General features: G+C 39.7%; 4 protein-coding genes across 10 annotated transcripts; 2 read left to right on the forward strand and 2 right to left on the reverse strand.

Moving 5' to 3' along the window:
- Window positions 1-33977: 33977 nt before the first annotated feature.
- On the reverse strand, window positions 33978-38438 carry LOC121400700. Its single transcript, XM_041584488.1, has 3 exons — window positions 38056-38438; window positions 37447-37546; window positions 33978-36748 (listed from the first exon to the last, which is right to left on the reverse strand). The coding sequence occupies exon 3, from the start codon at window positions 36397-36399 to the stop codon at window positions 34909-34911; it is 1491 nt and encodes a 496-aa protein (XP_041440422.1). The 5' UTR covers window positions 36400-36748; window positions 37447-37546; window positions 38056-38438; the 3' UTR covers window positions 33978-34908.
- Window positions 38439-48389: 9951 nt separating this feature from the next.
- On the reverse strand, window positions 48390-75312 carry nhlrc3.S (NHL repeat containing 3 S homeolog). 2 transcript variants are annotated; one of them, XM_041584489.1, is made up of 7 exons: window positions 75162-75312; window positions 72878-73030; window positions 68957-69107; window positions 67655-67849; window positions 65981-66072; window positions 64606-64718; window positions 48390-50730 (listed from the first exon to the last, which is right to left on the reverse strand). In XM_041584489.1, the coding sequence occupies exons 1-7, from the start codon at window positions 75183-75185 to the stop codon at window positions 50499-50501; spliced, it is 960 nt and encodes a 319-aa protein (XP_041440423.1). In that variant the 5' UTR covers window positions 75186-75312; the 3' UTR covers window positions 48390-50498. The 2 variants fall into 2 exon arrangements, with proteins under 2 accessions (XP_041440423.1, XP_018105704.1); XM_018250215.2 differs by having other exon boundaries at window positions 75090-75312.
- Window positions 75272-110333, forward strand: proser1.S (proline and serine rich 1 S homeolog). Of its 6 annotated transcripts, none has more exons than XM_018250209.2 (17): window positions 75272-75411; window positions 78378-78558; window positions 79809-80149; window positions 82186-82251; window positions 83219-83287; window positions 85577-85671; window positions 88071-88121; window positions 89899-89992; window positions 91228-91338; window positions 93019-93102; window positions 93315-93393; window positions 100039-100176; window positions 104545-104643; window positions 104730-104774; window positions 105601-107257; window positions 108142-108271; window positions 109827-110333. In XM_018250209.2, exons 3-17 carry the CDS (start codon window positions 80087-80089, stop codon window positions 109947-109949), a joined length of 2904 nt encoding a protein of 967 aa, XP_018105698.1. In that variant the 5' UTR covers window positions 75272-75411; window positions 78378-78558; window positions 79809-80086; the 3' UTR covers window positions 109950-110333. The 6 variants fall into 6 exon arrangements, with proteins under 6 accessions (XP_018105698.1, XP_018105700.1, XP_018105701.1 ...); XM_018250211.2 differs by having other exon boundaries at window positions 108196-108271; XM_018250212.2 differs by lacking the exon at window positions 100039-100176.
- A 12253-nt stretch (window positions 110334-122586) lies between these two features.
- On the forward strand, window positions 122587-130674 carry LOC108709936 (stomatin). The gene is made up of 7 exons (XM_018250216.2): window positions 122587-122883; window positions 124477-124580; window positions 124671-124743; window positions 126081-126163; window positions 126405-126608; window positions 128094-128228; window positions 129652-130674. Exons 1-7 carry the CDS (start codon window positions 122820-122822, stop codon window positions 129841-129843), a joined length of 855 nt encoding a protein of 284 aa, XP_018105705.1. The 5' UTR covers window positions 122587-122819; the 3' UTR covers window positions 129844-130674.
- The last annotated feature ends 6496 nt before the right edge of the window (window positions 130675-137170 follow it).

The following is a 137170-nucleotide window of genomic DNA, read 5'->3' on the forward strand; positions in this document are numbered from 1 at the left end:
ATTCTATTCAATCGAATTTGACCAATTCGATGGTCGAAGTACCAAAAAAAAATATTTTGAAATTCAAATTTTTTTTTTATTCGAATTCTTCACTCGAGCTTAGTAAATCTGCCCCTTAATGTTACTATTTCAAAATGCGAAAGGCAAGAAATCACTGGCACAACTTGGGTTACTTCTAGCAGGGAAAACCCTTGCTCATTTATTGCGGATGCAACGTTTCGGGGCGTAACCCCTTTGTCATGCTTGACAAAGGGGTTACGCCCTGAAACGTTGCATCCGCAATAAATGAGCAAGGGTTTTCCCAGCTAGAAGTAACCCAAGTTTTCCCAGCCAGTGATTTCTTGCCTTTCAAGTTGAATTTGAGGTTGCCAATGCCTCCTTCACTGAGCATCTGGGACTCGTACAAATCGGGAAGGCCAGGGTGTGCGACGGTAATTTCTTCACTATTTCAAAATGCAACATATGTAATTGTTTAGTATAGTTTTATCAAGTTATTATAGATAGATGTGGGCAAACAAGCAATGCAGACAAGGCCTGACCCACAGCAGAACTCTACGCTGTAGCACTGTGTTCAGTTCAAGAGACCACATCTTGAGACTACAGTCTGTTCAAGGCTTGTGCTTGCCCAGCAACGTTTATTCAAGCCCCTTCTTTCCACCAAACAGTAATCCTGGCATGCTTTATGGCTGAGAGTCTAGCTATCTTTATAACAGCACATCCTGTCACAGAGGTCACCTATTTAAAAACCTACATTCATGCAGGATTAGTCACCTGCTGCTTTCAGAATCTATTGTCAGACTTAACTGAAGGCCACTCAGGCAGATCACAGTCCATGTAGGAAAACATACTACCCCATTACAATGATACAGAGCCTGCCTATTTTATATCAATATTTTTTACATAAGATCATTGCAAAAACCAAAATATTGACTGAATTATGATGTACTGTACAACATGAGTAGAATAATGACACAACCTTTCTGTGTTTAACCATTATCATCAATTCACAAAGCGGGTTTTCTTACACTGGGAAGTCAAAGCATCATTTCTGTCTGTATATTAAAAGCATTGAGCACTTAAATCTTTTCCAATGATTCATTCGTCATATAAAATAAGAAGCTGGGGAGTATATTAAGACATCATTTCCAAGCCAAGGTTATTTTGCTGTCATTAAATACATTGTTATTTATAATGTCATGTTTATTCTACCAACAAGCTTATCCAGCAGTGATAGACAACTCAAGTATCAGTCTCCTTGGGGCAAATTCACTAAGATTCGTAGTTGCGCCAGCGTCCGCTTCGCCGCACTTCACCAGGCGTATTTTCGCCAGTGCTACGCAAATTCACTAAAATCCAAAGTTGCGCTCAGGGGAAGCGTAAGGTTGCGAAGTTGCGTTAGCGTTAATTCGCCAAGCAAAGCAAAGTTACGCTAGCGATGGTTAATTTGCATACGGCGCCAAATTGAAGTTACAATGGAGGAATATGTAGCAGCACTACACAAGCCTGGGAAACCTTCAAAACAGCAAATAACATTTTTATTTTGCCCTACACATGTGCCCACTGTATAGTTAAGGTGCCATGAGTTAGGAAATGTAGGGGGGAAGGAGGTGAGCCCCAAAAAATTTTTTGATCTTTTTCAGCCTATCGCCCATAAAAAAAAGAAAAAACGCCAGTGTTTTTAGGGACAGCATTTTTTTGAAGCAATCCCTATCTACTCTATTGTACTTCGCCTGGTCTGAGGTGGCGAAGGAAGTCTGGCGTGAAAGCTAGCGTTCAGAAAAATTTGCGGGTCAGTGAATTTGCGTAGTTACGTCCGTTGCGCAAATTCGCCAGGCTTAAGGGTGCGAAGTAACACTAGCGAATTTATGCCAGCATCCGTTAGTGAATCGGCGAATTAAGAAAATGCGCTACGCTAGCGAATTAACGCTAGCGTTAGGCGCTTCGTCCTTTAGTGAATTTGCCCCCTTGTATCTACTGTGACCTTTCCAAGACAAAGGAGGCGTGGATCAATATATAGTAGAAAAACCAACATTTCCATTTATACAGTACGACCTTGCTCTGGGCTCACAGAAATAGCTGTATTAACATATGATGCATTAAGTTATATAAGCCCTGTGTCAATTGTGTGCAGGTGCAAAGGTATAAAAATAGGCCTCTCATGGATCATTGGATGACAGGTCAGAGGAATAAAGGAGGGCAAAGAAGAGTTTTATTGAGGCTCAGTCTCTTTTACAAAACTGTTGAGTAGAATGAAGCAGTTGCACAATTTATTTTACATCTGTGACCAGTGTTTGACCACTGCCTACTACACTGCTCCATGCTGGGGGGATTTACTCTCTCTCTCTCTCTCGGGCAAATTCACTAAAGCGTGAAGTGGCTAACGCTAGTGCCAATTCGCCAGCGTGACGTCATTTCGTTACTTCGCCGATTTACTAACGGGCGATGGCGTAAATTCGCTAGCGAAGTGGACCTACTCTAGCGCTACTTTGCACCCTTATGCCAGGCGAAGTTGCGCTATGGCGAAGGGACGTAACTACGCTAATTCACTAACTTCGGATTTTACTGAACGTTACCCCAGACTTGCCTTCCCCACCTCAGACCAGGCAAAGTGCAATAGAGTAGATAGGGATTGCTTCAAAAAAAGTTGACATTTTTTCTAAGTCCCAAAAACGCTGGTGTCTTTTCCTTTTTTAAGGGTGATAGGCTGACAAAGATCTTAAATTTTTTGGGGGGTACCCACCTTCCACCCTACATTTCCTAACATATGGCACCTAAACTATACAGTGGGCTCATATATATAGGGCAAAATAACAACTCTATTTTATTTTATGAAGCTTTCCCAGGCTTGTGTAGTGTAATTTATTTGCTGCTACATATACGTCCATTCAACTTTACCTTGGCGCCGTATGCAAATTAGGCATCGCTAGTGTAACTTCGCTTTACTTGACGAATTAACTCTAGAGCAAATTCGCTACCGTTCGCCTCCCTGAGCACAACTTCGGATTTTAGTGAATTAGCGGCGCCCTGGCGAAACTTCGCCTGGTGAAGTGCGGCAGAGGCGTCGCTATTGCATTTTCGCTGCTTAGTGAATTTGCCCCTCTCTCTCTCTCTCTTTCTCTCTCTCTTTCTCTCTCTCTCTCTCTCTCTCTCTCTCTCTCTCTCTCTCTATATATACCATAGTAATGGCAGCCACACATAAAAAAAATTGACTTAAATGCAACATCGGCAATTTTGAGATGTCGGATTTTCGGATTCAGACTATTTCCATCCTCCGGGTATAATAAATTTCCGAAAAGTTAGTGATTTTTTTTTTTTCACTAAAAAAAAAAATAAAATTCTGGTTTTTGGAATTCGGACTTTAGTAAATAACCCCCTTAAAGTGAACAAACTACGGTTAATCACATTCTGTTATTGCCACGTCCTGCTCATTTTTTGCATCTATCACTCAGATAATGGGGGTCATTTATAAAGTTCATGCAATGCATATTTTTCGCATTGCCCATGTTTTTTCTTTCTAATATATTGCACTGCTCTGCCCATCTTTCCGTTTTTGTGAATTCACATTGTGAATACATTTTTGCATCTTCTTTGGTCTAAATATTTAAACATATTTGATATGAGCCAAAGAAGAGGTTACTGCTCAATTTGGGACTACTTAACATTTAAACATGTACGGTTAACCTACTTAATTTATAATAATTCCAGGATTATTTCTATATATTCTATATCTTTCTGCATTGTGAAAACATTTTTACAATTCTGTTTGCACACTCTTATACAGCTTTATAAATGTAACCATGCGCAGGACAAATATATTCACTGGGGCTCATTTATAAACTTTGCGCAGGGCAGATTGGTTTGCACAGTGAATATATTTGCCCTGCACATGGTTATATTGATAAAGCTGAATAAGAGATTTTTCGGCACCGCGCAGCACCATCTGCGCATGCGCCTTCATGTATGTGCATCACAGTAGGGGGGTGGGAGGGCCGGAGGGGGGTCCTGGACAGCAGTCCCAGTGGGCCCTGGGCCACCCAATTCAACCCTGTCTGGAGTTTGCTTGGTTAGGAGGTTATGGCAGCTCCAAGGTTCCCCTGTATCAATAAGGGCAACTGCAAGAAATTCAGAAAAGGAGGAAAGCAGCAGCAGTACAGTATGGGATATATTATCTGTAAACCGTTATCCAGAAAGCTCCGAATTACGGAAAGGCTGTCTCCTATAGATTCCATTAAAATCAAATAATCCAGATTTTTAAAAATAATAAAACAGTCCCTTGTACTGGATCCAAACTAAGATATAATTAGTCCTTATTGGAAGCAAAATCAGCCTATTTTGGTTTATTTAATGTTTACATGACTTTCTATTAGACTTAAGGTATGAAGATCCAAATAATGGAAAGATCCTATATCCAGAAAACCCTAGGTCCCAAACATTGTGGATAACAGGTCCCAATACCTGTATAATAATGACTATATATCTTTATAATATAGTGATCAAAGTACCCCCTCTTGTAAAATATCAGGATATTCTAAGTTAACGAGGAGTTTCATGACCATATAAAAGCACGAGGCCGAAGGCCATCAGAACTCACCGTTTATAAGGATATAATTTACAAGATATTCATGGCTTTTGTGACTATATGTACAGAACCCTCCATAATGTTTGGGACAAAGACACATTTTCTCTGAATTACCCCTCTGCCCCCCCAGTGTAACAATTTAAATCAAACAATTAATTTTAAATGTTACACTGAGGAGCAGAGGGGTAAACTGAAGAAAATGTGTCTTTGTCCCAAACATTATGGAGGGAAATGTATATATATATATATATATATATATATATATATATATATTTTTTTTTTTTTTTTATTTATTCCAAAATTATTCTATATGCACAAAATAAGTTTGAGGGTGTTTCATTACCAATATACCTCATGTAGTGTTAAGAAAAGGATGTACAGTATATTGAAACATAACCGTTTTTATCTCCACTTTCACTTCATGGAAATAGACTTTTTTGCTCTTATTGCAAAAGAAAAATCACCAGACTGAAGAAATAATTCAGCCTTTTGAAGAGAAATCGTAGTCTTCCCAAGATGGCAGGGAATAATCACAGGCTCTACAACAATAGAATCAATAGTATCCAGTGTGGAGCTTAATGACAGTGTCACTGAGCAGGCAGACAATGGCGTCTCAGCGCTTACAAAGATATTTGATTTTCAAGGCAATAAAATATTCAGATTATAAAAATCACAGTTTGCATTTTCTAGAAAATGACTGGAGTAGGAGGAACATTATATTTAGTGAGAAGCAGAACTGTACTTTTATGAAGCTCTAAAAAAATAAGCCCCATCATCCTTAAATCAGGTTTCTAAATGTCTGAAAACCCATTTACTTTTATCTCTTATTATACTGATAATGAGCAAGACTATGGCCCAAGTATATGCCATGGCCAATACAATTGTGAAAAAAACTTGAATACCTCAAATTTTGTTGAGTTTATAGGTTTAAAAACCTCAAATTTGTGAGTTGACAAACTTGAAAATCTCGATTAAAAATAAAGGCCTAGTACAATTCACATTGATTTCTACATGACCTCGCCAGCTTTTTGATACTGATTTAACATATTTAAGTTTTCAAGTTTTTTTTCTTGATAAATACAAGACATTCAAGTTTTTTTATTGATAAATACAAGTCATTCAAGTTTTTGAAAATATAATTCAAAAATGATTTCCTTTTTCTCTGTAATAATAAAACAGTAGGTTGTACTTGATCCCAACTAAGATATAATTAATCCTTATTGGAAGCAAAACCAGTTGTAAGGAATATACGTTATCCTGGTGGTTTAGTGGGCGGCGGGGTCCCCTGCCATGTCTCCGGCGGAGACGACTGCCGCATGCGTCCTGCTGTCCCTGCATCCAGTCCCTCTATGGCGAGCGCGCCGGCGCTCTTCCTGGGTTATGCGTAAGCGTGATGACGTCACGCACAATGGTGCGAGATTCAAAAGTATTTAAAGGGGCTTTGTTAATTTTCACATTGCCCGTTGTTAGGTTCAACTTAGCTTGTTCCGGGTGCTATTGCCTTGTGCTTCCTGCTATTCTTATTGAATCCTGATTGATCCTTTGTTGTTTGACCCTTGCTTTGCCTGACTATTCTGATCCTCTCCAATCCTGATCCTTTGCCTGTTCACTGACTATTCTACATTCTCCTATCCTGATTCCAGCCTGTCTGACTATTCTCTGCTTGTGCTGGCCTGGCCTGGCTGTTTCCAAGTGATGTTCTTCCTTCCAGTATCCTGGTGAGACGATCATGCCCCTTTGCTCCTCCAGAACCGTTAGCTTTGCTCCTCTCTGGCGGCATCCAATTAGCCGAGGGCTCTTCCCGAGGAAAGTGAAAGGCTACGGTTATAGGCAGAAGTGAGAGCCGAGACCAAGGAGCTTAGCTTGGGTTCTGGATATAGGGTGCCGAACGTGACAACAGTCTATTGGGTTTATTTAATGTTTACATGATTTTCTAGTAGACTTAAGGAATATCCAAGTAACAGAAAGATCCGTTATCTGGAAAACGTCAGGTCCCGAGCATTCTGGATAACAGGTCCCATATCTGTATTAGAAAAGTTACAATCCCATTTTATCAGTTTGTTAAATGAACTATGGCTCAAAGAATGAGGAAAAACAAAGGCTCATAGACTCATAGGCTACGATTCTAAGGGCTTTAGAAAACAGCCGCAATCATATTCCTTTATCCCACTAAACTAAAGAGCTGAAAGTTAGACCCTTCTCCTACTCCATAACCCTTCTCCAAACATAAAATAGGGGGAGGAGTGAAGAACATAAGGGGACCTTTGTGTTAAGTAAAAGTATTTTCTTAAGGATAAAATCAGCTGAACCACACCTTAAAAGATCATTTACTGAAATGTGGTCAATATTCTGGGATCAAATTGACACTTGCTCCAAATCACATACTTTGGACTTGCTACAATATTAAGGCCACACTGCGCGTTTTGGGGAGATTTCGCCTGGCAACTAATCACCTCGTTTTTGCAGCGACCAATCTCCCCAAACGCCTTCCCTCACTCTGTGCCAGCTAAAATGAAAAAACGCCGGCGCTAATCACACGCGGCAATTCGTTTTCCGCTTCAGGCGACTTCGGAAAATTAATCACAGTGTGTGATTAGCGCCGGCGTTTTTCATTTTAGCTGGCGCCAGGCGACCAGGCGACCAAATCTCCCCAAAATGCCCAGTGTGGCCTGACCCCAAAGGTTCAATGAAAATTTTATTACATGTGTACTATTTTAGAATTTTGTAATATTCGCTAAGTGTTGCTTTAAGGTTAGGTAGTTTAGTAGTTTGGCTGTATCATTGGTGTAACTCATGTGTATTAATCTCTTGAACAATCAAGATGGCTCCACCTACTGTTTTATAACTGAATGAGCTTCACTGTTCAGCCTTCATCTTTTGTCAAAGTTTCTGCTTGTTTAACTTGGAAAAACAATAAAAATCATTTAGAATAAAAGTATTTTCCCCAAACACCCCCAAGAGTTGGTCACTAAGAGGGAGTATTACACACTGATCAGGTCCTGGTTTCCAGCGCACCTAGAACTGGTCATGAACAGTGTTGGACTGGCCCACCGGGATACCAGGAAAACTCACGGTGGGACCAGGTGTCAGTGGGCCTCTTGCTTTTAACCATTTAGCTTATTTCATTATCCATATTCCTTTATGGGGAGAAATGCTTAATAATGGAAAAATATAGTAAGTAGATATAAAAGAGTAGAAGAATAAAGAGGTTGAGAAAGGAAAGGAGGAATAATAGTTTGGAAAGTGGACCCAGTGTCTAAGGTTTTCTGGTGGGCCCCTGGCATCCCAGTCCGACACTGGTCATGAAACAACACAGGGAAACACACCGAAGTGACAGCCAGACAGGGCTCCTGCCAACCCCACTGCACTACTCTGTGTTCTCATCCCAGAAATGTGGCAGCCTATGGAGAAGCACTGGATGTGCAGGCAGGGCATTTTTTAAAAAAATCATAAAGATGGGTTTAGTTCTCCTTTAAGGCTTAAGGCTCAGGTATCGTTTCGGTTTTGCTATTTTTTCAGCTGGTGGCAACAGGGTCCAAACCCATCTGTGCAACAAGTCAGCATTGGAGGCAAAAACTGTAATCTACCTGCCATTACAAGAACAAAGTTCATTTTGGTTAGAAAACCCTCATGTGCTTTTGCAACGTATGCCATTGGATTTACAGAAAGGCAGAATCAGCAAGGAGTTAGAAATAGCACATTTCACTGTGTATGTATCAAGGAAATTATAAAAAGGTTAGGGGCACATTTACTAAGCTCGAGTGAAGGATTCGAACTATTCGATAGTCGAAGTACTGTCTCTTTAAAAAAAAAACTTCAAACACCTACTTCGGCACTTTAAACCTACCGAGCTACAATGTTAGCCGATGGGGACCATCCCCATAAGCTTTCCAAGCTTTTTTTGATCGAAGGAAAATCCTTCGATCGATGGATTAAAATCCTTTGAATCGTTCGATTAGAAGGATTTAATCATTCGATTGAACGATTTTTCCTTCGATCGAAGTATTTGCGGTAAATCCTTCGACTTCGATATTCGAAGGATTTTACTTTGATGGTCGAATATCGAGGGTTAATTAACCCTCGATATTCGATCCTTAGTAAATGTGCCCCTTAGTGTTGCTTTAAGGGGTAGATTTATTAAAATGTGAGATTAGAGCTCGCCATAGAAATCTTACCCACTTTATGGAATTTTGATAACAAAGATTGATTTTAATTTCTTGAAATGTTTAATTTAATTGAACTCCCTTGATCTTTAAGTTCTGGTAACTTTGGAAGTTCCAGAAACGTTGAATAAATACAGTGCAATTATCACTGTAAAGAAGTCTGTACTGTAAGCTTTTCAGATGATTTTCCCGGCACAGTTATCATCCTGTTTAATGATTAGAGGTTCTGCTGCCTTTATGTTGTTTAAGAATTGCTGGCTGCAGATCAAGCTACAGTCTTGGATCCCTTTCAAAAGGAACAAAAGTGCAGCTAATCAGCTCTAAGTCTATGGCCCTAAAATAAATACTGTGCTGCAGCAACAAAGGAATACAGGCCCTTCCAGTGATTGTAGGAGTAAAATCTTAATGTGATTTACCAGTGATAAGAAGAAGTACAAAATGCTGTTCCAGGGCATATGGAGAATTCTCCAATCAGTGCCTTAATGCTGCTTTATTTTCTCTATTTATAGTTATGGGTCACCTCTTTCTTCACTCGATGTTATGGAATTGTCTTAATATATGCCGTAATATATACTATGGTAGAGTCCTGCAGTGGGTCAGTTACCCGCGGGTAACCCACAAAAACCTGCGGTACCCTGCGGGTTGCGGGTAGAAGTTCCGGGTGCGGGTATAGACGCGGGTTGGCGGTTCTGCAGGTTTGGTGCTAGGGCCCCCCATAAAAATGATTAAAAAACATTGGCGCCAGGGCCCCCCCATAAAAGTTTTTAAAAATTATTGGTGTCCAGGGCCCCCCATAAGTAAATAAAAAATGTTGGCGCCAGGGCCCCCCATAAAAGTTATTTAAAAAAAACATTGGCGCCAGGGCCCCCCTTAAAAAACATTGGTGGCAGGGGCCTATAGAGTTTTAAAATAATACATTGGTGGGTAGGGGTTTAAAAAAAATGTAAAAAACTGAACTAGTGGCTTCAGGACTTCAATTTCGGCTCCTTTCTTGACTTTGGATCTTTTCGCCACTTCAGGACTTCAACTTCGGCTCGTTATGTGGCTTCCGAGACTTCGGCTGTTTCGGGACTTCGGCTCTTAAAATAAAACTAAAATCTAGTCATGTGCCTCTGAGTTCAATGCTGCAAATAACCACACAAACTCTTCAAATGTGATTTGCCTGATTAATTTCTCCTTATAATAACACATATAAGTCAGTAAGATGAAATGAAAATCCTGCAGATCTACTCCAGGTGCCACTGACCTTGATTCCCAAATAAGCATCTAGGCCTCCTTTAGCAACATGAGAAATAAATGACTGCGTTTCCTTTGTATGGATAACAGTACGTATCCTTGCGTCACCATACAGGTGTCCTGTAGCTTGCTAGGCCAATAAGCTGTCGGTTCTATTCCTGCCATCTGTGCGCTCACAGTATGATATTCCTACCTGATGCTTAATGGCAGCTGCTAAAGGAGGTGAATTAATCTTGGACCAAGGGAAGATATGAAATCAGTAATATCCAATTCACTGGAAAGGTTTGTCTGTGAACCACTCAAGTGATGACTGTCATAGCTCAGCCAATGATCCCTCTCTTAGATATACTGAAAACGAGTTCATGCTTATAAACACTGACACAGGAGAGAACGAAGGGTAACATCAAATTCAGATAAGCTAGTCTGTCACACACAATCAATACATTTTATTGGCATTAAGTTTAATGCAATACAAACCATCCAGAGAAAGCACAGCAGGGTCTACATTGTATTTATTGTTTTCTTAGTATGTCGTGTTCAGAACATTCTTTTCTGTAAAAAAGAAGAATGTGCTACCTCTAGTTGCCACAGCACGAACATTCAGCACCATGCCATTACTGTATTTAAAGGGATCCTGTCATCGGAAAACATGTTTTTTTCAAAACGCATCAGTTAATAGTGCTACTCCAGCAGAATTCTGCACTGAAATCCATTTCTCAAAATAGCAAACAGATTTTTTTATATTCAATTTTGAAATCTGACATGGGGCTAGACATTTTGACAATTTCCCAGCTGCCCCTGGTCATGTGACTTGTGCCTGCACTTTAGGAGAGAAATGCTTTCTGGCAGGCTGCTGTTTTTCCTTCTCAATGTAACTGAATGTGTCTCAGTGGGACATGGTTTTTTACTATTGAGTGCTGTTCTTAGATCTTCCAGGGAGCTGTTATCTTGTGTTAGGGAGCTGTTATCTGGTTACCTTCCCATTGTTCTTTTGTTTGGCTGCTGGGGGGGGAAGGGAGGGGGTGATATCACTCCAACTTGCAGTTCAGCAGTAAAGAGTGATTGAAGTTTATCAGAGCAAAAGTCACATGACTTGGGGCAGCTGGGAAATTGACAATATGTCTAGCCCCATGTCAGATTTCAAAACTGAATATAAAAAAATCTGTTTCCTCTTTTGAGAAATGGATTTCAGTGCAGAATTCTGCTGGAGCAGCACTATTAACCGATTCATTTTGAAAAAAATGTTTTTTCCCATGACATTATCACTTTAAGGCTACTATGGATGCTAATGTTTGTTAATTTGGGGAACTCAAAAAAAAATATTTTTGGCTCAGGATGAACTTTGTCCAAAGAAGATTTTCCATCCTTCATTCAAATCTAAAAATACAAACGTTTTCATTAGAAGCCAATAAAATAAAATAAACAGCTGAATCCTATGGCATGCCTACAATACTTGGTCTAGTGCTAAGAACAGTTAGGGGCAGATTTATTAAGGTTCAAATGGTAAATTCAAATTCAGATTTACTACATTTTTTTTTTTGGTCAAAACTCATAAATTCTAATTTTAAATCACCAACTCAAATTTGAATTTGAATATGAGACTTATCACACCTTGACCCTGGAAACAGTTCTAATTTAAATATTCGCCAAATAAAACCTGCCGAGTTCTTGCATAAGTCAATGGCCCAGGTCCGTTGAACCAGTTGAAGATGTTAATTTTTTTTTGTTAGTTTTTTTTCAGAGGAAAACTCAATTTGAATACAGTTTGAATTTTCGGGTAGTTCGTATTCGATCGAACATTAGACGTTCGAGTTTTTTCATAAATAGCCTCCCATTCGAGCTGTGAGTACGTTCAAATTTATTAGAGCTAAAAAAAATTCACATAACTTTGAAATTTGACCTTTGATAAATCTGTCCATGGGGTGACTGCCCTGTGCTGTGCACATAATGGGACCTCACAGAGTTCAGGGAAAATGGAGAACACTTGTACCATATAAACATGAGTCTGATTTATGGTCTTGGGAATGAATTTTATCAAAGTCAACTTTAGGGGATGACAACTTCCGACAGTCACAGGTCTGTTACAGTACACTCACTTGTATATAATGGAAATCAAATTCATAATATCTGTCTCCAACTAAACACAATGTGAAACTAATAACTTTGCACCACTTTGACCATTAGGTCAGAAGTCAGGGTAGATATGGCAGACAATAAGGGGGTTATTTATCAAAGTCCGAATTTATCTCAATATTTTCTGCTACAAACTCCGATCAAATCCACTCAGGTTTTTTGCGCTGGTTTATTATTACATTTTCCCGAAAATTTGCTTTGCGGGAAAAAAATCATATGTTAGCTATTTTTTCAGATTTTTTTATCCGATTTTCAGGATTTTTTTGGGATTTTTCACCCAAGAAATCAGATTTTTGCCATAAAACTCCAAAAACTTCGGGGTATTGCACGAAACCCAGCGTAGAGTCCTGCGCAAGTCCATTTTTTGCAGCCTGTACCCAACCCATACGCGCAACCTGCAATCCCCGGACCCATAACCTGCATTCTTACCCGCTTTTACCCGCTACCCGACCCGCAAGTACCTTATCTGCAACCCGGACCCGCAACCCACTGACCATCAACAATCAGGAAGTGCTGTTATTGTAAACCAGAAGTGACATTATCGGAAGTAGGTTTGATCAGAAAAAAAAGGAGTAAAGCAGGAAGTGCTGTCATTGTAAACCAGAAGTGACATCATCGGACGTGATCAGAAAAATGGAGTAAAAATCACTATTGAGAAGATCCGCAGCCCGACCGGTGACCCATAAAACCGCAGAACCGTCGACCCGCGTCTATCCCCGATACCCGCGGTTCTACTTTGCGGTTAACCCGCGGGTACCCGACCCTCTGCAGGACTCTCACCCAGCGCACATCAAAAAATCATTGGGACTTTTCCCATTGACTTATATACAACCTCGACAGCTCTGAGATGCTGGCTTTTCTGATTCATACTTTTCCATGCAAGGGGTTAAATAAATTCCAAAAAATTAGTGATTTTTAAAAGTCCGTTTTTATAAAAAAATAAAATCACAAATTTTTAGTGATTTTTACATTCGGGGTTTACTAAATAACGTAAAAGCAAAACTTTAAAAATCTTGGTATTGCAAATATACTAACATGGCCTCTTATTCTGAGGATTCTTTATGCTCATGGTGCTTTCTCCAAAAGCAGAAAAAATGGTTGAACCCAGCCATTTATTAAGGTGGTTGTTTTTCCAGAATAGCACAAAACAATCGATTGGACGGCACTTTGGTTAAAGGTTTTATTGCAGGAGGATTCAGATGTGTCATGCCTAACACGTTTTGGGAATCACTCCCCTAGTCATAGGCTAGTCAAACCTATGACTAAGGGAGTGATTCCTGAAACGCATTAGGCATGATACATCTGCATCCTCCTGCAATAAATCTTTTAACCAAAGTGCCGTCCAATCGATTGTTTTGTGCCATATTGTTACAGTGGGGACACTGTAGACTGAGCACCTGGCCTCTAAGAGCTGCTTGGGAGCTTGGAGTGGTCTCTTTAGGTTGTTTGCAGCTGTTTTTCCAGAATACCAACCTGTAAGCTCATTGCTGTTTCTGACAGCAGACTGCAGAGTCTGATAAGATAAAAAGAACATAACATTAAGTTATATAATAAAATGCAAGAACATGGGGGGGGGTGAGGTCTGCAACATCATTATGGCTTATTAAAGTACATGCACAGAACAGCTTCAAGAATAACTGGTGTCAATTGTACCATAATTGAAGTGTTTTTGTATAGGAAGTGATAAGGGGCCAAAAAAATGTGTTTGTCTTACTACAAGTATGGGATTTGTTATTCAGAAACCTGCTCTCCAGAAACTCCAAATTACAGAAAGAATGTCTCCCATAGAAATGTCTCCCATGATTTCCTTTTTCTCTGTAATAATAAAACAGTAGCTTGTACTTGATCCCAACTAAGATATAATTAATCCTTATTGGAGGCAAAACCAGCCTATTGGGTTTATTTTTATTGGGTCATGTGATTTTCTAGTAGACTAAAGGTATGAAGATCCAAATTATGAAATGATCAATTATCAGGAAAACCCCAGGATTCTGGATAACAGGTCCCATACTTGTACTTTGCTAGAAACATTTAGGAGTGTTAAAATATACCTCTCTTTGCAAACAAAAAATGCTTTCAGTCAATGTTTATATGTTATTTTATAGATATTTACTAAAAAGATAAACATATAATAATTCTATAATGGACAAGGAAGAGTCTTAGAATAAAAAAAAAAAATCAACCTTTATCATTGTTAATGGAGTGAAATACTGGTTGTGAAACATTTATTGAAGTACCAAAGAAGCTGTATACATTATGTTGTCATACCTCCCAACATTTTGTAAATAGAAAGAGGGAAAAAAAGTTTTGCCGCGCAGAGATATGGGTGTTAGATATTCATTGACAGTTAGATCCAATATATCTTATAGGGGGGCTCCTTTCCTAGCAGATGTATTAGAGCTCACTTAAATAACTGATTCCAGTACAAACAAAATCTAATAAAATAACTGCCTTTTGCACAAATTCTGCATGTAGAGAGACATGATGTCTGGTGATTTTAATAGAGTGAGCTCTAATAGATCTTCTAGGCAAAAGGAGCCCCCCTATAAGATATATCGGATCTAACTGTCAATGATTATCTGACACCCAACTGCTGCATGAAGACAGAATGAAGAGACACAGATGCTGAGAGAGGGGTGCCTCCTGAGGATTATTATGGTCCTAGCTTTGCCAAGCCCATAGAGGCTTATGACATGGCGATCGGCCTAATTTTAAAAGCCGGGCACGGACAGCCTTTCAAAAAAAAACAGGTGGCAACCCTAGGGAGCTTCCATGGTTTCTGTGAAGTGTAAACCAGTTTCTCACCATTCTGACCACCAGGTAGTCAAGGAAGTTGTCAGGCAAAAGAAAATAGCCTGGTTTGGTGTTTTTCTGGTTAGGAAAGGATTGAGAGAGGTTTTTCATTTTTTTCCTAAGCAGAAGAACATCAGAGCAGCCTCTTTCTTTCTCCTGACAACTTCCTTGACTACTTGATCGTCAGAAACTGACCAGCAGGTGGCGATGTTGTCACAAAAATAATTCATACTAACAGCACATGTATCCTTTAATATCTTGGAATTAAAGAAAAATAAATAATGAATGTAAAAGTGCTTAGAATAGTACCCTCATCAATTTTACATAAACTTATTTAAGGGTTTACTTATCCTTTAAATAAAAGTTTCACACTGTGTAAAAAAAATCCCTTTTATCAAACTACCATCCAAGTTTAAATTTTAGAATTTGTGCCATTTCAAGATCTCTTCCAAATACATATTCAAAACATTTGTAATCACAATTTTGCTGTAAGTATTATAATCCTTAAGTGCAACTATATCCCCCATGCTTTCCTCTGCTTACATTATGTCTAAAACAGATCTTATCTTTTCAAATAAAAGCACATCAGATAAATGCGGTCGGTATTATTTGAGATTTATTTTCTCGCTCTGAAGCCCCAAAGTCTCTGGACGAATTCTCACTTAATGGCAAATTCATTTCTGTTAATTGAATTCCAATCATTTTTGGCCAGGTAACAAGATAAGAAATTCTTTCGTTATGAGCTGAAACAAAAAGTCTATTAACCTGATGAAATCAGTCGTATCTAATACTGCCTGGCATGAAGGCATGTCTGGAAATGTGAACTTTCATCCAGACAGTTTCAGAAGAATTGTAACGTTTAAGGAGATGTATGGAGCAGCTGAGGTGGGGTTACGGCTAGCTTATTCCCCCTTAAGGTAAGGCCACACTGGGCGTTTTGGGGAGATTTGGTCGCCTGGCGATTAATCGCCTCATCATTGCGGCGACTAATCTCCCCAAACGCCTTCCCCGACTCAGCGCCGGCAAAAATGAAAAAACTCCAGCGCCAATCGAATGCAAACTTCGGGCGACTTCGGAAAACGAATCAGCGCGTGTGATTAGCGCCGGCATTTTTTCATTTTAGCCGGCGCAGAGTGAGGGAAGGCGTTTGGGGAGATTGGTCGCCGAAAAGACGAGGCTAATAGTCGTCAGGCAATCCTCATCTCCCCAAAACGCCCAGTGTGGCCTGACCCTTACAGCACAATATTATCTATGTATGTCCATACAAATCTGTAAATTATACAGAATATCCAGTTATATAGGCGAAAAGGTTATATAGAGTTGTAGCTTTGTAGTAGTCACATGTGGAGGAAGTCTCCAGGTTTCTGTTAAAGTGTTTTTCACCTTTCAATTAACTTTTTCTGGAATAATTTGCAGTTGTTTTTCATATTTTATTTGTGTTTTTTAGCTTTTTATTCAGCAGCTCTCCAGGTTGCAACTTCGGCAATGTGGTTGCTAGGGTAATTTGGACCCTAGCAACTATGAATTAGACGATGCATTGAGTCGAATAAGAGACTGGAATTAAAGGGGTTGTTCACCTTTGAGTTAACTTTTAGTAAGATGTAGAGAGTGATATTCTGAGACAATTTGAAATTGGTTTTCATTTTTTATTATTTGTGTTTTTTGCGTTATTCAGCAGCTCCCCTAATTTTATTGCATTCTAATTATAATAAATATTTATAGTAATAACGTTAATGCCTCTTTTCTCAGCGAGGAACAATAATGTTACAGTACAACACACATACACATAGGGGGCAGATTCATCAAGGCTCGAATTTCGAAGTTAAAAATACTTCGAAATTCGACCATCGAATTGAAATACTTCGACTTCGAATATCGAAGTCGAATTTTTTCTCATCTAATTTGGGTATCCTGTGGTCGAAGTAAAATCGTTCGATGGAACGATTAAATCCTTCAAATCGAACGATTTCAGCAATCGATCGAACGGTTTTACTTCGACGTCCAAAAACGTAGAAAAATGCTCTAGAAGGTCCCCATAGGCTAACATAGCACTTCGGCAGGTTTAATTTGGCGAAGTATTGAAGTCGAAGTTTTTTTAAAGAGTCAGTACTTCAATTATCGAATGGCCGAATATTCTAAAGATTTTACTTTGAGTCGAAGTCGTAGTATCCTAATTGATGGTCCAAGTATCCAAAAAAAAAACTTCTTTTAACTTCGAAAATTCCCTCGAATTCACTTTGACCCTTAATAAATCTGCCCCATAAAGTTACTGTATGATATTCTTTTAAATGTGTGGGAGAAAGTCTTCCTTAAAGGGGAACTATCGCACAAACAAAAATTTTATATTAGCTTCATCATATTGAAATAAGAAACCATTTCTTCTGAAATAATCAAGTTTATCTTCACTATTCCTCTCTCAGCATCTATTTCTCCAGTTTTTGTCTATATTGTTGGTCTTTTCTTTAATTTACCAAATGCTCTAATACATCTGCTAGGAAAGGAATCCCCCCTATAAGATATATTGGATGTAACTGTCAATGAAAATCTGACACCCAACTGCTGCATGAAGAGAGAATGAAGAGAAACAGATGCTGAGAGAGGGATGCCTCCTGAGGATTATTATGGTCCCAAGCCCATAGAGGCTTATATAAGACATGACCATTTTTATATACAATTATTAGAGGAAAGGCAAATAACAACCTACAAAAAAATACTACACAAAATAAAAAAAAATGAAGGACAATTGAAAAGTTGCTCAGAATTAGCCATTCTATAATAAACTAAAAGGTAACGTAAAGGTGAGCCACCCCTTTAAGAAATATTAACTAGACTGCCAAGGGGCCTAAACTTCAGTGGACAATTTAGTCTACAAAAAACACTGACCCATAAATAATTCCTGGCAGCACCATGAATACAAAAGTGAGTCATGAAGAAAATGACAAAAAGAAGGAGGAAGAAGTAGTCTATGTTACTTATACCCTGCTCTTTGTATCATGTTACTTTTGTTTTACTGAGATTAGCCACATTCAGCTTTGCTATTGTACGGAGCTCATACATAGGATGGCAATTTAGCCATACCTCCCAACTGTCCCTTTTTTCACGGGACAGTCCCGATTTTGACAGCTCAACCCAGAAGACTCAGCAGGTGCACTTAGATACGTTTGTAACAATTTAAAATAAGCAAAGAAACAATTGTAACAATTTAAGATAAGCAGGTCTCTTGGGGAAACTATGACTTGCAGCTAAAAGGACAATTCACCTTCATAAGCAAAACTGTAATAACACATTGAAAACACAGAAATGTGCTCAAACTTTCATAACCTGCCAAAGGCATCGGGAAGGGCGGAAAAAAAGTTGGGCGATCTTGCTTATCGCTGGGACGCTCATTGCTCTGTGAAGAGGTTTTTTTCCTTAGGTTCTTCTTTATCAGAGTTAGAACTAGTCCTGTTCAAGCAGACAGAATGAAAAAAGGTGGCCACAGCGTGTCCCCTGATTTGCCCACTTGCGTGGTGATATCTTTCCAATCGTGGCTCCTAGGGCCCAACGACTGTATCAGAACGGAGGCCAAACGGGCGGTCAGATTGCGGGACCACATAAACGAAAAGATTCAGCTGAGATCCGATGGGATTTTCTAACCTGCCCGATCGGCATCTGGCCGATTTTCGGGCAGATATTAATCAGGAAAGCCCGTCGGGGGGCTCTACACAGGGGCCGATAAACTGCCGACTTAAGTCTGTCAGCAGCTTTTATCGCTTAACTAAGACCCTGGAGCTACTGTAGGAGTACCACTCCACCATCTTTCTTTCTTGAGTCTGTAACACAGTCATGATAGCAGCAGTGTACAACTGTTAATATCACGAACACTAAACATTATAAGCTTGCAGGCAGAGGAGGGAAAACTATAAAAAATGAAGATAAGGCGAACGTTTCCAAGAATAGGACATTCTGTAACAAACTATAGTCAATTAAAGGTGAACTAAACTTTGGCAAAGAATGACAACTAACTGGTGATTTTCATTGTAGAAGTATTCTGCCCAGAACAAGTAGGCTGCCAGTGTAAGCAGTCACTGGCTTGTCACACTATAATGCTTCTGTTTTTAGGCAGTTGTATAAAGAGTCATATCTGTCTTTTAACTGGCCACATATTGGCTCTTTATGTGCAGTTTGCCACAGATCCACTCATCTGCTGTTGGGCCGATTAAGCAAATCTACCATGTGGGAAACATTTGATGCAGAATCAAAGCTATTTAGTTTCAAATTATATTACATTGCTTTAGGTGTCTTAAGGATTTAAATACACCTAAAGCATAATGATCTGAATATGAATACCTAGTGTATCACAAGAATTACAGGTATGGGACCTATTATCCAGAATGCTTGGGACCTGGGGTTTTCCAGATAAGGGATCTTCCTGTAATTTGTATCTCCATACCTTGTATATTAAAAAAATATTTAAACATTAAATAGAGCTAAAATGATAATTTTGCCTGAAAGGAACAGTTCAGTGTAAAAATAAAAACTGGGTAAATAGATAGGCTGTTTAAAATAAAAAATGTTTCTAATATAGTTAGTTAGCCAAAAATGTAATGTATAAAGGCTGGAGTGACTGGATGTCTATCATAATAGCAAGAACACTACTTCCTGCTTTCCAGCTCTCTAATGGCCATACACATAGAGATCCTCTCGTTTGGCGATTTTGCCAAATGAGTGGATCTCTCTGCGATATGCCCAACATGAGGGGGGGGGGCGATAGGCTGATCCGATCATGGGCCCCACGATTGGTTCATTATGTACGGCAAATGGGCGGCCGGTTCGCGGGGCTGCATAAGCGAACAGATGTGGTCCGCGATCCGACTGGATTTTTAACCCTGCCCGATCAACATCTGCCCGACTTTCAGCAAGATATAGATTGGGGAAGCCCATCAGAGGGCCCCACACACGGGATAATAAGATGCCGAATCGGTCTGTTGGCATCTTTTATCGGCCCGTGTAAGGCCAGCTTTAGTCAGAGACTTTAAGGGGGGCCACATGGGACATATCTGTTCAAAGAGTTTGCAATTGATCCTTAGCATTCAGCTCAGAACCATATGCCCTCCTTAAGTCACTGATTGGTTACTGCCTGGTAACCAATCAGTGAAAACCAAGAGAGCTGCAAAGCAGGAAGTAGTGTTCTGGCTATTATGTTAGACTTCCAGTCACTCCAGCCTTTATACATTACATTTTTGCCTAACTAACTATATTTGAAACATTTTTTATTTGGCACAGCCTCGCCTTAAAGGAATTGTTCAGTATAATAATATACTATAAATATATAATTATTTTTATATATATAATTTATATTTATTTACCCAGTTATTATTTATATATATATAAATAATAACTATATAAATTATATATATATATATATATATATATAAATAATAACTGGGTAAATAGATATAAATTATATATATAAAAATAATAATATATTTATAGTATATATATTATACTGAACAATTCCTTTAAGGCAATATGGATGAATGTTACTGTATCTAAGTACAATGTACTGCTTTAATATTATAGAGAAAAGGGAAATCATTTGAAAAAACTGTGAACTATTTGATTAAAACGTAGTCTATGGGAAATTAACTTTTCGGAATTCGGAGCTTTCTGGATAATGGATTTCTGGATAACGAATCTCATACCTGCTAAGAAAATGGTAAAATAGAAGCCCAATATTATAATAATAATCTGTTGAACATTGCAGGTAACTGTGTGACAACTGTTAATAAAATGTAAGTAAACCTCATCATATGGTGGGAATGTGTCCCCCAGCTTTGACACAATAGTAACGGAGTTCTCGTGAGTGCTACTTCTCCAGAGGTGATAACTAGTGAGAGAATAGGAGAGCCGGGGTTTGATTTAAAGCAGGAATGTGGTAGCCTGCTCTTGGGAATGCCTCTCATCATACGCTGCTTTGGAAATACTTCACGCATGTCACACGTTGAATAATCCAGTGGAAGGGCTCCAACTGGAGCTGCGAAAATTCTATTTGTGCCATCAAAATGGAAATGTGAATTAGCCTTTTGTCACTTCCATCCTTTGTTTGTGGCTATGTTCTTCACTGAGAAGAGCTCAATCTAATTTTACAGTTCATATGTATCGATGGAAACGTGGGAATATGTTCTGTAATGAGATTTCATGAATTCTCTTTCTGGAGCGACTATGAAAATGGTAGATTTGTTTTTTTTGTAATGTTTTCCAGTAGGAAAATAACGACTCTGCAGCCTGTCTCTGAAGGCAGACTGATTGCCAAAATGATGTGTGGTAACATGTGGGTCCAGGAATATTCTTTGTTAAAGGAGAAGGAAAGGTCTTTTAACTTGAGTATGCCAAAAGTTATTGACCCCCAAGTGATCGCTGGAAGAATCCCAGGTCAGTGCAGTTTTCTTCTGATAAGAGCACCGGCCCTGGGTTACAGGTAAATACATGTGATCACTTGGGGGTGCCTAACTTTTGGCACCCCCAAGTTAAAAGGCCTTTCCTTCTCCTTTAAAGAAATATGGGCATCTCTTCTTCAGCTGTAACGACCACTTTATCTGGAACCTTGTTCATTGAAAGTACCTGCGGACGCACAGGTAAACCACGTGGGTTTTAGTGTTCACCTTCGCCCTTTTGGGGCCCCGGGCTTTCTGCTGCGGAAGCTGACAAGGAGGTGCGTAACAAGTCCGTAGCGAGGCAAGGATTTAGAGAAGACGTAGTCGAAGTCAGGCGAAAAGTTCAAGACAGGCGGCAGGAATCGTAGCCAAGGGTCGGGCAGAAGTCAAAAACCAGGAATTCAATGTCACAATAAACGCTTCGGCAGGAACAGTAGAACTGGAACCAGCTTGGGCATTGTAAAAATGGTGGACTGGCCTTTTAAAGGGGATTTGGCACCCAAGGATGACGTCATGATGCCCAGCGTCCATAGCAGGAGAAGGGAGGCCAGCGTCAATGGGATCCTATTGTGCACAACCAGGAAGTGCACGCCTGCGCACTAGGAGTCGAGAAGAGACACGCGGGGAGGTAAGGGAACGGAGAAATCTCCCGGCGCATCTTACATCAGCTCTCTGTATTTTAGGGCTGTGTGCAGGGCGGCCTTCAGAAATCACGGGGCCCTATACGTCAAAATTTGCTGGAGCCCCTGGTCCCACCCACCCCCAAGGCCCACCACATATCTCGCTCACCCCATACAGACATCAGAGCTAAAACATTAAACTCCCACTAAGTTATAAAAAGTCATTGGTGATCAGGGCCCCCCCTGCAAGTAGAAAAATTCTGATGCCCCCCCCCCCAAGTTATAAAAAGCCATTGGTGGCCTTCCAAATACTTAAATGGATACACAGGCTTTTGCCTAGTAACTTCCTTGACTACTTGGTGGTCAGACTGGTGGGAAACTGACCAGCAGGTGGAACAAAATTCATTCATATTAACAGCACATGTATCCCTTAATATCTTTGAATAAAAAATAAATAAATAAATAATAAATGTAAATGACAAAAGTGCTTAGAATAGCATTCTATCAATTTTACAGTCACTTATTTTAAAGGTGTACTTTCTACCTTTAAAGAAATGAAGAATAAATGCTTGGAAAAAGTAGGAAGAGACTAAAAGCTGCAAACTTCCAAATAGCGAGTGTTTAATGTTTCTCTTATGACTTAGTTAAAAACCACTGTGCCTTTGGTGCCCTCTTGTGTTGAAACTAGATGTAATCAATAATACTGAGAAGACCTGGTAAAACACTGTACTTACATAATATGGCTTTAAGGTGAAGTTTGCCTTTACAAATTAATATATCAAATTAATACATGTTTAAGTGCTTTCTATTATTTACAGTTTTTTTTTAAAAATGTAGGTTTTAAAGTAGAATTTGTTTGATTTTTCTCAAACTCAGATAAAGAGTCAGATTGCCAAATTAAAACTGTAACAACTTGTTATATTAGTAGCTGTTAGCAAACAAGCACCCTATGGCCTAATCATTCGGGATATTAGATCATTAGATTAGATCTGGAAAAAAGGTGCTTGTGAGGGGACATGATTACACTTTACAAGTACATTAGAGGACATTATAGACAAATAGCAGGGGACCTTTTTACCCATAAAGTGGATCACCGTACCAGAGGCCTCCCCTTTAGACTAGAAGAAAAGAACTTTCATTTGAAGCAACGTAGGGGGTTCTTCACAGTCAGGACAGTGAGGTTGTGGAATGCACTGCCGGGTGATGTCCACAGTGGTGCACTCTTGATCCTAGTGGATAATTGCCTGGGTGCTGGTTATAGCATAGCATAACAATCACAAAGAAAGAACCGCACTCACAGGTCTTGTCAATGGTGAAAAAAATGCAACAAACTTTTATTTCAACGTTTCGGCGCAATGACTTGGGCCGTCTTCAGGAAGTGAAACAATACAACACAAGTGTTGGGTCTATTGCGCCGAAACGTTGAAATAAAAGTTTGTTGCATTTTTTTCACCATTGACAAGACCTGTGAGTGCGGTTCTTTCTTTGTGATTGTTATATATGTATATATTTATTTCCTTTACCGTGCACCCAGGTATTGTTTACGGAAGAGCACTGGGGCCAGCAAAAAAAAAAAATTATAGTGAATTATGACTTTTAAAAGTCATAATTATGACTTTAAATCTCATAATTATGACTTTTAAACTCATAATTATGACTTTAAATCTCATAATTATGACTTTTAATCTCATAATTATGACTTTTATTCTCATAATTATGACTTTAAAAAGTCGAAATTATGACTTTTATTCTCATAATTATGACTTTTAAACTCATAATTATGACTTTAAAAAGTCGAAATTATGACTTTTAATCTCATAATTATGACTTTTAATCTCATAATTATGACTTTTAATCTCATAATTATGACTTTAACGTCATAATTATGACTTTAAAACGAATTATGACTTTTTAATTAACTCATAATTATGACTTTAAAAAGTCAAAATTATGATTTTTAATCTCATAATTATGACTTTTAAACTCATAATTATGACTTTAAAAAGTCGAAATTATGACTTTTAATCTCATAATTATGACTTTTAAACTCATAATTATGACTTTTAAATCTCATAATTATGACTTTAAATCTCATAATTTTGACTTTTAAATCTCATAATTATGACTTTAAATCTCATAATTATGACTTTTAAATCTCATAATTATGACTTTAAATCTCATAATTATGACTTTTAAAAGTCGAAATTATGAGTTTTAATCTCATAATTATGACTTTAAATCTCATAATTATGACTTTTATTCTCATAATTATGACTTTAAAAAGTCGAAATTATGACTTTTAATCTCATAATTATGACTTTTAAATCTCATAATTATGACTTTAAATCTCATAATTATGACTTTTAAATCTCAATTATGACTTTTAAATCTCATAATTATGACTTTAAATCTCATAATTATGACTTTTATTCTCGTAATTATGACTTTTAAAAGTCGAAATTATGACTTTTAATCTCATAATTATGACTTTTAATCTCATAATTATGACTTTTAAATCTCATAATTATGACTTTTATTCTCGTAATTATGACTTTTAAAAGTCGAAATTATGACTTTTAATCTCATAATTATGACTTTTAAATCTCATAATTATGACTTTTGCAGTCCTGCTTGCAGCTGAGCTTTCATCTACACAGGACATCACAGGCAGTAAGTTAAAGCAGGGCATTTGGGCTTCATTTACTGTATACATACTATACCTCACATTTGCAGAAAAACGTGTCTTTAACCTTATAATGCCTGATAGAGAAAACCTTGTGCAGTTTTATTTTAGACTTGGTTTAAACAACAATGAGATTCTTGCCATTTTAGCACATGGGCATGGTGTTATAATAAGTTACAGAACACTGAAGAGACTGTGTAGGAAACTTGGCCTTTACAGGAGAAAGTATTACACAGCCATTGCTGATGTAATTGATTTTGTTCAAGGTGAAATTGAAGGATCAGGGCAGATGCAGGGGTATCGGTGGTTACATCTACGTGCGATTCAAAGGGGTTTTGTTGTGACCCAAAAAACAATAAGGCAGATTGTAGCTACCATTGATCCAGAGGGAGTGCGATTAAGAACCATTCACCGCCTACGAAGGCGTCAGTACCATAATCAAGGTCCCAATGCTATTTGGCATGTAGATTCTTATGATAAACTGAAACCATATGGGATTGCAATTAATGGCTGTATTGATGGCTTTAGTCGTTATGTAATCTGGATGGAAGCTTTTACTACCAACAGTAACCCCAAAGTAATTGCTAATTACTTCATTGATGCTGTCACCATGAGAGGTGGATGTCCAGAGAGAATTCGTGCTGATCATGGCACAGAAAATGGCCATATGGAACAAATGCAGAAATTTCTAAGAAGACAACAAACTGATAACTATGCCGGTGAAAGAAGTTTTATGTATGGCCGCAGTACAGCCAATCAGCGCATCGAAGGATGGTGGAGTATACTGAGGAAACAAAATGTTCAGTTCTGGATCAATCTGTTCAAAACCATTCAAAATGATGGTCATTTCTCTGGAAATTTTCTGGACAAAAGTCTCATCCAGTTCTGCTTCTTGAACCTTGTACAGGTAAGGCTTACTTTTTTATTGTTGGTTAGGCCACTGTTAAAATTATTTATAACTAATATTTTTACAGGATTTGCAGAAGGCTACGGGTCTCATAGGCTAAGGCTATGGGTCACATCTTAGCTCTCATTTAACAAGCACTTGTACCTTGGGAATGCAGCACACTGCTGTTTTAATATGATGTGAGGAGCAGACCTCAGACAGGACTGACCAGACAGTGTTAAGGTGGCCATACACTGGCCAATAAAAGCTGCCGACAGTCGGCAGCTTATCGGTCCGTATATGGGGCCCTCCGATGGGCTTCCCCAATAGGGTCAGATGCCAATCAGGCAGGATTAAAAATCCTGTCGGATCGTGGCCGCATCTGTTCATTGATGAGGTCCCGCGATCCGACCACCCGTATCTGCCCCGTTCTGATCCGATTGTTGGGCCCTAGGATCCACGATCGGATTAGCCCGATATCGCCCACCTCATGATGGGCATATTAGGGAGGGATCCACTCATTTGGGAACATCGCCAAACGAGCGGATCTCACCATGTATGGCCACCTTTTGTCCTGTCCTCCCCAGCTGCCAATAGTGTATGCAGTAAGGACCTGTTGAGGCATGCTTCCTGCCATTTTTCCTGCCCTATCAATCATCTTGCTGTCTGTCATTTATCTATCTGTTGTTTTCTATCATTCTATATATCTCATCTATCTATCTATCTATCTATCTATCTATCTATCTATCTATCTATCTGTCTTTATATCTATCTATCTATCTATCTATCTATCTATCTATCTATCTATCTATCTATCTATCTATCTATCTATCTATCTATCTATCTATCTATCTATCTATCTATCTGTTAATCTATCTGTCATCTAGCTAACTTTTAGTGTTCTATCAATCTGTATGTCTATCTATCATGTCTGTCTATCATCTATCTATCTTTTTGTCTATCCATCATCTATTATCTATCATTTAAGCTATCTAGCTGTCTTTCTATCTATCTGTTTTCAATCTATTATCTGAATCTGCCATCTGTATGTCTATCTACAGTGTATTTATTGTCTGTCTATCTATATATTATCTGTCTATTTATTAGCGGGGCAGGATTTACCTTTGCAGCGCACCAAGGCCTCATGGTCCTATCACCTGCCTCACATGCACAACCTACCCCTGCATAAGTGCGTTCACGTGCGCCATATCGCTTGGGAACTCCATTCCCAATGCACTTTGAGATGCAACCAAACAACCCTCTAGCTGTGCTTTAAGCTGCAAATAACATGTGAACTAAATATCATAATCACCATTAAAGGAAAACTATACCCCCAAAATGAATACTTGAGAAACAGATTATATCAAATTAAGTGGCATATTAAATAATCTTGCCAAACTGGTATATATATTTAAGTAAATATTGCCCTTTTACATCTCTTGCCTTGAACCACCATTTCGTGATGGAAACAGAAATATTTCATCACGAAATGGTAAAAGGAAGAAGACACAACTCTGTCTGTTGATTGGCTCATGTGACCTAACTTTATAGTTTTTTTGGTATGTTTGTGTGCACCATTGAATCATATGATCCCGGGAGGCAATCCTTATTTTTTAAAATGTCTTCTATTTATGATTACCCAATGGCACATGCTACTAAAAAAGTATATTATTATGAAAATGGTTTATTTACATGAAGCAGGGTTTTACATATGAGTTGTTTTATGCAATATCTTTTTATAGAGACCTACATTGTTCGGGTTGTATAGTTTTCCTTTAAACTCCATTGCACATGTGGAAAATCATAATATAAGCCACATTATCAGGAGCCACACATTTCCACGTCCTAGCAATTTTTGTTGTCTAGCTAATCACTCAGGTTTTTATGGTCAGATACAATCAGACTTGTTAAATGTCTTCTTTGCCTGCTTTGATCACAAGACTTTGGACAACTTGATTTATCTTGTTTTGTATATATCTTGCAGGATGAACTCGATGAAGTTGTACAGACGTGGAACTCCCACAATATCAGACAAGTTGTCGACAAACAACCTATGCAGGGAGACCTGCACTTCTGTATCTGTTACCTGGCGTGTATGGAGTAGAAGATCGAGTTAAACCTGTTGATATCGATGAAGTTAATTTATGTAGAGAAGAGTGTCTTCCAAAGGGGCAGTACCCTTGTGACAAAACAATTTTTGAATTGTGCTGCCTACTAATGGAAGAAAATGCTTGGGAAGCCCCGAAAGACCCTTTTGATGCAGCTGACCTTTACGTCAAATTGAGAAATGAAATTTTACCAAACATATAAGAGGATATTACAAATATGCACGTTTGAAGCAATGTAAAGTTCTTAAAAGTCTCTAACTAACAATTGTACCTGTATAAAGGTGGCCATACACGGGCAGATAAAGCTGCCGATATCGGTCGTTTGGACCGATTTGACAGCTTATCTGCCCGTGTATGGGGGCTTCCGACGGGTCTTTCCGATCGATATCTGGCCACGATATCGATCGGGAAGGTTGGATTTTTACCCGACCGACCCGTCGGAGCCGCTTGGCGCATCGTAATTCGATCGTTCGGCCTTACGGCCGAACGTTCGAATTACCCCCGATATAGCCACGCAGTTTAGTGGCATATCGGTTAAAGATCCGCTCGTTTGGCGATGTCGCCAAACGAGCGGATCTTGGAGTCTATGGCCACCTTTAGTGTCCAGGTTTGGGCCTACTGCTAATAGAGGATTAATTTGGAGCATATGACTAATGCTATAGTTAAAAAATAACAATGGCTATTAAAGGGGTGGTTTGCCTTTATGGTAACTTTTATTATGTTATAGAATGGACAATTCAACACAACTTTCCAATTGGTTTTCATTATTTTATTTTTTAACAGTTATTTGCCTTTTTCTTTTGACTCTTTGTAGGTGTCACTGACTCTTTTCTATAAAGCAAATGCTCTGCAAGGCTACAGATGTATTGTTACTTTTTATTACTTATCTTTCTATTCAGTCCTCTCCTATTCATATTCCAGTCTCTTATTCAAATCAGTGCATGGTTGCTAGGGTAATTTGGACTCTAGTTACCAGATTGTTTAAGATGCAAATTGAAGAGCTGCTGAATAAAAAGCTAAATAGCTCAAAAACAAAAAATAATAAAAAATGGAAACAAATTGCAAATTGTCTCAGAATTTCACTCTCTACACCATACTAAAAATTATCTCAAAGGTGAACAACCCCTTTAATTGCATCTTAATCGCTCCCTAAACTTCCTAGAATCCATTTAGCAGCTAAGCTCAGGTTTGGATACTAGAATTTCTTATTCTGCGGTAGATCAAGTACTGGACTACTGTCCCTGGTGTCAGGCGATGTTAACTGTTCTACATAATATAATGTTTACATTTCTAAAATGCCTACAGAATTAACATAATAACACAACACTATAGTGTTTTGCTGTAACTGTAAATAAATTATTGCTGAAACTGGATTTAACCAAAGTATACTGAGTCTTTTAAAGTAAATGAAATTCCCTCTTTATTTTACCATAGCCACATTCTTACATAGTTGTATAACTATAGCGACAAATGTATTCAGAATTAGTCCCAGTGAAGAACTTAAAGGAATTGTTCAGTATAAAAACTGGGTAAATAGATAGGCTGTGCAAAATAAATAATGTATCTAATATAGTTAGTTAGCCAAAAATGTAATGTATAAAGGCTGGAGTGACTGGATGTGTAACATAATAGCCAGAACACTACTTCCTGCTTTTCAGCTCTCTTGGTTTCCACTGATTAGTTACCAGGCAGTGACATCAGGGGGTGGGGGCATGTGGGTCATAACTGTTGCTTTTGAATCTGAGCAGAATGCTGAGAATCAATTGCAAACTCACTGAACAGTTATGTCCCATGTGGCCCCCCTTAGTCACTGACTAACTCAGAGTTAGAGAGCTGAAAAGCAGGAAGTAGTGTTCTGTTATGTTACACATCCACTCACTCCATTTATATTTTGCACAACCTATCTAATTATCCAGTTTTAATTTTTACACTGAACTGTTCCTTTAAGGGGATGCTGCAGCCTTACTGTTAACCTATCAACAACCGAGTGGCTGGTATCTAAAGATTTCAAAGAGGGTGTTCACTGATTAAATTTTTTTGTGGGGAGGGTTTACATGTCCTTTCCATTATATTCTTTCAGTTGAAAGATGAGAAAAGCTCCTCCTCATCTCTCTTGTAATATTCTGTCAAGGTGGTTTCAGGCATCCTTTGAATCACGATTTTAATCATGTTCAAACCTCCTGCAATACCATTGTTTAAATCATACGAATCATAAAATTATATATTGTTCCCATTTTACACTTGAATTTACATTTTAAAAAAGAACAGTTCATGATATTTAGTCAATAAGTTTAATAGCAAACTTTACAAAACATTTAGTAACCATAGTAAACATTGTTGATTTTTTGATTCCCTTTATACATTGAACATACATGCTATACATGTTTTATTTTTCAAAACAAAAACAATTTATGCTTTAGAATAAATTTTATAATTTCCATATAACGTGCACTTGTGTAAAAACGACTTCATAAAATATTTATCCTGTCATTTTGCTCTGTGACAAATACTTTTCCAAGGAAAAAAATCTGGTGAGTTTTAATGCCAAATAGCAAAACTATACATCCCTCACAAAAGAACAGTGGTGTAATTACCAGGGGTGCAATCGGACCCAGGCCCACACCCACTTGGGGCCTATGATAAAGGTTATCGTGAGCGGCTGGGCAGGGGGAGATTTTATAGTGCACATGCTAGCAGCACTCAGGCACACCATTCATAGGGGGGAGGACCTGACAGGGGGGGCCTGGGGGCCCATCTTGTACCACGGCCTGCTGGCAAGTAGTTGTACCACTGCAAAAGAAAAATACGGTACAGCCAAAAATGTCACCCTTTATCAAATCGAGGCCAACATTTTTATGGGTAAGCTTTATTTTAATATTAAACATTAAATATGTGTGTGGTAAAAATTTTCTCTATAAAACAGAAGACCTCGTTGGCTAGGACCTATATATCTTTAAAGGGGAATTCAATCCCTCGTGCACTAACCCCTCCCTCCTGGCCTACCTCTCCCAGCGGGCAAATGCCCCTAAGTGACTACTTACCCCTCCGTGCAGGTTCCTGGGTGCCATCTTCTTCAGCAACGTCTTCTTCCATCGGTGCTCTGCTGCGCATGCACAGTAGGACGCATTTGGCGGTTTGTACTACTGCACATGCGCCGAAAGTTCACAAGGTTCAATCAGCGAACTTCGTGAACTTTTGGTGCATGCGCAGTAGTACAAACCGGCAAATGCGTCCTACTGTGCATGCGCAGCAGAGCGCCAATGGAAGAAGACGTTGCTGAAGAATATGGCGCCCAGGAACCTGCACGGAGGGGTAAGTAGCCACTTAGGGGCATTTGCCCGCGGGGAGAGGTAGGCCAGGGGGGAGGAGGGAGGGGGGCCTACAGGGGGTGGGGGTTAGCGTCCGAGGGATTGAATTCCTCTTTAAAGGAGAAGGAAAGGCTGGAGGCATTTGGGGGTGTCAAGTGTTAGGTGATTGTATCTACCTACCTGAAACCCCAGGCGGGTGCTCCTATCAGCAGATAACTGCGCCGGCCCAGGGTTATACAAGTGAGCACCATGGAGCGATCTACTTCCATTTTATTCTGCCTTCTATTTCCCCAAACCAACGCATGCGCAGTTTAACTAAAAAGCCTTTTTATTAGTTAAAGTTTGGCTTCTCGTTCTACTGCGCATGCGCAGCCATGCAAAGACAGAAGAAGACGGAAGTACATCTCTCCGCAGTGCTCACTTGTATAACCCCGGGCTGGTGCAGATTTCTGCTGATAGGAGCACCGGCACTGGGTTTCAGGTAAGTAGATCCAATCACTTGGGGGTGCCTAACGTTTGGCACCCCCAAGTGCCTCCAGCCTTTCCTTCTCCTTTAAGTGTGAATGTTTAGAAGCCGGATATGAAAATAAAGTAAAAACTCTTCCCATACCAAGAAGTGAATTATTAAACTCCATTTATCATTATTATAAACTTTCTCAATTCTAGCCAGTTGCAGGATTAATTTTCTGAAATGAATTGAAGCGGGCACACACCCTCACCAAACACTTACAATAGCAGCCTGGTGCTCAGTAATGGAGGATTCGGCAACCTCCTATTGGTCCTATAAAATAAAGATTGTGCGCAATTCTGCACAATAAACCTTAGCAAGGGTTTTCCCTGCAAGCAAAATCGAGTGCTGGTATCTTTATTTTATAGGATTCATTTTCTAACAGTAATTATTAGTTGCAACAATATAAAATAAACTGCAAATGGAACAATATTTTTTTTGAATGAGAATAGACTATCCAAAACAACCTCTTTACTTACTCTATCCTTGTGTTGCACATAAACTAAACTAGAAGAACCTAATGATTCCTTTAACCATAACATTCAGATGGGCACATGAAACATCTGTGTGTATAACCTTATACTTTAGCCATGCCAGCTATTGATGGAAAATTTCCAAGGTTAGCAATATGATTTTCACCTACTGGTAAATATGTCGCTCAAGTAGAAACAAAAGCTATCTTCCAAAGGGGTTAAGCTAATCTCTCTCCTCACACCAACCATTACTGATGTGGCTACTTCAAAGTAGCACATTGTGTTACTCGAGCAACAAATCTGTCCAAATTGAGTGCAAGAAACATACATATTACATGCTTGTCTATAAACTGCTTCTCTCGGTGCAGAATGGGTTCCAAGTAGCTGATGTGACTAATATAGTGGAGCATGGAAAATAAACTAATGCAAAAAAAAAAAAATTTAAAAAACTTGCTCTCTGTATTTTGCTGGCCTCACACGCAAATTGTTAATATCCCGACTCTTCTCGAAGAGTGCCTATTACTTTGTTTCCCATCTATTGTAGAGTGTGCAGCCTTTAAGGCTTACTTTGCGTGACATTTTCAATACTGGTCATTTTTGCCCAAGAGTATGACACTTAAATCATTAGTCTACAACAGTGTACATAAGTTTGCCCATTAATATTTCTGTTGCTTAGTATAATGAGATTTTGTACATCCTAACCATTTTTTGTTAGATCATTTTGACAGAATACCCTTTTAATAGCTTCCCAAATGTGTAGGGTTGGCATCCTCTTTACATCCAGTGTTTTCCACTCTGGCAGCAATCATCAGCATGAGCAAATGAACTGGAACATTCCTATTCACAATAACTGCCTGGATGAAAGACAGTGGATTTGATGCAGCCATAGCTGATGATCACAAACCAAGCTGCTCAACTCTGCAGCAAGAACATCATATGGGGAGATGTTAAAATGTATGTGTAGGAAATATTGCATTTGAGTGGATGTGGGGGTTATCACTTTAGAAATAAGGATGGGTTTTAAAGGAGAACTAAACCCCCCTGGCGCAAAACCCCTACCCCTACTCCCCTCGTGCTGTCTTCTTCCTGGATCTATCAGCTTTTGGCGGCACATGGGCAGTAGGAGCATGCGCCGAAAGTTCACAAAGTTCCCTGATTGAACTTCGTGAACTTTCAGCGCATGTGTAGTAGAGCTGAACCAGCAAATTATAGATCCAGAAAGAGGACAGCATGGAAGAAGATGGCGCCTTCAAACTCCATGGACAGGACCTGCACCAAGGGGTAAGTAGCATCTTAGGGGCATTTGCCATGGGGGGGGAGGAGGGCCTACGGAGGGAGAGGTTTTGTGCCAGGGGGTTTAGTTGTCCTTTAAATTCTTCCTCACAGGAAAAATGATACTGATACATTTGCTTAACGATAAGTAAAGCTTTAAAATAGGTGAATGCAAAACTGATGAAAGGACTATTCTAAGCACTTCACTTTCAATGTCTTTTAAAGGAGAAGGAAAACCTGTATACACTTGGGGGTGCCAAATGTAAGGCACCCCAAGTGATTATAGCGATGTACCTCAAACCCAGGGCCGGTGCTCCTATCAGGCGAAATCTGCACGAGCCTCTGGTTATAGAAGCGAGCACCACGCAGAGATCAATACTTCCGTCTTCACGCTGATGCACATCTTCACGGACTGACGCATGCACATTAGAATGAAAAAGCTGATTTTAAAGTTAAAATTAAAGTTAACTTTAAAATCTGCTTTTTCGTTCTAATGTGCATGCGTCAGTCCGTGAAGATGTGCATCAGCGTGAAGACGGAAGTATTGATCTCTGCGTGGTGCTCGCTTCTATAACCAGAGGCTCGTGCAGATTTCGCCTGATAGGAGCACCGGCCCTGGGTTTGAGGTACATCGCTATAATCACTTGGGGTGCCTTACGTTTGGCACCCCCAAGTGTATCCAGGCTTTCCTTCTTCTTTAATTCCAAGATATTAAGGGAAATGGGTATGGTTATGATTGGATTTTGTTATAACATCACCACTTCTGGTCAGTTTCCAACCATGACATAGTTTTGAGTAAGTTGTCAGGAGAAAGAAAGAGGGCTGATCTGATGTTCTTCTGCTTAGGAAAAATGTTAGAAATGTTATCAGAGGTTTCTAATGTTTATCATAAGCAGAAGACCATCAGAAAAGCCTTTCTTTCTCCTGACAATTTCCTCAACTACGTCAGGGTCAGAAACTGATCAGAAGGTGGTGATGTTATAACAAAATCCAATCATATCCGTACCCATTCCCCTTAATATCTTCGAATAAAAAAAAAATCCCAAAAGTTCTTAGAAAAGCACATGAAATTTACATTCACTTATTTTAAAGGTCTAATTATCATTAACTGATAAGTAATTTCTGTATTGCAATACTGGAATATCACTGGAATATTATATTATGCATTGATAGAAAATCCCCAAATATTTATAAAATATGTTCAAAATAATTGAAGGGTGACGATCATGAAAATTAAAATGTAATATAGGCTTTATCGTGATGAAATCATTTTTTTTCTTAATTTGATCAATCATATATTCAGAACAGTTTTCTGAAATAATTCAGTTACTCTTAACTATCCCCCTTTTGTATATCTGTCTCTCTTCATTCTCTAATTCATGTAGGAGTCATGTTTTTGTTGTTTAAAATTAGATAATTCAAATACAATTGGTAGGCGAAGGGATCACCCTAAGTAAATGATGTATTCAACCTACCCGTCAATCAAAATCAGACACTGCAACTACTGCATGAATGGAGAATAAAAATAGCAGATGCCAATAGTTAACAAAAATAACCTGATTATTTGAGAAATGTTACTGAGTTTATTATTGTTTGTGTTTAGAAAGTTTCTTATTTGAAGCTTATATTACATTTTTATTTTTGCTTTAAAGATGACCATGGGTATAGTTCTCATGTAGCAATTTTTGACCTAGTGCAGTTTAATGCTGCATTTTTTTATAATAGGAAGTTCAAACAAATTCCATTACCCATATATTGCTCTCAAGCACAGCGTTAAATTCAGCTCTGAAATCTGGAAAGTTTGTGTAGTCATCAGCTAGCTGAAGAATTGATGCACATGTACGACCTACTGGTCTTCTGGTGAATGTTGTCATTGTTTCGAAATTAATGTTTATCTTACCAGTGACTATTAAGTCAGAGCCTGTGCAGTATCTCAAAAATTTAGGTAATGTGCACTGGTCAAGTTCTCGTACATATTGTTTCAGGTACTTTGAAACTTCCTTTTGTTTTAGAGTCATATCTTCAGGGAATTCTAACAATTTCAACACTTTACGTTGAGTTGGCTTCAATTCTAAATACAGTTTTTTCAATTCTTCTGGGCTCAGATTCAGTAATGGCTTTATAATTTCTCTCCAGCAATCTATGACAAACATTGGTCTTTGAACAACCTCTTTGTGTGCTATCTCCAGTAGAGTCTGTTTAAAAGACTCAGCAGAGATTTTTCTACGACACCCGTAGTTATCTAGAACATCAAGAATGTCTTCCATTTCAACAGCTGAAAAATTGGTCAAAGCTGCACTAAGAATTTCTTGCTCTGAAGAGCTTACATAGTAAAAAAAATCATCAAGAACATTACTGTATACATGGTTAAATAAAACTTCCTCAGTGAATGAAAGTGCAAGTCTACAAGGCAGGTAACCACAGTCTTGGTAACCTTTCACAAATATTCTCCCGATGGCCTTCCATGTTACTGCTGTGAAGTCATGTCTAATAAAGGGTACTTTTAATAGAGCACCTAGAGTGCAACGCTCATAAAATTCTTGCCAAAAATGGGAGATTGTATCTCTTAGTACACCTGATCCAGAACCAGCTTCCTCTGTGTTATCATTAAGTATTCGCCTTACATCTAATGTTTTAGTTAAGATATCTGGGTCACAAAATGCATCAATCATATCCTTCATGCAATTAGCATAGTGTATTGTTATGACATGAAAATTTTCTGTGGCAGGGGAATTAATGGGGCTAGGTTCTAGCCACAAAAGTGTATCATTCAGGTCTTCAACCCCTATTATTGGGGCAAATGTAATCTCGTCATCACTATTTACTATGATATCTGATGCAAATGAGGCCTGTATTATGATATTTGAGCTATAACTATCCTGTTCTTGCACCTCTTCAACAGTATTTTGGGTAAAAGCACCTTCTACATATGTTTCAGGTTCTGTTACCAAAATACCCGGCTGATTCATGAATTCACTGTTGCACGCATTTGTGTTACAATTTTGGTTTATTTTTTCTGTAGTCAGGTAAAACCTAAGCACAGGAAGTTTGATAGTGTCATACATGCACCCAATTGTTACATCTGGGCTGAGTGAATTCTGCTGGAAGTCACATACATCAAATTTAAATAAAGATTCGTGACCCTTGCTGGATTTTCCATTTGGGAAAAAAAGGCATTTTCCTTCATCCATAATCTCTTGTTTTCCTGCATCTTTGCCCATAACTACTTTTCTGGTTCCACCCCCTTGTTTGGCCCTTACTTGCTTAACAATGCAATCTTCTATGTGAATCCACCCAATTTCAAGACTGCGTGTTTTTTTTGTTATTCTTTTTGCCTATGTTAACATTTTCACGCTCATTGTTGCTAGAGCTACTCTGATGACTATGATCTTCTGCTTGACCTTTTTTTAGTTTAAGCTGCTTTCTCAGCTTATCGAAGAGTCCCATTTTGCGCTTTAAGGGTGCCTCTGAGCGTTTGCAGTAACTGAATAAAGCAATACGGTCTCCATAAGAGGGAATGTATTTTGCCAGTGAAGCATCATCCAACACCAAGACAACATCTCTGTCAATCTGCAAAAAAACAAAGTTGGAAATAGCTCAGAATGAAATAAAATGGTCTCTTGTTTAACATCCTTTTTTTAATTATAGAAACAAATGTAGTAAAAAAGAAGCAGAATCAATTAAGAAAAACATCAATTGTGCTTAACAGTAAGATCAATGCAAAAATACATGCTTAGATTTTAAATCCAGAGACCTCCTTCTCTCATACAAAGCACTTACATGCTTATTTGAGATTGCTTAAAGGACCAGTTTTTTTTTAAAATTGTTTGCATATGTTTGCATAGCACAAAAAAACCTTAAAATTCTTAAAGTCTTTTTTAAGAAAAAACTTACCAAACCTCTGCTTGCGTTCCTGTTCAGAAAAGGCGACAGGGCAATGATCCATCGTGGGGTGCTCGATTTCTCCTCCCTGGCTATCTCGTATAAGGAAGGCAGGGAGGAGAAATCGAGCAATGCACAATGGATCACCCAATTGCCTTTTCTGAAGAGCAGCGTAAACTGAGTTATTTTGAAAAAAAAATTGATGTTACTGGTCCTTTAAGCGTTTTACCGCAAACACACTTTAAAGAAACCCAATGCGAGTTTCTAGCTTGTGGAACAAAGAAACATTTTGTATAATGAACAAATACAAGTATGGTCAGATTTTGCATACCAGGTCCAAAACTATGAAATACTGATGATAAAATGTAATACTACTTAAAATTCACCTTATCTGTTTTAATAAGTGATAAGAATTCTTCTTGCAGTCCCCGATCACGCAGAAACTGAATAATATCCTCTGTTCTGTCTTCTGACATTTTGACAGTGCTTTGGAATATAAGTATGTTAATGCTGTATTATATCAAAAAAAACAAACTGCTTTTATATTGAATAAAAAATACAATTTAAAGGTAGCCAATGAAAGGGAGAAAATTATGCAATCATTTAGAAACGCAAAGCAAATTAAAACAAATAATTGCAGTGAGAATATATATATATATATATATATATATATGTGTATGATATTTTCATTATTTTAATACACTTTAATTTTTTGGTGTTATTGTTACTTTAATAAAAAAGTAAAAAAAATAAAAAAATAAAAAGCTAGTAGAAGTTCCAAGAGGATGGCAAATAATTCCAAAACTATTAATGATGAAGATCAAATTTAATGTCTTTACGAATTGCTTATTCTGTTACATATTAAAAGGTTTAGTTAGAAGGTGAACTAGCCCTTTATAGGATTAAGCAACTGAAAAAAAAATCTGTCTGTTTGAGTCCACTCTAGTCACTCTAGGACAGAACAAGACAAAATGTTAGACCCAACTAGGGTATACCTGATTCATCTGTTGTGTTCAGAAGGCAGAAGGAATGCTTCATCAGACAAAGTAGATGAGAGATGATAACTTGCAAGCCAGTAGCTGGAGCAGGAATAGGGTCAAATTACCATAGATGGGCAGATGTGTAATTCTGTTGCATATGATATGACAGACGAGATCAATGTAAAGCAGTTTTGTAATTGACAGGATTGGCAACAAAATTTAGGTCCACTGTGATATAAAAGAAAAAACAATATTATGGTAAAGGCTTTATAGCAAATGATAAAACCTATTACAAACACTGAGCAGGTGCAGACATGCTTTACAAATTATTTTATATATACTGTTTTATCAGAGCTCCTTTATTGTTGAAATATAATTTCTCTTAAAGGAAAACTATACCCCCCCCAAACAATGTAGGTCTCTATTAAAAGATACTGAATAAAACAGCTCATGTGTAAAACCCTGCTTCATGTAAATGAACCATTATCATAATAATATACTTTTTTAGTAGTATGTGCCATTGGGTAATCAGAAATAGAAAATTGCCATTTTAAAAAATAAGGTCCGCCCCCTGAGATCGTAAGATTCACTGTGCACACATACAAACCACATGTAAGGTCACATGAGCCAATTAACAGACAGAGTTGTGTCTTTTGCTTCCTCACTTCTTCCTGTTACAGTTAGAGTTGTAGTATTTCTGGTCAGGTGATCTCTGAGGCAGCACAGATAGAGTCACGAAATGGTGGTTCAAGGCAAGAGATGTAAAAGGGCAATATTTATGTAAATATATATTCCAGTTTGGTAAGATTCTTTAATATGTCATTCAATTTGATATAAACTATCTGTTGCTTAAGCATTCATTTTGGGGGTATAGTTTTCCTTTAAACTGGGCTATCTCCATGAATCTTTTCTTATTCTTTCTATACCCTTACTATATGTGGTATGGTGCTATTCAAGGAAACAGAAAGCTAAAATCACTGGGGGTGGCATGTTTTTAGGCAACGCAGAAATTGGCGAACTTCGTGAACTTTCAGCGCATGCACAGTAGAGCTGAACCAGCAAATGCTCCTACTGCGCATGCGCAGATGGATCCAGGAAGAAGACAGCATGGGAAAAGATGGCACCTTCAAACTCCATGGACAGGACATGCGCCAAGGGGCACTCCCGGTGCAAGTTTGCTAGCATTGGCAGGGGCTTTTTTTTTTTTTTTTAAAAAGTGCTGTTAACCCCAACCGGAATGCGGGCTCTATCAGCCCACACCTTTGGTTGGGGGTAACTTTTTTGTGCAATAGGTACCCTTTAACTGCTGACCTAGGTTGGTACTCTTCTTACTGTTTTGTATCTTCCAGACAATCCACCAGGAGGAAAAATTTAACTTAAATTGCACGAATAAACAATGTACAGTTAGAATGCTGCTCCTTCTCTATATAATGAACAATTACTTAGGCACATAAATACACCTACCTATAAATTACCACACATATTTCTACTGTACATAGTTATAAACATAGTAACATAGTACGTAGGAATAAAAAAAAATCACAAATCTATCAAGTTCAACCTTTTAAGTCTATATATTTAACTTGCCTAAATGATAGTTGATCCAGCGGAAGACAGAGGAAGACAAAAACCCTCTCCAATATGTCTTCCTACATGTGGTATCAGGTAAATTATTAGGGTATCAGGTAAATTTGGCATCCCCAAGTGACTTACACTTTACTTCTCCTTTAATCGTATTTCTTATGAAATCAAATATATTTGTGTGTCCTCCAATGACGGGCACAAATCGATCGCTATTACAAATAGTATTTAGATTTAGCTGTACTTTAAGGTGGATCAAGGCATTTAAAAAGGAAGAGGGTAAGGCAGTATCAAAATCCAAGGAAAGAGTAAAGGCAGACAGAGTTGGCAGCTTATTGGCCCGTGTGTGGGGCCATCCGACGGGCCTCCCCAATTGATATCTGGCCGAAAGTCGGCCAGATCTCAATCGGGCAGGTTAAAAAACCCAGTCGGATCGCATCTTTGCCTGTATATTGGCCCGCGATCCGACCGCCCATACCTCCATTATGATCCAATCGTTGGACCCCGGGGCCCACAAACGGATCTAGCCCGATATCGCCCACCTCAATGTGGGCATATCGGGGAGAGATCCGCTCGTTTGGCGATATCGCCAAATGAGTGGATCTCCTTCTCTATGGCCACCTTAAAGGGGAAGGAAACCTAGTCGGCGCAAACCCACCCTCCTTCCTCCCCCCTGGCCTACCCGTCCCGCTGGGCAAATGCCCCTAACTTGTTACTTACCCTTCTGCGCAGGTCCAGTCCAGGGAGTTCACTGACGACATCTTCTTCCACGCGATCTTCTTCCTGCTGTGAACGGCGTTTTGGCACATGCGCAGTAGGATCATTTTGCCGGTCACGCGCATGCGCAATAGATCGTACCGGCGAAATGATCCTACTGCGCATGCGCTGTTCAAAGCAGGAAAAAGATTGCGTGGAAGAAGATGTCGTCGGTGAACTCCCTGGACTGGACTTGCGCAGAAGGGTAAGTAACAAGTAAGGGGCATTTGCTTAGCGGGACGCGTAGGCAAGGGGGGAGGAGGGAGGGTGGGCAACAAACGTAAACACAGTAAAGATCTGTGTCTCCAAAGATGCCCCAGTAGCTCCCCATCTTATTTTCTGCTGATTCACTGATTCACATGCTCTGTGCTGTTGTCACTTACTGAGCTTAGGGAGCCACTCACAATATACAGTACACATAGAATAGAAATGTCACAATATAAGGCTGATTAGTAATTAATTTGGATACTTACTGCATGGCAGCACAGAAACCAGTGCAACTAGCATCAAAATCAGTTTAAGAAATTTAGTACCTGGCGGTTTTAATAGGGAACTTGATTTAGCTGCTTTTAATTACATTTTGTTTATTTTTGTTGTTAATTAGGTAAGCCTGCAAATACACATTTTTTTGGTTGCTGGGTTAACTCCCTCAACCGAGTGCACTTAATAGTAAAGTATATTTAATCATATTTTGCAAGCATTAATTTCTTAATGTTAGATAGGAAGAAAATACGTGTCTTCCTTATCAATAATTTAATTGAGTCACTACTGCATCAGAAATACACTAACATTGGTTGCTAGGATAGCTCCCTAGCAACCAAGTACAGTTTAATAGACTTTTTTATATTTGATGATGTTCTAATGATGGAGAGCTTTTACTCCAAGTAATTCAATTTGATTTGATTTTTCATATCTTTGCGTCACCATTGTATTTGTAGCACATTTACAGAGGTTGCTGAGTAAACTCCTAGCAACCACTTGCATCTCTATGAACGTATGCACTTTCATTATTGTTGTTATATATATCTAGTGGTTGCTAGGGTCAATTTATGGCAACGGTGTGTGCTTTAAAGATGCTGCATATGCTGACACTCCTATTCCCTGATGAAGAGGGACAGAGTCTCTTGAAATGTGTTGTATGTCATAAGCAGTCAGCATCTTCTCTTTTGATATCTCTACTGCATGTACTTTTATCCATGTGTAAGGACCCTAAGGGTAAGGGCACACCTGGCGTTTCTGGGACAATCGCCTCTTCTTTGGGAGGCTAATCTTCCTGAATTGATTCCCCCTGTCTTGCGCCGGCTATAAGGAAAAGCCCTCTGTGGTAAGACATGCGTCACTTCGTTTTCCAAAGTTGCCCGAAGTTGCCTCATGAGGAAACTTCTGGCGACTTTGGAAAATGAAGAGACGCATGTGTCATGCCACAGATGGCTTTTCCTTATAGCCGGCGCAAGACAGGGGGAATCAATTCAGGAAGATTAGTCTCCCAAAGAAGAGGCGATTGTCCCAGAATCGCTAGGTGTGCCCTTACCTTTAAACTTTAACAGCTGTTTGAGATACTAGGGAGACACTAGGGTTAATTTATGAACCTGGGGGCACAGGTGTCATGCTAGCAGATGGGGAATGTGTGAATGAGTTGCACCTAAGAATATATGATAAGCATGATTTACCCACAGCAAAACATTTTATCAAGTATTAATAAGTATTACTTAGAATAAAATTTGTTATAGTGGACTGTGGTTATAATAAAACTGCCACACTGGGCTCATTGTTGGCCAGTATATAAGTCAAGGCTGACTGACTAGTGATGTGCGGGTCGGGTTTTTCCAGACCCGCACCCGCCCTCCCTCCACCCGAGCCGACCTACTGGCTTCCTTTTATTTACCCACCCCACCGATGACATCACAAGGGGCGGGGTGAGCAGGCATTCATCTACAAAAGAAGAAGCCAGAAGTCAGAAGCCGGCAGTGTAAGGTGGCGGGCACGGAGAACTGGAAGAAGAGCTCAACCTGGACCCACCCACCACCAGCGAATAGTAGTGCGAGGTTGGTGGAAACCCGCCCAAACTGCAGATATCAGGCCGGTCCGCACATCACTACAACAAGCAACCCTTTTCTCTCACACTTCTGCTCTCCTATGTCTGCACCCAGAGGAACTACCTCAACCTGGATGCAGACACACACAAAGCGGGTTTAGGCACAAAAATGCATACTCGCATTACAGTGACATTCCATCTGTCAGCATCCTGGCCAACAGGTGCAGACACTGGATAGAGCAGATGCAAACCAAATGACTCTTATACACAAGATGAGAAACAGCCTAGTGCAGCGCTATCTTAATAAGGGCATGATAGGTAAGTGATATAGACCTAGATCGGTGGGACTTAAACATTTAATTGTTATGAAGTTGATGGACTGTGAGAGCTTTGGGACAGTGGTCACAACTTTTCAGGGGCTTTATGGGAAGAGGAGATGGAAGGGGTTAAAGAGAAATTACACCCCCTTTTTGGACATCGGTCAGTGTGGGGGGGGGGGTATGTAGAAAAAAAGAGCAGTAACACTATCTGACCTGCCAGATATAAAATAAATATACAAGTATTATTGTTACACACACAGTTGATTCCACAGATTGATAGGAACCATGATACTGTGTCTGTGTGATATTAAAGGGCAAATATCCCTCCTCCCCTGTGTGACATGAGCTTAGTCAGTTGCGGGGGGTACATGGAAAAGGGCCAGAAACACTGTCTGGCCTGCCAGATAAAAATATATATATTTGTTTACACAAACAATTTGAAGCATGATAATTTCAACAAGCGATTTCCCAATATCCCTTGTGTTGAAAGTGTAATGCAACCCCTCCTTCAAGTTGTTCAATTTTAAAGTGATGAATTCTGAGACCTCACATCTATCTGCTTTCCATAGTTTTTGTTGCATATATTCTCTGTAAAGCAGAGGGACTTCAAAGTCCCAGAATCCATCATTCACAATGGAGCAAGCTAAGGGTTTGGTTACATTACAGTGAAACTCTGAGGGGGGTTAAGGAACACATAGACAACAAATTTGCCCACAGGTTTTTATGGTTTCCTGTCAATATCAGGTAGGGTTATGAAAACATAAAATGCATTTAGATTTATTTCTAAAAGTTAGACTAGTCTTTATGCATTTTTTCCCAGCAGAATGAGGTCATGTCAAAATAAGGGGAATATTTACCCTTTAAAAAAGAATGTAAATTCACTGGGGGTGCCAAATTGTAAGGCATCCCTAATTTTTCTAGTCATTTACCAGATACCCCAAGCTAGCACTCATTTTCTTACAAAAAAACAGGCTAGGGTACTGCACCAGCATCTTTTTATAATCTCCAAGTGTCCATAAGAGCTAGTTCTTGGAAGGGAACATTTGAGTGTGGCAATCACAATCATTCCTGTTGTGATTGTAGTGACTAGAATCTCTATGATTTTAACTTTTATTTTCCATTAATGCTTGTTAGTGCAGGGGGGAGGGAGTTTCCTTCTGTGAAAAGGTAGATAGAAATATAACACTGCCCATTAGTCAAGTACATTACAAAGGCTGCAAATGCTGATTGGGTGCCTGAATCAGATGACTAGAAAGCTTTGGGCGAGGCTTTTAAAGATACAGCAAAATAAACTCATACAAATCTTTAATAAAGCTGTATTTGAAACTTTGAAAGTTTACTTGCCTTGACTTTGAACTAGCTCTGACTGTGTTTGCAGTAATACACCTATTATAAGCTTTTCTGTACACAAAAAGTGTGCACACAGCTATGACAAACATTAAAGTGCCATATAGAATGCAATGCCATTTATATGCACACTATATGTCCATTATTATATGCCCATTGTGACAATAGAAATAGAAAGTAATCACAAATTATTTACTAGAAAGTTCTAGGACAAGTTTATACTGACTGAACAATAAATAATCCAGCATTTAATAATGACATGTACGCCCAGCATACAGTTTCTATAATATGATGCCACAGTTACATAACTTGGGTATTCCAGTAGGATGGCAACAGAAAATAGCTAATAAGCACCTAGAAATGATGGGACCTCCTTTGGATATACTGTTAAGGCAAACAGCTTACCAAATGTACCTTTACAATATGTGGCAGTGATTTTTGTATGTTTGTATGTTTTAAAGACTGTAAAGTGATTAAAATGCTGAGAGAAAGTCAGAGACACTGGAAAGCACACATTACAAGTCACATCAAGCAGCAGCACAGAAAACCATCAATACATATATTCAAACCTACTTAGGTTACACTAGGACTAGGTATATATTGTATGTTACCCCATTGCTTTACATACCTTTTTGCTAGTGAACTTTAGCTTCAAGATTACAAGTACAAGAGATCTATGTGATCTCAGCTGCAGACTAGTCTTGCAGACTACAGGGACTGCATGAAGAATGACAATGACACCTTGTGGTGGGAAGGGTCAGATTTTTTTTTAGTACAAAACCTGTTGTTATACTGTTAAAAGTCATAATTATGAGTTTAAAAGTCATAATTATGAGAATAAAAGTCATAATTATGAGATTTAAAGTCATAATTATGAGATTTAAAAGTCATAATTATGAGATTTAAAAGTCATAATTATGAGATTAAAAGTCATAATTTCGACTTTTTAAAATCATAATTATGAGAATAAAAGTCATAATTATGAGATTTAAAGTCATAATTATGAGATTAAAACTCATAATTTCGACTTTTAAAAGTCATAATTATGAGAATAAAAGTCATAATTATGAGATTTAAAGTCATAATTATGAGATTTAAAAGTCATAATTATGAGATTTAAAAGTCATAATTTCGACTTTTTAAAGTCATAATTATGAGATTTAAAGTCATAATTATGAGATTTAAAAGTCATAATTATGAGTTTAAAAGTCATAATTATGAGATTAAAAATCATAATTTCGACTTTTTAAAGTCATAATTATGAGTTTAAAAGTCATAATTATGAGATTAAAAGTCATAATTTTGACTTTTTAAAGTCATAATTATGAGAATAAAAATCATAATTATGAGATTAAAAGTCATAATTTCGACTTTTTAAAGTCATAATTATGAGTTTAAAAATCATAATTATGAGAATAAAAGTCATAATTTCGACTTTTTAAAGTCATAATTATGAGAATAAAAGTCATAATTATGAGATTAAAAGTCATAATTATGAGATTAAAAGTCATAATTATGAGATTTAAAGTCATAATTATGAGTTTAAAAGTCATAATTATGAGATTTAAAGTCATAATTATGACTTTTAAAAGTCATAATTCACCATAATTTTTTTTTTTTGCTGGCCCCAGTGCTCTTCCGTAATTGTTTACAAACGGAGTGCTGTCCACAACCCAAATATATATATATATATATATATATATATATATATATATATATATATATACTGGGTTGAACTTTGTTTTTTTTTTTCAACCCAATCTAACTATGTAAATCTGCTGCCAGTCCCATCCTGAGGTTCCATGTTCTTTTTACCTGCATTTCCAACCCTCATTTCATTACCCTCTCCTTTCAACCAGCCACATTCTGATCATCAGGCCACTCCCAGAACAAACAACTTTTAAGCAAAATCATTTATTAAAATCTTATTTTCATTAAAAATCTTTTAAAACATAATTTTTGAAATACAAAAATATAAATTCTTAAATGCAGTTGAATTTTTGTAAAGCAATATGTTTCTGGGAGCCGGGTTATTCAAATCTGCATAATTTAAAACTAGTAAAGGACAGTTATGGGAGCACCACATGCCCCGTAAAATGCAATGGCCCTGGTTCTGGTCCATGAAAGTAATCTTAAAAAAATCAATTGGGGACACATGGGCCTTAATAAATGTTGTCAAACATACTGTTCTGGTGTCTTTGACTTCACTAATGTTCCTGTTCACAATTTATTAAGTGTCAGGAGTCTCCAATTAATTGTATATGTATACAGTATATTTGTTATTTGTGACGTTCTTGTTGTGTGCAGGAACTTGCAGCTGGCAGCCAGGTACCAGAATTCCTTGCATTTTACATAGATAGGTATGGGATAAGTTATCCAGAAATCCATTATCCAGAAAGCTCCAAATTACGGAAAGGTTGTCTCCCATAGACTCAGTAACGGAACTAGGTGGGGGCGGGCCCTGGTGCGGGCCGTGCAGCCGGGGCCCGCCCCCACCCTCGTCCCTGTGATTTTTGTCTCGCGCTGCAGCTGACTCCAGTGTGCGAGATCTGCCGGGGGGCCCTGCGGGGGTGCGGGCCCTGGCCCAGTTGCACCCCCTGCTCCCCCGGTAGTTATGCCCCTACATAGACTCCATTATAATCAAATGATTTACATTTTTTTCTCTGTAATAATAAAATACATTGTACTTGATCCACACTAAGATTTAATTAATCCTTATTGGAAGCAAAACCAGGCTATTGGGTTTATTTAATGTTTACATGATTTTCTAAAAGACTTAGGGGGTTATTTATCAAGCTCCGAATATCCAACCTCAAATAATTTATAGTTTTCAAAGCAAAGAAAAAAACAACAAATTATTCGAGATTTATAAAAGTCTGATTGTCTAAAAACTCAGAATCGAAAACCCCGGCATCTAAAAGCTCTAGAGGTCCTGTATAAGTCAATGGGGATGGTCCCACTGCGCTGATGTCCGTACCAATATTCGATGATTTCGGGGATTCGGAGCAAAAAACTCCGTAGTTTTTGTGGAAAATTCCGAACAATTCTGAGTTTTTGTGGAAAGCACCGAAGTTTTGCCCGATCCAATTTTTTCGGGCTCTTTTCCTCATAAATAAGGTCCATTCGGGAATTCGGAGTTGGATATTAGAAATACTGAGATAAATTCGGACCTTGATAAATAACCCCCTCAAAGTTATGAAGATCCAAATTACGGAAAGATCCGTTATCCAGAAAACCCCAGGTCCCAAGCATTCTTGATAACAGGTCCCATACCTGTACTTTCATCATTCAGAGCAAGTGACAAATTGCAAGTGCTGTGGTTGTGCAACTTTAGGTTGGATCCTTGGGAGGTTATCTATAAAGTTTGCGCAGTGCTTATTTATTCGCACATGGTTGTATTGCTCATTCTTTTTCTTGAACACTAAAACATTGCACTGCTGTGCCCATCTGTCCATTTTTTGGTGAATTCCCATTGCACATACATTTTCACAAATGGCTCACGAAGATGTGTTTGCGTCTGTACGAGGTTGTTGTGCGCAAAATATCGTTGGGAATTGCGTAATTCAAATGTAGAGCATGCGCATAAATATTTTTGTCATTTTTAAAAAGCCCTTAAGCTGGCCTTAGATCTGATTGTACGAATCAAGGATTTGTATGATTTTCGGACTGTGTGTGGAGAGTCCCGACATTTTTCGTCCGGCGGAGATCGGTCGTTTGGTCGATCGGACAGGTTAGAAAATTTCTGTCGGCTGCCGATAATATCTCTGCGTGTATTGCCGATCGTACGATTTTCAGTGAGAGACTGTCACCAGCTTTGGTCGGACATAACTTTCGCACGATTGCTGTCAGGGGCAGAACATCGGCTGATCTGTTCTTTTACTACTTTATTTGATCGGAATGGTTAGTGGCAGGTCGGGAGATGGGAAAGTCCGATCGTACGTTGATTCCTACGATCGGATCTTTACCATCTATGCCCAGCTGAACATTCGCAGTGCAAAAAAAAGTTCACTTATGTTTGAATATTAAATCCACCACTCGTATCCAGCTTTATCAATATAACCATGCGCAGGGCAAATATATTCACTGTGCGAACCAATCTGCCCTGTGCAAAGTTTATAAATGAGCCCCCTTGTGTGGAAAACATGCCATTCATAATATTACGTGTCCAAAGCGGCTCCTTGCACTTCCTCATAGTTGTGCTGGGAACCCTGACTCCATCCAGCCTCCTCTTGCAAATCACATGGAGGAGACTTGTATCTAGAGACTCTGGACAAGGGCCTCAATTATAACAACTGCCCGAGTGACTCCACTTGAATAAAGAAGATATTTTAATGCAATTACCTCTGATTCATGTTGATACACACTGTTTGCGTTTTCAACCGTAACTGCGTCAGGCACGTCGCTTTCTTGCAGCTCTAAATACACTGGAATTGTGGGTAATAAAAGCATGGTGACATAATCCCACTTCACTTGTGGCTGCAAATACCCCATCAGAGCTCTTATCACTCCCATTCTCATGGCCAAAAAATAAAAAAATCATTAAATTATGAAATACACAAATACATGAATCCTCATCGCAACGTGACAGAAAATGACAGAATTATTAAAGGGGTTGTTCACCTTTAAATTAACTTTTAGCATGATGTAGAGTGAAATTCTGAGACAATTGGTTGAGTTTTGTGTTTTTTGCGTTATTTAGCTTTTTCTTCAGCAGCTCTTCTGTTTGCAATTTAAACATCGTTGCTAGGATCCAATTACCCTAGCAACTATGAACTGATTTGAAAAAGACACTGGAATAGAAATAAGAGAGGTCTGAACAGAAAGAGGAATAATAAAAAGCAGCAATAACAATACATTTGTTTAGCTCGAGTCAGTGAACCCCATTTGAAAAGATGGACAGAGTCAGAACTTAAAGGTGAACGGCCCCGTTAAGGCTTATGCACACAAATGAAATGGAATTGTGGGACAGCAGTTCCATCATCACGTCAAATAGGACTACAGTTTAATCACTGAGAAAATAAAATTGAGGTAATATGCTATAAAATGAATTGGGCCAATATAGATTAAATGCCTTTTGGTTGTAATTATTAAAATACAATCAGCCAAACCAGACTATAATTGCTCCCATATTGTTATTTAGTTGGTTTCAGCTACAGAACTGGAATTTAAATAGAAACAAAATGTGATTAACAGAAACATCCAACAATCCGCAGAATAAGAACATACAGTAAAGTGCACAAAATTTAGAGGGGTATCCCCCAGTGGATGAATTAGCAAGTGCCTGGCAGTGAGCTGGGGGTGGGTTTTTTTTTTTAAATTTTTTTTAAACATTCCCCCTCCCCCCTTTAATGGGCCATTATACTGACCAAAGTGGTTTGACTTGGATAAGGTTTCTTCATCAAGGTCTCATTATATCAGTTATGATTCCTCCCACTTATAGAGACACAGACGAATAGGCAGATAAATAACATCCTTGCAATTGGTTAAGTAGTAACAATAGGCACAGATGCCTCAGTACTGGAAATGAAATGCATCAGATCAGTTGAAATGTACAGGAACTCCAGCCATGTCAAGCATAACATCTTCTTATCCCAATCATCTCTTCTTCATGTGCAATTAATATGGATATAAAGCAAAACTGAAAATACAGGGTTACTGATATGAGTGCTAAGTGCAAAGTTGATCCAAGGACTGGACCGATTTCTGAGAGTAGGGAAGGAATTTCCCTCTGCCTCTGAGGCAAATTTGAGATTCAGATGGCGTTTTGCCTTCCTCTGATGTTAGGGAAGAGCTATTTGGACAAAGACTGAACTTGACGGATGTCCTGTATGGAAGTATTGATGTGCTGCATCTCCCGTTACAGTCCTACAGCGGGTTGGGTACCTGCCAGTCAGGCCCGGACTGGCAATCTGTGGGTTCTGGCAAATGCCAGAGGGGCTGCTATAAGGTCCCATAGAAAGTCAGTATTTAGTGGGCTGGTGGGGGCTGTTTGGGCCTCTATGTGGGCTGATTGGGCCTCTGTGTACCTGAGATGCCAGGGCCTATTTTAATTCTCAGTCCGGACCTGCTGCCGGTTACTCGCAAAAAAAAGCTGGTACCCTGCGAGTAGGATTTTCAGGTGTGGGTATAGAAGCAGGTCGCTGGTCAGTTGCGGGTCTCGTCTATATTTCTTATCTTCTGTTCCATTGTCTATATTTTACTGCTATTAAAATTTTACAAAACTTTTTTGTCTCCGCCCACTTTTGATGATGTCACTTACAGTTTGCAGCAACAGCACTTTACTGTTTAATGGTGGATCAGGTTGTGGATAAGGCAGTTGCGGTCATGGGTCTCAAAATTTGCATCCGCGCAGGACTCTACAGCCCGTGTCTGATAATTTTACACACAGTCACTAAGCAGGTCCTGCCATTCAAAATGCTTCAATTCTTCACCATAACGTATTTCTGGACCTGCTGAGCACCTATTTCTGCAACATACACAGAACCAGTGTTTATATTGACGTCGACGAGATGTGGTTTGACTCCTTCTGCCATCTGAATGGCACCTGCAACATAGCAGTCTCCAATGCTTCCTATTGGAGGAACACTAAGGAATAGAACTCGGTTTATGTTTAGCTGTGCCACCACAAAGTGCTGCTTGTCTGCTGTAAGCCTAGGGAAATGACAGAGAAAGAATCGAATCATATAAAGAAGGTCTAATGAGCTTAACAGAAAATAGAAGCAAGTATTGAAACAATATCTTGTTTTTAGTCATTTATGTTGCTGCCGTTCATAAAATTTTTTTATATTTAAATGATCTTTTTATTTTTATGTTACCTGGTCTTAGGACTGTGGCACACGACTCCTGCAGCTTTACTTATGATCATAAATGGAAAATGCATGAAAGTCAACTGAAAATATTCTTCCTGCACATTTTTCTGCCTGTTGCTGGTGCTGCTTAAAGGGATATGGTCATGGGAAAACCAGCAGACTTCTGCACTGAAATCCATTTTTCAAAAAGAGCAAACAGATTTTTTTATATAAAATTTTGAATATATAAGACATGTTGACAGTTTCCCAGCTGCCCCCAGTCATGTGACTCGTGCTCTGATAAACTTCAGTCACTCTTTACTGCTGTACTGCAAGTTGGAGTGATATCACCCCCTCACTTCCCCTCCCCCAGCAGCCTAACAACAGAACAATGGGTAGATCTAAGAACAATACTCAATAGTAAAAGCCAAGTCCCATTGAGACTGATTCAATTACATTAAGTAGGAGAAAAAACAGCCTGCCAGAAAGTAGTTCCATCCTAAAGTGCAGTCACATGACTGGGGCAGCAGGGAAACTGACAATATGTCTAGCCCCATGTAAGATTTCAAAATTGAGTATAAAAAAATCTGTTTGCTCTTTTGAAAATTGAATTCCAGTGCAGAATTCTGCTGGAGCAGCACTATTAACTGATGTGTTTTGAAAAAAACATGTTTTCCCATGACAGTATCCCTTTAAAGATTAAAATATAGAATCACATAAACTAAGGCATAAGCGGGAGTTGATATCACAATATTCCTTAAATACAAGCTTCCTACACAACCCTAATTTCCCTCGGGGGATGAATACATCTTTTTGTGGGAGCTGGGGACGCACAGGTATATTCACGATAAGAGACTTGCTGGATGGACGTACCTGTGCGCCCTTAACTTTTCAGGAATTAAAAAATTTAATGCCAAACTCCACCTTATACCAATTTGAATATCTTCAACTACGGCACTTTATAAATCCGTATTATACTAATGCAAAAGACGCTGGGAGTACAGCATTTGAATTATTAGCTAACAAGGGCTTACCACAAAAGGGACTTATCTCTAAGATATATAGGCTTCTTAATAGTCCATCCATGGTAGGTATGGGACACCATAAGTATATGGTTAAATGGAACATAAAAACATCGAATCGAATGTCGCAAAAAGATTAGGTGGGTATCTGGCGTAATGCAAATCAAATGAGTACATGTGTAAGACAAAAAGAAAATATTTATAAGATACTGATGTTCTGGTATTACACCCCTGATAGACTACATAAGCTATTTCCGGAGCATACTTCTCAATGCTGGAGAAATTGTGGAGAAATAGGTACATTACCTTATATCTTTTGGGAATGCCCAACTGTTAAACTACTATGGATGGAAATTAAGACGATATTAGACCGAGTACTGCCAATACCAGTCCCACTCGATATAATTACCTTCTTATTGGGCAGAACTTTTGTGGGCTTATCAAAATCTAGCCAAAAATTGGCAAACCAAATTTTGATGGCTGCTTGGATAGCGATAGCATCTAAGTGGAAATCCCGAGTGCCCGAGTATCAAGGAAATTATTGATAGAGTGAATGCCAACAAGTGGTTTGAAGCAAATATAGCCCACCTACAAAATGCAATTCCTCAATATCTTAAAATATGGTCTGTATGGGAACTTGAAGGGTATGCTAATATGCCACAGACTGAATAGCCTTTCTTTTTAGAAAATGTGACAGACATAATAATAATAGGAGAGTTGGATGATAAAATCACTACCCTAGGGGATATAATTATTGGGTGTTTTGCCCCTATAACATATGTAATTAGCGGCAAAGGAGATGGTAGCAGGTAAGACCTCTGCCGTGGATACTGACTTATAGATATGCGTATAAATTTTTTTTTTCTCCCTATAAATATTACAGATGGCAAGGGGCACATAAGTGAACTATCACATAGAGTTGCACACTACTACGAAGACACACATACACAGAGAACATAATTTAAAGAACCCCCTGCAATTAGGGGAGTATTCACTAGGTAAAGTAGCCAGATGCATTGCACATTATGCACTTTAGTATCACGTATATATATATATATATATATATAGTTTCCCTTCTTTTTTTTTCTCACTCTTTTGTAATTTATTCACTTCTTATTAATTATACACTTAGACACATATCTAAGGACAATTGATTTTTTTTTTTCCCTTTTTGCTTTTATTTACTACATAAGAGTCACAAATTGGGGATAAGATAGCTGAAATGGGCTACCAATATCTCTGGAAGAACATGTGGGCTCCAAATGAGGGGTAAAAAGCCCAGATATACTTAAAAGCTTTAAAAGAGAGAGGCTTCTTATAAAGAAATATGGCTAATAATGGGGATAGATTATGGCCAATGATCAGAATATATAGACGAGGGAGAGGAGGGGTCAAGGACAATGAAGGAGAGAATAAGGCCGCATATAAATATATATGTGTAGCCCACTAATGGACATCATTGTTGTTGTTTATGTGAAGTTTTTATTTGTATTTTGCTGCATTTGTCTGTCTTTAATGTGTTTTTTTTTGTCTGAATTCTTTTTTGTATTTTGAAAAAAGGAAAATTTTCTTAATAAAATATAAGTAAAAAAAAAAAAAATATATAGAATCACTGCTGGGTGTCAAGTTGTCAAAGGGGTTGTTCACCTTTGAATCAACTTTTTGTTTGAGGTAGACAGTGTTGGGGTGAGTGTCTCCATCAACAGAGATCTTCTGAGACAATTTGCAATTGGTCTTCTTTTTTATGGTTTTGTATTATTTATCTTTCTGTTCAGCAGCTTCGCAGTTTGGATTTTCAGCTGCTGATTGTTAGGGCCTAATTTACCCCAGCCACCAAGCAGTGATGTGAATGGGAGACTGGAATATGGAGAGAACTCTGAATAGCAATAAAGCAAGTAGCAATAACAATAAAACTGCAGTCAGACAGAGAATTAGTATTTTGGCTTCCCATTTGAAAGCTGGAAAATGGCAGAAGAAGGCAAATAATTCAGAAACGAAAAATAAAAAATGGAGATCAATGGAAAAAATGCTAAGAACTGCACATTCTAAAACAGGGGCCCCCAACCTTTTTTTTAACTCTTTATTTAACCCTTTAAGTGCCAGCAGAATTTCACATTTTGGTTACGCGAAATGCCAGCCGTTTTTGAAACATTTTGTGCTCTCTCACTTTAGGGGCATTTTCTGAGGGGAAACCTATAGTTTACCTAGGAAAACTATACATTGTTTTTTTCGGTAGAAACTGAGCTTTCTAAATCTGCCTGAGTTTTCATGTATTTCCACCTGTGCAAAAAAATTTATAGTGCTAAATACCAAAAAAAAATGAAAAATTACCATTTTTCATCGTATATCAATTTATACCAGAAAAATATTTCATTTTACGGATGAAAATCCAACTGATTTGGAAAGCCTTATGTCTCTCGAACGTGCCAATACCAGATATGTATAGTTTTAGGGAGATTTAGGATTTCTGTACAGCAAAAACTCCCGGCAGTATATTACCGAATTTTGAAAGCACTAAGGCAGAAAACGGCATGCTTTAGATTCCAAGGCAAAAAATCCTGAAACCGTAGGTTTACCCCAGAAAACCATACATTTTTGAAAAGTACACATTCTGCCGATTACAAAATGGGTAACTATGTCTCTCTACTCCCAACTACCAAACATAAAAGCTTGTCTGAACATAGCGGTTTTTCAACAAAAAATTCAAAATTCTGAAAAATCATTTCAAAGGTTTTATTTTGCTGCTCCGCATATCCCAAACTATATTAGGTACCAAGAAAAGCACCTGAAATATGATTGCCAGGGGTCCACTGAACAATTTGATACCCATTATGCATAGGTTTACCAAAGTATCTGGCATTTAGAGACACCAATATGAAGTTAGCACATCCAAATTGTTCAGGACTTTACTTCAGCTACTGAGAAAATCAACACATTGACTGCATTTTTTGTGGGGTAAAAACACAGAAATATATGTTTACCCCCCAAACCCATATATTTTTGGAAAGTACACATTCTACTGAATCTAAAATGGGTACCCATGCCTTTCTGCTCCAAACTACTGAGTCGCAAGGCTTTCCCACAATTGTCGGTTTTGGTGAAATATCTGAAAATTTCCTCAAAGCTTCAACTTCCCAGCACCATATCGCCCATGTATCATTACGTACTAAGAAAAAGCACCCTAAATATGATTGCCAGGGTTCCTCTGAACATTTTGGTGGTCATTGTTCATAAGTTTACCAAAGTATCTGGCATTTAGAGGCCCCAAATGAAGTTAGCGCATACAAGCAGTCCCGTGGGTAACTTCAGCTAATGAAAATCAACACATTGACTGCATTTTTGTGGGGTAAAAACACAGAAATATATGTTTACCCCTCAAACCCATATATTTTTGGAAAGTACACATTCTACTGAATCTAAAATGGGTACCCATGCCTTTCTGCTCCAAACTACTGAGTCGCAAGGCTTTCCCAAAGTTGTCGGTTTTGGTGAAATATCTGAAAATTGCCTCAAAGCTTCAACTTCCCAGCACCATATCACCCATGTGTCATTACGTACTAAGAAAAAGCACCCTAAATATGATTGCCAGGGTTCCTCTGAACATTTTGGTGGCCATTGTTCATAAGTTTACCAAAGTATCTGGCATTTAGAGGCCCCAAAATGATGTTAGCGCATACAAACAGTCCCGTGGGTAACTTCAGCTAATGAAAAATCAACACATTGACTGCATTTTTGTGGGGTAAAAACACAGAAATATATGTTTACCCCCCAAAAACCCATATATTTTGGAAAGTACACATTCTACAGAATCTAAAATGGGTACCCATGCCTTTCTGCTCCAAACTACTGAGTCGCAAGGCTTTCCCACAATTGTCGGTTTTGGTGAAATATCTGAAAATTGCCTCAAAGCTTCAACTTCTCAGCACCATATCACCCATGTATCGTTATGCACCAAGAAAAAGCACCCTAAATATGATTGCCAGGGTTCCTCCGAACAGTTTTGGTGGCCATTGTTCATAGGTTTACCAAAGTATCTGGCATTTAGAGGCCCCAAAATGAAGTTAGCGCATACAAACAGTCCCGTGGGTAACTTCAGCTAATGAAAAATCAACACATTGACTGCATTTTTGTGGGGTAAAAACACAGAAATATATGTTTACCCCCCAAACCCATACATTTTTGGAAAGTACACATTCTACAGAATCTAAAATGGGTACCCATGCCTTATTGCTCCAAACTACTGAGTCGCAAGGCTTTCCCAAAGTTGTCGGTTTTGGTGAAATATCTGAAAATTGCTTCAAAGCTTCAACTTCCCAGCACCATATCACCCATGTGTCATTACGTACTAAGAAAAAGCACCCTAAATATGATTGCCAGGGTTCCTCTGAACATTTTGGTGGCCATTGTTCATAAGTTTACCAAAGTATCTGGCATTTAGAGGCCCCAAAATGAAGTTAGCGCATACAAACAGTCCCGTGGGTAACTTCAGCTAATGAAAAATCAACACATTGACTGCATTTTTGTGGGGTAAAACACAGAAATATATGTTTACCCCCCAAAACCCATATATTTTTGGAAAGTACACATTCTACAGAATCTAAAATGGGTACCCATGCCTTTCTGCTCCAAACTACTGAGTCGCAAGGCTTTCCCACAATTGTCGGTTTTGGTGAGATATCTGAAAATTGCCTCAAAGCTTCAACTTCCCAGCACCATATCACCCATGTGTCATTACGTACTAAGAAAAAGCACCCTAAATATGATTGCCAGGGTTCCTCTGAACATTTGGTGGCCATTGTTCATAAGTTTACCAAAGTATCTGGCATTTAGAGGCCCCAAATGAAGTTAGCGCATACAAACAGTCCCGTGGGTAACTTCAGCTAATGAAAGATCAACAAATTGACTGCATTTTGTGGGGTAAAAAACAGAAATATATGTTTACCCCCCAAAACCCATATATTTTGGAAAGTACACATTCTACAGAATCTAAAATGGGTACCCATGCCTTTCTGCTCCAAACTACTGAGTCGCAAGGCTTTCCCACAATTGTCGGTTTTGGTGAGATATCTGAAAATTGCCTCAAAGCTTCAACTTCCCAGCACCATATCACCCATGTGTCATTACGTACTAAGAAAAAGCACCCTAAATATGATTGCCAGGGTTCCTCTGAACATTTTGGTGGCCATTGTTCATAAGTTTACCAAAGTATCTGGCATTTAGAGGCCCCAAAATGAAGTTAGCGCATACAAACAGTCCCGTGGGTAACTTCAGCTAATGAAAGATCAACAAATTGACTGCATTTTTGTGGGGTAAAAAACAGAAATATATGTTTACCCCCCAAAACCCATATATTTTTGGAAAGTACACATTTTACCGAATCTAAAATGGGTACCCATGCCTTTCTGCTCCAAACTACTGAGTCGCAAGGCTTTCCCACAATTGTCGGTTTTGGTGAAATATCTGAACATTTCCTCAAAGCTTCAACTTCTCAGCACCATATCACCCATGTATCGTTATGCACCAAGAAAAAGCACCCTAAATATGATTGCCAGGGTTCCTCCGAACAGTTTGGTGGCCATTGTTCATAGGTTTACCAAAGTATCTGGCATTTAGAGGCCCCAAAATGAAGTTAGCGCATACAAACAGTCCCGTGGGTAACTTCAGCTAATGAAAAATCAACACATTGACTGCATTTTTGTGGGGTAAAAACACAGAAATATATGTTTACCCCCCAAACCCATACATTTTTGGAAAGTACACATTCTACAGAATCTAAAATGGGTACCCATGCCTTATTGCTCCAAACTACTGAGTCGCAAGGCTTTCCCAAAGTTGTCGGTTTTGGTGAAATATGTGGAAATTGCCTCAAAGCTTCAACTTTCCAGCATCGTATTGTCCATGTATCGTTACCAGCATAAAGCATCCTAAATATAAACATATGGGTCTACTAAACAGTTTGATACCCAATGTGCATAGATATACCAAACTATGTGGCGCACAGAGACCCCCAAATGACAATATGTATAGACATTTTCACGGCTGACGCGCTGGCTGCTGCAATATAACCACCCGGTGTGTGTATTATGCGACATTAGCCCACCTAACAGTACAGAGACCCCAGAAAACCATATATTTTCAGAAAGTACACATTCTGACGAATCCAATATGGGTAAATAAGTGTTTCTACTGCAAACTGCCAAACTGCAAAGCAATGCTGAACATAACGGTTTTTATCAAATTTCGGAAAATCGTCACAAAGCTTGAATTTTACCCCATTATATGCCACACATTTCGTAACGTATCAGCATAAAACATCCTAAATATGAACGCCAGGGGTCTACTGAACACTTTGATGCCCAATATGCATAGATATACCAAACTATGTGGCGCACAGAGACCCCCAAATGACAATAGTGTATATACATTTTCACGGCTGACGCTCTGGCTGCTGCAATATGAGCACCTGGAGTGTGTATTATGCGACATTAGACCCCCCTAACAGTACAGAGACCCCAGAAAACCATATATTTTCAGAAAGTACACATTCTGACGAATCCAATATGGGTAAATAAGTGTTTCTACTGCAAACTGCCAAACTGCAAAGCAATGCTGAACATAACGGTTTTTATGAAATTTCTGAAAATCGTCACAAAGCTTGAATTCTACCCCATTACATGCCACACATTTCGTAACGTATCAGCATAAAACTTCCTAAATATGAACGCCAGGGGTCTACTGAACACTTTGATGCCCAGTATGCATAGATATACCAAACTATGTGGCGTACAGAGACCCCCAAATGACAATAGTGTATATACATTTTCACGGCTGACGCGCTGGCTGCTGCAATATAAGCACCTGGTGTGTGTATTATGCAACATTAGACCCCCCTAACAGTACAGAGACCCCAGAAAACCATATATTTTCAGAAAGTACACATTCTGACGAATCCGATATGGGTAAATAAGTGTTTCTACTGCAAACTGCCAAACTGCAAAGCAATGCTGAACATAACGGTTTTTATCAAATTTCTGAAAATCGTCACAAAGCTTGAATTCTACCCCATTATATGCCACACATTTCGTAACGTATCAGCATAAAACATCCTAAATATGAACGCCAGGGGTCTACTGAACACTTTGATGCCCAGTATGCATAGATATACCAAACTATGTGGCGTACAGAGACCCCCAAATGACAATAGTGTATATACATTTTCACGGCTGACGCGCTGGCTGCTGCAATATAAGCACCTGGTGTGTGTATTATGCAACATTAGACCCCCCTAACAGTACAGAGACCCCCAGAAAACCATATATTTTCAGAAAGTACACATTCTGACGAATCCAATATGGGTAAATAAGTGTTTCTACTGCAAACTGCCAAACTGCAAAGCAATGCTGAACATAACGGTTTTTATCAAATTTCTGAAAATCGTCACAAAGCTTGAATTTTACCCCATTATATGCCCCACATTTCGTAACTTATCAGCATAAAACATCCTAAATATGAACGCCAGGGGTCTACTGAACACTTTGATGCCCAATATGCATAGATATACCAAACTATGTGGCGCACAGAGACCCCCAAATGACAATAGTGTATATACATTTTCACGGCTGACGCTCTGGCTGCTGCAATATGAGCACCTGGAGTGTGTATTATGCGACATTAGACCCCCCTAACAGTACAGAGACCCCAGAAAACCATATATTTTCAGAAAGTACACATTCTGACGAATCCAATATGGGTAAATAAGTGTTTCTACTGCAAACTGCCAAACTGCAAAGCAATGCTGAACGTAACGGTTTTTATCAAATTTCTGAAAATCGTCACAAAGCTTGAATTTTACCCCATTATATGCCCCACATTTCGTAACTTATCAGCATAAAACATCCTAAATATGAACGCCAGGGGTCTACTGAACACTTTGATGCCCAATATGCATAGATATACCAAACTATGTGGCGCACAGAGACCCCCAAATGACAATAGTGTATATACATTTTCACGGCTGACGCTCTGGCTGCTGCAATATGAGCACCTAGAGTGTGTATTATGCAACATTAGACCCCCCTAACAGTACAGAGACCCCAGAAAACCATATATTTTCAGAAAGTACACATTCTGACGAATCCAATATGGGTAAATAAGTGTTTCTACTGCAAACTGCCAAACTGCAAAGCAATGCTGAACATAACGGTTTTTATCAAATTTCTGAAAATCGTCACAAAGCTTGAATTCTACCCCATTATATGCCACACATTTCGTAACGTATCAGCATAAAACATCCTAAATATGAACGCCAAGGGTCTACTGAACACTTTGATGCCCAGTATGCATAGATATAGCAAACTATGTGGCGTACAGAGACCCCCAAATGACAATAGTGTATATACATTTTCACAGCTGACGCGCTGGCTGCTGCAATATAAGCACCTGGTGTGTGTATTATGCAACATTAGACCCCCCTAACAGTACAGAGACCCCAGAAAACCATATATTTTCAGAAAGTACACATTCTGACGAATCCAATATGGGTAAATAAGTGTTTCTACTGCAAACTGCCAAACTGCAAAGCAATGCTGAACATAACGGTTTTTATCAAATTTCTGAAAATCGTCACAAAGCTTGAATTCTACCCCATTATATGCCACACATTTCGTAACTTATCAGCATAAAACATCCTAAATATGAACGCCAGGGGTCTACTGAACACTTTGATGCCCAATATGCATAGATATACCAAACTATGTGGCGCACAGAGACCCCCAAATGACAATAGTGTATATACATTTTCACGGCTGACGCGCTGGCTGCTTCAATTTGAGCACCTGGTGTGTGTATTATGCGACATTAGACCCCCCTAACAGTACAGAGACCCCAGAAAACCATATATTTTCAGAAAGTACACATTCTGACGAATACAATATGGGTAAATAAATGTTTCTACTGTAAACTGCCAAACTGCAAAGCAATGCTGAACATAACGGTTTTTATCAAATTTCTGAAAATCGTCACAAAGCTTGAATTTTACCCCATTATATGCCCCACATTTCGTAACGTATCAGCATAAAACATCCTAAATATGAACGCCAGGGGTCTACTGAACACTTTGATGCCCAATATGCATAGATATACCAAACTATGTGGCACACAGAGACCCCCAAATGGATATATAGTAAATAAAATTTACAAGGCAAAACAAAATAAGGCAGTAAAGAGTGAAATGCAAAAAAATCCAATAAAACCACAAAAATCAATGTTTTTTTTCCAGACTCGTGTTATCGGCCGTCAGAATCACAGTTTGAATATTTTAGCTGGGCCAAACAGGTTATACGGCTAGAAACAAGTGAACACAACATACGCAGAGCTGAAAATGCAATAAAATGGCTAAAAATGCAATAAAATGGCTAAAAATGCACCAAAATACCCAAAATTGCAATATAATCACCGAAATAACATAAAAAAGATATTGCACAGTACGGTTAGCGAATACGCTATTCGTAATGGCAATAAAACATTTTTTTCAGCCAAAAAAAGAAACGATGCGATAAGAAAAAAAAAAAAAAGCCACAATGCCATGTATGTGCGTGTGCGTGTGTACAAATGGTAAATTACATGTTATGTGCGCGTGTGTGCGTGTGCACATGTGTGTAAGTGCAGTGAGTGTAAGTGACCCCCCCAATCCCCAAAAATGTATGTGTAAGTGTGTGTAAGTGTGAATCTAAGTGTGTATTACTGTAATAAGTGTGTGTTGGTGTGTTTGTGTGTGTAATTGTTGCACTAACCTGAAAAAATCGCTGGAGACTGTTGCAGGCGATCTGGAAGGGCCTCAGGAAGAGATCTGCGACGTCCTCTGTGTGCCTGTGCTGTGGGGGCGGAGATATCCAGCGCGGTGTAGGCTGCAGCAGCAGGACACGTAAGTTACACGTGCCTGCTGCTGTTTTTGGGCCCCTGGGCGATCGCGCCCCAGGGGCCACTCGATCCCCTGCTCTGCTCGTTGCCTAGGGGCAGGGGATCGATGCGGAACGGAGCGAGCGGCTCTAACAGCCGCTCCTCCGCTCCAGAACCCGGAAGTGCTGCAGAACGTAGAATCTACGTTCTGTGGCATTTCAAGTTACTTTTCCACAGAACGTAGATTCTACGTTCTGTGGCACTTAAAGGGTTAAGTAAAAATTTTAATTTTCATATCATAACATCCATACACAATTTCACATTAGTACACATTATTAGTACACATTATGCGGACAAGCCTTACACATTATGGAACATCTCTTCCCTGTTGAAGAGTGATAAATTATATGAGCCGTATGGTTAAAACAAGTTGAGGATTTAAAAAAAATAAAATAAAGGGTAACAAAAAGGAAAGGGGGGAAAAACAAAAAAGTAGAGGAGAGAATGAGAGAGAAAGGAACATATGAAGTGAAAGAACAATTTAAGCCGTCTGAGCCCGGGGGTTTTTGGGGAGGCATCGTCATTTAATGATATTTACTAATGCTATCAAAGAGTGCAAAGAGTTCCATGGAGACCACACTTTTTCAAAACTTGGTAGTTGAGAGCGGTGTAATGCTGCTAAATATTCCAACCGTCAAATGACTTGAATTGCTGATGTCACCAACCCTTTGAGCTGTAATTGTCTATGTGGACTTGCAGCTGTATTTGACAGTACAAATGTTTTTATGCATCTAAAACGTGCCTCCAAGACAAGAATTCAAAAATAAGCCCTTGCTTTATGACCACTGGGAGCAACATCCAAAGGGTCAGAGAGCAGCATGTTGCTCACCAGCCACTGGTTGGGGATCACTGTCCTAAAACTTACTAAAAAGCTAACTTAAAGGTTAACTGCCCCTTTAAGCACAACCCTCTAATTTAAGCTTACATCTGACCCTGGGTTGGTGATCCTCCTCTTCAAAAAATACACCGACCCTGGGTACTTTTTCTCTCAGTGCCATATTTTATCTGTGTCCCAGAAGATTTACTCTAGTAAAGATTAACTCTACTGCGCATTCGCCTACCCATGCGGGTACACAAGGCAGGTGCAAGCAGGGACAAGCCCTTGCAAAGTTTACTGCGGTGAACGGAACATTTTCCAATTGGACCAGTGTTGTTAGTGGAGTACCGCAGGGCTCTGTACTAGGTCCCTTGCTTTTCAACTTGTTTATTAATGACCTGGAGGTGGGCATTGAAAGTACTGTTTTTATTGTTGCAGATAATACTAAATTGTGCAGAACTATAGGTTCCATGCAGGATGCTGCCACTTTGCAGAGTGATTTGTCTAAGTTGGAAAACTGGGCAGCAAACTAGAAAATGAGGTTCAATGTTGATAAATGCAAAAATAATATAAATGCAAGTTATACACTAAATGGCAGTGTGTTGGGAATTTTCTTAAATGAGAAGGATCTAGGGTTTTTTTGTGGATAACAAGTTGTCTAATTCTGGGAAGTGTCATTTTGTGGCTACTAAAGCAAATAAAGTTCTGTCTTGCATAAAAAAGGGCATTAACTCAAGGGATGAAAACATAATTCTGCCTCTTTATAGGTCCCTGGTGAGGCCTCATCTGGAGTATGCAGTGCAGTTTTGGACTCCAGCCCTTAAGAGGGATATAAATGAGCTGGAGAGAGTGCAGAGACTAAGTGCAACTTAACTGGTTATAGAGATAGAAGACTTAAATTATGAGGGGAGACTGTCAAGGTTGGGCTTGTTTTCTCTGGGAAAAAAGGCGCTTGCGAGGGGACATGACTACACTTTACAAGTACATCAGAGGACATTATAGACAAATAGCAGGGGACCTTTTTACCCATAAAGTGGATCACCAGAGGCCACCCCTTTAGACTAGAAGAAAAGAACTTTTATTTGAAGCAACGTAGGGGGTTCTTCACAGTGAGGACAGTGAGGTTGTGGAATGCACTGCCGGGTGATGTTGTGATGCTGATTCAGTTAATGCCTTTAAGAATGGCTTGGATGACTTATTGGACAGAAACTCTATAGTTAGTATAGATATGGGTATATAGAATTTATGTGAAAGTAGGGAGGGGTCAGTGTGTATGGATACTGGGTTTTCATTTGGAGGGGTTGAACTTGACGGACTTTGTCTTTTTTCAACCCGATTTAACTATGTAACATTTTGAGGTAAAGAAATTCACTGGCACACAAGGCAGGTGCAAGCAGGGACAAGCCCGTGCAAAGTTTATTGTGGAAATGCAAAGTTTCGGTGGAAGACCCCTTTCAAGCAAAGGGTCTTTGTTTAACAAAGTGCTCTTACCCCGAAACGGTGCACTTCCGCAATAGACTTTGCACGGGCTTGCACCTGCCTTGTGTGCCAGTGAATGTCTTTCTCCATGTGGCGCAGAGAAGAAAAGCTCCTTGGGCTAGAGCATTTTTCAAAGAGGAACGCAATTACTGTGATTAAAAATTTAGCACACCCCAATATACATTAAACAACACCCTATAAGCCAGATAGGGAATCAACTGAGAGAACACAAAATCAGAATGATAGAAGAGAAGAGAATATCAGAAGAGAGGAAGGAATATAATTATGGATGGAGAGGAAGGAGGAAATGTGGGATAAGGAAGGATAAAGAACAACATTTGTCTGTTTTATTGGCATTACCATATAAATAACCTCCTATTGCCATTAATATTCAGTACAATTGTTACCATTAGTATTCTGAACAAAACAAAAACATTTTGTTGTATGCAGCATTTGTCTGTACCTGACGGAATAAGGTCCATCTTCTGAGAAGCAGCTGCTCCATGTTCCGATCCACTCTCCAGAGATTTTGTCGAACACCTGGATCCTTTTATTTCCCCTGTCTGCAACCCAGACCTATAAAACCCAAAACCCAGATTCAGATTTCTTTAAAAAAAAAATAGTTACAGCAAACACTGAAAATACACAGCAGGGTTGAACTTGAAGGAATGTAGATCTTTTTTTTTTACCTTACTGTAAATCACTGCTCTAAGGAGTGGGCAATAGTGACAATAATACTGAACACTGTAGTCTCTATCGGTCAAGGATATCTAACCCTTTGATTTATGGGTAAGGGATGAGAGTTTTAGTTCAACAACCAGCAGAGGGTAAAGGCCAGGCATGAATATTATAATTGGGAGAAAAACCTGCGTCTTATGACCAACCCATGTCCTCCCACTGCTGATACTGCCATCACTTGCATTTGTACACACTGTTGTAACGGGCACAGCTTCAGATTAATTCCCTTGCTATCTAAAAAGGCACCAAAGACCTGAATCAGAATGAACAAGGCCAGGTAAATATGGCTCATTCATAGTGCCAATACCATCTAACAATAGCAGCCATCACTCCAGTTTCAAGCTTGAAATAGGATCTCGAGTTCTGTGAAATGTTGCTATAAGTATGTGTCAATGTCCAAGTTTGCAAGAAAAGCCAAAGATAGAGTGGAATGCTATTAAATATTAAGAACATGCAGCAGCCATACAGGTAGCTTATTATGTTACCTACTATATTTGTCAGTGCATGGGTGGGGGAGATTAAAGGAGAAGAAAAGATACCAAGGGCAGTTTATTGCCAACAGATTAGCCACAACAGTGCAATCTAGAACGCCACTTTTATTCTTTAGAATGCTTTTCCATAACTGAGTAAACAGGATAGCAGCTGCCATATTAGCTTGCTGTGACATCACCTGCTAACACATAGCTCTGAGCTCAGATTACAGCAGGGAGGAGAGGAGGAATGGGAAGAGGAGCAAACTGAGCATGCTCAAAGCCTGCCCTGGAGGTTTAAGATGAAAACGGGAAGTCTGACACAGAAGCCCATGTGTACACAATAGAAGGAAATAAATGCAGTGTTTCTTTTGACAGAGGACTCAGCATTACTTTGAGGGTTTACTGGTGTATTCATATAGACCTTTCTGATAAAGTTAGTTTTAGCCTTTCCTTCTCCTTTAAGCCCTTCCTTTGCCAGTAGCTTCTTTGGAACTGCTTGAGGTCTAGCAGCATGCAATTAATATTCATTTGAAAGGAATGCAGAAATGTAGACTCTTCTTCGCTGGCACAGGGTCAAGATTGTCGCCTGCGAAAGGGTTAAAGCTAGCAAATAAAAAGTATTCTTACCCTTCCCATTTCATCCACGGCAACACTGTGTGGGATATAGAACTGACCAGGTTGGGTGCCACGGCCTCCCATGGTCCAAAGCAGCCAGAAATCTAGAAAATAAATCCACATGTTAGCAAGAAACGTTCATCCTGTACAATGTAGCACTGCAATAAAAAGTAGGTTTTCACCCTGATTCATTAAGTATTTTTCTTTATTAACACACGAGAATGCTAAATTGTCGGGGGGCACTCAGGCTGACTGGTAGATGGTTGGATAGAAGGCAGAGGAACTTTGTAAGGCAAAAGGATTGTTTTGATGCCTTTGCCCTTCAGCACATGGCAACATTAAGATTCCTGAGAAAATCCACTGTGATTTTATGTGGCAACTGCCCCATAAAATCCCTATGTATTTTATCAGGAATCTTACAGAAGTAGTAAACAGAAGGGTGAATTCGTCAACATACCCCTACAATTAACATAACATGCATCAAAAGCATACTGTATATCTTTCAAACGCAATGCTAATTGCATGCCAAGCACAGAACATTATAAAGACATAGGAATAAAGAGTGTGTATTAGACCCGAGAACAATGTGTAATATTATTATTATGAGTATTATTTTAGAGCAAGAGCTCTACTAGGGTTTGTAGATATACATTCAGCATAATTACTGTAAATTTCCAGTACAGTATACAGTTACAGTACTAGATAGGAGGAGGATTATATGATGACAATATTCCTTTAATATTCCGTTAAAGGAGAAGGAAAGGATAAAATTAAAGGAGACCCGTCACCCCCCCCAAAAAAAATCAAAATCCTATTTTATCACATTAGTGAAGCAAAATGAACTTTAATTACACTGTATAAATTATTTGAATCTTGTTTCCTTCAGTCTGGGAATTCAGAATTATAGCATTTTGTTATTAAGACAAGCCTTGCATCATCTCAGAATCTTGTTTGTGCACCAGAATGGGGGACCTGATGTCCATCCCCATGCCCTGGCTACACAATTAAACGGTAAAGAGAACGGGATAATGTGGGGAGAGCAGTGACATCTAGGAAGTGCTGAATGGAAAGTGAAAGTAATTGTCTGCCCCGCCTCTGGCATAGAGGAGGGTCAGACAATATTTGATTGAAAGCTGAGATTTTTAAATTAACTTACAACATCTATGAATGCTTTAATAAAAAAAAAATTAGATTTTGTGTTTGATTTGAAAAGGACTTTTATCATACAGCGTTTTGTGTCTGGGTGACAAGTCCACTTTAAGTAAGCTTTACTAATAAAATAATGCTGCTCTGAGTCCTCAGTCAAAAGAAACACAGCATTTCTTTCCTTTTATTGTGTACACATGGGCTCCTGTATCAGACTTCCTGTTTTCAGCTTGGGCTTGAGCATGCTCCCTGCTGTAATCTGAGCTCAGAGCTATGAGTGAGCAGGGAGAAACTAATGCAGTAAGTGATGTCATGGCAAGCTAATATGGCAGCTGCTATCCTAAACAAACAGAGAGAGCTTCTAGAGCTGATTACTCAGGTATGGAAAAGCATTCTACAGAATAAATATAGTGTTATAGCTTGCACTATTGTTTTCTGTAGCTTTCCTTCTCCTTTAAAATCACATTATACTGAGCTATGAGGGCACTTGTGACCAAATGTTGCTGATAGGGATAAGAGACCACTTGGAATGAACTGTACCTTTACTGTACTTCAGAATCCTGTTATTAAGCCCACCGTCTCCATCCACAATATACAGTTCTCCCGAGTTCTCCACAAATATTTCTGCAGGCTGATCAAACTGATCCAAAGCTGAGCCGGCTTTCCCTGCGGTGCCAAGGACATGAAGGAGTTTTCCAGATGGAGAATACTTTTTTACCGTGTGCCCAAACTTCCCTGTAGGAGAATAATTTTTTAGTTCTCATTATACAGAAAGAACCACTGATATGTGGAAGTGCTTCTATGGAAAAAACATAAGGGTTCATTTCCAAAGGCCCCCAAACAGAAGTGACCCCTTCTATCCTGGGTGTGTCTTCACTCAGCACCTTGTGCAATGCATTCCTACAAGCCTGCCCCCACTCATGAATACAGTGCTGCTGAATACATGCATTCTTGGGTGCAACCACAGGTCTCTGTACTCCGTAGTGTTTGTCAGTTCATCTAGAGCAGCTGAAAGGCAGGGTGCAAAGAGCAAAAATATGGTGAACTGTGCCCGTATTTTTACACTTTACACCTTGCTTTTTAAGGCAGGAATGACCCCTATTGACTTTTTTTAACCAAATTAAAATGTGGCATAATGCAAATGAAGGAATCAAGTCACTATCATGACTGCTCTGCAGTAACATTAATATAGTGGAAGCAAAGAGAGGGAAAATAATTCAGTCCATTGGCATTTGTCATATAATTGCTTTGATAAATGTGTCAGTTTGTTAATACTTTACCGACAGGAATAGTTATGTTACATAGAAAAGAAAGACTGGACTGCTGGGTTCCCCAGTTTGATACACAATACATCTGTCTCGTTAAGAGTTTGGAAAAATCATTTGCTGAAAGTCTGCAAAGCTGTCACATTTTCCAGTTTGTACTGGCAGCCAGTACACTAAAATTTCTGTCTCTGCAAAACGGAGACCATTTTTTCAGCCACTAAAAACTAGGGATGCACCGAATCTATTTTGTATTCGGCCGAAACCCCGAACCCTTCACTAAAGATTCGGCTGAGTACCGAACTGAATCTGATTCGGCCGGGCAGAAGGATTCGGCCGAATCCTGCTGAAAAAGGCCGAATCCTGGTCGAATCCCAAACCGAATCCTGGATTCGGTGCATCCCTACTAAAGACAGGTTTTTCCACAAACCATTGCTGTAACTACCCAGGTGCAAATTTGCCTAGTGTTTATAAAAGGGCCCCACTGTGCTCTCTTTATACAAATGTTTCCTCTGCAAAGGAAATCAGCCTCTTGCACCCCAAAAACATTTCTTGTACGTTCAGCAATGAATGCACTTGCCTTGTCCAACATCTGTTATCCAAACGGAATGCTCTTGAGCAGTGCTGACTGCAAATATCCCATGAGGCATGTCGATCGAATCTGTATTCCACCGCTCTTTAAAATATCCTTCTTCTGTAAATACCAGCACTTTGGATACATTTTCCCCTCTCTGAATAGAAGGAAAACAAAGAAAAGAAAATAATTTGTTGCCATTGGCCATCACATGACAAATTCTCACCGGCAGCTATTTGTACCTTCCAATGACTTAACCACACAGGGTTATGTAGAATTACTGGTTTCTCAGTTTGTACTTCAGTACTACTGAATGTGTATATTAGAGACAAACAGTACTAATTAGTCATGAGGGTCACATTAAAGATCAGCAAATAGGAGAGGCCAGGGTGTGCTGGTGGATCTTTAGGTTTTTGGTCATATTAAAGAGCCAGTTCACCTTTATGTTCACTTAGTATTTTATAGAATGCCCTATTTATTTATTTTTAGCTTATATTTGTGGATTTTTTTTAGCAGACGACTAAAAGAGAACAAATAGATATTAAAGAAATAAGTAAATAGAAACAGAAATAGGACAGATAAGTGAGAAGGGGGGGGGGTTAACACCCACATTAAGTTTCAGTCATATCAGATAATTTACTCAGCAGTTGATCAGTTCTGTCCTTATATAATAAGGGTCATTAGTAGCTAGGTTAATGACAGGAGTCAAACATCAATGAATTTATCCTGGTCCCCTCTTGAGATATATTTGGCCTTGTAATATTGAATATTTAACCATTCCCATTCCTCAAGAGTGGGTGGGTTAGGTCTGCTCTATTTAAAGGGATACGGTCATGGGAAAATGTGTTTTTTTCAAAAAGTATCAGTTAATAGTGCTGCTCCAGCAGAATTGCACTGCAATCCATTTTTCAAAAGAGCAAACGATTGAAGGATTATTTTGCTGCAGCAAAATAATCCATCAATGAGTTCCCAGTTTATCTGTTTAAATCTGGCTCCATGATCTTTGTCCCTGCCATTAGAGTTGGAAACATTAAAGGGGATGTAAAGGAAAAAATAACATCTAATACGAATCTATACACAGTCGCTGACTGCTTTGCAGGCAAACAAACAAAGCTGCTTGAGTTCTGCATGGCTGGGAAATAAGGTGGGGGAGAGTTCCCCCCCTGCTGTTTGAAAGTATGATAGTTTCCCTGCAGAGCAGTTAGGGACTGTCTGAAGTTTCCTATCTGCAGCAGTCAGAGTAAGTAAATGAAGGGGGAATCTCACTGCATACAGTCAGGTTTCTTATAAAAACAGTACACATTATTTAATTAAAGTATATTGGAGACCGGTTTATTTTTCATTAAAGAAAGTAAAAATGGGGTTTTATTTTTTTGCCTTTACATTCCCTTTAAAAAGGACAGGATATGGCCTTCCTGTAATTCCAAGCTTTCGGCATTTTCTGGATAATGGATCCTGTGGCACTGTATAATAGCTGTTATAGTAGGTTTCCACTGTCTTTAAAGGTTATCCCTTTAATTTAATATTAGTCCCAGCATTGCATAGCTTGATCAGGTGCCAAAGTGAGTATTTTATAAATGCAAATATTTGGGAGGTGTAGTCTTATATTTCTGAGTCCATGTAATTAACAGGTAAACAACAGATAAACACAACCCCCTAGGGCATATGTCTTTTTCTGGGCATATACATTTAAGGTAGTTAAGGGTATGTAAAAACTGTGCAGGAATTTAGTAGATAGAAATAAATATAACTCATAATTTGGTGTTGCAGTTTAGTTTCAAACTTGATCTGTGCATCAGAGAATTTAGGGTGAGCAGCATGGCAATGTTTTCAGTATCTGAACTGCATATTAGTGCCCAGTTTGTTACCCAGAATGGCCTTTTCTTTGTAACTTTTTATCTGGTCAAGAAACTATTGCTTTGTGAGGCTACAATTGCATTTTTACTTCTTTTTATTGCTCATTATTCAATTCCTCTTCCAATTTGTCAATAAAACCACTGCCTGGTTACTAGTGAGCGGTATGGCTAGTGCCAAACAAGGTTGATGCTCTGCTTTTATACATCTGTGGTTTCTACACAGGCAAAGAAAAATTGATGCACTTTCACACCAAAATCCACTCCATGTACTGTATGTCTTCACACAGGCTGGGACCGTGCCCATCAGTGCAGAAGGAGATAATGGGAGTGCATCGGCTTTTCTCAACCTCAGTAGAAATTGCAGGCAAAGAAAAGTCTATTAGGGTTATGGTACAGGCAGCTTCCACCTGCTTACAAGATTAGTCCAGATACATGGAGATGTGTAAGAGAACAATCTGCTTCTCATAGTCTGTAGAAAAAACACAGCTGAGAGCAGTAGAACCAACACTCTGTGTGCCCTTACCCATAGGCTACTGCTACACGAGGCTGATTCTAGGCCTGCAGATAAAAGCAGCCTCTCCCTGTTTTCATCAGCCCACTCATCTGTCTGCACCTGGAGCCACTGTTTTGGCCCGGACACAGGAATACAGAGCAGATTTCAGTGCCAAAACAAGTAAGCGTTTCAATGCCGAAATCCGCTCAGTGTGCCTGCTCAGCGGCTACTGTTTTTATCTGATCATTCAGGTTTTTGCACTGACATGGCTTTGGCCTTTGTAAAGACACATGGAGCAGATATCGGCATGAAAATGCATACTTTTGCTTTTGCACACTAAAATCCGCTCCATGTATCTGCACACAGGCCAATGCCGTGCAGTAAGTGCAAAGGCACCTAGGAGTGGATGGGAGTACAATGAAAACACAGGCAGAGACAACACAGGCAGAGAAAATCCAAGGCACAGCATTGTATAACCTAAGCCTTAAAGGAATTGTTCAGTATAAAAATAAAAACTTGGTAAATAGATAGGCTGTGCAAAATAAATAATGCTTTCGATATAGTTAGCCAAAATTGTAATCTATAAAGGCTGGAGTGAGTGGATGTCTAAAATAATAGCAAGAACACTACTTCCTGCTTTGCAGCTCTCTTGATTTCCACTGATTGGTTACCAGGCAGTACCGAATCAGTGACTTGACAGGGGGCCACGTGGGTCATAACTGTTTGCTTTTGAATCTGAACTGCATGCAAACTCACTGAACAGTTATGTCCCATGTGGCCCCCCTTAAAGTCGCTGACTAACTCAGAGTTAGAGAGCTGAAAAGCAGGAAGTAGTGTTCTGGCTATTATGTTGGACATCCGCTCACTCCAGCGTTTATACATTACATTTTTGGCTAACTAAATATATTAGAATAAAATATTTTTATTTTGCATAGCCTATCTATTTACCCAGTTTTTATTTTTTACAATAAACTGTTCCTTTAAGTCTCTCTAGTAAATTATGAGTAATGGATATTCCCACAAGTGAGCATGCATTTCTGTCAAAATGTTAATTTGCTTTCTGATCTTCCGTGTGTCTGCAAAAAAAAAAGCATTAGGACTCAAACGGCACACAGTGCTACCATATATTTTGACTTGTTTTTTTATGGGAGAATTGTCAGAAAGAGAAGAATACAGTAATTTATGGTCACGTTTTAATGAATTTGTGAGGCACTACACTTCAAAATCAGGGTGTGCCCAGGTAAATGACACTACACTTCAACCATGACAGCACCAAGTGCTAATTTTTTAGCACAATTGTGCTCCAATTGGGTACATGCAAATTACATTTTACGTCTGCTTCAGTATTCATCTAAGACCTGCTCCAGTACCCGCCCTTGTGCTGGGAGAGGCAGTACCGCCCGTGTGCCAAGGTTTTGGCTTTAAGCGATATCCCCAATGGGTACATATCTTAAATCTGATTTTATGAAGTACCCTTGTTTTCCTCTGCAAGAAAGGCCATATAAAATGTCTTCTTTTTGTCAAACTTAAATTGGTAGCTATAACGTCAACTTTACAGAGAAAACATATAGATCTTACCTGAGCTACATAAACTAATGAATTTGTAGGATCCACAGCAACACCAAATGTGACACCCGTGAAGAAGTCTGCATTTTTTGGCCATCCTACATCTAACTTGTACAGTGGATTTGCCATCTCCTGTTTATTGTAAATCAGCAGGGCAAGTCTGATCTGTAATGGAAAATACATATGTATCAAGCCACGGATTCATAATGAATAATGCACCAAAAAACAGGAAGTAGAATGCGACTTTACTTCCATTTTCCCATTGTGGGCTGTTTAGGGAAAGAAGTAACAAAAACCATAAATATTTCTTGCCTATTGCTTGAATTATGTTCATTAAACCAATGTAAAAAAAAAAATATAGTGACCCTTAATTGTTGATTACACAGTGTTTGGGTAGTGGCAGAACAATGAGTAATTATCACAGAATCATGTTAGAAGGCATTAATGAAAGAGAGACACTAATTTTCCTACTGTACTTCTCGCCGACACTGCTCTATTTCCCACTTCTTCCCTGTTAGTACTCTGCCTTCTATAACTTCTCCCCTGCACTAGGCAGAGAACAGCGAAGAATTGTGTGATATTACTGTGTATAATCTACAAAGAGTCTTTGAGCAAGTGGAGACAGGAGTAAATTGGTGGACTGCAGTAGGCAGTGAATACACGAGGACACCCTGGATTATTATTATTACAAGGGGTGAGCAACTTACAGCCGCTTCGATTTACAGGCAGGATATTTGAACTAATGAAAGTAAATCAGGGAGGCGCGTTTTATTTAAAAAAATTAACGATTAGCTTCAGCTGCATCTGATTTATGAGTGGAATAAACTAGTTTAGAAAGGCTTTCCTTGTCCTTTAGTATTGGCTTAGCTGGGCAACAAGAATAAAAAATACACCAGAACCGTGAACGTTCTAATGATATCCGTATAAAATTTATAAGGATATCATTAGAATGTTTATGGTTCTGGTGTATTTTATATTCTTGTTGTAGTAATTACAGTACTGTAATTACATCACTAAGCACCATTTATAATATAAATGGTGCTTAGTGATGTAATTACTGTCACACAACTAACCGAAACGTGTACAATTTAAAGCAGGGGTACCCAACCTGCGGTCCGAGGGCCGCATGTGGCCACATGTATGTGGCCCAGCTTGAAGGAGAGAGAAAAGGAAGAGAAGGGAAAAAAATGTATGGAAATACAGAGAAAACAAAAGAGTGAAATAACACTTTGTGCTCTCTAAATCCAGACACATTAACCTCCCGAGTCTGTCGTCTTGTTAGGAACAGGCTTACTATGCCAGCTTGTAGCAATGTGGTGAACTATGGAGGAGGGGGGACTCTGCCCATTGGCCAGTTAGTAATAATAATATAATAAGTCTGTTTAATATCCAGGTGTCCCATATTCCAGTGTACAGCTCCATCTGGTTATCCAACTGGTATTGTAGATCTTTTCTGTGTACTTTCTTTAATTTTTCAAATCAAAGGTGTTTGTGTATTTCATGTGTGGCCCCAGACAATTTTTTTCTTCAAAATGCATCAGTTAATAGCGCTGCTTCGGTGGACTTCTACACTAGGGTTGCCACCTGTCTGTTTTTGAGCCATTTATTTTGAAGGGCTGCCCGGGTCAATACTTCTTTCCCCGGTTTTGCAAATAAGGAAAACCAGGCAGGATTCCCTTGATTGACACGGCGATCGGCCGACCGCAGACTCATAGCCCCACCCCCTGATATTTACGTGTTCGGTGGAACAGACCAGAAAAACGCAGGTCTGCTGCAAATAATCTTTTATTCGACACACCACCCCCTGATATCACAGCCACGCCCGCTGTCTGGTCTCCACCGTTGCAAAAGGTGGGAACCCTATTCTACACTGAAATTTCATTTCTAAATCAGTCATGGGGCTGCTGGACATACTGTCAGTTTCCCAGGTGCCCCCAGTCATGTGACTTGTGCTGTGATAAACTTCAGTCACTCTTCACTGCTGTACTGCAACGCTGGAGTGTTATCAGACCCCACACAGTAACTAACTGCATTTTTTTTCTTTTTTGCACTTTGAATACTGCACTGTAAATGTCCAATATACTACATTGCCCCTGTTTCACTTTATATCAGTAATAAATCAGCTGAGCGCGACTGACATGACATACAACAGCCTGTGTGACTGGGCCCATAAGCTTTCATGTGATGTTTGTTGGAGTGAGCCGCAGACTATACACACGCTCACCTTGTGTGCATGGAAACCATCCCAGTGGAAGAGCAACAGAGCACACACGGTTGCCAGGGAGACTGCACACACCCAGAAATTCAGCGGCCGCTTCATCTTGCTTCCGCATCAGCGCTTGTACGCTTCTATTCTATTGAATCTCTCCTGCCTGTCAGAACACGGCTCGCGCGTTCCCGAGATTCACTGCGTGTCGCCTGACCGGAAGTGATGTCACTGCTAAGCGCCGGCGCGTAATCGGTCAATCGGCAGCTTTCAAAGAAGGAGGATTATTCTCTTGTTTGTTGAACTTTCGCTTCGTGGGACGCTGCTACGATGAAACCGGGTATAATGGGGGAAATAAGCTATTTCTGTGTGCGGAGGGTGAATTTATAGTCGCTGTTCTGGGGTCTGATGTACAAGTAGCGATGTGGGGTGTTTGTGAGTGATATCGCCTTGCACAGGGGCGCGCTAAATGACAAAGTGGCGGCCGATGCGAGCTGTGATCTACTTATAACACCTGGAGTCTTCCAGCCATATTAATCTGCTGTACATATCCAGCTGCTCCTAGTAGAGGCTTCAGATCTGAGATCCAGTGTCCTGCTTGGCTACTAGCAAAACTTCAATGTACACAGCCCTTCTCATTTGGCCTTTTGTTTTGGTAACCATATCTTGACTAAAACCAGTCTTTCCAGCTAGTTCTGTTACAACCAGGCTCAGACTGGAGACTCTTACCCCAGATGGGCCTTCCCTGTTTCCTTGACTCTAGGGCAGAACTCTTTACTGGGCAGGTTTGCCAGGTTTACATTTAAAAACCAGCCAAAGACTTAAACAAAAAAAAAAAAAAACAGGCAAAAACTATTTTAAAAGTAGCCCAAAAATAACCAAATATGTACACAAACAAATTGGGCTGTAGACTGGGCAAAGTGAGCTGCTCCTGGCATGACATGGAGCTGCTGGTGTTGTTGGTTCATGAATCTAGACCGACCCTTAGATCTGGATGTAGTCCTTGGGGGGCTCCAGGAAGGTGGGGTGTAGGAAAGAAGGAGCAGTAGGAGGTGAGGTAAACGAGACAAAAGAGAATGCCTGGTAGAAAGAGGAAGGAGAGCTAAAAGCTGGAGTGACCTACAGCAGACAGTGCTGGGGAGAAAAGGAGAAGGGGGCAGCAGCCTGCTGCTCAGCTCTTCTACTCTCAGCCTGGCTACCAGCAAAGGCAAGAGCCCCACCTACTCCTCTATCCCCCTCTCACCGGCTGCTGCTTAGAATCCCGTAGCCTGTTTGCTTGAAGCCGAGTAGAAGCTGGAGTCCGTGAGGGGAGGGCTACAGTGACACATAAGAGGAGGCAAGCTGGGCTGGGAATTTGGGTGGGTTTTGAAAGTCCAAACCCCCGGCAACTTCCAAAACAAGCCAAATTCTGTACATCGGTGTGTTTGGACTAATTTTAAAAAAGTAGCCCAATTGGGCTATAAGACCGCCAACCTGACATCCCTGTTACTGGGCCTTGATCCCAGGCTCCACAGACACATCCACTGCAGAGGAAGAACCACCACTTTAATGTCACTGTTACAGTATGACAAGAAGTTGTTTCTATGTCTGACAGCCAATTACACAAATATGCTAATTATAGGCATAAAATACTTGGGCTAGATTCCTGCAGCGGATCACATTCTCACAGGTAACTTACTGGTTGCAGGTAGGACTATCGGATGCAGGTCAGGTTGCAGGTCTATATCCAACTATCTATAGCAAGTTTTACGCCGTTACACATTTTTAAAATGTTTATTTTGGCCCACTTCTGATTATGTCACATCCAGCCAGCAGCAACAGCACTTCCTGTATAACGGCTGTCAGCAGGGCACGGATTGGGTTCAGATAAGTCAGTTGCCAGTCAGGTAGGGTTGCAGATCCGAATGGGTAAAAATGCATGTTGAGGGTTCAATGGTCCAGGTTTCAAAAACTAAGAATGAATTACAAAGAAGGATATAGGGTTGTAGTAGAGAAGAGTAGGAAAATAAACTGAGTGAGGAGAAGAGGAAATAATAATGAAAGTGGGCTTGTGGTCTAAAGTTTTCTGGTGGGTCCCTGGCATCCCAGTCTGACGTTGATGGGGTGTAATAGTCACTCCCCACTGCACAAAGCAATGACAACTGATCTGAGGTGTGACAGCACTATCAACTTGTGCCCAGGGCAGGGCTGTTGATCTGACAGCAATATTTTATCATATATGGTAGGGAATGCAGATCTGAGTCCGGTTGCAGTATTGCATGACAGGGGCCACTAATCTTGTATTAATATGTTGTTGTACATGGGGAAAATGGTGATCACCATTTCACATTTGACCACAGATGACATGTAACAATGCTCTGGCTATCTGTTAGGCTAATATTAGCCAGTGAATCTGCCAGTAGACTTGTATCCATTATTGTGAATTAAAACTATGGTTCAAAGCCTTGTATGGTAAAACCTGCATGTCTCTAGCAGACCCTGACTAGCCAGGTTGTGTTTTAGAGATACTGCAAGTTGTAGTTCAGTAGTAGCTGGAGGACCACAGAAAGCCAAGTCATGCATAATGACTACCCACCTACCTGTGATGCCTTGGGTTGTCATATTTGGTTCTGTATGCCTGCTGCTCTAATGTGAGGGTCAGCTACAACAACTGATGTATTCCCTACTTGGTGCAGCTAGACATGGTTAGCCAAACATATTCTACACCCTCATATCACTAGCTGTTATCACTAGCCTGAGTCTGATAGCAATGTCCCTGTGCAGTAGCATGGGTGGGTAAGAAATCTTATTCTCCCATCACACATGCACTCACGACATTGTTCTGGGGTATGATAGCCATTTCAAATTGCACATGATGTGGGGACACTGATTTGGGCCCTCTGAATGTGAAACTTGTTATTTAGTGCCTTTTTTTGCCATTTTGGTTCCAAAAGGATTATGCGTCCTTGTAAATCTAAGAAACTATGAATTGCACAACTTTATTTTAGTGCATATTTTGAAAATGCATAGTGGATCACTGCTGCCTTACAGAAAGTTTGCTTTATGCATCCTTTATTAAAGGGAATTCTGGTCACCCATTCTAACCAGAGAGCAGGATGTAGTGCTGCTGATGGTCAGATGTAATTTAAGATATTACAGTCTAAGGTCCTGTGCCAGCCTGATGAAAAAACATTGCAATTGAATTCACCGGGGGTACCTAAAATATTGCCATCCTCAGTGAAGTTTTTCCTGTCAATGTAAAGGGGATTTGCTAACGGTTAATAAATATATACAACATAATAAACTCTCTAATGGTTTATTTATCAGAAGGTCCATCCAGCAGATGCAAGTGTGTCCATTGAGATTAGAAGAAAGGAGGTTCTGTCTAAATATTCGGAAAGGATTTTTTTACAGTGAGAGTTGTGAAGTTGTGGAATTCTCTTCCTGACGTGGTTGTACTGACTGATACATTGGATCTTTCAAGAGAGGGTTGGATGCCATTTAGCAAGTAAGTAAATACAAGTGTACTGAAATTAGTTCTTAGTACCAAGTTGATCCATGGGCTGGTCCAATTACCCTCTTGGGGACCAGGAGGAAAATTTTCTGCCCTCTTAGGCAAATTTGGGAGATTTTAGATGGGTTTTCAACATCCTCTGCTTCAAATAGCAGTTAGTCAAGTTTTACTTGGGCAAAATGTTAAGGCGCTTGTGTCCTCTCCCTTCCTCCCCTAAACTACTATATTACTAATGTATGTTAGATATAACATAGGTATAATATGGTGATTATGGTATGGCACTTGGGAACAACACAAATATAGTATGTTCAATAATGTGGGACTGGTACGAGTTCTCTCCTTAGGACTACAATTGGGTATCTTTTTCCCTTGCTCCCATCCACAGTAAAATATGTTGTGCTGAATAAAGGCACATTTGCAGCAGATCCGTTATGCCTAATGGTATATTTCCCATTTCTTTGGATTTAAAACAAATATAGTATCTACCATGCATGTTCACTAAGAAATACAAGTAGAAAAATATACAGTACTTCATTGCTTTCAGTTACAGTTTTCTATGCATAATTTATTATACCTATGTCTGTGGCTAGAGTACATTTGAGCCCTCTAAACAGCCTTCCAAGGTCACTGATGTGTATATAAGCACTTTCTTTACACGACAAGGGAGCTTTCTCTGTAATTCTACATTTTACAAAAATAATACAGGAATGGGGATCTGTTCTACAGAAAACTTGGGGCTGAGGATTTTCTAGTTAAGGGACGACCATTTCAAAAACCTATTAATATTATTCTTTGCAGTTCTTTTTAACATAAAATTAACAACTCGTTTACAAAAAAAAAAAAAGTGAAAACTTAAGACAGTTTCTGAATATTGAATCCCGTACCTGTGCAATAACAGCATAACAACTGGTCAGTCTTGCCTGCGTTGTATGTTTCAGCCAAAGTGAAAGTTTACAGGGAAAGTTATATAAATGGAAATAAACAAAATAAAAACTGTGTATAAGAAATGGATCATTTGCCTTTACTGTATAGGGTCAGTGTTATAAGAGGCATTAGGTTTTCTCCAGTCAAGTAACCTATAAGAACCTTTCAGATGTTTACTTTTTCATACAAAACTGGCCAATGCTTGTAGGTTGCACTTAACTACATGCAGTAAAATGTAAATTTGCCCCTATATAATGTATTTATTATGCCAAATTGCCTTATTTATACTGTTCTAACCTTGTAGCTTATTTCCTTTTTAGAATGATGCTGCCTTATGAAACACTGCTTTCCAGCCCTTGTTTAGCGTGACAAAGCCATCTGAATGTGTACAGCTTCTTTACTGGTCATGTAAGAGGATATTGTCGCTTTGGGTTCTACTTCCTGCTATTCTATTTCCTGCCATCATGGGAAACTGCACTTCTCGATGTGACTTCTGGACAAGCATGACTCAAGGAATGTTCATTTAATTGTGCAGCAGTTTAAGAAACAGACTTTCCTGTGGTTTGCTTTGAATTAGAATATTTGCACTGTTCATTGAATGAAAAAAAAAGCAGTCATGGATAAGAAGTCCTTTGAGATGGTACTCGATGAAATACGAAAGGTAATTATGGTTCTTTCATTTGTACAAAATACTATTGTTATTTGGAAGAATGAAAGAAAGGATAACTGACAGGGATAGCACTTGAGGGGGAAAATACATTTGCTTTGAATGTCTGCCTGATATTTTAATTAAGATATAATTGATTTATTTGGTTTGCAATTTGTGTTTTATGATTTCTTTCTTATATAACTGTTCACCAAGCAAGGCATGTACAGTATCCAATGCAGTTACTTTATTCACTACAATACTCCTTTCTTATACTCCTTGCTTATTCAGTAGCTAATGTATGTACAGCAATACAGTATTCAGTGCGTTGCACGTGTGCTGTGTTTACCCTTTGAGCAGTTCCTAAAACAGACCATGTCTACATTCCTTCAACTAGAATGGACTACAATAGCTGGAAACATTGTTTGGGTCTTTGTGGTGGATACACATGTTACTTGTTTAAAACTACAAGTATGGGAACCGTTATCCAGAAAGTCCCGAATTACGGAAAGGCCGTCTCCCATAGACGCCATTATGATAAATGTAGCCAAATTTTTAAAAATGATTTCCCTTTTCTCTGTAATAATAACAGTACCTTGTACTTGATCCCAACTAATATATAATTAATCCTTATTGGAAGTAAAAGCATACTATTGGGTTTATTTAATGTTTACATGATTTTCTAGTAGACTTAAAGGAAAACTATACCACCCCCCCCCAAACAATTTAGGTCTCTATAAAAAGATATTTTGTAAAACCCTGCTTCATGTAAATAAACCATTTTCACAGTAATATACGTTTCTAGTAGTGTGTGCCATTGGGTAATTATAAATAGAAAATTGTCATTTTAAAAAACAAGGGCCGTCCCCTGGGATCATATGATTCAATTGTCACACCTCTTCCTGTAACAGTTAGAGTTGTAGTATTTGTGGTCAGGTGATCTCTGAGGCAGCACACAGACCATAAAAAAATGGTGGTTTAAGGCAAAATATGTAAAAGGGCAATATTTAATTAAAGAAATTGTTTAGTGTAAAAAGGCTGTGCAAAATGAAAAATATTTCTAATATAGTTAGTTAGGCAAAAATGTAATGTATAAAGGCTGGAGTGACTGGATGTCGAACATAATAGCCAGAACACTACTTCCTGATTTCAGCTCTCTTGGTTTACACTGACTGATTGGTTACTGCCTGGTAACCAGGGTAATCAGAGACTTGAGGGGGCCACATGGGTTAAAATTGTTTCTTTTGAATCTGAGCTGAATGCTGAGGATCAATTGCAAACTCACTGAACAGTTATGTCCCATGTGGCCCCCCTTCAAGTCGCTGGCTAACTCAGAGTTAGAGAGCTGAAAAGCAGGAAGTAGTGTTCTGGCTATTATGTTAGACATCGTCACTCCAGCCTTTATACATTACATTTTTCACTAACTATATTAGAAACATTTTTTATTTTGCACAGTTTTTATTTTCACACTGAACTGTTCCTTTAAGTATATATACCAGTTTGGTAAGATTCTTTAATATGCCACTTAATATGATATAAAGTATCTGTTGCTTAAGTATTAATTTTAGGGTTATAGCTTTCCTTTAAGGTATGAAGATCCAAATCACAGAAAGATCTGTTATCCAGAAACCCCCAGGTCCCGAGCATTCTGGATAACAGGTCCCATACCTGTAGTTGCCACTAGAGTGGACAAGCCCAGGAACAAGGTAGTGATGAAACCTCTCCTACCAAATACATAATAAGTAGGATAACAGACTCCTCTCATGTTAATACAAATCCTGTATAGTTCTCTTTTTTTTATAGGAGAACAAAAATGTAGGCAGGTAACAGGAAAACATAACCATCTGGCATCAATTTCTGTTTCTCTTGCTAGATAGGGAGACACGACATGTATGCAGTGTGTATCCTTTTGTACAGTGACCTGGCTGCAAGCTACAGAATACACACAATTTATCACACATGATCAAGGCCTTACTAGAGAGATGACGGCATGGTTTTCTCTAGTGAGCGTTGAGTGGAAATGATACCAACAACTGTTTTTCTGTTCACAGGCTGTTATGACTGACTACAAAGTGAAAGCTTTGGAATATGTACATGGATATTTTTCTTGTGACCAGGTAACCTGTTCCGCTTACAAAGTGGTATAATGATGCTGCTTACATTAAAAGAGATACTAACACCAGAAATTAAACTTTTTTTTCATCTATCATAATATTGCCTTTGAAAGCTTAACTTTGCCATAAAGTATTTGCACAATGCTTTTACATAACCTGTCTGATGCCACATGTTCCTGTATGAGGGGGCAGCCATATTTGTGCAGCAGGAGTCTGTTAGCATTAAAAACTTTAAAGAAACAAAACCGTAACACAAATACCCTACCCCCTTACCCTTTGTATATCCTCTCTCTTCTCCCCCTTCCCCAGCTTAGGTGGTACCCGGGGCAAATGCCCCAAACTTTTTACTTACCCTCTCGGTGCAGATTCTTTCCCCCGCAGTTCATGGCAGCCATCTTCTTTTCTTCGTTAAGCTTCGGAAGCAGACCATCGTTTTCGGTGCATGCGCAGTTGGAGTAATTTTCCAGTCTCGAACAACTGCACATGAGCTGAAAAATGTTATGAAATTTTCGTGACTTTCAAGTTAAAAAATGTTCAGAAATTTCTGTGACTTTCGGAGCATGTGCTGGAAAATTGCTCCAACTGCGCATGCGCCGCAACCGAAGATTTGCCCCGGGTACCACCTAAGCTTGGGGGAGAAGGGAGGGGGGTCTACAATGGGTATGGGGGTAGGGTTTTATTTTATGTTACGGATTTGTTTCTCCTTTAACTGACAGGCTGAGATGGGACAGTCAGGTTGGAAAAACATTCAGGTTTAGAAACTTCAACTAATTACTTACAAAAACAAACTTCTCAGCAAAAACTGATCAACATAGCTTATAGGTAACTTTTTTTTTTTTAAAAGGGTCTTCTAGGTAACTTTTAATGTACTTTTAATATTTTAAAAAAGTCATTTTTAGTTTCAGTATCCCTTTATTTCAGTCTCCTTGCCTTCTCAATCTTATTAATGTCAGCGTTTTTTTCCTTTTAGGTTGTTGAGTTGTTGAGGTACTTTTCCTGGGCAGAGCCACAACTCAAAGCTGTGAAAGCCATGCAACATGTAAGTTTGCTTCAGTCATAAACCCTGATCTCTGCGCAATTTTCTTTCCTTTTAAAGAGAATAAAATATCCTCTTTTTGACCTGATCAGTAAGCTGCAAAAAAATACTATTGCTGAGTTTAAAAGGAAACCAACAATAGTTTCCAACCTACTGTACCTAGCTTTTGTGGCCAACTGCTGCATTTCTTTTATGTATTATCCTCCTCTCTGTGAGATGTTTTGTGCTGCTAAAGAATATCTGAAAACACCTTCAAAGTTTCTATTTATTAAACCTCAAATTTTTCTGGTCGAGTTTTTAAAGAGTCTTGTTCTCTGAAGCTGCTAAAAATACTCCAGCTAAAACCTGAAGAAACTTGATGGCAGATGGTCTCTTAACATTCGTAACATGTTTTTTTTTTTTCTTCAGGATTCTCAATAGTTCCGGGCTGTTTGCAGTGATTTCTGTTTGATACTCCCATAAATTAAAAGGTTTTTGGTAGTCAATTCTAAAAAGTTGCACGATTGATGCTTGGGGGCAGTTTTATTAAGGTTCGAATTGATCACATTTTTTTCATGACGAAAACTGTAAAATTTGACTAGGGAGTTATTCAGATTCGGTTTGAGTATTTAAAAAGAATTCTAATTCGATTTTTGAGATTATCATACTCTGGCTCTTTAAGAACTCAAATTCGACTATTTGCCACCTAAAACCTGCCAAATTGCTCTTTAAGTCAATGGGAGACGTCCAGGGATCAATTTGGAGTTGTTTGCAGCCTTCCTGACATTCAAGTTTTTTTCAGAGAAAAAAATGGAATCCAGTTTTTTATATTCAAATTGAATTCAATTTGAGTTTTCGTGTCGATTTAACTCATCAGAGATTGAAAAATTAAGGGGATTCGGGTTTAGCAGTTTGGTCAAATTGTTTTTTTTTTTTGTTTTTTTTAATAAAATGAGAAAAAGTTGAGTTTCATAACTCAATAACACCCCAAACGTTAAAGGGGTTGTTCACCTTTACATTAACTTTAAGTATGATGTAGAGATGGATATTCTGAGACAATATGCAATTAGTTTTCATTTTTTTGTTATTTGTGATTTTTCACTTATTTAGCTTTTTATTCAGCAGCTCTCCAGTTTGCAGTTTGAGGATTCTGGTTGCTGGGGTCCAAATTACCATAGCAACCTTCCATTGATTTGAATAAGTGACTGGAATATGAATAGGAGAGGCCTGAATAGAAAGAGGAGTAATAAAAAGTAGCAATAACAATACATTTGTAGCCTTACAGAGCATTTGTTTTTTAGATGGCATCAGTGACCCCCATTTGAAAGCTGGAAAGAGTTTTAAGAAGAAGGCAAATCATTTAAAAATTATAAAAAAATAAAATAAAATAATGAAGACCAATTTAAAAGTTGCTTAGAATTGGCCATTTTATAGCATACTAAAAGTTAGCCTAAAGGTGAGCAACCCCTTTTAGGTTAATTCACCACATCTATGCATCTTCACTGTTTTAGTTTAGCTCTTTCTTGAAGGGCATTTCAACGCTAATGCAGAAAACATATGCAGACTTTTGCACAGTACTGTTTATGTATTTATATTTGGTAGTTCACAGTGTTTATGCACTGAAAGGGCCCATGACAAAAAAAGGGGGTATTTTTACACCTGTTTACAAAAATCTAGGTTGTCTGTGAAATAATTGGTGTTCATACAATGAAAATACTTTGTTGGGGACCCCACTTGTTTTTCTGATTTTAACTGTCCAAGACATTTCTTGGATAAATGCTATTTAAATATAAGAATAGAGTGAAAAGGCTGTATTTGTACCTGCAGTAATATAACTTGTTTAAAGCAAAGATCCTTCTCTTTCAATGGTACTGGATCCAGTGACGTAACTACCGGGGGAGCAGGGGGTGCAACTGGGCCAGGGCCCCCCCCCCCAGCAGATCGCACGCGCTGGATTCGACTGCAGCTGCAAAGAAAATGCGCACGGACGTGGGTTGGGGGGGGGAGGTGATCCCGGCTGCACGGCCCGCACCAGGGCCTGCCCCCACCTAGTTCCGTTACTGACTGTATCCCTTTATTTTGTAAAGTCTTGCAAGTAGGCCTGTAGGTTGTTCTAAATTAATGTACTTCAACTTAATCTACTTGTTGGTGCTATATAATTATATGATGATGAAAGCCGAGGATTACTGTTAAAACTATTTCACTTTTACAGGGTGAAGTATTTTTTTCAAGTTCTCTTTCATAGCAGTAATGAGATACTGATGGCAAAAAGACCTACTAACCAATACAATTTGCTGTTTTGTCTCATTGCAGAAAATGGTTGCCATACCTGCAGCAAAGATGGTGAATATACTAAACTGTTTCACATTTAGTAAAGACCGACTGAGCGCACTGGAGCTGTTAGCTATGTGAGTATTTGAATTTATTATGTTTACTGGAGATAATAATTGTACAGGTATGGGATCTCTTATGATGGCCATAGACACAAAGATCGATCAGACTTTCCCATCTCCCGACCTGCCACTAACCATTCAGATCAAATAAAGTACAAAAGAACAGATCAGCAATGTTCTGCCCCTGACAGCAATCGTACGAAAGTTATGTCCGACCAAAGCTGGTGAATCTGAAAATCGTACAATCGGCAATACATGCAGAGATATTACCCGCAGCCGACAGAACTCTTCTAACCTCTCTGATCGACGAAGCAACCAATCTCCGCCGGTCGAAAAATGTCGGGACTCTCTACACACGGTCCGAAAATCATATGAATCCTTGATTCCTACGATCAGATCTTTGCGTCTATGGCCAGCTTAATACGGTACGAAAACTTGAAACATGATTTAGAAAGCTCTAAATTACAGGGAAGGCATTTTCCCATAGAGAACATTTTAAACAATTTTTTTTTTTTATAGTGATTTTCATCTTGTTTCTTTTAATAAAACTTGCACTTTATGGTAACTAATCTAAATAAACCCATATTGGTGGCAAAACAATCCTATTGGGTTTATTTAATGTTTAACTGATTTTTAGTAAGCTTAAGGCATGATGATCCAAATTATGCATAAACTGCTTATCTGGAAAACACCAGGTCCCAAGAATTCTGGATAAATCCAATGTTATGTGTATATATAATTCTTCTCCTGTGTAATATTTTCCTTTTGTAATGAAATGTTTTATCGGGCAGTAAATAGTGTGGCAAGTAATTGGGTTGATGTTTATTCAAAACCTTTATTTATGTAATTGCCTTACCAACCCCAGAGGATTATTCCATTGCTCCCCAAGGACTTTAAACATATTATTATACAGTGATGCATGTAGATAAGGGAGATATTGTTTGTCTACAAAGCTTCCTCATTCATTGGACTTTCCAAGTGGTTTCTGATTACTGTAATGTCTACATTAAAGGAACAGTAACCAGTGCCGGGCCAACGCGGGAAGGCGCCCTAGGCAGCCTGGCCCGGCAAAGCACCCAATATGCAATACGCGCACATCGGCCAGAACAGGGACAGGACTAGGGGATAGCAGAGGCAGAGAAGGTGCGTGCCTGGCGCCCCTCCAGCTTTGCGCCCTAGGCACGTGCCTACTCTGCCTACCCCTAGTTCCGGCCCTGACAGTAACACCAAAAAATTAAAATGTTTTAAAGTAATAAAAATATAATTTTGTGTTGCCTTGCACTGGTAAAACTGATCTATTTGCTTCAGAAACACTACCATAGTTCATATAAATAAACTGCTGTGTAGCAATGGTGGAAATTTAAAAAAGTCTATATGGCACAGGTTAAATAGTGGATAACAGATAACACCATTATGTTCTACAGAGCTTATCTGCTGTGTAACCGGAGCCTTTTCTCCTTTGAATAGCTGCCCCCATTGCTACACAGCAGCTTATTTATATAAACAATAGTAGTATTTCTGAAGCAAACCGATATTTGTTTTACTTTAAAACACTTATTTTTTGAGTTTCTAAAGCAAACACAGCAGTTTTACCAGTGCAGGGCAACACTGCATTATATATATATTTTTTAAACTGAAATATTTTGAGTTTACATGGAAAACAAGCTTCATAAAAAAAATAAAGAAATATGGTTTTCTATAAAGCATATTACATCACAGAGATGTTGCAAAATAAAAACGTGGAAGAGAAAGAAAGAAGAGAAAACAGAAGAAAGAAACTAAAGGAAAACGTTCAAATATAAAACATTGGAAAGTGGTGGCTGGGTTTTTTTCTCGTTCTGTTTAGCTAAGAACATAAATAATAAGGTGTACTTTGATGTCGGGTTCACAATGTCCTGGTGAGAGACCTGTACATGTATGGAAGCGAAGAGCAGTGGGTCATTTTCATTGGCTAGCCAGGAAAGCCAGATTTTGTTATATGCTTCCATATCGTTGTACAGCATATAGGTCCGTTTTTCGTTTTGTACTATACTCAGGGTCGGACTGGGGGCCCGGGACTGCTGTTCAGGGCCCCCCTCCACCCCCCATTCTAACGCGCCTCTTTGGGCGCACGCATGGAGGTGCTCAAGCGTGAACGACACCACGCACACGCTGCACAGCGCCAAAAAAACCTTTTTTTTTTGTAGAGAGGGGTCTTCCGGAGAAGGGTCTGGCCCGGCGGTGGCCCATGAGTGTCGAGGCCCACCGGGTTTTTTCTAGTCCAACACTGGCTATATTGATTATTTTGGCTTTTAACGTTGCCAAGGGAAGGGTGTCTTTTTTTCCAGTGGCTTGCGATGTTAAATCTAGCCGCCATTAAAATATGTTGGCATATGTTGTGCTGAATTTGTAAATTTATAAGGTTTCTGTCCTAGGAATATGACCAGGGGATCTTTCTTGACTGGAGTAGGTGGCAATCCTAGTAGGTAGATTAACGCTGCATTATATTTTTATTACTTTAAAACACTTTCATTTTTTCGATGTTACTGTTCCTTTAAGTAACTTGCCCAGCTGCTTTTGTTGGTGATTATATGTCCTCTGTTTCCTTTCTCGCCTGAGGCATTTCATCTCGCTCACCGCTGTTAGCCGTAATAATGGGAATGTCAAGTTTCAGGTTTTCATCTGCCGCCCATAGCAAATACTGTACCTAAGGGTTGTTCCACCTGATTTCCAAACTGCATTTCAACACAGCCTGAGAATTAGCCAATCCGCGGGGCCTCAACGCATTCATGTGTGTGCACTCACAGCTACTGTGTAGCCTAGCTGCAGATTTTGGCTAGGAAATGTATGTGTGCCTTTTTGTGCCAGCATCAGCCTCGTGTGGCACTATCCTTAGTCCTACATTCTTTGCCCCTAGAGGTTGTTAATGAAATAAAGGACAGTATAGATAAAACCGTAGAAATCAATAGATGCAGATGGTATAGCGAGAAAACTGTAGTATTGATACTCTTAGTAGTGCCCATCTACTTCAGGGAGTATTACTGTACCTCTATTAGACATTTTAATATGAATATTTAGGGACAGATTTATTAAGGATTGAATTGAAAATTCGAATTCTAATTTTTTATTTTTTTTAAACTGCCAAATTAGACTAGGGATTTATCCAAACTTGATTTGAGTTTTTTAAAAAAAATTAGATTTTCAAGATTTATCATACTCTGGCTCTTTAAGAATTCATATTAGACTATTTGCCACCTAAAACCTGCCAAATTACTGTATAAGTCTATGGCAGAGGTCCAGGGATCAATTTGTAGATGTTTGTAGCCTTCCTGACATTCAAGTTTTTTTGGGGGTTTTTTTCTGTGAAAAAACTCGAATCGAGTTTGATCAATCGAATTCGATTTGAGTTTTCGGGTTGTTCAGATTTGTCAAAGTATTTTTTTTTTTTTTTTTCAAAATAAATTTCCCCAAGTCAAATTTTTATTTCTGACACTTCAGGTGCCAGAAACCCCTACTTAAAGGGGTTGTTCACCTTCCAAACACTTTTTTTCAGATTGTTCCCCAGAAATAAAGACTTTGTTCAATTACTTTCCAATTTTTATTTTTTACAGTGTTTCCAAAATCTAAGTTTAAAGTTGAATGCTCTTGTCGCTGGTGTTTGAGTCTGGCAGCTCAGTAATTCAGGTGCAGACTCTGAACTGTTACAATTTTGCAACATTGAGTTGATCCATTTCTCAGCAGCATCTCTGGAGTATTAGCAACTATTGTATCAATTCTAAAAGCTGCCTGTAATGAAACCCAGAGATGGACAAAGATAACAAATGACTAGCTGGATCTGTCCCATATTTCTTTTGTTTGATAAGCAGCCAGGAGCTTTAGGGTTAGTCCACACGAGATTCGGGGAGATTTAGTCGGCCGGCGACTAATCGCCTCTTCTTCTGGGTGTCAATCTTCTCGAACTGCCTTTGCGTGTCTTCCCATCCGATATAAAGAAAAGTCGCCTGTGCTAAAGCACATGCGGCACTTCATTTAGGAAACTTCGGTCCACTTCAGAAAACGTGCGGCGTGTACTTTAGCGCAGGCGACTTTTCATTATATCGGACGGGAAGACACGCAAAGGAGATTGTCGCCCAGAAGAAAAGACGATTAGTCGCCAGTCGACTAAATCTCCCTGAATCTCCTTGTGTGGACTAACCCTTAATGAAATATATTATCGTCCAGATGTTGCTTAGGATAAAGCAGTTTGTGTATTGTTTCTTGCAGAAATATCCTGGATGCTTCAAATTGTCGACCAATTGAAGACATTTTTAAAATTAGCCACGCTGAGAAGAAACGTTGTCGAAAGATTCTGGATCAGGTAAATATTCCATAGCAAATCTTAACATCTATAGGTGGATCTTTGTGATATGGTTTTAATTGGAAACTGCCTTCATTTCATTAATATGACTATTTTGTTTCTTTTCATGCCTTATTCTTTTTTGTTTTAAAGACCAAGTAGGTCCTTATCTCGCGAAAGATGTACAGGTATGGGATCTGTTATCCAGAAACCCGTTGTCCAGAAACCAACTATCCAGACAGTTCTGAATTACGGATAGGCCATCTGTCATAGACTCCATTTCATCCAAATAATTCAGATTTTTAAAATGATTCCCCCTTTAACTGTAATAATTAAACAGTACATTTTACCTGAACTAGACTAATGTATAATTAATCCTTACTGGAAGCAAAACCAGCCTATTGGGTTTATTTACTGTTTAAATGATTTAGGCTTAAGCTATGAAGATCCAAATTACAGAAAGATCTGTTGTCCAGAGCATTCTGGATAACAGGTGTCATACCTGTACTTCCTAATACTTCCAGCATAAGCTGATCCACCAACTTTGACCAACTCCATGGCACGTGAAGTTTCAGCAGTGAGCACAGTACATAGAGGAATATTTGTTCAAAAACAAGTTTTCCCAGATTGCAGCAAAATCCGGATCTTTGCCTCACAGTCTTAGTAGGTTATTTATCAAAGTCGGATTTTTTTTTTTCTGGTCGGACTTTTAAAAGGGGGAAAACACAGTTTTTCGAGGAAAAAAACCCCCTATTCTTTCAAGATTGATTAATAACTGATGGCGTTAAAAGTCTGAATAAAAAAAGTACTCCAACTCAGACCCGCCGAGTTCATGTAGAAGTCAATGGCAGATGTCCCATTGATATCCTGATCTGAGCTGGGTTTCATTCAATAATCCAAGATGATGTGGTTTTCGGGCATCAAATCCGAAAACATTGCAGTTTTCGGCGACATACCCAAAAGATGTACGATTTGGATTTTTTCACGATTTTAGTTTTTCCCCGCACAAGAAATTTTCAGAAAAATGTATTAATAAATAGAGAGAAAAAAGTCCATGCTAATTTTGTCGGAGTAGTGGGTTTTGATAAATAACTCCCTGAATGTTGCAAACTGACCAAGGCGAAGAACATATGACAAAATTAACCCAATAAAATCATAACCAGAAGTAAATCACAATGAAATATTTACATTTTTGATGCTAACATCCATCTTTAGGAATTTTGGTAGCAGGTATAATTAGTTGTCTTGTTTTCCAGGCTACGAAAAGTGGATGCAAGGCCCCAAATGCTATGATATCTTCATGTGGAATGATACCTGGCAATCCTTATCCAAAAGGAAAACCAAGTCACATCAATGGAATATTTCCTGTAAGATTCTTGAGGGTTTTTTTTTTCTTTTCTACAGTATTTCTGTTGTTTTCTCTGGGTAACGTTATAGCTGTTAAACATCAAAGGGAAGACCACAGTCCATATATCCTTTTAAAAGAACAGTAACCCCAAAACATGTGAAGAAAATTGTGAGTAAACTGTATAGAATACAATGGGTTTAGTTCTTACACAGAAAGCAGTTTGTTACTGCATCTAGCTTCTGTGGCCAACTGCTGCATTTCATGTATATCTTGTTTTCAACTTTGTGGGTTGCTTTGGGGATTGGGGAGCCCTGACTGATGCAAGATGACCGACCACCTTTTATCTGGTTGCTGTGCTCATTGCCATGGTATAATGGGTTATTGTCCTGCACTGGTAAAAATGGTGTGTTTGCTTAAGAAACACTATAGTTTATATAAGTATACTGCTGTGTAGAAATGTGGACAGCCATTCAAACACAGCGGGTGAGCTATATAGTATTTAATTGGTTTAGTTCTTACACAGGAACAGAAATCTGAGTCAAATGGAATTCAATGCTTTGTACCAAGCTATATAACAAATACCTCTCTCCTATAAAACAGAACAATTGTTGCAAATAAAGGGTTTATTTGTAGGATATAGATAAACAGAAATAAACTTTAAAGGGATCCTTTAATCTGAAAACATGTTTTTTTTTTCAAAACGCATCAGTTAATAGTGCTACTCCAGCTGAATTCTGCACTGAAATCCATTTCTCAAAAGAGCAAACAGATTTTTTTTATATTCAATTTTGAAGTCTGACATGGGGCTAGACATTTTGTCAATTTCCCAGCTGCCCCAAGTCATGTGACTTGTGCCTGCACTTTAGGAGAGAAATGCTTTCTGGCAGGCTGCTGTTTTTCCTTCTCAATGTAACTGAATGTGTCTCAGTGGGACATTGGTTTTTACTATTGAGTGTTGTTCTTAGATCTACCAGGCAGCTGGTATCTTGTGTTAGGGAGCTGCTATCTGGTTACCTTCCCATTGTTCTTTTGTTTGGCTGCTGGGGGGGGAGGGAGGGGGGGTGATATCACTCCAACTTGCAGTAAAGAGTGATTGAAGTTTATCAGAGCACAAGTCACATGACTTGGGGCAGCTGGGAAATTGACAATATGTCTAGCCCCATGTCAGATTTCAAAATTGAATATAAAAAAAATCTGTTTGCTCTTTTTAGAAAAGGATTTCAGTGCAGAATTCTGCTGGAGCAGCACTATTAACTGATTCATTTTGAAAAAAATTTTTTTCCCATGACAGTATCCCTTTAAATCTGATTTAAAAAAAAAAATACTTTACTTGTTCTTTAATACTGTCCTTGGACACTATTTTGTGGTGACCCAGCGAATCCAAGAACTACCTCCTATATCCAAATTTCATATAAAAAAAAAAATGTTAAAATGCTTCCATGTAGACTGTGCTGTATATTCTGTTTTGGAATCATTGATCACAGTTTGATATATGACATCATTTGCCCCACATTAGGAACTAGCTATACGATACTGTTATGGAGGAAAAAATGCAGCTAGGTTCACATGGGCAGGTGGGATTTAGGAACCATGTCTCATGGCTTCCAGCAACTGCTGTTTTTCCAGGTGAAACTCATTTATCAGTGTCCATATTTCCTTTAATAATCTAAATCTGATTATTAATTTTTATTATTATAAGGGGGCCCCAAAGAAGAAAGATGGAGAAGAGCCTACAAATGAGGGAAAAGGCATTGCAGCCCGAATCCTTGGACCATGTAAGCCAGTAAGTATAACCGTAAAACCGCTCCTTTTCATTTAGCCGAATCTAAAAAGCCGAAACTAAAAAGTTTCTTGAGCTCAAATGCCTTAAATGTAAAATCTGCACTACAGTTATGGCTATTGGTTCTGATCCTGCATCACGAGGGTCAATATTATAAGGCTGCTGAGTTTGATATAAAAGCATAAAGTATTCATATTAGTTTTCTTTCCACATAGCCACCGTCATCGTATAATCCACACAAGCCTGTGCCCTATCCTATTCCACCATGTCGTCCACATGCAACGATTGCCCCAAGTAAGAGCTTTGTTTTGTTTTGTGTGGGAGGTAGATGAATGTACAGGCTGCAGCCATCTCTCTCAAACATACAGTTTATATTCTACAGATAGTATTAATTACAGTGAGTAACGATGGTTTATAGGCGAGCTAATTACATATAATATGCAGTTTACCTCTTTTCTAAAGTTGTATATTTACCGCACATATACACACACACCACTCTCTTGTTGCAAATGACATGCTTTGGAAGTGAAAGTGAGGTGTACAAAGTATTTTTAAGCTGCTTATACGCCATGGGGGTATTTAATAAAGTCTGAATGCCAAAAACTCAAAAATGTGTTTTTTGGTTTTTTTTACTATAAAATCCAAATTTATAGTGGAAAAAAAACCCCTCATTTTTCAAAATTTATTATACCCAGAGGATAGAAAGAGTCTGAATCCGAAAATCCAGCATCTCAGAACTGCCGAAATTATAGAATAGTCAATGGAAGAGGTCCCTATGCTATTTGAAAGTTTCTGTGGTCTGCGCTGAAATTTTTTTGGCCAAAAATCTGAAAAATTGAGTGATTCCGATTTTACTGCGTTTGTCCCTGATCTGATTAAATTGTGATTTTTTCTTAATAATACATTTTAATAATAAACGTGGATTCTAGTTTGGTCGGACTCTTTTTTTATTGAAATACTCCAAAAAATTAGCATTTTGATAAATAAGGCCCTGAGTGTAATGGTTGAGATTGAGCAGTTTCAGATAAATTTATTTGGCAGTGAATCCTATCTGTACTGACCACTTTGGCTCATTGTGAATTTCGTAGCAGCTTCTGCTCATCTGCTTAACTAATAATGATAGATATATATGTAGATATAGATAGATATTGATATCTGTATAGATATAGCTAGATAAATAATAAATTGATAGTTGCCTTTTCCTAGGGGAAGCTAAAAGTTTACATGGGAACAGATATCCTTTGTACACTTCACTTGCTATGGAGCCTGTTAAAGCAGCACATGCGTTAGTTACAGTGATCTTCTGTTGGAATTCCTAATCTTTCTGCTTGATACTGTTTCACAAAGAGTCCTTTATATACTTTAGATAATTTGCATTTTAAACATAGATTTTTGAATATCAAGAAATGTTTTGTCATGTAAATGTGAAATTTTGCAGCAGCAAATCACTTCTGTGCCTGGGCATTTCACTGGCTGGCCTGTAACAATCCATAAAAACACTTTCTAAGCTCATTTGCTTAGGAATTCTATTCAATGCCTTCCTCTCTTCCTCTTGTCAGATACTTATCCTTACTAAATACCAACTTTTTCTTTAAGCGCTTTATAACCAAGATCTTCCTTGTGTGTCTTAAATGCATGTCTTATTTCTCTTGTCTTGCGGCCTGCTTGTTTCCCTTTTCTATAACAATGTGATACTCTGATCAGCTCACTGTTTGTCACCGAATTCTGTACTAACCTAATGTCAAGTCTAAATGCCTTGCAACTGTCAAGTGATTCTTGTTCTGAGTGTAGTATTTTTTTTCCTTTGTTGATCTTCATTTTTTTCCCATTGTAAATCAAATTTTTTTTTTTAAAAAAAAAAAAGATTTTTCTCTACGGCACACCACTTACTTGTTATCATAGGGTGCATTCAATCCCAGGCTGCTTCCAAGCCCAACAAGACAAGTTATTTAGAAAAGGGAAATAAAGCACACCGTACTTCGGCTCCTGCCTTTTAATGTGCCACATTTCTGTTGCAATAAATACGTTTTAAAAGGCAGGAGTCAAAGTACGGTGCGCTTTATTTCACTTTTTTTAAAGAAATCTATTTTTATCCATTTTATGATCTACTTTAATAAATACATTCTCTCAGAATCATTTTATCCCTAAAGCTGAAGCAAAAGTGCAGCCACCTTAAAATAAAGGTTTGAGTGTGAATAGAAAGAGGTTACATCTTTATATTGGCAGTTGCTGGCAGGCAACTGTCCATCCTCAAGCTGATGTACTACGTTCATTCTTTAGCTATTTGGGCAGGGTAGTCCTGGGACGTGTAGTTGTGCATGGGTTGGCTCACTGATTGCTTGCTCTAGAGTCACGTCAAAGGGATATTTTACTAAAGTAAACGTTTGATTATTGCATGTGCAAAGGGCTCATATGAGAATGATGAGCCCAGGGAATACTGTCTGCTTCCTACTGGCAAACTGAGTGAGCACTTTCCTCTCAAGTAATTAGCTCTTTGTTCATAAGTGAACCCCATGACCCCAGATTCCCGTGAAGAGTTCTACAAACACCCATACTGCAGTAAAATTACACCATTATTTATTTATGCACATAACTGTATGAAACAGCTGGTGCACATGTGTGAAGTATGCCTCGTGTGATATTTCCAAATAAATTTTGACTTTCTCCAGGTATGAAAACCTATCTTTTTGGGAACTGCTATACATTTGTTAGTCCCATGTTATACCAGAAGTAGGTAACCTCAAGCAAGTGCAGTGGCACTTCTGTGTTTGTATCAATGGGGAATTTGCGAGAGATGTTCTTCTAGGATTGTGTTGTGTGTGTATGTATAATATGTGTAAGTGTAATTGCAAAACATTGCTCTATAGCAGGGATCCCCAACCTTTAGAACCCATGAGCAACATTCAGACGTAAAAGGAGTTAGGGAGCAACACTAGCATGAAAAATGTTCTTGGGGTGCCAAATAAGGGCTGTGATTGGCCATTTAGTAGCCCCTTTGTGGCTTGTCAACCTACTGTTTGGCAGTGCACCTGTTAATGCAACTTACCTCCAAGCCTGGAATTCAAAAATAAGCTCCTGCTTTGAGGCCACTGGGAGCAACATCCAAGGGGTTGGAGAGCAACCCGTTTCTCACGAGCTACTGGTTGGGGAGCATTACTCTATAGTCGGGATCCAAAATTTGGATTATTTGGATAAAATGGAGTCTATGGGAGGCAGCCTTTCTGTAATTCAGAGCTTTCTGGATAACAGGTCCCATACCTGTATCTATCCAATGATTTCACACTACCTGTTTGATCCCCTATGCCATATTTGTGCAGCAGTTGTCCGTATAAGAAACTCATGACAGATTGGGAGTTGGCAAAGAATCAGGGTTAGCAACTTAAGTAATAATTGCACACAAAAGCAGACCTTTCCGTAGAAACTATCAACATGACCTATAGGCAACTTTTTATATTTTGTAGAGTAGGTTTTTTTTTCGGGGGGGGGGGGGGTCTGTATCACTTTAATGATACTCTTCAGTGATGTCTCCTACCTGTACAAATGATGGTAGGGTGAAGATAATCTCATGGAATATACCTAGTGCAGAATAGTTAGTAGAAATGATACAGGTTAGACTTGCTTAAGGGATCTCCTGTACTTGTGTTTCCAGAAGCTGTGTGTGTGTGTGTGTGTGTGTGTGTGTGTGTGTGTGTGTATATAAATATACATATTATACCTTTCCTGCCCTTGTTGTACTGAAGAGATGGGCCTACATATAACCCTGTGACCAGTGGAAAAGCCTTTCCATAGCAAATGAGTCAGAATGACAGAAGAAGCCAAACGTGTTTGAAAGTGTTTACTAAACTAGCCACGCGACAATGAATCCATGCCGTTCTCGAAGCCCTCTTGTGTCATGTGAAGGAAACTTTGTTTTGCTCCTTTGACAACTACGCCTGGTTTTGGTATGACGTTCTCAGACATATGAGTAAATTATCTTACTGTAGAAAGCCCAAGACCTATGGTGTTCGGGACATCAAAATGAAATGGTGGCGTTTTGATTGGTAGAAGTAAGGGACCAGACCCATCTTGACCTTGCAGTTAAACATCAATTCAGTTAGCAGCAGTGGTCACGTTAAGGCTCCTTTTTATTTATTTATTCTTAAATAAGTAAAATATTCGCTTAGAGAAATGGCTTTGCACACAGATTATTAAAAATGTAGACCAACGTCTTGTTTTAAATACAATATATTGAGTACATTTGATTTCCTTAAATCCATTTTTGTTTTTAATGTTTTCATTCTCCCCTACGTTGTGTAATTTTTTTTATTTGTCTGCCTGTGTGTGTGTGTGTATATAAATATATAATATAGTGAATAAAGTACCCGTTGTTGTAAAATATAAGGATATTATAAGACACAGAGGAGTTCCATGACCATATAAAAGCACAAGGCCAAAATAAGTTTTTTTTTTTGTTTTTTTTTTTTGTTTTTTTTTATACAGGTCGTGGAACTCCAAGGTAACTTCTAATATCCTCATATTTTCCAACAAGGGTTACTTTATTTTTTATAATACACAGGTTTTAGTGAGTCATGTGACAAAAATGACATCACTACTCACCATTTATAACCAATGACATCACTAGTCACTGTATATAAGGATATAATTTTATTTAAGATATTCATGGCTTTTGTGAATTATATTTTGATATTCGGTATCCGCATTGGCCCTGGATTTATACTTTCCTTCGTTTCGGAGAGTGCTGCTGCTTATGTCAGAGTGTATGTTTTCTTTTTGCATGTTCCCTGATGAGTGAAGTCACCAGTAGGCACCAGAGGCTGTATAGCTTGTAATGGAAACTAACTAGGGAAAAAACTTACAGCTTCAGTGTGAAAGAGAGATGTCTTCTGAATGTGGAGTAGTGTACTAAAGGATTATCTCCATACATTATACACTGGTAGTAACTTTTAGGGCAGAGACACGCGATCAGATTCGGGCAGATTTAGTTGCTCGGTGATTAATTGTCTCTTCTTCCAGCGACTAATCTTCCCGAACTGCCTTCCCGCCGGCTAGAATGTAAATCGCCGGCGGGATGGCACTCTGAGTGCTTCGTTTTCCAAAGTTTCCTTGTGAGGCGACTTCGGAAAACGAATTGCTCAAAGTGCCATCCCGCCGGCGATTTACATTCTAGCCAAGGGGAAGGCAGTTTAGGAGATTAGTCACACACACAAAGAAGAGGAGATTTGTCGATGGCCATTGGTTTAAAGGAACAGCAACATCAAAAAATGTGTTTTAAAGTAATAAAAATATAATGCAGTGTTGCCCTGCACTGGTAAAACTACTATGTTTGCTTTAGAAACACTACGATCAACTGGCAGTTAGGCAGGTTAAAAAAAAAAGTCAAAAGGTTGAACTTGATGGAAGTGTGTCTTTTTTCAACCTAACTTACTATGTTACTATTGTTTGTAAAAATAAGCTGCTGTGTAGCAATGGGGGCAGCCATTCAAAGGAGAAAAGGCTCAGGTTACACAGCAGATAAGCTCTGTAGAACATAATGGTGTTATCTGTTATCCACTATTTAACCTGTGCCATATAGCCTTTTTTCTATGTCAGCCATTTCTACACAGCAGCTTGTTTATATAAACAATAGTAGTATTTCTGAAGCAAACCGATATTTGTTTTACTTTAAAACACTTATTTTTTGATGTTGCTGTTCCTTTAATTTCCAAAGCAGATGCATCACCTACAAGTCCCAACATTCAGGTTCTGAAACTGCGGGGCCTGTAGTTGTTGATTGGACAGTAGGCTGCAGGCTCATTGATGAAATTGGACAGTGAATGGTATACTGTCTTGGTTATCCCTGGATATACGAGATTATGTCTTTTAGGACCATGCGTTCACATAAGTCAGAGAATCACATAAGTCAGAGAATATATTATAAGATGGGGGGGAGACAACAACATGTTTGACTGCAAAATGGCTGCTTGCACCCAAAAAGTCTGGTTTAGGAGATAGTGCTTGCCTTCCTTCATTTCTATCAAAGGAAGAACATCTAGCAGATGGAATGCAATGCTACATTGGCAGCAATTGTCTGTGCAGTATCGCTCCATTTATTGATAAAACTTTTAGTAGATTATTAGAAAGAATCCCCCCCCCCCCCCGTCGTCGTCGTATTAACTTGTTGCTGTCCGTTGGGACAATCCAATAAAATATTTGAACACCAAGGGGCAGATAAATTCTCAAATTTGAATTGTGAATCATCCAAACTCTATCCGGATTTAAATTTCGAGATTTATCATACTCTGGCCCTTTCAGAATTGGATTCGACTATTCGCAACCTTAAACCTGCCGAATTGCTGTATAAGTCAATGGGAGAGGTCCAGGAATTAATTGGGTGAGGTCTGCAGCCTTCCTGACAGAATCGAGTTTTTCTAATTCAAATCGAATTCGAGGTCGGTTCTATTCGTCCGAGCTGAAAAAATTTGATTTTATTAATACATTTCGGTTGGTCGAAATTATGGGAGCTTTTTAAAAAAAAAAAAAAAAAAGAGATATGCATTGACTACAGAGTTTGAAGTTGGATATTTATTATTTCAGGACAAAGACCTGCATACATGTAAAACAAGCGCAGAATTCAGTACAGTCTAAAACAAAAAATCCCTCTTCTGCTTCTTTACAATCTAGATTTTTGTTTTATTCTTTTTATTTTTTTGCCATGATGTTTACATTGCATGTTTCAGGCATCATGATGTTCTCCCTTGTGCATGTTCCTTAGTCTCAGAATCCGCACAAAAATGCAAAGGACCAAGAGGATGGGGGAAGGCATGTCCTCGCACAGTTCTCTTATTAAAGAAAATTGGGGATTTGCCTGCATTTAAACCTCTCATTGCAATGATACGTGCTTAGTGCACAGGATGATGATGTGGTTGGGCTATGTCTCTTTCATACTCTTGTATTTTCTAGATTGCTATGGGAAGACCCTGGCAGCAAAGAAGGAACAGTCAATGTTAAAAACCTCTGGAGAAGGTTTATCTGAAAGGGGAGGGGCATCAGTCCATAGTATGAATTCCCGTGATTGGGCTAAAACAGATGGAAATTACAGTAACTATATTTATTCTCTTATTAGCCGTTGCCTTTTATATTATGTATGCAACACAAAGCAAAGTACATAATATTTGAATAAAAACAAGTTATTCATTTATTATGCTGCTAGATTTTGGCAGAAATAGAGATGTCCAGAGCACTTACCTCGTATCTAATCTAATGTATGATGCCGGGAGAGAAAGTGACTTGTCTAAAGATGGCCACACACCAGTCATCCATGCCAGTTTCAATGTTATTAGGTCACTTTACCTATAAAAGTGTTTCTTTCTTCTTCTTTTTTTTTTTCAATGGGGTAGCTTAGGGTGAAGACACACAGAGCTACTAGTAGCAGCTACAAAATAGACAATAGTGATAATTGGCTTTGCTAAGACACTACATGTGTTTTAGCAGAGGCCATTCTCAGTATTGACTAAGGTAGGGTATTTTTTTAGCGTTTGGTAGCCACAAGAAGTAGCTGCTTCTAGTAGCTCTGTGTGTCTTTACCCTTTTTATTTAGTGTTCTGTAATTTGCCATTTAGTTGTAATGTATCTGAAGTATCCCATAAATGTATAAACTGCCTCCCAAATTCCCCCAAAGAAGCAACTAGGGATGCGCCGAATCCAATATTTTGGATTCGAACCCCTGAATCCTTCGCAAAAGATTCGGCCGAATTCCGAATCCTAATTTGCATATGCAAATAAGTAGGGGAAAACATTTTTTAGCTCCTTGTTTTTGAAAAAAGTCACGTGATTTCCCTCTCCGCCCCTAATTTGCATATGCAAATTAAGATACAGATTCGGTTCGGCCAGGCAGAAAGGTTTCGGTCGAACCTGCTGAAAAAGGCCGAATCCCGAACCAAATCCTGGATTCGGTGCATCCCTAGAAGCAACTTCAGAAAATGAAGCTCTCAGAGTGCCATCCCGTCGGAATCTCCCCGAATCTGAGCATGTGCCCTGACCCTTAAAAAGAAAGGGAGATGCAACATTTCCAAAGTGCCATTTTTATAATTTTCAAATTATATTGCCCTTTTTACAATGAAATTTTCTTTGCCTTGACTAGTGCCCCTCTATAAATAAATATTGCAGAGCTCCTTTTTATAGAAGTTGGTGGCTTTGGGGATAGTTATTCTGCTTGTTGTAGGAACTGAAATTGGCAGATCATTGTACCTTTTGCCATAGATTTAAGTGAAGCCGTATTCTGTTGATCACTGATCTTAGAGTCCTGCAAGGAATTGGGCTCCAGGTAAACAGTCCTATCACTACACACATTTATAACTCTGGGTTAGAATAAAGCTCCACTGGAAATCTTGAGTACTTTATGGTGAAAGGGAATGCAGTTCATTAAGCCAGATCTGAAGGTGCTTCTAGCGAGGGTCTCAAATTGATGGCTTTATGTTGCCACAAGCATGAAAGCGGAAACTGGTGCCAACATCTCTCCCACATAGTGTTACGTTCCATTTAAAAGAAAAGATAGACCCTCGTTACTACTACAATTTGTCTTCCATTCCCTTCCACTAAACTGTCCGTAAAGCATGAGCACACAACTTGTTGTGTAAATATAGTAACACACATAAGAACATAACATAGTTACTCAGCATATTTCCCATGAAGCTTCTGTTTGATTTGGTATAACACACACAAATAACTGATAATCTGAAGCTGGAGCTGGAGCTGACCCCAATTTGTCACTGAAGGGGAAAAAAACCTTCCTCCCTCCAAAATCTATTCCATAGAGCAGCATTGTACTACAATTATAATAATTCCATGTAGCCTAATATTGTCTCACTTAACAAAATACTATGGGGCGAATTCACTAAAGGGCCAATTTTCTCCAGCAAACGATCTGCCACACTTCGCCAGATGCAAATTCATTACCACTACGCTGATTCGCTAAAATGCAAACTTGCTTCTCTGTAGCTAAACACTGGCGAAGTTTTGCTACCGTTAATTCGTCAGCGCGAGCATTTCATAGCGAAGTTTCAATAGCGTTCATTTCTGCGTAGCAAAACTTCGTTAGAACTCTTACACTTAGGTCAATTTGAATAGTGCGGCTACATATAGGTTGTATATTTGTCTTATTAGTGATATTGGTGCAAATGCTTGAAGTGGCCACTTATTATTACAAATGTCCAAGGAAGCAAAATAAAGACGAGAGATCATCTAATGTCCTAGACATGAGCCCACCCTAAAACAAATGTGACATGCCCCTCAAATTGGTTAAATTTTCGTTAATAGTTAGTTCTTTGGAGTTTTTTTTTTAGAACTTTTATGATTTTCCAGATTACAGGATATGATGTCACTGACATAAGATTGAGGAAGATGTGGCTTCATCTTATCAGTTCATCTGGTCTAAGGTGGCGAAGTAAACGAAAGAGGCAACTTTCTGTAAAGTTCACACTTTAGTCAATTTGCGGGGTAACAATCATTCGCCTATAGGGTGAGAAACTTCGCTATTGACTGTCTCTTTCAATAGCGAATTGTCCTCTACGCCTATTAGTAAATTGACGATGTCCATGCGGATGGGATTTCTGGCAAATTTTCGCTAACGACGGCCACTTTGCCCTTTAGTAAATCTGCCCCTAAGGGTCCAGGTGTTTTGTGGCAGTAACTTCTGGCAGATAATTCCTTAGCTTCACTTTTTCACTCTTTGTTGCTCCTTAAAGGGGAAGGAAACCTAGTTGGCGCAAAAAACCCTCCCCCCCCTCCCGTGTGTTGCCCACCCTCCCTCCTCCCCCCTGGCCTACCCGTCCCGCTGGGCAAATGCCCCTAACTTGTTACTTACCCTTCTGCGCAGGTCCAGTCCAGGGAGTTCACAGACGCCATCTTCTTCCTGCTTTGAATGGCGTTGTGGCGCCAAAACGCCATTCAAAGCAGGAAGAAGATCGCCCTTTCTTCTTGTCGTAAAGGGCAACTATCGCAAAAATGAACATTTAATATAAACTTCATTATAATGAAATTTAAAAAACGTAATATCAATTTAAAATAACGGACTGCTTGTGAATTAACCAATTTGCACTTCACTTTGCTTGCACAGGAATCTGTTATCTAGGTAATCTCTAATACATGTCCTAAGCAGACCCCCCTTCCCAATAGATATATTCGGTCTTTCAATCAGACTCCTGATTCCGGCATAAGGAGTGTGGTTATTTCACATAGGGTACATCATTTTTAATTGATTATATTTTGAAAGTTTCATGTTTCTGTATTGTGACGCTTATATTACATTTTCATTTTGTGATTGTTCCTCTTTAAAGGGCTCTGTTGTGTCCTCTGGATATATTTACATTTCAGTGAAACCTCCTCTGGGAGGGAATTCCCAACTTTTCTACCTGCAGATTAATATAAAAACATTTCTCCTCTGCATATTTATACGCATGCACCCAAACAGTTTTGCCCTGCACACTCAGTTCTTTCGAGATCTTTAGCAGCAACAGAAGAAAGCCTAGTTCTCACAGATGCTGCTGTCTAAAGGCGGCAATAAAGGAGCTGATCTGGTAATCTCTCCAACCTATCAGTCGGCCCAATGGGACAGAAAGCTAACAACGGACCAATGTTGTACATTATGTTTTGTGCTTCTGTACCAGCCCAAGGCAACCACAGTCATTTAGCAGTAAAGATCTGTGTCTCCAAAGATGCCCCAGTAGTTCCACATCTTCTTTTCTGCTGATTCACTGCACATGCTCTGTGCTGCTGTCACTTACTGAGCTTAGGGACCCACTCACAATATACAGTACACATAGAATAGAAATGTCACAATATAAGTCTGATTAGTAATTAATACAGATAATAACTACATGGCAGCACAGAAACCAGTGCAATTAGCATCAGAATTTAATAATCAGCCCTGTAGCATCAGCTTATATTACAGACAAACCTAATTTTCTGCTTGATTTGCTACGACCCCTAAGCTTAGCTTCTCAACAGCTGCTCAGAGCCCACTGAGCATGTGAGTGTCACAGACACTTTCCAAGATGGTGACCCCCTGTGACAAGTTTGAAGTCCTGGATCATTGCTGCTATTGACAAGCTGAAACTTCAGGCTGGTGCAATAAATTCAGTATATAAAACATGGCATTTTTAACTGTATTAATTTTTAGAGTTTATTTCTTCTAAGGAGCTGTAAATTAAAGATAAATACCTATTTGTACATGTAGATGACCTATATAATAATGGTTCATAAAGTAATAAAATATCACTACAAAACTAACAATACTTACAAAACTCACATAGTTGCTGTATCACAAACATAAAGTAGATAAATAATAAGGTGCAAAAGGCTTCACATTTTTCTGGACACAGAAGCAGCTACAAAGAAACTTACACCTGCGTGAGCACAAACGCCTGCCAAACACTTATTCACTTTCCATATTTTGTTTTTATTTAATAGGTGCATATAGCAATGGTAGTCTCATAACTGTTGCAAATGTAACTCCTGGAACTGTGCCTCCATCCCCTTACACTCCTAATCCTCCTGCTGTGGCCACTGGTAAGGAGACTGGCAAGGAAACACAACGGTGTATTTGGATTATTTAATTTCCACATTAACATGTTCTCATTTTCATACCATCCTAGGAATAGAAGAGAACTCGGCTCAAGCCAAAGCAGCACACGATCAATGTAAGTTAATAGTATTTATGCTTTATGGGGGCATGGCTTGCACTTGAGGGTGCCAAATGTTAGGCACCCCCAAGTGATTGTATTTACTTACCTGAAACCCCGGGCCAGTGCTCCTATCAGCAGAAAACTGCACCGGCTTGGGGTTATTCAAGCTGAAACTTTAGGCTGGTGCAAAGTTCAGTATATAAAATATGGCATTTTTAGGGTTTAGTTCTCCTTTAAGATAAAATATAGCAGCTCCTTAAGCTGGCAACACACAGAATAAACAGTGGGTTTTATCCCTTGGACTATCACATTAAGTTTATTGCTTAAGGTTTCCATAGACGCACAGATAATATCGTACGAAACTAATTTTCGTCCGATATTCGTTGCGTGTATGGTGGAAAAAGAGCCGACCGATATCGGCAGAAGACTTGGATATCGGTCGGCTCGTCGATGGGGCTGGACGGAAAATTTTGATCGGGTGCCTTGTGAAGGGACCCAAACATCGGCCATTGTTAGTGCTGAATCGTCAGATACAGGTAGAATTCTATTGTTTCTACTTGTATATCTGACAATTCAGCTCTACACGTGTGTATTAAAACGAACGATCTTTCTTGGAAAGATCTTTTCCAAGAAAGATCGTAATTGTTACGTCTATGGCCACCTTAAGAATAGAACATCATCTTGTGGACCCCCATTGGCAGTTGAATAGGATCATGTGAAATGTGCTGTTCAGGTGCCTTCTAAGGAGCTACTGTAATTGTTTTGAATTTATTATGGATTAGTCATTGTATGTGAAAATATTTGAAATGGCCACGCTAAAGAACATTTTTATTTCTTGCAGCTGCAAATCAACACATATCTCCTCAAGAGGCAAATCCAGCTGCTTCTCCTTCACTTCAAGCTACTCCTGCTACCGCTGCTTCTCCTGCAAAAACCATCAACTCTCCCAGCACACCAACAACACTACCCTTTTCTGGGATATGCATGCCCACCCCTCTGCCAGCCTTTCCTCCACAAACTACAGCATCTGTATTTTCTCCTAAGCCCTCTACACCATCCCCATCTGTTATAAAGAGCACCCCGGGTTCCTCCAGTTCTCCCAGAGCAGCTAGCACAGAACCTTCTGCTCCAAGTCCAGCTTTTTCAAGTCTTCCACATGCTTCTGTTTCAGCACAACAGGGTTCCTCTACTCCAAGTTCCAGCTCTGTGATGAATGATAACCTACCATCTCTACACCTTGCAGGCCTCCCATTCTCTGCTACAACTTCTACAGCCTCTGTTAGCATAGCGAATATGATGCCATCCTTATTTGCTGGTCTTCCCCTGCCTCTGAATCCTCCTTTGCAGAGCATATCGACTCTCGCTGACATTGCAAGTGCATCCGCTGGATCCCTTAACATTGGAAACCCACTGCTGTCTGTCCTAAAAGGATTTTTAGCTGCAAATGATCCAACATCATTGAATTCAACTTCAATGCCTTCAGTTTCTACACCGGGGCTTCTGCCATTACAGAGTCTTCAAAATTCAGAACCCTCGTTAAACAAAGGTTTTACTCCTCAGTGTTCTACACCAACACCTCAGAGGACAGCAACTCCAGTACTGGGCATGTTTACAACCTCTGCTTCACTATCTATACCAAATCCCATTCCTACATCTTCTTCAGTTCTAGCGCAACCTCTCATACCAGCTCCATCACATCTTAGTGCTCCACTAGTTCCACCATGTCAGGCCCCATCCTCCTCACTATCTGACCATCGCCTTTCATCTTCTCCAGCAGCTTCTGGCGCTTCACTCTTAATTAAATCGGAACCAATCAGTCCATCACCTTCAGCATTCAAAGGCCCATCACGCTCCGGAACACCTTCTAATGCTTCGTTAGGGTTACCAGGAGTCCTTGGCCATGTTTTTCCACCAGGAGCGGGAAGCCTACCCAATACCATTAATCCTGGATTACCAGGCATGCCTTCAATGAATGGAAACTTTAATAACCCTTCCTTGTCTTCAATATCACTAAATCCACATGTTTCCTCTACTCCAATGCCCCCAGTTTTTAGTGCACTTCCTCCATTCACCTCCCTTTCGAATGGGTCTCCATTTGCTGGTGGTCCCGTCATTAATCCTACTATAGGAATGTTATCTTCTGCCTGTAATGCAGATTCTGCAACCCCACCTCTTACATCTGCTGTTTTTCCTGGTCTTTCTGCCTCTGCTGCTTCATCCTTCCCACTCAGTTTATCTGCTGCTGTTCCATCACTGTTCTCTGTGACACAAGGTCCTCTAGGCTCCTCAAATCCATCTTTCCCTGCTTTCCCAGTCTCTAGCACACCACCAATCAACTCTGCGCTGCCGCCTTTCCCTGGGCTTCAGGCTCCTTCTACGCTGGTCTCTGTTCCTCCTGTGCCCTCAGTTGCAACCGCTCCATCTCCAGCTTCAGTTTTACCTGGATTTGCCTCTGCCTTCAGTTCCAACTTTAATTCTGCTCTTGTGGCTCAAGCTGGGTAGGTAATTTAGCTGTATATTTGTACTTCTTTTTATATATACATATGGGTTTTTTGGGTGTTTATTTAACATTGCTTATGCTGAATAGTAGTCCTCTACCCCACCATCCAAATAGTTTTTTTGCATAATGAAAGAAAACTTTGTTTTGAGCATCTTTCCAATATACACAAATTAACAATTTCTAAAAGTATTTTTTAGCTTTGCAGCTTTTATTAACAGCTATATTTACAAAAAATTTTTATTGGTTTTGCTGAGGGCATTACGTAGAGAGAGAGAGTGAATGAGCATAGAAGGAATCTCCATGTTTCTTTTAGTAGATCACTAAGCATCACCTTCTAGTCGGCACTTAATGCATTCATTCATGCCATTCATTGAAGGCATGGCTTTTTAAAGGAAACTATACCCCCAAAATTAAATACTTGAGCAACAGATAGTTGATATCATATTAAGTGGCATATTAAAGAATCTTGCCAAACTGGAATATATATTTAAGTAAATATTGCCCTTTTACATCTCTTGCCTTGAACCCCCATTTCGGGATGGTCTGTGTGCTGCCTCAGAGATCACCTGACCAGAAAAACTGCAGCTCTAACTGTAACAGGAAGAAGTGTGGAAGCAAAAGACACAACTCTGTCTGTTAATTGGCTCATGTGACCTAACCTGTATGGTTGGTTTGTGTGCACCGTGAATCATACGATCCCAGGGGAAAAACCCGACCTGCACATCACTAACAGACCCACACAAATCTTGTGCATGTTTGTCATATGTGATTCTTGTGGCCCTACTTGTATGTATAATGATGCACATACTTCTGTGAGTTCTTAGTTCGCTTTCAGTTACTGTGTTTTTCAACAATATTGCTTTCATTTAAATCTCATTCTAGGCCTTCACCTTTTCCTCTTCTCTCCCTTTCTGGTCTTGCTGGATTCCCTCAAAGTCCCTCGCCGTCTTTCCAAGGACTTCAGCCGAGTGCAGCGGTTGCAGCAGCAGCAGCACAATCTGCTTTACTACAGGTATATAACAGACCCGCACACCAGTGTTTTATAAAGAGCCATTGCCATAAGACAGTTCAAATGACGATGGAGCAAACTTTTCTGCTGATTCACTGCACATGCTCTGTGCTGCTGTCACTTACTGAGCTTAGGGACCCACTCACAATATACAGTACACATAGAATAGAAATGTCACAATATAAGGCTGATTAGTAATTAATACAGATAATTACTACATGGCAGCACAGAAACGATCAGAATTTAATAATCAGCCCTGTAGCATCAGCTTATATTACAGTCCAACCTCATTTTGTGCTTGATAATTAGTGACGACCCCTAAGCTTAGTTTCTCAACAGCTGCTCAGAGCCCACTGAGCATGTGAGTGTCACAGACACTTTCCAAGATGGTGACCCCCTGTGACAAGTTTGAAGTCCTGGATCATTGCTGCTATTGACAAGCTGAAACTTTAGGCTGGTGCAATAAGTTTGGTATATAAAAATGGCATTTTTCAAAATATTGCCATTCATTTTTAGGGTTTTAGTTCTACTTTAAAGGGGTTGCTTTTAGTATGTTATAGAATGTCCTGTTGTTAGCAACTTTTCGATTGATCTTCACTTTTAATTTTTATGAATTTTGAACAATTTTTCTTCTGCTTCTTTCCTGCTGTCAGATGGGCTTCTCTGCCCCCGGCAGCTGAAAAAGCGATTGTTCTGTTAGAATTATATTATTTCTCTTTCTATTCAGCCCCCTTATTACCAGTTGCAAAAAATTACGAAAATCCTCATCATACTAAAAGTTAGTTTAAAGTGGAGCACCCCGTCAAAGCGGAACTCCTGCATCACCCCTGTAACGAGTGCCGGTCTTTACTATAGTGCCAAGTTTTTTCACTTTCTGACCCCTATAGGAGCTTTCGAGGGGTCACCGCTAGCTCCATGTTGCCGATTGTATTCTACCATGGCTGTGGATCTTTAAAAACACAGTTTAAAGGAACAGTAACATCACAAAATGAAAGTCTTTTAAAGTAATACAAATATAATGCACTGTTGCCCTGCACTGGTAAAACTGCTGTGTTTGCTTCAGAAACACTACTATTGTTTATATAAATAAGCTGCTGTGTAGCAATGTGGGCAGCCATTCAAAGGCAAAAAGGCTCAGGTTACACAGCAGATAAGCTCTGTAGAACATAATGGTGTTATCTGTTATCCACTATTTAACCTGTGCCATTTTGTCTTTTTTCTGTCTCAGCCATTTCTACACAGCAGCTTATTTATATGAACTATAGTAGTGATTCTTAAGCAATTACACCAGTTTTACCAGTGCGGGGCAACACTACATGGTATTTCCATTACTTTAAAACAATTTAATTTTTTGGTGTTACTGTTCTTTTAATCATGACCAGGGCATAGTTGTTCCATTGGAATTAGGGAATTGATTTGCAGATTAGCATCTTTGCATGTGAAACTAGCTGAGAGTTCTTGGATGTCGGTGCATCGTTATTCCTACCAATGTCTTTGTTTTGTCGAATACATTTTATATTTTCTGGCATAATAATCATCTCCTCTCCCTCTCTGTCAGGCTCACTCAGCGTCGGCCCTTGAGAACTTTGTACCACAAGCAGATGTATTTGCCGCCTTTCCTGCTGGGCCCGGAACTCCTTTTCCACTGCAGCCCGGGCTTCCCCAGCGAGGGTGGCAGTAAAAACACCTAATATAAGACTTCATACAGAAGCTCTTCTTCCTACCTATGCTATTGATGGGGCAAAGGCCAGACAGTACTTTTAATTAGATCTTAGACTTGTAAACATTTTTAAACTTAGGGAAAACCTGAGAAGCAGGCTGCGGACTTCTTGCTGGAGATCTATTCAGTGCAGCATTTCTGTTACACACCAACACATCTTTTTAGGTTCCTTTTGTAACTACGGTGTTTTTAGAATGTCTCTTTTATACTGTGTGATGGCTGGGGCTCCCCCTGCTGTTCATAAGTATGATTGTTTCCCTGCTCAGCAGTTAGGGACCATCTGACAATTCCTATCCACAGCAGTAAATGAAGGGAGGATTTCACTGCATACAGTCAGGTTTCTTATAAAAACGGTACACATTTTTTAATTATATTGGAAATAGGTTTCTTTTTCATTAAAAAAAGTAAAAATGGGATTTTATTTTTTTGCCTTTACATGCCCTTTAAAGAGAAAAAGGAAATAGTTTTTTAAAATTTGAATTATATGATTAAAATAAAGTCCAATGGAGATGGGGGTCTGGAACTTTCTTGATAACAGGTTTCAGATAACGGATCCCATACCTGTATATGTATGGTCACTGAAATAAAGTAAGTTTTACTACTTATATAAATAGGTAAAAATGAATGATAAGCTTATTAGAGCAAATGCTGCAGCGTTTCTTAACCAGTCGGCCGCATCATTAAATTCTTTAGGGGCGGTGCCACTCTATAATATGTTCATAGAATTTTAACGGTTTAGGTGTTTGAATTAATATATGATATGAAATGTAATGAAAAAAATGAAATAGATTGAGGTGTTTTTTTACAGCTGCACGTCTGTATAACTTTAAGAACCGTAACCTGGTTGTTTTTAATCTGTAAAACGAAATATTTTCCTGCCCCAGCCTCTATTACCTGTCTGTGCTGGACTTTTTAAGACCATCTCCTATGACTGCTGAGCATGGGCCATGATTCCATTCGGAGAAACCATTTAAGCCCTTTGGGTCTTTGCATCTCCCCAATGACTTTCCAGTTAAAGCCTGGGACAGCTTGGAAAAGTCAGGATCACATTAAGCAGGTCCCCTTTCTAGATAAATACCAATTAGGTGTTTAAGAAATGTTGTGTTTAAACATTGTGTTGGCCCCTTAGGCCAAAGGTTGGTTAATCCTGATTGGGCCCATCACTTGGGTGTTCTGACAACTCATTGGAACTTGGAATAATGTATCTAATGGCACTTGCTTTTACTGAAGTACATTATCCCATGTGTCATTTAACTGCCAGCTGCAATATTACTGCCAAAAGAGAGAAGTTTCCCATTACAATATTATTAAAAAAAAAAGCTGCATTTTATTGTGAAAGAAATGTGTAATACTAACACACAGTCTGATGTGCACTACACAATCCCACTGCGTTTGACCCTCCTGCAAAATAACTGCATATGTTTCATGCAACACATGCTGCTTCTGGGTTTTTTTTATGACCAATAAACCCTGACTGGAGTATTTTATTTGGATAAATGGATTTCATGTTGTATATAATGTTGTGCATTTTTGGGGTTCTGTGGGGGGAAAAAATGAAATTAGTGGGTTTTTTTTCTCTTTATTCCTTATGTTTTTTGTAAGATCATTTTGCTGTATCGTTTGTACCTACACGTGACTTATTAAATTAGAAACTTTTCAGAAAATGTGTTGTTTGTTTTTAATGGCGGATACTGGTTTACAATTCAGAGATGCTATGAGCTGAACTGGGGTTTATCAGCACTTAAACTGAGTTTTGGATGTGACGCCAGCAATTGTCTTGCACTTCTGTATGCCAACAGTAACCTGGTCAGAATGTGAGTCCCAGAGACATGGGGTCATACTCAGTCCAGGGAAAGTGAGTTAAAGGAGAAGGAAAGTCGTCTTGCACTCGGGGATAGGGTTGCCACCTTTTTAAAAAAAAAAAAAAAATTACCGGCCATGGTGGGGGGCGGAAAAGAAAGGGGCGGGGCGTGACACAAAAAGGGTCAGAGCCGCTGAGGGGGCGCCACAAAAGGGATGGAGCCATGGGGAGTGGCATCACAAAAGGGGCGGGCCGTGTGGAGTGGTGTCGCAAAATGGCGACGGAAATGTAAGTTTTCATCGGCGGGCAAGGTATTTTGTAAATGGTATTAGAAATTACCAGCAGCTACATTGCCGGTAAATTTGTAATACCGGCCCTGGCAGGTGTTTTACCGGCTAGGCCGGTAAAATACCGGCCAGGCGGCATCCCTACTTTGGGATGCCAAATGCATACGCAGTAGAGTGAAAAGCTGAGCTGACAATATTGAGCTGTTGCTGAAAACAAAGCACTGTGCATTCTTCTTTACAAACTCAACCTTCACTGTATAAACTAAAACATGTTTCAAGATTTTGCTTTCCTTTGAATGACTGAACTAATATTTAGTTGTATGATGAGTGTTTCTGAGAACTGCTGCACATCTGTGTTACATCTGTGTTACTTCTGGCACCTGTTACATTCCACAATTCTTCTACATGTCTTGCTTTTGTCTCGGGAACAGCATTTTTTTATTCTGTTGGATTAAAGGGATCCTGTCACCGCTAAACATGTTTTTTTCAAAACACATCAGTTAATAGTGCTGCTCCAGCAGAATTCTGCACTGAAATCCATTTCTCAAAAGAGCAAACAGATTTTTTGAAATCCAATTTTGAAATCTGACATGGGCCTAGACATATTGTCAATTTCCCAGCTGCCCCTGGTCATGTGACTTGTGCCTGCACTTTAGGAGAGAAATGCTTTCTGGCAGGCTGCTGTTTTTCCTTCTCAATGTAACTGAATGTGTCTCAGTGAGACATGGGTTTTTACTATTGAGTGTTGTTCTTAGATCTACCAGGCAGCTGTTATCTTGTGTTAGGGAGCTGCTATCTGGTTACCTTCCCATTGTTCTTTTGTTAGGCTGCTGGGTGGGGGGGAGGGGGGTGATATCACTCCAACTTGCAGTACAGCAGTAAAGGGTGATTGAAGTTTATCAGAGCACAAGTCACACGACTTGGGGCAGCTGGGAAATTGACAATATGTCTAGCCCCCGTGTCAGATTTCAAAATTGAATATAAAAAAATCTGTTTGCTATTTTGAGAAATGGATTTCAGTGCAGAATTCTACTGGAGCAGCACTATTAACTGATTCATTTTGAAAAAAACATTTTTCCCATAACAGTATCCCTTTATGGTCCGGGGCTGGTCACTCCATAACATCAATCTTTGGCTTACTCTACAAGAATTTTTATGTATTGAAACTGATTCATGATCCCTGGTATGAGATAAATAGACTAAACACTATAGTATTGGCCATTTTGAAGCATTTGAATCAAAGTATGCTGTTCTGAACAATCCAAGAACAAAACACCAATGGCACATCCGATGCTGTGAAATCAGTTGTGGGTTATTTATTTCGCTCGGGACTGTGTTCTGAACAACGTCTAGGACGGGCAATTTTACTCCAATTTTCAGAGACAAGAGAAATACACTATAACCCGAATGCACAACATTTGCTTCTTCCTTCCTTAAATAAGGGCCGTAATTGACACCTGTTTTTTCACAAAATGAATGACGTCACTAATTGAACTCCACACTCATATTATATTGAACAAGACTCAATTAAAGATTTAGGGTAGGGCTCCACGAGCGATTTTGTCGTAATCCGACGTGCTGCAACAAAACAAAAATAAGGTAAGAGAATTGTCGCATGGTGTCGCAGCGTTGATCCAATGCGGCACAACTGTCGGATGCAGACGCAGCACCTGCATCCGACAGTTGTCATGTCGGATCAACGCTGCGACAATTAACGATGCGTTTTGTCGCAGTGCGTCGGCTCGAGACAAAATCGCTCATGGGGTCCTACCCTAAGTTGCACAGAATCAGCAGCATGTCATGACTGTTGGGTTTCTATTACTCTACTACACCAACTAGTAAATTATTTGCCTGTAGAAATATAATGTCTACCAAAAACAGTGATTGATCAGGTTAGTGATGTCGGACTGCTGTTATTCTGAGCACAACTGTATGAGTTGTGTTCATCTACGTGGGCTGCACTTAGGTGTGCCTTGTAATACATACTACACACTTAACCACAGCACTCCAATATATACAGTAGCCACCAGGGAAAACTTATTTTTGCACAACTTTAAGGGAACATTTAGTAAAAAAGACACTTTTAGCTTGTAAAACGTATGCATGAGCTGACGCGTCCCGTCAAGACAGTGCCCAGGCTTCATTTCTAACTAAGTGAAAAAAAAAAGAGAATATTATGTTTGGGGAGAGAGAGACCATACCTGCTTTTCTCTTTATTTATTCCTGGGCTGGAGGAGCTGGGCCCTTATACATGTTCTGTTCTTTAGGAATCTCACTCACAGATAAGGTTTATCTACTCTAATTACTCAATTCATTAGCAGGATCACTTTTCCTGTGCAAGCTCTGTGTTGTACTTGACTGGGTTGTACAGACTAGTTTCTATAGAAATGAACTGGCTGAACTGAGAGGTGTGTTATACGTTGTATTTTCCGCACATGAAAACCCGTGTGTGGGGAGTGTCTGATTTAAAGGAGGTTTCCCAGTCCCTCACATCACAGCACCAGGGACCAGGTGAGTGAGACTGACTGTCAGACGGGCACTAAACTTGCTTTACATTCCTGCTACTGTTCTACTTACTGCCTTTGCTTTCTGCACTTAATCACAATGCTGAGTTTTAGCAGATAAGTTCTGCTTCTTTTTTCATTATACAGGGCTGTTCTTTGGGTGGGAGGGTCCAAAATGTACAGTAGTTTTTACAGGGGTTGTTCACCTTCCAAACACTTTTTTTTTTTTTTAAGTTTAGTTGTTTTCAGATTGTTCCCCAAAAATAGCCTTTTTATTTCTCATTTGCTTTCCATTTTAAATGTTCTTACTATTTTTCCTAAATTGAAAATGAAAAGTTGAATATTCGTGTCTGGTGTTTCAGTCCAACAGATCTGTGATCCGGGGCAGATTCTGAACTGTTACAATTTTGCAACATTGAGTTGATACATTTCTCAGCAGCATCTCAGGAGTATTAGCAACTATTGTATCAATTCTAACAGCTGCCTTTAAAGAAGCTCAGGGATTCTGCTCAGCAGGGACAAAGATAAGAAATGGATCAACTAAATGTATTGACTTAGAACTAGGGATGGGCGGATTTGACACGTTTTGGTTTGCCAAAAATTCGCCGCTGGTGAAATGTCGCCGATGCCCATTAAGGTCTATGGGCGTCAAAAAAAATTTGTTGCACGGCGAAATTTTTTTAACGCGTGTCTTTTTATCGACGCACAATGCCAAATAAGTCAATGGGCGTCATTTTTGCAGCTAAAAAATTCACCCATCCCTACTTAGAACAATGCCAACTCCCAGAGCTGGGGGAAAAAAATAAAATTTAATGTATAATGAAACTTTTTAAACTTCAATATTATAAAAAAAAACGTTCACAAATATAAAATTGAAAGTCATGGAAAAAAGTCTCTTTTTTATTTGGTGAAGTATCTGAAAACAACTGAACTGAAAAAAAGGTGTTGAAGGTGAACAACCCCTTTAAAAACAGGGCAACTGCCATCTTCCCTGCCTCCCATTGGCTTAACTGTAGAGGAAGCACAACCTGCAACTGTCAGGGGGGCTGTGGGGGCACTGACAGTTAATCAGTTTCAATATCTGTTTATACCAGCATCTGTTTATGACAGCCCTAAATATAATTTTGCCATGGGGTGAGTATATTCTAGTTCCACCACTGATGCTGTCCCATAGATATAGGTTTCCAAGAAAATTCACTTGATGAGAACAATGCTTTTTTTCTTTGCTTCCCCTCTGTCTGCATTTGTGCTACATATCCACGTAACAGAGGTACCAATAACAGAGGTACCAATAACAGAGGTACCAATAACAGAGGTACCAATAACAGAGGTACCAATAATAGAGGTACCAATAATAGAGGTACCAATAATAGAGGTACTAATGCTGTGCACCAAATATCAGTGCGGCCCAGCCCCTAGAACTGCCCGTACGGCTCCTGATCCATTTACTGTAGTTATAGGAGAATAGATGGTACTGACCAATTCAGATACAGAATCAATTTCATTCTATATTAATGGGTCAGTAAGACCGTCCCACTTTGACTTATTGAAAGGTTCAAGACTGGATCAATGCTCATATTTTCTTCCCTGTGAAATACGCAGCAGATCTTTCTATGTTGGGTGCAGCAATCAGGCAGTTTATTCTTAACTTTTTTTTAAGAATGCGACAAAAATAAGGTAAGAGAGAAATGTCGGATGAAGTCGCAGCATTGATCTGACTCAACACGACTATCGGATGCAGACGCAGTCGTGCCGCTTCCGATCAACGATGCAACTTCATCCGACATTTCTATCTCTTACCCTATTTCTGTTGCGTGCGTTTTGTTGCAGATCACGTTGAAAATGTCCGTGTAGTCCTACCCTAATAGCCCCACCGTTAGGGATGGACGAATTTTTTCGTCTCGTTTTGCTGAAAAAATGACGCCCATAGACCGACATTAATGGATGTTAAACACATTTGTACTAATTGATGTACAAAATGCGATATGTTGACTTTAGAAGAAAACAAAAGCCGGGGAATACCTTCAATAAAAACTATTGAAACATAAAGGATCAGTAAACCCAAGTGCAATATACAGCCCTTGTGCTGAACATATTTTATGCCTACGGTTTTTAGCGAAGCGATACGTATGCCATTCCGCTGGCAATTCTCATTCTTGCCGGTGGGAAGAGTTATCTAGGTGACTATGGGGCAGATTCACTAACGTGCACATTTTCCAGGGCGTCAGCTTCGCACACCTTACACCACTTTGCCAGGCGCAAATTCGATACCACTACACTAATTGACTAATGTGCGAAGTTGCGTCCTAGGTGCCAAACGCTGGCAACTTTTCGATAGCATTACTTCCGCAGTGTGAGCATTTCATAGCAAAGATGCTTTGTTTTATTATTGTCTTATATCCAAAATACCAAACACATGACAGGCGTTGTAGATGTATGTCCTTGACAACTGAAGGGCATCTCTTAGGGGACGCTGAGAGTTCTAGTTCCATTACAGTCTTCCCTCAGTAGTGCAAAAACATCTGGAGGGCATCTTACAGGGGTTGCTGGGAGTTGTAACGTTACAAGAGTTTATGTGCTGCAGACCAGACATCCATCACACAAGCAGATTTTTCAATGTAAGCTCACAGCCTCCCCCTCCCTGTAGTGCCCCGGGCCCCTGGTTGTATTTACAGCTTCACTTTTCTTTTAATGTTATTCATTATAAAGTCCCAGTGAGACTGTCGGGAGCTGTGTATAACAATGCACTAACGTCATATCATAACTCCTTGTGTGGAGCAATGCCACAGGGCTGCTGTTCTCTCTATTCCCCAATTGTTTGAGCAGCGTCACATTTTGTTCCCTCTCTGCTTGTTTCTCTGCCGGGCCCCAGGCACCATGGAGATATTATCCACCCCTGATAATTGTGCTGCTGGATGGCAAGTTTGCTTCACAGAGTGCAGGAAAGTTGTAAAGAATATTAAACACAGATCAGGCTTTTGTTCGAGTAGGACTGAAAGGTTATTTACCCCGGACCCTAACATCAAATGAGCCCCATGGGGAGAGATACCAATGCCCATAGTGTTTTAGGGAGATACCAATGTCCATAGTGTTTTAGGGAGATACCAATGTCCATAGTGTTTTAGGGAGATACCAATGTCCATAGTGTTTTAGGGAGATACCAATGTCCATGGTGTTTTAGGGAGATACCAATGCCCATGGTGTTTTAGAGAGATCTGCTCCAATAGTTTTTCCTGATAATGTAGCAGCTGTGTGTCACTGTTGGCTCACAAGAAACATTTATTATTACTCTTTCTATCACTAGTGTACTATTATATTGTGGCAGCAATAGGTAACTTTGTAAGGAGGAACCCTCCCAGCTTTGGGTGTTAATCGTAAACCAAAGGCTATGGGAAGTGACCAAGTCCACATTGAGATTCAAAACAGACCCTGACATTCCAAGAAATGTAGGTAAAGGCCCAAACAGTCCCCAAACAGGCAGAATAAATAGTGTGTAACTATGGCATCTTGCAGCCCATAGATTTGCCCATAATGGGCCTGGAAGTGACTGATGGCAAAGGTCAGTATTCGGCTACTTGTTGGTGCCCATAAAGCTGCCTTGTGTGTCACAGCCCTACAAACCAACACAGAGCCAGACACTTTTACCATTCGTCAGATGTAGAAGAAAATAAAGCTGTTAATGGATTCTCCCATTTTAGGGAGGTGGCTCTTCCCCTGTATGCCTCTAATCCTAGGTGCAGCCCATGAGGGCCGGGGGCAGCAAGTTTTTTCCTGGTGTCCTGCTGGCCCAGTCTGACCTTCCTGGGGGGGCTACCCCACACACTAATGATGGGGCCACAATACCCCTCACCTCTAAGTTGACCTATCAGGACTAAATGGATGATAGCAAACCTTATTAAGGGTGGCCTACTGCTTTACCCAGGCCTGGGTTGGGCTAGAACCTACTTCACAGCTCTGAAATGTTCACTTTAATGTTACCTACATTCACCTATCTCCACTCCTCTTCTATGAAACCCTTGTGAGTTGGTGCCATCTACTGATCAGATTGCAAATGACAACTTTAGCTATACACGTTAACCGGCTTTACACAACAATTTATATGCCACAATTCCATGAAATTCAATTCAGTTTAATAAAAAAAACAGCTGCAGTTTGGCCTGCCACCCATCAGTTCTACCCATGCCCAGCACATCCGCCCCTCACCTTCTCATCCCTCCCAACATCTGACAATTGTAAAGAGGGACACAAAGATCTGAATTTTTGACCGTGCATATTTTGTGGTTATCCCCCAAATACTCAAAAAAAAAAATGTTTTGGCTGTTGGGACTATAAAACAGTCTTAATTGCATAAAGCATGACAGAGACCTCCAGTGACCAAACAGAGGTAATACATATAAGTCCAAAAAATCCTCTATAATCATACTATATTAAAAATGTAAATTCATTGAAACATCTAAAATACAACAAGGCTCCATGGTGGTAATGTTGTATTTTACATGTTTCAATAGATTTACATTTTTAATATAGCATGGTTATAGAGGATTTTTTAGATTTTACATCCCCCGAATACCACATCTATTTTACACACTTTCATTTGGCAGGTTATGGAAAGTTTGAACACATTTCTGATTTCTTTTGGAGTGAGAATTTCACCCCTGAATTATCTTTTAGTATGATCTAGACAGCCGAATTTTTAAGACTATTTGTAGTTGTTTTTAATCAGGGTCGGACTGGCCCAGCGGGTGACCAGGAAAAAACCCAGTGGGCCCGGCCCTGATGGGCCCCCGCTGGGCCAGACCCCTCTGCCAATATCCTGGGCCTTACTAAAAAATAAATCAATATGCGCCACCGCACAAGGCACTTCGCGCATGCGCGCTGTGTGGCTCCAGCTGCGCATGAGCGCCACTCCGTTGGGACAACTGCGCCACCATTTGTGGGGCCAGGGGGTCCGGAAGGGGGGCCCTGGGCCACCGGGACTTCTGTCCAGGGCCCCCTCCGGACCCCCTGGCCCCACTATAATGGTGGCGCAGTCTGACCTTGTTTTTAATTGTTTTCTGATTATTTAGCTTTTTGTCCTGCAGCTCTCTAGTTTGGAATTTTGGCAGCTATCTGGTCACTAGGGTCCAGTTTATCCTAGCAACCAGGCAGTGGTTTGAAAGAGAGACCAGCATCTGAATAGAAGAGCAAGAGAAATAATATAAAGTAACATTAATAATAAAAATGGTAGCCTCTCAGAGCAATAGGCAGCTGGGGTCAATGACCCCCCCCCCTCCCATCTGACAACTAGAAAGAAGCAGAAGACAAATAATTCAAAAACTATAAAACAAAATGAAGACCATTTGAAACGTTGATGCACTTAAACTGCAAGTGTCAGTTCCCCAAGAGACTTGCTTATCTTAGTAGCTACAATTGTATAAGTGCAGCGTTGAGTTATCTGGGGGCGCTGCCAAAAGCCGTTGTATCTCATTAATTTGTGTAACTTTGTAACTTTTTCTGGCTGTTCAGCGCAGCTTGTACAGAGATTAATTGCAGAACATTTCTAGAAGGATCCAGGACAGTGAGCTGAGCTATAAAAATGAGGAGAGCATCTGATCCAATCTGAGCATGTTCAGGCAATACATTGGGCTACTGTGGGGTCCTTAGTATCAATCGGGGGCTTAAAGGGATTGTTCATCTTTAAATTAACTTTCAGTATGATGTAGCGAGTGATAAACTGAGACAATTTGCAATTGGTTTTTTAATTATTTAGCTCTCCAATTTGCAATTTCAGCAGTCTGGTTGCTAGGGTTCAAATTACCCTAGCAACCATACATTGAATAAGAGACTGGAACATGAATAGAAGAGGTCAGTGGCGTAACTATAGAGGAAGCAGACTCCGCATTTGCAGGGGGGCCTGGACTGTGGGGTCTGCTTCCTGTATAGCTAATGAAAAAAACCCCTCCTCCCCAGCCGCTCTCTTACCTGCATTGAGGAAGGTGGGAGTGGACAGAGGTCGTTGGGGAGGAGGCGGGACATTTGTCAGGAGGATGGGGATCAGAGTTAGAGTTGCCACCTGGCCGGTATTTCACCTGCATAACCAGTAAAATACCAGCCAAGGTCGGTATTACAAATTTGCGGGCAATGTAGGTACTGGTAAATTTGTGATCACCAGTCAAACTTCTCCCAGTCTGCCTCTGATCCACCCCCAGCCCGGCCCTTTCTAGCTACAATGCTTACAGACAGGGCCACCATTAGAAATCACAGACCCCCGTACAACAAAATTTTCAGGGCCCACTGGGCCCCGTCCACACTGGCGCCCAAGCCCCACCCAGATCTCGCCCACTCCACCCAAGCCCCACTCCATCCCGCCCAAAGACCACACAGACATCACCACTAAAAAAGTAACCCCCCCCCACACTCAAGTTATAGAAACCTATTGATGGTCAGGGCCCCCTTATAAGTTAAAAAAAAACATTGGCGCCAGGGCCCCCCTTACAAGTTAAAAAATAAATTGGGGCCCCCAAATTTTTGTAAAAAAAAAACATTGGTGGCAGGGCCCCCCTTACAAGTTAAAAAAAAAATGGGGCCCCAAAAACTGTTTTTTAAAAAAAAACATTGGTGGCAGGGGCCTATAGAATATTAAAATAATACATTGGTGGCCAGGGGTTAAAAAAAAAAAACCCCAAATTGGTGTTCAGTAGAATTGAACTCGTGGCTTCAGCACTTCAACTTCGCCTCCTTTCGTGACTTTGGGTCTTTTCGAGGTTCAGGACTTCAATTTCGGCTGTTTTCGTAACTTCGGGTCTTTTCGACACTTCAGGAGTTCGGCTTCGGTTATTTTCATGACTTCGGGTCTTTTCGCCACTTCGGCAGTTCGGCTGTTTTTGTGGATTCAGGTCCTTTGGCTGTTCTCGGCACTTCCGCATTTTGGTTATTCGCGTTGGTCGCACGCGTTGGTCGCACGCTTCGGTGCTCTTAAGCAGGGCCCCGCTCTTTTCAAAACTGCAGCACTGCCCTCCTTCATGCCCGGGCCCGGGACACTTGTCCCCCCTAGCCCCCCTGATGGCGGCCCTGCTTACAGATTTCACGCACCTCGGATCAGCCCACCCCCTCAATGGCATGACCCCGTCCCTGTGTGTCACTGCTCCGCCCATTTATGTCACGTTCCTCCTCGTGAACCCACCCCCAAGTTTTCTCAAAAAGGTGGCAACCCTAGTCGGAGTGTGCCAGGCCTCTCTGAAGATTTCTTTGCAGGGGGTCCAGAACACTCTAGTTATGCCACTGGGACAGGCCTAAATAGAAAGATGAGTAATAAAAATAAAACAGCAATGAGCGCATTATGCTAATGGTTACCATTGTGTTAGTGTCTGAGCATGTGAGGAGATCAGGCAGAAGCCCATTTTCACCCTGTTTCTAATCATAGATATGTACATGCAGAGCCGCCTTTGGAATTGCCTCCCCCAATGCAGACTTGCTGTTTGGTATCTGACATTAGATCATTTGTGTGGGAATTTCTGAGCAATGTTTATATAAACTGAACTAAACTGAATGAGGCGAGTGTTTGGCCACTCAGGAACGCGTCATTGAAATGGATCCCCTCCTGTGGAAGTGTTTTGGTTCCTAGTAAAATGGATCCCCTCCTGTGGAAGTGTTTTGGTTCCTAGTGAAATGGATCCCCTCCTGTCAAAGTGCTTTGGTTCCTAGTGAAATGGATCCCCTTCTGTGGAAGTGCTTTGGTTCCTAGTGAAATAGATCCCCCCCTGTGGAAGTGCTTTGGTTCCTAGTGAAATGGATCACCTCCTGTGGAAGTGTTTTGGTTCCTAGTGAAATGTATCCCCTCCTGTAGAAGTGTTTTGGTTCCTAGTGAAATGGATCCCCTCCTGTGGAAGTGCTTTGTTCCTAGTGAAATGGATCCCTCCTGTGGAAGTGTTTTGGTTCCTAGTGAAATGGATCCCCTCCTGTGGAGTGTTTTGGTTCCTAGTGAAATGTATCCCCTCCTGTAGAAGTGTTTTGGTTCCTAGTGAAATGGATCCCCTTCTGTGGAAGTGTTTTGATTCCTAGTGGGCCCCTGGTTCTTCTATGAACAGAATCTTCTATTAAATAGAGTAAAATATATATATACATGTGTGGAATGAGTTGACTTCTCCTCTCAGTCCTGCCAGTGTCTCATGCAGGAGGGATAAGGAGGAGTTCAGTTCAGATGATGATAGATATACTGATCCCATACATTGTCTCCACAGGACTGTAAAACCACATAGACATGGAAACGCAAATGGAATCTCGGTTCTCCTCAGATAAGAGGCAGTCACGGGCCGGGCTGGTGGGTAAGTGACGCATCATTGCTGGAGAGAGTGTGGCATTATTATAGAAAGTGCCATTGCCCTACTGACACTAAATTGTTTCTTGGGCCAACTGACCCCCAATACTGAATGTAATACAAGTAAGTTATGATGGGCAAATCTGTGGCATTTTGCCAAAAAACTTGTGAATTTACTGAAAAAGTTTCGAAACGCATCAATGTCAATGGGCGTCAAAATTATTTTGACGCAACAATGTTGATGCAAGCATCAATTTTTTATACACGTTATACACGCGACTATTTTGTCCAAATACATTAAAATCAATGGGTGTCCATATAATTTTCCGCCGCAGTTACACAACTTTATTTGCTGGTGGTGAAACGCTGAAATTCGCCGCAAATCCATGCCTGGCGGATATATTCGCCCATCACTACAGGTAAGGGATCCATTATCTGTACACCTGTTCACCATAGAGTTCCAGAGTCACAGTATAGTGTATTTTAAACAAATAATTATATATGTTATATTATATATATTTTTTCTATGACATAATAAAACAGTAGATTGTACTTGATGGCAACTAAGCTGCATGAATCCATATTGGTGTGAAAAACAATTCAATTGGGCTTATTTAATGTTTAAATGGTTTTTTTAGCAGTCTTTAGGTATAGTGATCCAAATTACAGAAAGACCCCCTTATCCAGAAATCCCCAGGTCTCAAGCATTCTTTTAAATAGATCCCATTCCTGTACTGACACAATAAGCCAATTCGTACTGCTTGTTGGTTAAAACAAAAATGAACCCAAAATAAAATGAACATGACCAGGCAAATATGGCTACAAGATCCCTGAGGAATGAAGTCTGATAATACAGAGACTTTTGACATTGTCAGATATATTTTCTATTTCAGTAGCATTCATAAGGGGTGAAATAAAATGGGACAATCCTAGATTTGATGTGCATTCCAGCACTTTGCTTTTCCAGTGCATATTTGTCTTCATTATGAGCATTATTATACCTGCCTAGATATTAGATTTGTGCTTAGAGATACTGGTTTTCAGAGTTCATTTGTGTTTCCTTGTAAACCTAAAATAAGTTAACCAGATGAGGGTCCCTGCTAATCAATGCAATTTGCTGAACTTCACTAATTGTATTTAAGTTATTTGGATTTTCTAGAAGTATCCCCAGTTTTTCTAAGGTAAACTCACATAGTAGAAAAAAGTCCATTGAATTCAATCCCTCCTAATGAACCCCAATGCATATACTGTACAGGTATGGGATCCATTATCCGTAAACCAATTATCCAGAAAGCTGTGAATTATGGAAGGCTGTCTCCCATAGATTCCATTATAATCAAATGATTCAAATTTAAAAATTATTTCTTAAAACAGTACCTTGTACTTGATCCAAACTTAATCCTGATTAGAAGCAAAACCAGCCTATTGGGTTTATTTAATGTTTACGTGATTTTCTAGTAGACTTAAGGCATGAAGATCCAAAATACAGAAAGATCCATTATCCTGAAAACCCCAGGTCCAGAGCATTCTGGATAACAGGTCCCATACCTGTATATACTGTAAAAAAAAATGATTTTGTTATTTTTCCTGACATTTCCAGATGCTGCAGATGGCAATATCGGTGTTTGTGGTTGGATCATACTGATTCTATCTGCATTTATGGCAGCCATTACATTTCCCATATCCATATGGTTTTGTGTGAAGGTAAGGCATAGAAACACAGCAGAACATGTGCAAGAGGAAAGTTTGCCAAACTGACTCTCACGTATATGTTGGCATCTTATGTTTTACCAGATCATTCAGGAATATGAGCGAGCAGTTGTGTTTCGCTTGGGTCGCATCATTTCTGGGAAAGCAAAAGGGCCAGGTAAATCTAATTTTATATTTCTATATTAATATGTCAAAAGTCTGATAATTCCCAGACTGATATATTGGTCTCATTCAGCATCTCTGTGCCACTGGCGCTTGTGCCACACTAGCAATGTCCATCCCTAGCTCCCATGTAACGGGGGCAACTGCCTTTTATGTCACACCTTATTAACCTCAATGAATTACTGACTTGTAGTGTGGGGGAATGTCTCCAGGAAAGCCTCCAGTAAAGACACACGCTGCAGAGAGTTATAGTCAAACACGTCTTCCCATATTGATCATGGCCGTCATCAGAAAAGCATACCATTCACAGGGCTCCTCCCCTCAGCTCTCTTCCAATGAGTCTTCCAGTGGCTACACACTCTGCAGAGCTGCACTCTTGAGCCCTGGCCAACTCTGTTTAGCTAAACCTCTCCACTTAAGCACTGACTGGGTTTCCCACTGGGAACGCTATGCCCACTATATCCTTGTAGGGGCCACAGCTGCCCATGCTAGTCACCTAACTTCCTTACTTACTTACTGTTTTCCTCTAGCCCTCTCACTGACTAGAACCAGTAGCTCCTCCGAGAGATGACTCGACTGCTGCAGAGTCTGCTGCTCCTGTCGCTTCCCACGATGCATCTCCAAAATTCCTGCTTGTAACCTTCCCTTTCATGAACTAATTTCCTCCACCCAATGGGGACTTCCCCAACAACGGTAATCCTCTAGGTCCCCCTAGTGGCACACCTGAAAATATCTGTATTAACCATTAATTGCACATTTGCATTAAACACTTAACATTTTACCCTACTACACCCAGACCAGTTTTTTGGTTGGGCAGACAGGGCATGTGGGCTCCAAGTATCACAGGTCCCTCTAAAGCAGACAAGAGCTTAAACATTATTTGCCTGACGGTACTCAGTGATAGAAATTATGATCCTCCTTGCTTATTCAAAAGCAAATGGGCCGAATCTACCACCCACTGTTCCTTACTGGGGCCCTGGACTCACTGCAACTATAGAACTTTTTCCTCCACTAGATATGTTCTTCACAGGTTAGTGTTCCCAGTATATTTGTACTTTCCCATGTTGTCTGATTCAACCTGTAGCTCAGACAACCACCAGTCTTAGGTACCCATCATAGAATAAACTTTGTGCTAGGTCTTCTAATTTAATGCAACCAATCATATTTGGGCTTTCAAACAGTAGACCAGCAAATGGCACTGGCAAGACTTTGACTATGAGCATCATGCTCCCCTTAGAACCCTGCAATCCTAGGCCCAAATCTGGGCCCAATCAAAATGTGACCTGTAGCAGATGGTGTTTTTGGCACCTACTTTCCTTTGTGTTTTCACAGGTTTGATGTTTGTGCTGCCCTGCACAGACACCTTCATGAAGGTCGACCTCAGAGTTATCTCCTTTTCAATTCCGCCACAAGAGGTAAGTAGCCCCCTATTAATAGGCTTAGACTGCCAAAAGGTTTTCTAACATCTCTATGATATTCAAGTACTTTTGGTTTCTGTGTTTGTCAAGATGCAAGTCAGGATGGGGCTGAGACAACCATTAGCCAATCCTTTCATTAGAACATTGCTAGGCTTCTACCTACCTATCTTAATATGATATGCCATTTCCCTTATTTATGCTGCATTAACCAATTCTTAATCGATCTCTTTGGCCGTAGGTCCTCACGAAGGACTCCGTGACTACAACTGTGGATGGCGTTGTTTATTACAACATAGAAAGCGCTATAAAGGCAGTGGCTAATGTGAATAACGTTCATGTAGCCACTCAGCAGCTTGCACAGACGACTCTAAGAAACATCCTGGGAACACAAACCCTTTCCAACATTCTGTCCAACAGGGAGGAAATTGCCCACAATATTCAGGTAAAGCCTCCTTACTTTCTCACAGCCCTACAACTTACAAAAAATAAATAGAAAATCCTGAAAACAATGTGTAATACATTATAAATTCATATAATTTCGAGAGCAAAGGTTTTACTGGCACATTTTATGCTTGGGTGAAAGCATCACTTTATGTACTTGTGACTTGGGTTGCCACCTTTTTGCCCGGGCAGGGGGTAGGGCATTGGTACAATGGGGGCAGGGTTGTGATGCTTCAGAGACGTATCATGACGCCAGGTGAGGGGCTATGACATCGCGATCAGCAATTGGCCGATTGCCGCAAGAATCATAGGGAATTCTGCCCCGTTTTCCTACTGTGGAAAACCGGGAAGGCAGTTTTGACCTGGGCAGCCCTTCAAAAAAACATCAAAACCAGACAGGTGGCAAGCCTACTTGTGACTATCTACAGCCCTTCAGTTGAAACTACTATCAGAGACTTAGGGCAGAATTTGTATAGCAACGTGCCAGTGGTTAGGAAGTCACAATGTAACAACATGACACGGAGAGAGCAGAAAGAAGGCTGTGATAAACTGCTTGGCTAGCAGTGGGTTAAATGAAGCAGTCAGACCAGCACAGGAAATGTATACATTTATTTGAACATGGCAGGTAACACAGCCCTGCTCCACACTTGCTCACAGCTTAGACAGTAAGAGGGAAAACAGGAACAGGAAATGAATCATAAGGCAATGGCAAAACAACAGGAATGCCCTTATCCAAAATGTCCACAAAAGCTGGTTACTACAAAGGCAATGCAATATAAGATTAATAATAAAGTGGTATCCTTGCAGTCACTCCCTGAGGGGTTCTCAAAAAGAACCAGTTCCTCCAATTCCCATCTCTTTCTGCCGCACATTTATATGGATAACTGGTATACAAGGGATCAGGGGTAGTCGTGTTGGACCCACAGGTGTGGGTGGCATTTGATATTGACCTGTTAGCATATAAATATGAATTGTATATTCAATTTTACAACACTAGATGTGTTTTTGTGCATACCCATGTATGTGATTATCTTTTAATTTTAACATTATGACATGGGGTTTGGTTTGGGGGACTGATTGTTTGCACACAATACAATGTTGCTCTTGAATTACATTTCTACCTCCAAGATTCTACAGCAACTGCTGAGTACAGGAGACACATTATTTAGTCCACTTTGCATTAGTGTATCATGCCGAGACAAAGATACAAGTAAGCACTTGCCTTGTAATATTTGTGAAGATTCTCATTCATCCAGGTCATGGTATATCTGTAGAAATAAGTCAAATCAACTGGATTTGCTGTTTTTTTCTTAGAGACATTTTGCCTGTCATCCAACTGGCTTTCTTAATTCTGGACTGAGAAAGCCAGTTGGATGACTGGTAGAACACAGCAAGTCCAGTTCATTTGACTTATTACTACAGATTTGCCTTGTAAAGGTTATTTTACTCTGCTCCCTCTGATGTTTCTCTCAATATTTTGATTTAGTCTATACTGGACAATGCAACTCACAAATGGGGAGTGAAGGTGGATCGTGTGGAGATGAGAGATGTGCGGCTGCCTGTTCAGATGCAGAGAGCTATGGCTGCTGAAGCAGAAGCTGCACGAGAGGCTCGGGCAAAGGTAATTACCCCATAGCTGGGGTGCAAAGTTCCCAGCATTTGGCTGATAGTAGCAGGGTCGGACTGGGCCGGTGAGAAACCGGGAAAAAACCCTGTGGGCCCCTGCCCTCTCGGGCCCTGCCGGCCCAGACCCAGTCCTAGATTGGTCCATGAACCAAAAAAATTTGTGCGCCAAATTGTGGACCCAAGAGCGCGGTGCTTCTGCCTTTCGTGCATGCGCACATCGCACCGGCTTTTGCACATGCGTGCGGGGGCCCCGAGGTTCAGAACCTGATGGGCCCCGACTGCGCCAGTCCGACCCTGGATAGTAGGACAAGTGCATACTTTACACTGCTACATATACAGTAGGTCTGTAGGAAGTGTGCAATTTAATGTTAATGGGGGGGCAGAGAGAGTTAAGTCATACTGTCAAGTTTTTCAAGGGCTATTTTGTCCAATTATATTGTATACAGGATGCTCTGGACCTGGGGTTTTCTGGATAATGGATCTTTCTGTAATTTAGATCTGTATACCTTAAGTCTACTAGAAAATCAGGTAAACATTAAATAAACCCAATAATGATTAATTATATCTTAGTTGGGATCAAGTACAAGGTACTGTTTTATTATTACAGAAAAAAAGGAAATCATTTTAAAAATTTAGATTGATTATAAAGAAGTCTATGGGAAACAGACTTTCCATAATCCTGGATAACAGGTTTCTAGATAATGGGTTCCATAACTGTACAAACTCTTTCAAGAGCAAGGTATTTTGAGGAAAACATTTGTTATATTAAACATATTGTATATCATTTTTTCCCACTATGGTGGGAACATTTTTTAAATCCTAATTGTGTTTATTTTTAAATCCCAATTGTGTAGCCTTACATGCAGTGTATTTATAAAAGGTCAAGGTGAATTTTCTATTTGGTCTCAATAAAAGCATGACTTTTCTCCCACAGACTCAATCATTTCATAATTTATCTTGTTTCTTTTTCTGTGTTTTGTTGTAAAACAGTGACGACGCCAAAACCATCCAAAATTCATTGATTCGAATGAACAACATTTGTTTGAATGGAAACAAAACTACTTACTCTTCTACTTAATTTGCTTTTCCACTAGGGTGGTAATACGTCACCATAAAACCTTGCTGATTACTATTCACGACACCATTCTGCAGGACATAATCTTGCATGTAATCTATTTCAAATGTCCACTACAAGCATCAGACTTACTGGTCTATAATCACCAGGTTGAGACTGTAAAGGCATGAACTCTATAAATATTGGAAAAGCATTAGTTTTCCCCCAAACCCCTGGTACCAAATCACACAAGAAGAACCCTGAGAAGACTAGATATAACAACCAAGTACAATGCACTAATGCGTAATATGTTCTATGAATGAACAATAACTGGGTTCTAATTTTTGATTTTGTATCATCTCAGGTTGTGGCTGCCGAGGGTGAAATGAATGCATCCCGAGCTCTCAAAGAAGCTGCTCTAGTGATGGCAGAATCTCCATCAGCTCTTCAACTCCGTTACTTGCAGACACTCAACACAATTGCAGCAGAGAACAACTCAACAATTGTCTTCCCTCTCCCCATTGAGTTGATGCAAGGCTTGCTTAACAGAAAATGAATCACAAAGCTCGGAAACACCCTCAACACTTACCCACCACAGGAATTAACTCTTGCGCCAGACTTGCCTTCGCCACCTCAGACCAGGCGAAGTGCAATAGAGTAGATAAGACTTGCTTTAAAAAAAGTTGAAATTATGAATAGGCACTTATTATTATTATTATTAATAAGAAAGGGGTAGCCTGGCTGCCAGTTACAAAGATGAATTTAAAGGGGACCTGTCACCCTAAGAAATAATTACAAATCCTTTCTATCATGTAAGTTGTGCAAAATAAACTTTACTTACAGTATATTTATATTATTTAAATTTTCAGTCTTGGAATTACACAATCACAGTAAGCAGGCAGCTGTTCTTAAGGCAACTTATGTATCATCATAAAATCTTGTTTATGCACCAGAATAGGAGATCTAATGCCCATGTGCAGTTCCCTATACAATTATAGAGTGTGAAATAAGAGGGGGAATGTGAGGGGTGCAGTGACATCTAGGAAGTGCTGAGCTAAAAGTGAAAGTCACAGCCTGTTCCATCTCTTTGTCTCAGGCATAGAGGAGGGACAGGCAATATATGATTGACAGCTCAGATATTTAAACTCCTATTTAAAGGATATTTTAATGAAAAGAAATAATGTGGGTTTCATATTTAATTTGCAGAGGACTTTATCTGTGTGGGCGACAGGTCTACTTTAACATAACTGGCCAACCAGACATTTAAATTATTGATCAGATTTTTTTTGCACATTTCTGTTTATTTCCAGTTAATTTTATTGTATAATGAACACACCAGTGTATTTGTATGTGTTTTTTGTTATTCATGTTTATTAGATGTTTGTGACTCAGTTCGCGCAGCGCATATTTATTCGCAAATGGTTGTTCTGCGCATGCCTTTTCCTGAACGCTAATTTATTGCACTGCTTTCCCCGTCTGTCCTTTTTTTTGCGAATTCGCATTGTGAATACATATTCGCAAATGGCTCGCAAATGAGACGGGTGTTTGCGTGAGTGCGCCAACTGTGTGAGGTTGTTGTGCGCGAAAATAGCATGGACAGTAACTTAAACTCGCAATTTGCAAAACTATTTTGCGAATATTTTCTCCGCCACCAGAGATGTGGCGTAATTCAAACGCCATTTGCGATTTTTGACATATTTAAAAAGCTCTTCTAGACATTCACATTGCAGGAAAAAAAAAACGCAATTCTCTTTGCACACTCTTATTCAGATTTATAAATGTAACCATGCGCAGGGAAAATATATTCACTGGGGCTCATTTGTAAACTTCACGCAGAGCAGATTGGTTCGCACAGTGAATATATTTGCCCTGCGCATGGTTACATTTATAAAGCTGTGTAAGAGTGTGCAAACAGAATTGCACAGTAGGTGCACTCAAGCAAACACTCGTCTCATTTGCGAGTCATTTGCAAAAATTATTCACAATTCGAATTCGATAAACCGGAAAGACGGGCAGAGCAGTGCAATATATTAGTGTCCAGGAAAAAACATGGGCAATACAACCATTTGCAAATAAATATGACCCCCACCGTGAGAACCAATCTGCCCTGCGCAAAGTTTATAAATGAGCCCCACTGACACGTGGAGGTAGCTGTACAGTTCCAAAGCTGGACATGCTGCAGAATTGTCTTGGACACGGAGCAATGACGGGGCTAAAATCAATGTTTTATTGACAATCCTTTGAAATTATGGAGCACACAAAAAGATACATGCCTGACGCGTTTCGTGGTCAATGCCACTGAAAAGCATGGCTTTGACCACGAAACGCATCAAGCATGTATTTTTTTTAGCCCCGTGAATGCTCCGTGTCCAAGACAATTATTCAGAATTCCGTATCAGTGAGTGCTCCCTTTATCATTATATTCTGGACATGCTGCAGAGTCGGCTCTAAGTGGCAGCTAAGCGTCAGTTGCTTAAGCTCATGTCTAATTGGCTTTGGCACATTTACATTTTTTATTGTTCACTGAAACTGGAAAAAGTTGTGTAATTTGGGTACTGTGTGCAGTTGTACTTCTTTTATACTTAATAACTATAGTGTGGATTGCAGGGGTAATTTACAATAGGTTCCTAATTTTAGACCCCTCCAACTAAATGTGCTTAGTATAGTGTTTGAATGTATCATAGCAGATAAACATATCCCCAGAAAGAGAGAAACTCTGCTGCCTAAAGGAAAATATGGGATATACCACATAGTGTAAGCTGCAAGGATTTAGTTAAAGCAAAAGAAGCCCCTTATACTTGTGGGTGCTACAGTGCAAGAACCTTGCAAAGCTCATGAGTTTGTTTCCAACATTGGTACTGATATTCATTGCTTTCATAAAACCACCTTTATTCCCATTTAATGTGGTATGTATAGCAGCAATGTTTCTGGCTCCACGTGGCCCTTTATTAAAGGGGTGGTTCACCTTCCAAACACTTTTTTAAATTTAGTTGTCTTTAGACGCAATAGACGCAAAGATATGATCATACGAATCAATGTACGATCGGACTTCTCCATTTCCCGACCTGCCACTAACCATTCAGATCTAAGTCTTACCATTCAGATCAAATAAAGCAGTAAAAGAACAGATGAGCCGATGTTCTGCCCCTGACAGCAATCGTACGAAAGTTATGTCCGACCAAAGCTAGTGACTGTCTCCCTCTGAAAATCGTACGATCGGCAATACACGCAGAGATATTATCGGCAGCCGACAGAAATCTTTTAACCTGTCCGATCAACCAAACGACCGATCTCCGCCGGACGAAAAATGTCGGGACTCTCCACACACGTTCCGAAAATCATACGAATCCTCGATTCTTACGATCAGATCTTTGCGTCTATGGCCAGATTTAGTTGATACATTTCTCAGAAGCATGTCTGGAGTATTAGCAACTATTGTATCAATTCTAACAGCTGCCTGTAATGAAACCCAGAGATTCTGCTCAGCAGGGACAAAGATAAGAAATGTATCAACTAAATGTATCCATTCAGAACAGTTTACAGGGTCGGCGACCCCCTCTCCCAGAGCTGCTTCAGAAGGTGAAAAATTACACTTTACCACCCCTTTAAGCTGATATACAGGACCGCCATCAGAAATCACAGGGCCCCACATGACAAAATTTCCTCGGCCCCCTGGGCTGCACCCACCACAAGCCCCACCTACAGGTCCGCCACCCACCCCACTGGTCCACCCCCATCACACAGTAAATGGCTAGGGTTCCCACATGTTAATAAAAAATAAAAAGGTATTGGTGGTCAGGGCCCCCCCATGAAAAAACATTTGTTGCCAGGCCCCCCCATTAAAAAATATTGGTGGCTAGGACCCCACATGAGAAAAAAAATTGGTGGCCAGGGCCGCCCCCCACATTATGAGAAAATTGGTGGCCAGGGCCCCTTAAACGTAAATGCCTTCCCGAAGTCAGCAGCTCTCAGAAAGATGGGGGGCCCTGCTAATCAAGTAAGTGTGGCGTGGCCGGGCCCCCCTTACCCTCGGGCCCCTACAACTCTCCCCCCAGTCCCCCCCATGGCTGCCCTGCTGATATAGGCACGGCTTATGTATTAGGTTACAAAGGTCACTTTTATCAGGAGCCAATTAACGTGCGTGAATGTTTCTGGAGTGTAAAAGAAAAAAACAGGGTTGGACTGGGGGGGCTGGGGCTACTGGACTACATCAGGGGTCCCCACACCCCAATAAAACCCCACGCCTCAAATGCAACCCCGCTCCAGCATCTCCATGTGTTACATACCTTCTCTTCTTGCGCCTGCGATTGGGTCCAGGTAGAAAGTAGCAGGTCTGGGTCAGCGAGGCCCTTGAGTCTGACCCTAGAAAACCCCCACAAAAACTGGATACTCCTGGCAAAGGGTTGTCTGAGCAGGAGGGGCATTAGGGAGAAAACCTGGTGGGCCCTGCTGACCTAGGCAGTTGCCTGCCTGAGATGGGAAGATTGGTTTGCGGGGCAAGTTTTTTGGGGAGCCCTTAAAGAGGAAGACCCCTAATGGACCCCAGACACCCAAGTCTGACACTGTTCTTGCATCCATATTGATGGACACCCTCAAATGAAATCAACTGATAGATCAATCAAAGTGGAAAAAACTGTTTATTGAAGACCACATTGTGGCTATGGGACCTGGTTATATAAAATATATATTTTTTTCCAAATGATAACAAAATATGATTAAACAAAATACCTTTTCAAAAACAATTCCTAAAATGTAAAAAAAAAAAAAAAACATGTAAATGAACAGAACAAAGGACTTTGAAGCAAAACGGTAAAAATGTACAGAAACTGCACAGATAATTTACTTTATTTATAACTGCATTTAACCAGTTAAGGCACGTTTTCAGCTAATAATACATGCAAAATATTTAGAGGCACTTTGCTACATATAAGTATTTCTCTGTGAGGTCAGAATGTAGGATTTCATATTTGCTTATGACTGAGGCGCATTACTGCAAAGTAATAATGATAATAATTTCATATTTTTTTTTCTAAATACAATCAATTAAATATTCTGTATCATTTCTAAAATAATCAAGTTTATCTTCAATATCCCTCTCTCAGCATCTGTTTCTCTTCATTCTGTCTTCATGCAGCAGTTGGGTGTCAGATATTCATTGACAGTTAGATCCAATATATCTTATAGGGGGGCTCCTTTCCTAGCAGATGTATTAGAGCTCACTCAAATAACTGATTCCAGTAGAAACAAAATGTAACAAAATAACTGCCTTTTGCACAAATCCTGCATGTAGAGAGACAAGTATTTTAATACAGTGAGATCTAATACATCTTCTAGGCAAAAGGAGCCCCCCTATAAGATATATTGGATCTAACTGTCAATGAACAACTGCTGCATGAAGACAGAATGAAGAGAAACAGATGTTGAGAGAGGGATAGTGAAGATAAATTTGATTATTCGAGAAACAGTACAAAAATTTTAATTGATTGTATCTAGAAAGTTTCTGATTTCAGTATGCTGAAGCTTCTATTAAATTTTCATTTTCGCAATAGTTCCCCTTTAAGAAAAAGTACATGATAAGTGTTTAGGACACAGGTACAGTTTAATGTTTACACCCTACACCTTGTGTCACTGAGTGGACTGTCCCATGTCGGAGGGCAGTTGTGACAGTCTTTTCACATGTATCCTCTAGTATCACTAGTGTCCTCAACAACAACATAGTCCAACCTAACTTCTTTCACCATACTGACAAGTCACAACAACAGCCTCATTCCATCACCACAACGATGCACTGCTGTTCTCCTCTCCAGACAGTCCAGAAACCCATTATGATATGATTATTGCAGGGTCGGACGGGTCGGTGCAACAATGGGAAAAAACCTGGTAGGCCCCTCTGGCCCAGACCCGCTATTGGCACTGTTCTTGACCTCCCTTACGGCCCCCGGTTGTGAGCGGGAAAATAGGTATGTTCTGGGGTGGCTGGGGGGCTGAAGTGCCGGTAGGGCTGGATCTAGGGTTGCCCCCTGTCTGGATTTCACCGACAGCCCAGTTTTTGGAAATCTGGACAGGACATTGAAGTGAATGACCTGGTGACCAACCAATTGCTGATCAACACGTCATCAGCCCCGCCCCCACATTATCCTGCCCACCCCTAGACATCACCTTCCCCCTGTCTGTTTTCCCCAAACAAAAAAGGTGGCAACCCATTTGGGTCAGCCAGATTTGGCACAGAAAGTAGTTGTCCAAACTGAGTAAAGATTTGCTTGTTTGACAACCTCACCAGATGTTGTCGAACATGTCTGGGTAGCTTTAAATGTTAGTTGTGTAGGGGATCAGAGTTCTTGCATTAGTAGACAGGTTTCCCGTTATTCGGTAATTTGCAAATGCAATAATATTAAAATGGGCTGAATAAATAAGTGCTATTAAGCTCCAACATTCAACATTCAACTTAAGGTTTAGATTTTAGAAAAATGGTAAAAAATAAAAAATAGAAAGTAATTGAAAAAAGTCTTTATTTCTAGTGAACAATCTGAAACCAACTGAACTGAAAAAAGTGTTTGGAAGGTGAACAACCCCTTTTACGATCTATCAAGCCAAGTACATGATTGGTTCCTGTACTCTTTGTCATACAACATAACACGGATAGATCTTATGTAATGTCATGGCTATGAAATGACTTTCACGAAGGATGAGCCCATCACAGTACATTGACCCATGACAGCTTTTCCACGTTGTTTCCCATTACAATTCCAGTCCATTTGCTGTTTCTGAGTAACCAGCTATTAAAGGAGAAGGAAAGCTTAACATTAAGTAAGCTTTACTAGAAAGGTCTATATAAATACACCACTAAACCCTCAAAGTAATGCTGCTCTGAGTCCTCTGCCAAAGGAAATACTGCATTTCTTTCCTTTTATTGTGTACTCATGGGCTTCTGTATCAGACTTCCTGCCTTCAGCTTAAATCTCCAGGGCAGGGCTTGAGCATGCTCAGTTTGCTCCTCTCTCCCTCTCCCTCCTTCCCTGACTGCTGTAATCTGAGCCCAAAGCTATGAGTGAGCAGGGAGAGACTCATGCAGGAAGTGATGTCTCACCAACAGGGCCGGGCCAAGCCGACAGGGCGCCTTAGGCACCCGGTCGGCTACCCCTGCCCTCCCTCCATGTGAGCGTGTGCCATAGGGTGAGATCAAAGAAAAAGAAGGGGAAGGGCAGAGAAGTGACAGACGGAGGGGCGTGATGAATAAGTGATGGACAGAGGGAGGGGAGTGACGGTCAGATGGAGGAAGGGGAGTAATGAACAGAGGGAGGGGAGGAAAGTAGGGAATTGAGCAGCAGGGGAGCAAATGAGCCAGACTAGGGGTAGGCAGAAAACTTATGCACAGGTACCTGCCCAGCGCCCCCACATCTTTGCACCCTAGGCAGTTGCCTCTTCTGCCTACCCCTAGTTCCGGCCCTGCACACCAAGCTAATAAGGCAGCTGCCCTAAATAAACAGAGAGAGCTTCTACAGCTGTTTACTCAGGTATGGTAAAGCATTCTGCAGAATAAATATAGTTGTATCGCTTGCAATATTGTGGCTAATTTATTGGCAATAAACTGCTTTGCTTCTCCTTTAAGGACTAACAAGGCCTGTACAGATGGATAGTGATCTGTTGCACCATAACACGTAGAAACAAGAAGCGCCTAATACATTCCCACTAAGATGACTGATGACTTAGGTATTTTCCAAACAAAATGTAAATACTAGATAAAGGCTCCTAGTTACACAGTAATATCTCGAGGTCTGCAGAACTTCAAAGCGAAAGGTCCACTAGCACGAACATTCACATGAAACTTGCATAGACGAGTGGCACGTATGGCCTGTATATTGGCCCAGTCACGCCATGCTAGG

Source organism: Xenopus laevis, chromosome 2S, assembly GCF_017654675.1.
Source record: "Xenopus laevis strain J_2021 chromosome 2S, Xenopus_laevis_v10.1, whole genome shotgun sequence".
Taxonomy (NCBI): Eukaryota; Metazoa; Chordata; class Amphibia; order Anura; family Pipidae; genus Xenopus; species Xenopus laevis.

What these genes read in the sequence shown, in the direction of transcription:
- LOC121400700 (XM_041584488.1), bottom strand. Translation starts at nt 36,399, where the DNA reads ATGGGCAAAGATGCAGGAAAACAAGAGATTATGGATGAAGGAAAATGC.
- nhlrc3.S (XM_018250215.2), bottom strand. Translation starts at nt 75,185, where the DNA reads ATGAAGCGGCCGCTGAATTTCTGGGTGTGTGCAGTCTCCCTGGCAACC. An exon ending in ATGGTTTCCATGCACACAAG is followed by an intron (nt 73,031 to 75,089) that starts GTGAGCGTGTGT and finishes TTTCCATTACAG; the next exon opens with ATCAGACTTGCCCTGCTGAT. An exon ending in CATTAGTTTATGTAGCTCAG is followed by an intron (nt 69,108 to 72,877) that starts GTAAGATCTATA and finishes CCTTCTATTCAG; the next exon opens with AGAGGGGAAAATGTATCCAA.
- proser1.S (XM_018250209.2), top strand. Translation starts at nt 80,087, where the DNA reads ATGAAAAAAAAAGCAGTCATGGATAAGAAGTCCTTTGAGATGGTACTC. An exon ending in GTAGGTGGCAATCCTAGTAG is followed by an intron (nt 88,122 to 89,898) that starts GTAGATTAACGC and finishes TGTTTCTTGCAG; the next exon opens with AAATATCCTGGATGCTTCAA. An exon ending in ACATCAATGGAATATTTCCT is followed by an intron (nt 91,339 to 93,018) that starts GTAAGATTCTTG and finishes TATTATTATAAG; the next exon opens with GGGGCCCCAAAGAAGAAAGA.
- LOC108709936 (XM_018250216.2), top strand. Translation starts at nt 122,820, where the DNA reads ATGGAAACGCAAATGGAATCTCGGTTCTCCTCAGATAAGAGGCAGTCA. An exon ending in CCATATGGTTTTGTGTGAAG is followed by an intron (nt 124,581 to 124,670) that starts GTAAGGCATAGA and finishes ATGTTTTACCAG; the next exon opens with ATCATTCAGGAATATGAGCG. An exon ending in TGGGAAAGCAAAAGGGCCAG is followed by an intron (nt 124,744 to 126,080) that starts GTAAATCTAATT and finishes GTGTTTTCACAG; the next exon opens with GTTTGATGTTTGTGCTGCCC.